This window comes from Bombina bombina, chromosome 4 (assembly GCF_027579735.1).
Source record: "Bombina bombina isolate aBomBom1 chromosome 4, aBomBom1.pri, whole genome shotgun sequence".
NCBI classification, from domain to species: domain Eukaryota; kingdom Metazoa; phylum Chordata; class Amphibia; order Anura; family Bombinatoridae; genus Bombina; species Bombina bombina.
In genome coordinates, this window is record NC_069502.1 from 808133561 (window position 1) to 808268654 (window position 135094).

General features: G+C 40.1%; 2 protein-coding genes across 3 annotated transcripts; one reads left to right on the forward strand and one right to left on the reverse strand.

Annotated features, from left to right (window-relative positions):
* Positions 1 to 2374: 2374 nt before the first annotated feature.
* On the reverse strand, positions 2375 to 75170 carry LOC128657891 (oocyte zinc finger protein XlCOF7.1-like). The gene is made up of 6 exons (XM_053712319.1): positions 75094 to 75170; positions 23140 to 23262; positions 21832 to 21891; positions 9059 to 9206; positions 2690 to 2788; positions 2375 to 2469 (listed from the first exon to the last, which is right to left on the reverse strand). Exons 2-6 carry the CDS (start codon positions 23215 to 23217, stop codon positions 2375 to 2377), a joined length of 480 nt encoding a protein of 159 aa, XP_053568294.1. The 5' UTR covers positions 23218 to 23262; positions 75094 to 75170.
* A 77-nt stretch (positions 75171 to 75247) lies between these two features.
* On the forward strand, positions 75248 to 86870 carry LOC128657067 (gastrula zinc finger protein XlCGF8.2DB-like). Of its 2 annotated transcripts, none has more exons than XM_053711295.1 (6): positions 75248 to 75328; positions 75919 to 76024; positions 79345 to 79449; positions 80575 to 80722; positions 84720 to 84827; positions 86185 to 86870. In XM_053711295.1, the coding sequence occupies exons 2-6, from the start codon at positions 75947 to 75949 to the stop codon at positions 86853 to 86855; spliced, it is 1110 nt and encodes a 369-aa protein (XP_053567270.1). In that variant the 5' UTR covers positions 75248 to 75328; positions 75919 to 75946; the 3' UTR covers positions 86856 to 86870. The 2 variants fall into 2 exon arrangements, with proteins under 2 accessions (XP_053567270.1, XP_053567269.1); XM_053711294.1 differs by having other exon boundaries at positions 75270 to 75404.
* The last annotated feature ends 48224 nt before the right edge of the window (positions 86871 to 135094 follow it).

Genomic DNA, 135094 nt, shown 5'->3' on the forward strand with positions numbered 1-135094 from the left:
CGAGAACAGCAACATGATCTTAACTACTCCGGTTAAAATCATACAGAAACTCAGGTAGATTCTTCTTCAAATTCTCCCTGAGAAGGAACAACACACTCCGGTGCTGTTTTAAAAAAACAAACTTTTGATCGAAGTTATAAAAACTAAGTATAATCACCACAGTCCTCTCACACATCCTATCTATTAGTTGGGTGCAAGAGAATGACTGGGTGTGACGTAGAGGGGAGGAGCTATATAGCAGCTCTGCTTGGGTGATCCTCTTGCACTTCCTGTTGGGGAGGAGCAAATATCCCACAAGTAATGATGACCCGTGGACTGACCACACTTAACAGGAGAAATAACTTTACTCATCTGTCTGTTACATGACACACAGCTCTTTGAAACCTTACAGTTGTGTTACAACTAATTTGTGATCAGAGGTTACTTAGAGTTGTGCAAAATCAACCCACGTTCTTACACTGCGTGTTACCTGCTGTCCCCCCGGCTGTCTGCGCTTCCACAGAGGCCCTAGCAAAGTACATACAGAAGCATGGAACATTTTATGTCTTACCTACTCTAGTCAGATGTCATTACCAAAACCTAATATGACCAAAATGCTGAAACTTTTCAAAACTAGTCCAGAAATGGATTAGATGAGTACTGGATAAAGATCTGTAGCAGTTTAGAAACCAGTATTCTCAAATTTGCTGTAGAAGCAACATTATCAGGCCCCAAATATTTTACTTACCTGTGCCTCAGTCTGCAGTAAAAAGGGCATCTCAGAGCAAGGGGCAAAACGGTACCAGGGGACAATGCTATCTAAAAGGTCTCAGACACAATACAGGTTAACTCATTGGAGCAGTGACTGATTTGCAAGGAGAAACCCTCTCACTAAAAATGAGCTAAATTGTAGATCCAAGAGATGCCAGCAAACTACAAAAAGTAGCCCCTCATACCCATCCTAGCATTGTCCTGTGCCCCATGTTACCACTGCGCTCCAGGTTACCTGTAAGCCGAGATGCTGTAGTAAATACCCAGCCCCAGTATCGATGTCGCTCCCCGGATTGTACTCTAATCTCTATACGCAGCTCCTACACTGCCCGGACACAGCGTCATGCTTGAATGTTAGCTCCATGTTACAGATGTGCACCATATTACCGTGTAATGGTAGAACTGTGCATGCGCGAGGCATAGAGCGGCACTCACACAGTTAGGTATGCTTGCAAGCCGCTAGGTCTGTGGGATCAGAGTGACACTAACTTGTGTCTTCTGCAGTCTTCCATTTAACAAAGTAAGTACACTGACCACTGTGCAACATGTTCTGCCTTGGGGCTTTTAAACAGATTTACTCTGCAGCGGAGCCCTCTTGTACGTCATAGGTGACGTCATAGGGGGCGGGGTTATACATTGCATACTCCCCTAGAGGGCATGTGTATGTACTATTCCCATAAAGCAAAGGGTGAGAGAGAATAGAGGGCAAGTGTGTGTACTATTCACATAAAGCAGAGGATGAGAGAGAAGAGAGTGCATGTGTGTGTACTATTCACATAAAGCAGAGGGTGAGAGAGAATAGAGAGCATGTGTGTGTACTATTCACATAAAGCAGAGGATGAGAGAAAACAGAGGGCATGTGTGTGTACTATTCACATAAAGCAGAGGATGAGAGAAAACAGAGGGAATGTGTGTGTACTATTCACATAAAGCAGAGGGTGAGAGAGAAGAGAGGGCATGTGTGTGTACTATTCACATAAAGCAGAGGGTGAGAGAGAATAGAGGGCAAGTGTGTGTACTATTCACATAAAGCAGAGGATGAGAGAGAAGAGAGGGCACGTGTATGTACTATTCACATAAAGCAGAGGATGAGAGAGAAAAGAGGGCATGTGTGTGTACTATTCACATAAAGCAGAGGGTGAGAGAGAAGAGAGGGCATGTGTATGTACTACTCACATAAAGCAGAGAGTGAGAGAGAAGAGAGGGCATGTGTATGTACTATTCACATAAAGCAGAGGGTGAGAGAGAATAGAGGGCATGTGTATTTACTATTCACATACAGCAGAGGGAGAAGAGAGGGCATGTGTGTGTACTACTCACATAAAGCAGAGGGTGAGAGAGAAGAGAGGGCATGTGTATGTACTATTCACATAAAGCAGAGGGTGAGAGAGAATAGAGGGCATGTGTATTTACTATTCACATACAGCAGAGAGAAAAGAGAGGACATATGTGTGCGTGGTATTTGCATTAAATAGAAGGATGAGAGAGAAGGAAAGACACGGTATGTTTGTGCACCAAATAGATTTTATCATTGCAACCTGTCTGTACTGAAGCTCATCATTTACATAGTTATTAATAGGGTTAAATTATTTCAGTTTTCTAATTGTGAAGATTACACCATAGATCACTCACTTGCAGAGACATCTGATGGCTGAATATTCTGTACAAGTTCTCTATGTGCTCCTGTGTCTATATTTTCATCACTGTGACCTGTTAGTTCTAATAAACAATAAAAATTAGTTTTTTGGTTATATGGATTAAAGTGCAGTTATCTCACACAATCTGATTATACAGTAATATTACACAACACATAAATATTTTATTATTGTAATTGGTCTGTCTTCTGGTCCATCATTTACATAACTATCAGTGAAGATTAAATCTGAGTTTTCACTTTGTAAATAAACATTAACAGCAGATTGTGCCATAGATCTGTTACCTGTAGAGACGTCTGATGGGGTCTTCACTGGCTGAATATTCTGTACAATTTCTCTATGTGCTCCTGTGTGTAGATTTACAACACTGTGACCTGTGAATTCTAATAGAGTAAAATTAGTTGATTTTGTTAAATGGATATGAAATTATTTTTGTTGCAACTAAAAACATAATTTATGCTTACCTGATAAATTCCTTTCTCCTGTAGTGTAGTCCACGGGTCATCCATTACTTATGGAATATTTCTCTTCCTAACAGGAAACTGCAAGATAATTACCCAGCAGAGCTTGCTATATAGCTCCTCCCCTCACCTGTCATACTCAGTCATTCGACCAAGCATACGAGAAAGGAGGAACCATAGGGTACAGTGGTGACTGGAGTTTAATTAAAATTTAGACCTGCCGTAAAAACAGGGCAGGCCGTGGACTGACTACACTACAGGAGAAAGGAATTTATCAGGTAAGCATAAATTATGTTTTCTCCTGTTAAGTGTAGTCAGTCCACGGGTCATCCATTACTTATGGAATACCAATACCAAAGCTAAAGTACACGGATGAAGGGAGGGACAAGGCAGGAACATTAAACAGAAGGAACCACTGCCTGAAGTACCTTTCTCCCAAACACAGCCTCCGAGGAAGCAAAAGTGTCAAATTTGTAAAATTTTGAAAAAGTGTGAAGCGAAGACCAAGTCGCAGCCTTGCAAATCTGTTCAACAGAGGCCTCATTTTTAAAGGCCCAGGTGGAAGCCACAGCTCTAGTAGAATGAGCTGTAATCCTTTCAGGAGGCTGCTGTCCAGCAGTCTCATAGGCTAATCGTATTATGCTACGAAGCCAAAAAGAGAGAGAGGTAGCCGAAGCCTTTTGACCTCTCCTCTGTCCAGAGTAAACGACAAACAGGGAAGAAGTTTGACGAAAATCCTTAGTTGCCTGCAAATAGAATTTCAGGGCACGGACTACGTCCAGATTATGCAGAAGTCGTTCCTTCTTTGAAGAAGGGTTAGGACACAGAGATGGAACAACAATCTCTTGATTGATATTCTTGTTAGTAACTACCTTAGGTAAGAACCCAGGTTTAGTACGCAGAACTACCTTGTCTGAATGGAAAATCAGATAAGGAGAATCACAATGTAAGGCAGATAACTCAGAGACTCTCCGAGCCGAGGAAATAGCCATCAAAAACAGAACTTTCCAAGATAACAACTTGATATCAATGGAATGAAGGGGTTCAAATGGAACGCCTTGAAGAACATTAAGAACTAAGTTTAAGCTCCACGCGGAGCAACAGACTTAAACACAGGCTTAATCCTAGTTAAAGCCTGACAGAAAGCCTGAACGTCTGGAACTTCAGCCAGACGTTTGTGTAGAAGAATAGACAGAGCAGAAATCTGTCCCTTTAACGAACTAGTAGATAAGCCCTTTTCTAAACCCTCTTGTAGAAAGGACAATATCCTAGGAATCCTAACCTTACTCCATGAGTAACTCTTGGATTCGCACAAATGTAAATATTTACGCCATATTTTATGGTAAATTTTTCTGGTAACAGGCTTCCTAGCCTGTATTAAGGTATCAATAACCGACTCCGAGAAACCACGCTTTGATAGAATCAAGCGTTCAATCTCCATGCAGTCAGCCTCAGAGAAATTAGATTTGGATGTTTGAAAGGACCCTGAATTAGAAGGTCCTGTCTCAGAGGCAGAGACCACGGTGGACAGGACGACATGTCCACTAGGTCTGCATACCAGGTCCTGCGTGGCCACGCAGGCGCTATCAGAATCACCGAAGCTCTCTCCTGTTTGATCTTGGCAATCAAACGAGGAAGCATTGGGAATGGTGGAAACACATAAGCCATGTTGAAGACCCAAGGGGCTGTCAGAGCATCTATCAGCACCGCTCCCGGGTCCCTGGACCTGGATCCGTAACAAAGAAGCTTGGCGTTCTGACGAGACGCCATGAGATCCAGATCTGGTTTGCCCCAACGACGAACCAGTTGAGCAAAGACCTCCGGATGAAGTTCCCACTCTCCCGGATGAAAAGTCTGGCGACTTAGAAAATCCGCCTCCCAGTTCTCCACGCCTGGGATGTAGATCGCTGACAGGTGGCAAGAGTGAGACTCTGCCCAGCGAATTATCTTCGAGACTTCCAACATCGCTAGGGAACTTCTGGTTCCCCCTTGATGGTTGATATAAGCTACAGTCGTGATGTTGTCCGACTGAAATCTGATGAACCTCAGAGTTGCTAACTGAGGCCAAGCTAGGAGAGCATTGAATATTGCTCTTAACTCCAGAATATTTATTGGGAGGAGTTTCTCCTCCTGAGTCCATAATCCCTGAGCTTTCAGGGAATTCCAGACTGCTCCCCAGCCTAGAAGGCTGGCGTCTGTTGTTACAATCGTCCAATCTGGCCTGCGAAAGGTCATCCCCTTGGACAGATGTGGCCGAGAGAGCCACCATAGAAGAGAATCTCTGGTCTCTTGATCCAGATTTAGTAGGGGGGACAAATCTGAGTAATCCCCGTTCCACTGACTTAGCATGCACAATTGCAGCGGTCTGAGATGCAGGCGTGCAAATGGTACTATGTCCATTGCCGCTACCATTAAGCCGATTACTTCCATGCACTGAGCTACTGACGGGTGTGGAATGGAGTGAAGGACACGGCAAGCATTTAGAAGTTTTAATAACCTGGCCTCTGTCAGGTAAATTTTCATCTCTACAGAATCTATAAGAGTCCCTAGAAAGGGAACTCTTGTAAGTGGTAATAGAGAACTCTTTTCCACGTTCACCTTCCACCCATGCGACCTCAGAAATGCCAGAACTATCTCTGTATGAGACTTGGCAGTTTGAAAACTTGACGCTTGTATCAGAATGTCGTCTAGGTACGGAGTCACCGCTATGCCTCGCGGTCTTAGTACCGCCAGAAGTGATCCCAGAATTTTTGTAAAGATTCTTGGAGCCGTAGCTAATCCGAAGGGAAGAGCTACAAACTGGTAATGCCTGTCTAGGAAGGCAAATCTCAAATACCGGTAATGGTCCTTGTGAATCGGTATGTGAAGGTAGGCATCCTTTAAGTCCACCGTGGTCATGTACTGACCCTCTTGGATCATGGGAAGGATGGTTCGAATAGTCTCCATTTTGAATGATGGAACTCTTAGAAATTTGTTTAGGATTTTTAAGTCCAAGATTGGTCTGAAGGTTCCCTCTTTTTTGGGAACCACAAATAGATTTGAATAGAATCCCTGCCCGTGTTCCATCCGCGGAACTGGGTGGACTACCCCCATTAGTAAGAGGTCTTGTACACAGCGTAGAAACGCCTCTTTCTTTGTTTGGTTTGCTGATAACCTTGAAAGATGAAATCTCCCCCGTGGAGGAGAAGTCTTGAAGTCCAGGAGATATCCCTGGGATATGATCTAAAACGCCCAGGGATCCTGGACATCTCTTGCCCAAGCCTGGGCGAAGAGAGAAAGTCTGCCCCCCACTAGATCCGTTTCCGGATAGGGGGCCCTCTCTTCATGCTGTCTTGGGGGCAGCAGCAGGTTTCTTGGCCTGCTTGCCCCTGTTCCAGGACTGGTTAACTTTCCAGCCCTGCCTGTAACGAGCAACAGCTCCTTCCTGTTTTGGAGCGGAGGAAGTTGATGCTGCTCCTGCCTTGAAGTTACGAAAGGCACGAAAATTAGACTGTTTGGCCTTTGATTTGGCCCTGTCCTGAGGTAGAGCATGGCCCTTACCTCCCGTAATGTCAGCAATAATTTCTTTCAAGCCGGGCCCGAATAAGGTCTGCCCTTTGAAAGGAATATTAAGCAATTTAGATTTAGAAGTCACGTCAGCTGACCAGGATTTAAGCCATAGCGCTCTACGCGCTTGGATGGCGAATCCGGAGTTCTTAGCCGTAAGTTTGGTTAAATGCACAACGGCATCAGAAACAAATGCGTTAGCTAGCTTAAGTGTTTTAAGCTTGTTCATTATTTCATCCAATGGAGCTGAGCGAATGGCCTCTTCCAGAGACTCAAACCAGAATGCTGCCGCAGCAGTGACAGGCGCAATGCATGCAAGGGGCTGTAAAATAAAACCTTGTTGAACAAACATTTTCTTAAGGTAACCCTCTAATTTTTTATCCATTGGATCTGAAAAGGCACAACTATCCTCCACCGGGATAGTGGTACGCTTAGCTAAAGTAGAAACTGCTCCCTCCACCTTAGGGACCGTCTGCCATAAGTCTCGTGTGGTGGCGTCAATAGGAAACATTTTCCTAAATATGGGAGGAGGGGTAAAAGGCACACCAGGTCTATCCCACTCCTTGCTAATAATCTCTGTAAGCCTTTTTGGTATAGGAAATACGTCAGTATACACCGGTACCGCATAGTATTTATCCAACCTACATAATTTCTCTGGAATTGCAACCGTGTTACAATCATTCAGAGCCGCTAATACCTCCCCTAGCAATGTGCGGAGGTTCTCTAGCTTAAATTTAAAATTGGAAATCTCTGAATCCAGTCTCCCTGGATCAGATCCGTCACCCACAGAATGAAGCTCTCCGTCCTCACGTTCTGCAAACTGTGACGCAGTATCTGACATGGCTCTCATCTCATCCGCGCGCTCTATCCTTAACCCAGAGCTATCGCGCTTGCCTCTTAAATCTGGCAACTTAGATAATACTTCTGTCATAACAGTAGCCATGTCTTGCAAAGTGATTTGTAAGGGCCTCCCTGATGTACTTGGCGCCACAAAATCACGCACCTCCTGAGCGGGAGGCGCAGGTACTGACATGTGAGGAGAGTTAGTCGGCATAACTTCCCCCTCGTCGTCTGGTGATAATTTCTTTACATGTAAAGATTGACTTTTATTCAAAGTAGCATCAATGCAATTGGTACACAAATTTCTATTGGGCTCCACATTGGCCTTTAAACATAGTGAACAAAGAGATTCATCTAAGTCAGACATGTTTAAACAAACTAGCAATGAGACTAGCAAACTTGGAAATACTTTTCAAAATTAATTTACAAGCAATATAAAAAACGTTACTGTGCCTTTAAGAAGCACAGAAAAACTGACACAGTTGAAATAACAATGAACAAAAATAGTTATAGCAACCAAATTTTCACAGTAAATGTATTAAGTTAGCAAAGGATTGCACCCACCAGCAAATGGATGATTAACCCCTTAGTACCCAAAAACGAATAACAATTATATAATTAACGTTTTTCTCACAGTCAAATACACTGTCACAGGACTACTGTGACTGATTACCTCCCTCAAAATGGATTTTGAAGACCCCTGAGCTCTCTAGAGACGATCTGGATCATGGAGGATGAAGTAGACAGATTGTGACTGAATTTTTACTGTGCAAAAAAGTGCTAAAATAGGCCCCTCCCACTCATATTACAACAGTGGGGAAGCTCAGAAACTGTTTCTATGCAGAAAACAAAAATGGCCATGTGGTAAAAATCAAGCCCCAATAAGTTTTATCACCAAGTACCTCACAAAAAACGATTAACATGCCAGTAAACGTTTTAAACATACATTTGAAAGTTATGTATTATTATTAATAAGCCTGCTACCAGTCGCTTTTACTGCAGTTAAGGCTCATACATTATTTCAGTATTTACAGTATTTTCAGAGTCAATTCCATTCCTTAGAAAATACATTCAGTGCACACACACACACACATCAGCCTGATACCAGTCGCTATCGCTGCATTTAAGGCTGAACTTACTTTACAATGGCATCAGCAGTATTTTCTCAGTCAATTCCATTCCTCAGAAAATAATTTACTGCACATACCTATTTGTTGCAGGGGGACCCTGCATGCTATTCCCCTTCTCTGAAGTTACCTCACACCTCAGATGAGAACAGCCAGTGGGTCTTAGTTACGTCTGCTAAGACCATAGAAAAAAACCCAGGCAGATTCTTCTTCTAAAGCTGCCTGAGAATAAACAGCACACTCCGGTGCCATTTAAAAATAACAAACTTTTGATTGTAGAAATAAACTAAGTTAAAAAACACCACAGATCTCTCACAGCTTCCTATCTAGTTAGGCTGCAAGAGAATGACTGAGTATGACAGGTGAGGGGAGGAGCTATATAGCAAGCTCTGCTGGGTAATTCTCTTGCAGTTTCCTGTTAGGAAGAGAAATATTCCATAAGTAACGGATGACCCGTGGACTGACTACACTTAACAGGAGAAAAAGGCATTTAACATGAATCCCTCTTTACCCTTTAAATGTGTTTTTATTATTTTTGTTGAGTAAAAAACTAAAGTTATAAATCAGACAGCTCATTAGATCACACATGACTCATTCAATGTAGATTTACTTTCTGTCTGTCACGTCTGTAGTCTATGTGCATTTCCTGAGTGAGATATTTATTACTACACAGCGTTACCTGAGCTCTCATTTCTTGGGATCTCCATAGCCCTTAGTGCTTGGTGAGTCTCCATCATGATGTCGTTGTAAAGCTCCTTGTGTCCCTCTATATACTCCCACTCCTCCATAGAGAAATACACAGCAACATCATCACACTTTATAGGCACCTGAAACACACACAACTCATTCAGGCCCTGCTCAGGTGAGATGCTCTAAAATGATCCTCCAGCACTGCAAGATCCCTAGTGAAATTTTCAAAAGGCAGATTTTGCTTTACTTCTCCAAGGGGCATTCCCTGCATTTCTATATGTGAAATATAGACAAGCCCAGTGCAATATAGCACTGCATGACATGACAGTTCTGCTGCATTTACACCTTGTGCTTTCTATTTTATATAACTTTGCACTTTAGATTAAACAATATTACATTTAAAATTTGCACTTTCCATTTTGTATTTTATATTGTGTATAGCAGTGTATTTAGTGGTCTTGCAGATTCTGTTTATAGAGCAGAGGCAGAACTCACAGAAATTTTCTAAGAAAAGGGAAGGAACCAGGAAATCCCAGAGAGGTGAGAGATGCCTTCCATAGAAAGTAATGATGCTCTCTGGGATACATAATTTCACATGGGAGAGAGAAGTTAACTGGAGAAACCTTGGGGCTCATATAAAGGCTCCGATTGCTTAAACTGAAATGTTTTCACTACATTTTAACTTGCTTTTGTCTATATTTTAGTATATATTATTTTTTTTGTTAGTTAAAATAAGTGTATTGTAAATTTTGAGAAAACGTCACCTGCGTACAGCTGGTGAGACAAATCAGCGGGACCAGCTTGTTTAAAATGCTTACAAAATGTCACAAGACTTGTGAGAGAGCTTCAGACAAACCCTGGGAACTCCCCTGTTCAGCCCAGGAAACTGCCCTCTTTCTCCCACTTTCTGAAAAAGTGTCAGATTTAGTTTGCAATCCAGCAAATTCAAGGTGCAATGTAATTTGCATATATAAATAGAAATAAACAAAGTATGATATTAATTTGCTAAAGTAACACAGAAACTTTCAAAACATAATCAGAATTTGTAAAATCCCTGCTAGAGCTAAATCTAAATGTATTAAAATATAAATGAGATAGATGGAAACTGGGTAAACCCATTAGAGGCTTGCTTTCTATTCAATATCGTGAGTTGGTATCTCCAAGAGATTTCGAGAAACATAGTCAATTCCTGGCATGGGAGAGAGACTTACATTTTGTTGAGAGGCGGAGGTTTGGTTTAGGGAGATTATAAAAACTAAACAAATTTTACACTCTGGGAATTATATTAAACCATTTTAGTCTGTTGGCACTTGGTTCCTACCACTTTTCATAGAATATTTTGTTCTTCCTCACCCTTATGTTGGAGAGAATGTGGCCATTTAGGCACAAACGCACATGTATGGTGGGAGTGCCCCAAGATTAGAGGGCTGTGGAGCTCTGTATTTAATCTCTTGCACAGACTCCAAATACCTGTATTGAAGCACCCAGCTGTAGGCCTCATACACATTAAGACGCCAGATCTCCAGACAAATACCTAATGACTTACCTATTGACAGTAACCAAGTTAGCAATTGCTACAAACTGGAAGCAGACCACCCCACCTTCTTTGGTGCAGATTTTGACTATAGTGGACTACATCAGAAAAATGGAACTGGAACTCTATGTATTTAGAGACAATAATAAATAAGACCTTTACCATGAGATCTGGTTATCTTGGGACACCCTATTCACTGACTAAACCCCCCCCCCTTTTTTTCTCCCTTATACTTCTCCTTTTCCTATATCCCAAAAGTTGAAACCTGGTATTTGGTTAAGGCATGAGAGGTTGCTATCTTACCATTAGATAGTGTTTGTTAATTTTTCATCTGATAACTTTTACAATGTTGTACTTTTTTTTTATTGTTATTTTTTTGTCTTATGTTATTTCCTTTATGATTCCCCCCCCCCCCCCTTTGCATCATGTTCTAAGCCCGGCTGGGCACAAAAGGTAGCTATCATGCACATAGGTTTTCCCTACATCAGAAGCCCCTTCGTAGGCAGTCTAATAGCTATAACCTTAAGTTATTACCTATCTTTAAAATGAGGAATCAAGACATCCTGATTAGACAATAATGTGCATAATTAGGTATTTTATTTATATTGTATACAATTGGCCAGATTACGAGTTTTGCGTTATGGCTCATAACGCTGCTTTTTCACTACCGCTGCTATTACGAGTCTTGTAGGTATAGCTGTACCACACACCTTTTTGGCCGTAACGCAACGTAACTACCGCACCTTTCAAAAAGTCCTTTTTCAATGGGACTTCCATAGTGCCGGTATTACGAGTTTTGCCTGGGAGGCCAAAAAGTGAGCGGTACAGCCTATACAGACAAGAATCGTTCCGCCATCTAAAGTCAGTAGTTATGGGTTTTGCTCTACAAATCTGTAGCATAAAACTCATAACTAAAGTGTTACAAAGTGCACTAACACCCATAAACTACCTATTAACCCCTAAACCCAGGTCCTCCCGCATCGCAAAAAAACCTAACCTGTCTTACACTAACACCTAACATTACACTAAAATTAAATAAATTACATTAAATACAATTAACTAAATTACAAAAAAAAAACAGTAAATTAGAAAAAATAAATATTTAAACTAATTACACCTAATTTAATAGCCCTATCAAAATAAAAAAGCCCCCCAAAATTAAGAAAAAACCCTAGCCTAAACTAAACTGTCAATAGCCCTTAAAATGGCCTTTTGCTGGGCACTGCCCCAAAGAAATCAGCTTTTACCTGTAAAAAAAAATACAAACAACCCCCCAACAGTAAAAACCCCCACCCACACAATCAACCCCCCCCCAAAAAAAAACTACCTAAAAAAGGAACTTGCAGACAAACCTTTATCCAAACCATCCTGAAGAAACTGTAAAATTCTAGGAATTCTAAAAGAATGCCAAGAGAATTTATGAAAAGAACACCATGAAATGTAAGTCTTCCAAACTCGATAATAAATCTTTCTAGAAACAGATTTACGAGCCTGCAACATAGTATTAATCACTGAGTCTGAGAAACCTCTATGACTAAGCACTAAGCTTTCAATCTCCATACCTTCAAATTTAATGATTTGAGATCCTGATGGAAAAATGGACCTTAATATAAAAGCTCTGGCCTTAGTGGAAGTGGCCAAGGTTGGCAACTGGACATCCGAACAAGATCTGCATACCAAAACTTGTGAGGCCATGCTGAGCTACCAGCAGCACAAACGTTTGCTCCATGATGATCTTGGAGATCACTCTTGGAAGAACAACTAGAGGCGGGAAAATATAAGCAGGTTGATAACACCAAGGAAGTGTCAATGCATACACTGCTTCCGCCTGAGGATCCCTGGACCTGAACAGGTACCTGGGAAGTTTTTTGTTTAGATGAGATGCCATCAGATCTATTTCTGGAAGTCCCCATATCTGAACAATTTGAGAAAACCCATCTGAGTGGATAGACCATTCTCCCGGATGTAAAGTCCGACGACTGAGATAATCCGCTTCCCAATTGTCTATACCTGGGATATGAACCGCAGAAATTAGACAGGAGCTGGATTCCGCCCAAACAAGTATCCAAGATACTTCTTTCATAGCTTGGGGACTGTGAGTCTTACCCTGATGATTGACATATGCCACAGTTGTGACATTGTCTGCCTGAAAACAAATGAACGGTTCTCTCTTCAACAGAGGCCAAAATTGAAGAGCCCTGAGAATCGCACAGAGTTTCAAAATATTGATTAGTAATCTCGCCTCATGAGATTTCCAAAATCCTTGTGCTGTCAGAGATCCCCAAACAGCTCCCCAACCCGAAAGACTAGCATCTGTTGTGATCACAGTCCAGGTTGGACAGACGAAAGAGGCCCCTAAAATTATACAATGGTGATCTAACCACCAAGTCAGAGAAAGTCGAACATTGGGATTTAAGGATATTAGTTGTGATATCCTTGTATAATCCCTGCACCATTGGTTCAGCATACAAAGCTGGAGAGGTCTCATATGAAAACGAGCAAAGGGGATCGCGTCCGATGCTGCAATCATGAGACCTAAAACTTCCATGCACATAGCTACTGAAGGGAATGACTGAGACTGAAGGTTACGACAAGCTGCAACCAATTTCAAACGTCTCTTGTCTGTTAGAGACAAAGTCATGGAAACTGAATCTATCTGGATACCTAAAAAGGTTACACTTGTCTAAGGAATCAAATAACTTTTTGGTAAATTGATCCTCCAACCATGTATTCGAAGAAACAACACTAGTTGATTTGTGTGAGATTCTGCAGAACGTAAAGACTGAGCAGTACCAAGATATCGTCCAAATAAGGAAATACCGCAATACCCCGCTCTCTGATTACAGAGAGTAGGGCACCTAGAACCTTTGAAAAGATTCTTGGAGCTGTCGCTAGGCCAAAAGGAAGAGCAACAAATTGGTAATGCTTGTCTAGAAAAGAGAATCTCAGGAACTGATAGTGATCTGGATGAATCGGAATATGAAGATATGCATCCAGTAAGTCTATTGTGGACATAAAATGCAATTGCTGAACAAAAGGCAGCATAGTACTTATAGTCACCATTTTGAAAGTTGGTACTCTTACATATCGATTCAAAATCTTTAGATCCAAAACTGGTCTGAATGAATTTTCTTTCTTTGGGACAATGAATAGATTTGAATAAAACCCCAGACCCTGTTCCAGAAACGGAACTGGCATGATTACCCCTGATAATTCCAGGTCTGAAACATACTTCAAAAAAGCCTGAGCCTTTACTGGGTTTACCGGAATGCGTGAGAGAAAAAATCTCACAGGCGGTCTTACTCTGAATCCTATTCTGTACCCCTGAGAGATAATACTCTGAATCCAATGATTTTGGACCAAATTGATTCAAACATCTTTGAAAATTTTTAATCTGCCCCCTACCAGCTGAGCTGGAATGAGGGCCGCACCTTCATGCGGACTTGGGGGCTGGCTTTGATCTCTTAAATGGCTTGGATTTATTCCAATTTGAAGAAGGCTTCCAATTGGAAGCAGATTCCTTGGGGGAAGGATTAGGTTTCTGTTCCTTATTTTGTCGAAAGGAACGAAAACGGTTAAAAGCTTTATATTTACCCTTAGGTTTTTTTATCCTGAGGCAAAAAAACTCCCTTCCCCCCGGTAACAGTTGAAATGATTGAATCCAACTGAGAACCAAATAATGTATTACCTTGGAAAGAAAGAGATAGCAATCTGGACTTAGAAGTCATATCAGCATTCCAAGATTTGAGCCACAAAGCTCTTCTAGTTAAAATAGCTAAAGACATAGATTTAACGTCAATGTTGATAATATCAAAAATGGCATCACAAATTAAATTATTAGCATGTTGAATCAACTTAACAATGCTAGACAAATCATGATCCGATACTTGTTACGCTAAAGTATCCAACCAAAAAGTTGAAGCAGCTGCAACATCAGCCAAAGAAATTGCAAGCCCAAGAAGATGACCTGAATATAAATAAGCTTTCCTTAGATAAGATTCAAGTTTCCTATCTAAAGGATCTTTAAAAGAAGTACTATCATCCGTAGGAATAGTAGTACATTTAGCAAGAGTAGAGATAGCCCCATCAACTTTGGGGATCTTTTCCCACAACTCCAATCTAACTTCTGGCAAAGGATACCATTTTTTAAACTTGACGAAGGAATAAAAGAAGTACCAGGCTTATTCCATTCCTTAGAAATCATATCAGAAATAGCATCAGGAACTGGAAAAACCACAGGAGGTTTATAAACAGAATTTAAACATTTACTAGTTTTCATATCAAGAGGACTAGTTTCCTCCATATCCAAAGTAATCAACACTTCTTTTAACAAAGAACGAATATAATCCAATTTAAATAAATAAGAGGATTTATCAGTGTCAATATCTGAGGCAGGATCTTCTGAATCAGATAGAACCTCATCAGAGAAGGATAATTCAGTATGTTGCTGGTCATTTGAAATGTCATCAACCTTATGAGAAGTTTTAAAAGACCTTTTACGTTTATTAGAAGGCGGAATGGCAGACAAAGCCTTCAGAATAGAATCAGAAATAAATTATTTTAAATTTACAGGTATATCTTGTGCATTAGATGTTGAGGGAACAGCAACAGGTAATGAACTACTACTGATGGATACATTTTCTGCATGTAAAAGTTTATCATGACAACTATTACAAACCACAGCTGGAGGTATAATCTCCAAAAGTTTACAACAAATGCACTTAACTTTGGTAGAACTGTTATCAGGCAGCAGGGATCCAACAGTGAATTCTGAGACAGGATCAGATTGAGACATCTTGCAAATGTAAGAGAAAAAAACAACATATAAAGCAAAATTATCAATTTCCTTATATGGCAGTTTCAGGAATGGGAAAAAATGCAAACAGAATAGCCCTCTGACACAGAAAAAAGGCAAGAGGCAAATAGGAATGGGGTCTAAAATAATGAAAATATTTGGCGCCAAGTATGACGCACAACAAACAGAAAAATATTTTTTGGCACCAAAAACGTCCGGAAACGACACACTCGCGTCATAGATGATGCAACCTTGTGAAAGGACCCAGGCGTCAACTAAGACGCCGGAAATGACGAATTTGCATCAACTAAAGTAACTTTGCGGCAAAAAATCTTGCGCCAAGAATGACGCAATAAACTTTAGCATTTTGCGCCATCGCAAGCCTAATTCTGCCCGCAAATTTGAAAATGACAGTCAATTGAAAAAGACTACACCCCAGGTAAGAAATACATTTTCTAAAAAATGCATTTCCCAGATATGAAACTGACAGTCTGCAAAAGGAAATATACTGAAACCTGAATCATGACAAATATAAGTACAATACATATATTTAAAACTTTATATAAATACATAAAGTGCCAAACTATAGCTGAGAGTGTCTTAAGTAATGAAAACATACTTACCTGAAGACACCCATCCACATATAGCAGAAACCCAAACCAGTACTGAAATAGTTATCAGTAGAGGTAATGGAATATGACAGTATATCGTCGATCTGAAAAGGGAGGTAGGAGATGAATCTCTACGACCGATAACAGAGAACCTATGAAATAGCTCCCCATGAGAAAAACCATTGCATTCAATAGATGATACTCCCTTCACATCCCTCTGACATTCACTGTACTCTGAGAGGAAATGGGCTTCAAAAATGCTGAGAAGCGCATATCAACGTAGAAATCTTAGCACAAACTTACTTCACCACCTCCATAGGAGGCAAAGTTTGTAAAAACTGAATTGTGGGTGTGGTGAGGGGTGTATGTATAGGCATTTTGAGGTTTGGGAAACTTTGCCCCTCCTGGTAGGATTGTATATCCCATATGTCACTAGCTCATGGACTCTTGCCAATTACATGAAAGAAACCTAGGCTCCCCATTGCCCTGAAAAGGGAATTTGGATGGGCATTGCCCTTAATAGGGCATTTAGCTCTTTTTGTTGCCTGAAGTCCCTAAGCTAAAAATAAAACCCACCCAAGAAACCCTTAAAAAAACCTAACACTAACTCCCGAAGATCCACTTACAGTTTTTGAAGACCGGACATCAATCCTTATCCAAGCGGGCAGAAGTCCTCATCGAAGTGGCAAGAAGTCCTCAACGAAGCTGGGAGACGTCTTCATTCAAGCGGCAAGAAGTCATCCTCAAGGCGGGCAGAAGTCTTCATCCAGACGTCATCTTCTATCTTCATCCTTCCGACGCAGACCGGTTCCATCTTCAAGACATCCGGCGCGGAGCATCCTCTTCTTTCGACTCCTCTTGAAGAATGAAGTTTCCTTTAAATGACGTCATCCAAGATGGCGTCCCTTGAATTTCGATTGGCTGATAGAATTCTATCAGCCAATCGGAATTAAAGGGTAAAAAATCCTATTGGCTGATGAAATCAGCCAATAGGATTTAGCTTGCATTCTATTGGCTGATTGGAACAGCCAATAGAATGCAAGCTCAATCCTATTGGCTGATTGGATCAGCCAATAGGATTGAAGCTCAATCCTATTGGCTGATTGCATCAGCCAATAGGATTTTTTAGACTTTAATTCCGATTGGCTGATAGAATTCTATCAGCCAATCGGAATTCAAGGGACGCCATCTTGGATGATGTCATTTAAAGGAAACTTAATTCTTCAAGAGGAGTCGAAAGAAGAGGATGCTCTGCGCTGCATGTCTTGAAGATGGAGCCACTCCGCGTTGGAAGGATGAAGATTGAAGATGCCGTCTAGATGATGACTTCTGCCCGCCTTGAGGACGACTTCTTGCCGCTTGGATGTAGACTTCTCCCGGCTTTATTGAGGACTTCTTGCCGCTTTGATGAGGACTTCTGCCCAATTGGATGAGGATGGATGTCCGGTCTTCAAAAACTGTAAGTGGATCTTTGGGGGTTAGTGTTAGGTTTTTTTAAGGGTTTCTTGGGTGGGTCTTATTTTTAGCTTAGGGACTTTGGGGAACGAAAAAGAGCTAAATGCCCTTTTAAGGGCAATGCCCATCCAAATGCCCTTTTCAGGGCAATGGGGAGCTTAGGTTTTTACGTAGTTTTTTTGGGGGGGTTGATTGTGTGGGTGGTGGGTTTTACTGTTGGGGGTTGTTTGTATTTTTTTTTTTACAGGTAAAAGATCCGACTTCTTTGGGGCAATGCCCCGCAAAATACCCTTTTAAGGGCTATTGGCAGTTTAGTTTAGACTAGGGTTTTTTTATTTTGGGGGGGCTTTTTTATTTTGATAGGGCTATTAGATTAGGTGTAATTAGTTTAAATATTTGATCATTTCTTTTTTATATTTTGTAATTTAGTGGGATTTTTTTGTAATTTAGTTAATTGTATTTAATTAATGTAATTTATTTAATTTTAGTGTAATGTTAGGTGTTAGTGTAAGACAGGTTAGGTTTTATCTTACAGGTAAATTTGTATTTATTTTAACTAGGTAGCTAGTAAATAGTTAATAACTATTTACTAACTAATCTACCTAGTTAAAATAAATACAAACTTAGCTGTAGCTATTAGTTATATTGTAGCTAGCTTAGGGTTTATTTTATAGGTAAGTATTTATTTAGTTTTAAATAGGAATTATTTAGTTAATGATAGTAATTTGTATTTTTTATTTATTTTAATTATATTTAAGTTAGGGGTGTTAGGGTTAGACTTAGTGTTAGTGATGTGGGAGGCCAGGAGGTTTAGGGGTTAATAACTTTAGTATAGTGGCGATGTTTGGGGCAGCAGATTAGGGGTTAATAAGTGTAATGTAGGTAGCGGCGATGTCGGGGGTGGCAGATTAGGGGTTAATAAGTGTAATGTAGGTGTCGGCGATATCAGGGGCAGCAGATTAGGGGTGTTTAGACTCAGGGTTTATGTTAGGGTGTTAGGTGTAAACATAAATTTTCTTTCCCCATAGGAATCAATAGTGCTGCGTTACAGATGTTTACGCTACTTTATTGCAGGTGTTAGGCTTTTTTTTAGCCCGCTCTCCCCATTGATGTCTATGGGGAAATTGTGCATGAGCACGTAAAACCAGATCAAAGCAGCGCTGGTATTTATGTGCGGTATGGTGCTCAACGCAACCATATTGCCCGCTAACGCAGGTTTTTGGAAAACCTGTAATAGCAGTGCTATTTAAGGTGAGCGGTGGCAATAACTTGCAAGTTATTACCAAGCCGCTCATAACGCAAAAATAGTAATCTGGCCGTATGTTTGGTTTGCATATTGTAATGTACGGAAAGCATTATTCATGGTCAGAATAATATAATTTGTTTGTATGGTCATCCTCAATAAAATATTATTTGAAAGAAGATATGAAATAAAATACAAACCCTAATGACAAAAAAAATATATATATAAATGAGAAAGTTCAAAGCTTAAAGGGACACTGAACCCAATTTTTTTCTTTTGTGATTCAGATAGAGCATGCAATTTTAAGCAACTTTCTCATTTACTCCTATTATCAAATTGTCTTCATTCTCTTGGTATCTTTATTTCAAAAGCAAGAATGTACTTTTAGATGGCGGCCCATTTTTGGTAAACAACCTGTTTTGTTCTTGCTGATTGGTGGATAAATTCACCCACCAATATACAAGTGCTGTCCAAGGTCTGAAGCAAAAATTGGTTGGCTCCTTAGCTTAGATGCCTTCTTTTTCAAGTAAAGATAGCAAGAGAACGAAGAAAAATAATAATAGGAGTAAATTACAAAGTTGCTTAAAATTGCATGCTCTATCTGAATCATGAAAGAAAAAAATTGGGTTCAGTGTCCCTATAAAGGGACAGTCAACACTAGAATTTTTTATTGTTTATAAAGATAAATAAGCCCTTTTTTTACCCATTCCCCAGTTTTGCATAACCAACACAGTTATAATAGTAAACTTTTAACTTCTGTGATTAACTTGTATCTAAGCCTCTGCACCCTTATTTCAGTTCTTTTGACAGACTTGAATTTTAGCCAATCAGTGCTAACTCCTAGGTAACTCCACATGCATGAGCTTAATGTTATCTATATGACACACATGAACTAACACCCTCTAGTGGTGAAAAACCTTTCAAAATGCATTTAGATAAGAGACGGCCTTCAAGGTATAAAAAATTAGCATAGGAGCCTCCTAGGATTAGCTTTCAACTAAGAATACCAAGAGAACAAAGCAAAATTGGTGATAAAAGTAAATTGGAAAATTGTTTAAAATGACATGCCCTATCTGAATCATAAAACATTATTTTGGACTTGACTGTCCCTTTAATTGCAATAATACTGAAAGGACCCAATCTAAAGTACAATGCACATAGTGTAACTAAACTCTCATATCATGCAGTGCTGTATTGCACTGGGCTTGTCTCTCCACCATATATAGAAATGAGAGAGATCTCACAAGTGCTGGAGAGTTCTGCCCTTTTTCTATTGACTATTCAGTGAGTACAGACACTGAAGTGTGAACTGCAATTTCTCTCTAAGCTGGAGAACCTTTGAATATCAGAGCCTTAGCACTGAGAAAGGGACTGGTTCTGCAGATATAAATATGGTCAGCACATGTGTCAGCAATCTCTGCGTGCAGACTACAGGATCCCTCCAGGAACCCCAGTAATAACAGTAAATACAAAAAGTAGCCGCACAGGTTGCAATAAAACTGCTTTATTCAGATACTGGTTCTGTCACACACTTTTACTGACAAAGCCAGGATAATGTTACTGAGAGCATGAAGAGACACAGACAGAAGGTAGGAAATACACACACAGGGCCAGATGCATCAGTAAAGGGCATCACTATGTATAATGTTACATCCCCAGCAGTGCTCACCTCTCCTCTCAGCTGGTGAATGCTGCTGTTGGGTGATAATGTTACTGAGAACATGAAGAGACACAGACAGAAGGTAGGAAATACACACAGGGCCAGATGGGCAGTAAAGGGAGACACTGTCACCTGCCTCTGATACATTCCCCAGCAGTGCTCACCTCTCCTCTCAGCTGGTGAATGCTGCTGTTGGGTGATAATGTTACTGAGAACATGCAGAGACACAGACAGAAGGTAGGAAATACACACAGGGCCAGATGGGCAGTAAAGGGAGACACTGTCACCTGCCTCTGATACATTCCCCAGCAGTGCTCACCTCTCCTCTCAGCTGGTGAATGCTGCTGTTGGGTGATAATGTTACTGAGAACATGCAGAGACACAGACAGAAGGTAGGAAATACACACAGGGCCAGATGGGCAGTAAAGGGAGACACTGTCACCTGCCTCTGATACATTCCCCAGCAGTGCTCACCTCTCCTCTCAGCTGGTGAATTGCTGCTGTTGGGGGATAATGTTACTGAGAACATGCAGAGACACAGACAGAAGGTAGGAAATACACACAGGACCAGATGCGTCAGTAAAGGGAGACACTGTCACATGACTCTGGTATAATGTTACATTCTCCAGCAGTACTCACCTCTCCTCTCAGATTGTGAATGCTGCTGTTGGGTGATAATGTTACTGAGAACATGCAGAGACACAGACAGAAGGTAGGAAATACACACAGGGCCAGATGCGTCAGTAAAGGGAGACACTGTCACATGACTCTGGTATAATGTCACATTCCCCAGCAGTACTCACCTCTCCTCTCAGCTGGTGAATTGCTGCTGTTGGGGGATAATGTTACTGAGAACATGCAGAGACACAGACAGAAGGTAGGAAATACACACAGGACCAGATGCGTCAGTAAAGGGAGACACTGTCACATGACTCTGGTATAATGTTACATTCTCCAGCAGTACTCACCTCTCCTCTCAGATTGTGAATGCTGCTGTTGGGTGATAATGTTACTGAGAACATGCAGAGACACAGACAGAAGGTAGGAAATACACACAGGGCCAGATGCGTCAGTAAAGGGAGACACTGTCACATGACTCTGGTATAATGTCACATTCCCCAGCAGTACTGACCTCTCCTCTCAGCTGGTGAATTGCTGCTGTTGGGTGATAATGTTACTGAGAACATGCAGAGACACAGACAGAAGGTAGGAAATACACACAGGACCAGATGCGTCAGTAAAGGGAGACACTGTCACCTGACTCTGATATAATGTTACATTCCCCAGCAGTGCTCACCTCTCCTCTCAGCTGGTGAATGCTGCTGTTGGGGGATAATGTTACTGAGAACATACAGAGACACAGACAGAAGGTAGGAAACACACACAGGGCCAGATGCGTCAGTAAATAGAGACACTGTCACCTGACTCTGATATAATAATGTTACATTCCCCAGAAGTGCTCACCTCTCCTTTCAGCTGATTAATGCTGCTGTGTGAGGGCCTCTTCTTCACAACGACATATTCCTATTAAATATAGAAGAGAAAATCATCAGACTCTATTTCCCCAGACTAACATTTCTCCAGTTTTCATTTGCTTCTAAATCTCATTAAATTAACGGCGTTTTCTTCACAGTCTTGATCATCACAAAGTAACGTAACTGACTGAATTACTTTGTGGGACATCAGTGGTTTGAAGACTGAGGATATGAGCTTCAATAAAAAATTAAAACATTGCAGTATAATTAATTAATTAATGTAAAATATAACCTGTGTGTGTGTGTGTTTGGGAGGGGGGGTCTGTTTTGGGGACCATAAAATTGAGTCTTTGGTGATAGGAGGTTCCTCAGATGCTTGGGTCCTGCAATGTATCCCTTGGGAACTGGTGTTTTATATTTGTTTGTGTTTTTGGAATTATGCAGGGGTTCTGGAGGAAGTATTTGCTACAGGGGCTATGTAGTAGGACCTGGGAGGGTCATGCAGCGGGAGGGGGCTTGGGTGATAGGGTTGTTTAATTTTTAGTGAAGGGGCCATGAGCCCTTGGGTGCTGGTGGAGGTTTTGCAGTGAATGGTTGTGCAGGAGACCCTGAGTGTTGGGGGATGTTTTACAGTGGATGGTTGTGCAGAAGTTCCTGGGTGTTGGGGGAGGTACAGTTGATCCTGTGTGCTTAACAGTGATGACATGTTTAGTAGTGGAAGGTTTTCCAGGCAACCTTGGGTTTTAGAGTGTATAGTTGTGCAGGGGATGCTGGGGAGGATTTACAGTGGAATGGTGTACAGGGGATCCTGGATAAGCTGAAGTTAAGGTTAGTGAGATGGCCTGGGTGAACTGAAGTCAGGTTAGGGCGATGGCCTGGGTGAGCTGAAGTCGGGGGTTAGGGCGACGGCCTGGGTGAGCTGAAGTCCGGGTTAGTACGATGACATGGGTGATATGGTCTGGGTGAGATGAAGTTAGAGTTAGTGAGATGGTCTTGGTGAGTTGAAGTTAGGGTTAGTGAGATGTTCTGGGTAAGATGAAGTTAGAGTTAATAAGATGGTCTGGGTGAGATGAGGTTAGAGTTAGTGTGATGGTCTGGGTGAGCTTAAGTTAGGGTTAGCTAGATGGTCTGGATGAGATGAAGATAGGGTTAGTGAGATGATCTGGGTAAGCTGAAGTTTAGGTTAGTGAGATAGTCTGGGTGAGATGAAGTTAGGGTTAGTATAATAGGTCTGATGTATCAGAAGCAGCACAGTAAATAGGACCAGTGTCACATGACTTAACCCAGCAGCTCTCACCTCTCCGGTCAACAGGCAGATAATGCCCAGGGCCTGACTCAGGAACTGCTCTGCTATCTGCTTCCTATATTTGTTCATCTTGTTCTTCGTTAGTGACTGAGTTAGATGCTATAAATGTGACACCTACAAAAGAAAGGAAAACGGCAACATGAGAGATGGGAAATAATCTGAGCTCTTCCTGTATTTATATTAAAGGGACACTAAACCCATTTTTTTATTTCATGATAAAGTATGCCATTGTAAACAATTTTCTAATTTACTCCTATTATCAATTTTTCTTTGTTCTCATGCTATCTTTATTTAAAAAGCAGGAATGTGATGCATAGGAGCTGGCCCATTTTTGGTTGAGAGCCTGGGTTATGCTTGCTTATTGGTGGGTAAATGTAAGCTTCCAATAAGCAAGCACTATCCATGGTGCTGAACCTAAAATGGACTGGCTGCTAAGATTTATACTCCTGCTTTAAAAATAAAGATAGCAAGAGAACGAAGAAAAATTGATAATTAGAAAGTTACTTAAAATTGCATTCTATATCTGAATCATGAAAGAAAAAACTTGGGTTCAGTGTACCTTTAAGGATAAAGAGCTGATTATGTGTTATAAAACATGTTTATTTTACTTATGCACAATCTAATACTACACATGTGACCAGCTGCATGTAGAGTAATAAATATAAACAGTGATAACATGTAACAATATTTATAATGCATGTGTCAAATGTTATCAGAGATACATTTATGTAATAGCATCAGAAGTCACGAAAAGCAAGAGGTTGGCTGTATACAGGAATATGCAGAATAAACTGATATGTTATAAAGCAGATGTAAAATACTGAATAGCTCCCTGGATCACAGGATTTGTTAAAGGGACAGTCGACACCATTTTTTTATTGTTTAAAAAGATAGATAAACCCTTTACAGGTTGTCCCTTTAAAACAATTATCCTGTAATTTATAGGAATATTCCAAACTGAGCTCTGTCTTGATGTTTCTTAGTTCCTCATCTATTTCTAACCCACCAGACTGTGCCCCTGAATCAGTCTGTCCTGCTCATGCACCACCCAGACTGTGCCCCTGAATCAGTCTGTCCTGCTCATGCACCACCCAGACTGTGCCCCTGAATCAGTCTGTCCTGCGCATGCAACAATAGAACTATGGCCCTGAATCAGTCTGTCCTGCGCATGCAACAATATAACTATGGCCCTGTATCAGTCTGTCCTGCGCATGCAACAACAGAACTATGGCCCTGAATCAGTCTGTCCTGCGTATGCAACAACAGAACTATGGCCCTGAATCAGTCTGTCCTGCGTATGCAACAACAGAACTATGGCCCTGAATCAGTCTGTCCTGCGCATGCAACAATATAACTATGGCCCTGAATCAGTCTGTCCTGCGCATGCAACAACAGAACTATGGCCCTGAATCAGTCTGTCCTGCGCATGCAACAATAGAACTATGGCCCTGAATCAGTCTGTCCTGCGCATGCAACAATATAACTATGGCCCTGTATCAGTCTGTCCTGCGCATGCAACAACAGAACTATGGCCCTGAATCAGTCTGTCCTGCGTATGCAACAACAGAACTATGGCCCTGAATCAGTCTGTCCTGCGTATGCAACAACAGAACGTGTTAGAGCAGAGTGTTAGAAGAAAAAAACACCTGCGATCGCGGAATGGAGATCGCCGTAACCCAAACCCATTGATGTCTATGGAAAAAAAAAAGTTATGTTTAAACCTAACACCCTAGCATAAACCCCAAGTCTAAACACCCCTAATCTGCCGCCCGACATCGCTGACACATAAAGTTATTAACCCCTAATCCGCCGCTCCCCAACATCACCGACACTAATAATAGCTTTTAACCTCTAATCCACCGCTCCCCGACATTGACGCCACTATAATAAAGTTATTAACCCCTATTCCGCCGCTCCCAGACATTGCCGCCACTAAATAAAGTTATTAACCCCTAAACCTCCGGTCCCCCACATTGCAAAACACTAAATTAAACTATTAACTCCTAAACATAACACCCCCTAACTTTAAATTAAAATTGCAATCAGCCAATAGGATTTCAGTAGGTCTTATCCTATTGGCTGTTTTGAACAGCCAATAGGATTTCAGAACCTCTCATCCTATTGGCTGATTTGAATTTGAAGAATCAAATCAGCCAATTGGAATGCAAGCTACGCCATTTTGAAACGACTACCTTGTATTCAACTTCAGGATGTCTTCAGCTTCCAGGATGTCTCCGCTCCGTCGGGATGAAGATAGAAGACGCCTCAGTATAGATGAAGACCTCGCCGCCTGGATAAAGACCTCGACAACTGGATGGAGATGGATGTTCGGACTTCAGAAACTGTGAGTAAATCTTCTGGGGTAAATGTTAGGTTTTTTTGTTTTGTTTTTTTGGGTGTTTTTTTTTTTTAGGGATTTGGGCTTTGAAAAAGAGCTAAATGCCCCTTTAAGGGCAAAGCAAAAGAGCTAAATGCCCTTTTAAGGGCAATGCCCATACAAATGCCCCTTTAGGGGTAATGGGTAGCTTAGGTTTTTTTAGAGTTAAGTTTTTTTTATTTTGGGGGTTTGGTTGGGTGGTGGGATTTACTGTTGGGGGCATTTCGTATTATTTATTTTTTTACAGGTAAAATAGCTGATTTCTTTAGGGCAATGCCCTACAAAAGGCCCTTTTAATGGCTATTGGTAGTTTATTGTAGGCTAGGGGGTGTTATTTTTTTTGGGGGGGGGGGGGGCTTTTTTATTTTTATAGGGCTATTAGATTAGGAGTAATTGTTTTTATTTTGGATAATTTTGTTTATTTTTTTGTAATCTTAGTGTTTTTTTATTTTTTTGTGATTTTAGTGTTAATTATTTGTGGTAAACTTAGATTTTTCGTAGGATTTGCTTTTTGTAGTTGTAATTTAGATTTTTAATTTTCTTTCTTAGTGTTAGGTTTTTTTAAATGTGTAATTTAGATATTTTAATTGGTAGTTATTTTTATTTTATTAGATTAGTTATGTTAGGTTAATTTATAGTTTAATGTTAGGTTTACATTTATTTCACAGGTATTTTTTATTTATTTAGAGTTATATTGTAATTTTAATTTAAAGTTAGGGGGTTTTAGGTTTAGGGGTTGATAGTTTAATTTAGTGTTTTGCGATGTGGGGGCAAAGCTCGTCCTCACCATCTAACCCTCCTCATCCATTAAACCCCTTCCCACATACAGCCCCCTCCTCACCCTCTCCCTCACACACAGCTCGTCCTCGCCATCTAACCCTCCTCTCCTTCACAAAGCCCCCTTTTCACCCTCTAAACAACCCCTCCCTCACACACAGCCCCCCCCCTTACACACAACTGCATTCTCAGCCCCCTGACACACAGCCACCTCTTAGACCTCACCATTTAAGACCCCCTCCCCTAACACACAGCCCCCTCCTAGGCCTCACCCTCTACCTCACACACATCTGCATCCTCAACCTCTAAGACCCTCTCCCCTCACACACAGCCCCCTCCTAGGCCTCACCCTCTACCTCACACACAGCCCCCTCCTCCCCCTCACACACACATCTGCATCCTCACCCTCTAAGACCCCCTCCCCTCACACACTGCCTCCTCCTAGTCCTCACCCTCTAAACCCCTTCTACCTCTCACACAGCACCCTCCTTACCCTCAGTGGTTCTCAGCCTAAGTGACCTCAAGGCCTGGTAATTAGCCAGACCTGTCCAGGGTCCGGTAAGCATCGGGAGTGGGTTGGAGTAGGTTTGGAAGAAATATATATAAAGTATATATATATATATATATCGATCAATCTATTGGTAATCTCTTATTTTAGCGTATTTTATTAGGAGCATCTGCCCAATTTAGTATTTTAGCGTATTTTATTGTCAGTGCTCTAACTGGTAACACAATGTTTATACAATGTTGCAAGTAATCAGACAGCATGAAAACCTGTGAAGCTAACCATTTCATGCCTTCAGTTTCAGTTTTAACAAATAGTATTATGCCCTGCAAAATTAACCCTTTATTACTAGTATTAGCCCTGTAAAAGTAACCCTTTTTTAAATTTAAATTTTATTAAAGATAAGACATATTAGACAATCATAACCATCTCAAAAATAATCCATTACATCTTATTGCATTTATCCTTTGAACATCATAAGAAAGCAAGAAGAAAAAAAGAAAAACAATTTATCGTTATGTGTTCTAGTATGACACACTCTACTGCCTCCAACACTTCTCCTCTAACTCTTATTACAAGTGAGGGATACTATTTCCACATTTAGATACTACATTAAACCGTTCTCTGACCCTTCCTTTCTCCAAATTGTCCCACCGATCTTAATAGTCCTGAGGTATATAGACCCTCAGTACTATTTTCCTATCGATTGAGGCTACCAACTATCCTCAGTCTATCCCTATTGCTGTTAGTCTCTTGGTTACAAAGAACTAAACACAACTTCTCCTAGATTTAGACTGCAAATTAAAACCCGTTTTACTGCGGGTGAATATTAACACCCGGGGGGGGGGGGGCAGGGGTATGGAAAGCTGGGGGGGGGGGGGGAAGATGAGAAGGAGAAAGAGAGAAAAAAAAATAAAAAAAATTTCCCCCAATGTGACGGCAGAATTTCTGCAACTACTAAATTCAGGAAAGGAACTGTGCCTTGCAATGGGTCGAGGAACTGCTGTTGTAAAACTATTGGCCAAGACTCAATATATTTTTTCCATTTACAAAAATACCTTCTGTAATGTTTGTCTGTGTTTTTCAAGTCCTGCCTTTCTACTGTCATTTGAACTTTCATATTATTGATAAACTCATTCATACTTGGAGCCGCTATCTGTTTCCATTTCTTAAATATGAGACTACGGGCTGCTAAAATAGCCAAATTTATAAGATTTGTATCCCCTGAGTTTTCAGCCTGGTAAAAGAAAAATATCTGTATTGCTTCTAATTTTATCTTGTCATGTAAGTATTTATTGAGCCAGAACTGAACTCTCAACCAGAATTGGTGCACTTTTGGGCAACCCCATAAACAATGTAGCAGATTTGCTTTCATAGAATTACATTTGTAGCAGCTTACTGGGGCGGCTCTAGTCCATCCGCTGATTCTCTCTGGAGTCAAGTAGAAATTATTTAACAATTTCGCGTGCAACTCCCTCCAACTAATTCTCTCAGAGGCTGCTTCCACCCTTTTGATACTATCCAGAATATTTTCAGCTTGTATAGAGGGAAAATACCTAGAAAATGTTTCTGTACTCAGTAGGGCTGCAACAACTAATCGGTAAGTTTGATCATAAAAATAGTTGTCAACAAATCTCATTATCAATTAGGTGGTCAGCGATTAGCTGTTCAGTTGCACAGCACCAGCTGCTTTAATCTGATGATCTACTGCAACTAAGATTGTGCAAAAAAAAATTTAATTTATTTATTTTTTTGATCTTTTTTCTATCTGATTAATCGGATAATAATCATCCGATTAATCGGATAATAATCATCCGATTAATCGGATAGAAAAAAAATTAATAAATAAAAATGTTTGCACAATACCATGTGCTGGAGTTCATCAGATTGAAGCAGCTGGTGCTGTGCAATTAACCAACTAATCGCTGAACACCTGATTGATAATGAGATTCTTTGACAACTATTTTTATGATAAATCTTACCGATTAGTTGTTGCAGCCCTAGTACTCAGATTTATTTGTCTCAATCCTAGCCCCCGCATTATATTCTGATACCACATCGCTATTGAACGCACTCCTGCCTTATATAATTTTAGACCCGCTTCGATAGCATCCTGACTCCAATCCACGCCATATTCCATAGTATGTGATTCTACATAATGTCTTGCTTGCAGGTATGTATAGAAGTATTTGGCGGGGAGATTATATTCTAGCGCTAAGCTCTCAAAGGTCCGCGATAGTCTCTCCTGCCCCATTCTTATCTGGGAAAAGTATCTCAACCCTGGAGCAAAATCTACACACCCAACAATCGGAAGCATTGTTGACACCTGATACTTTTGTCCCAATATGTCGCAGTATTTTTGCCATGCCCACACAATACTAGAGAATGTTACCAAATTTGCCACATTACTTGGTAAGCTCTTATATGGGCAGTGTAATATTGCTTGTAACTTAAAAGGTTTCACCATTTCAGTTTCCAGCTTGTAATAGGTGACTTATTCTGACTCAGCTAGCCAGTCTATTCCAAGCTTAATCAAAGAGACATAATTGTAATACCTAATGTTGGGGAGGGCAAATCCACCATATTGTTTTGGGTAGCTTAGCTTTTCCGCAGAAATGCGGGGCTTCTGCTTACCCCAGATGAATAGTGCACATGCTCTATTGTACCTATCTATATCTTCCTTTTTGATTACTAAAGGTAAATTCTGGAGACGAAATAATACCTTCGGAAAGAGAATTGTTTTTATCAGTATAATTCGCGCTGATAATGATAAATAATACATATTCCACTTTCCTAATTCCAATTGGATATTGTCAAACAGATCTTTATAATTCAGCTGATACCATTCACATGGATTTTTCGCAATTTTAATCCCCAAGCAATTAATATGTTGGACTTCTTTGAAAATTGTGTTCTGACTCGCTTCGGTTTTCTTTAGCCATAGAATTTCAGATTTTGTGGGATTTATTTTGTAACCTGTAAATGAACTAAATTTCTGGATCATCAGCAGAAGTTGAGGGACGCAATTAGCTGTATCTTGTAAAAATAACAGAATATCGTCTGCGTATAATGAAATCGTCATTTTTTCTGCACCTATCTTTACCGGTGGTAATTTATCTCTGATATATATTGCGAGGGGTTGTAACGCAATGTCAAACAATAAAGGGGAAAGAGGACACCCTTGACGCGTTCCCCTGCCCAGTATTATCGGCTTCAGTAATTCCCCATTAATTAACAGCTGTGACTTAGGTTTCTTGTAGATCATTTTGACCAGGTCGAGCAGGGCACCCGAGAGACCAAATTTCTCCAGAGTTACGAAAAGATGATCCCATCCTATAGAATCAAATGCCTTTTCGGCGTCTATTGTTACTATTGCAATGTCTTGATCCATCCTATTCTTTTTCTGTCGTGAGGCGGGCCGTCCGACCTGATAAAAATGATCCACCATTGTCAACACCCTTCTCATGTTACGTACCGAATTCCTGCCAGGTATGAACCCGACCTGATCTGCATTTATTAAATCTGGTATTACTTTCTTTAATCTGTCTGCTATTATAGACATTAATATCTTGTAATCTTGGTTTAGTAATGAGATAGGGCGATATGAGGACAAATTTGAGGCATCTTTCCCTTTTTTTAATATTAATGATATTATTGCGTCAGAAAAATATGGGGATTTCATGTCTTTCTTAATATAATACCCGTTGTATAGTTTGGTAAGAGTCCCTACTATCATTTCTGAGATCATTTTATAAAATTCAGCAGAGAGACCATCTGGTCCTGGTGCTTTTCCTGTTTTGGCTTTTTGAATGGCTCCCAACACCTCCCTTTCCGAAATTGGTGCGTTAACCTGCTGTAATGCTTCTGGGGTGATTTTAGGAGTTTTTATCTGGTCCCAAAATTGTTCCTTGCACTCCCTATTTATGCCCTCCTTGGAATATAACTTCTGATAGTATTGGGAAAATGCCTCTCTAATTGCAGTGGGGGTAGTGTGTATATTCTCACCTTCTTTGATCAAAGAAATTATATTTTGTTTCTTACAATATTTTGTTATCTTGGCTAGATGTTTTGCCGAAACTCCCTGAAGGCCTTGAAATTTTGCTCTGCACTTTGCCTCTTCGTTTGCCCATTTTTCTTTCATAAATTGTTCTCTTTCTGCTTTAGCTTGCATATATTTTTCCCACCGACCGACATTGGGACTGTACAAATACCTCACGTGTGCGTTTCTAACCTGGTTGGCCAGCTGAATTTCTCTCGCCTTGTTCTTCCGATTTAATTTAACCATTTACGCCTTTATCTCCCCGTGCATGACCGCCTTCCCTGCCTCCCACAAAGTCTCTGGTTTATCCGTGTACTCCCTATTGAATGAAATATATACTTTCCATTTATTCGATGCCCAATTAATGAATTTTGGATTGTTAGACATATATCCAGGGAATCTGAATGTATTTGTCTTAAAACTTGACCTGTCAGGAGGTACAATCTTGAAACTAATTATTGCGTGGTCAGATAATATTATCTCTCCTATGTGTGTCCTAATTTCGTATTTTAAAAGCTGTTCTTCTATTAGAAACATGTCTATCCTAGAAAAACACCGATGAGCCTTAGACTCACACGTGTAGGTACGATCATCTGGGTGCTGCAGACGCCAAATGTCGTTAACTTTGATTGTTTTTAAGAAATTCTGAAAAATTCTTGCTTCCCGATGGTATGCTTGTCTGTGCCCTGCCTTAAATCTGTCGCTGTTTGGATGTGGTGTTGTATTCATGTCTCCCGCCATAATCAGGTTCTGACCTAAGTACGGAGTCAGCTCTTTTTGTATCAGGTACCAAAATTTAACTTCAAATGTGTTGGGTGCGTATATGTTACACAGGGTCCATATTCTATCCTCAATTTTTATTTGCATAATAATAAATCTCCCCTTCTGATCCAGTTTTACCTTAATTATCTCGTAATCCAAACTCCTATTTAATAATATAGCAACCCCGCGTTTACGTGACTCACAAGGAGTTGCAATAACTTCAGCAAGCCAATTGGTTCGTAGTTTATCTATTTCGGACGCTTTCAAATGCAATTCTTGCAATAATATGATATCTGGTTTCTGCTTTTTTAATAATTTGAAAATGTTTTTTCGTTTAATGGGGGAGGTTATCCCTCCCACATTCCATGATACCAAATTAAGTGACACACTCATCTTTTACAAATAGTAATCTATCTTTTACAGCCATTATTCTACCACAACAGGAGGGCTGGCGAGCATACAAAAAAAAAAAAAGAGGAAAGAAAAAGACCCCCCCCGCGCCCCCCACGCCCCCCCCCATCCCCTCCCTGTGTCTGTTTCTCTGTTCCTTCTCATCATTACTCTACAATTGCGGAGATCTTCTGGCACCCCTACCAGTACATCATAGTTCTATGTTGTTCTCTACGCAAAAAGCTTTTGCTTCTTCCACCGTATTAAGTGCCATGACACCGTCCATGCCCAGGACCGTAATTTTTGCTGGATATTTCATTGTGGCTCTCAGCCCGGCTTTAATCAGCCCTGTGCAGTACGGTGCCATGGCCCGTCTTTTGACCGATGTCTCCACTGAGAAGTCTTGAAAAATTAAAATTGGTTTGTCGCCTATCATGATTGTTCTTGTTTTCCTATAGTGATACATTATGTTTACCTTATCCTGAAAATTCAGGTATTTTATAATAACCACTCTTGGCCTGGTATTATTCTCTCTGGGTTGTCTTAGAGGGCCAATCCTATGCGCTCTTTCAACCAGCAGCGCCCCGTTTACAGATTGCATCCCTAATAGCTTAGGCAGTGTGACAGCGCCAAAGGTCAATAGATCTTCCTGCCCATTTGTTTCAGGTAGACCTACTACACGAATGTTGCTCCTTCGTGACCTGTCTTCCAGGTCCTCTATCTTTGTCTGTAATGCGCTAATTTTTTCTGTATGTCTAGCCAATGTTGACTCCTGTAAGTTTGTTTTATCTTCTACCTCTGACACTCTGCTTTCTACCTCAGTTAGCCTGATCGAGAATTGCCTGAATTCATACGATAAATCTGCAATCTCTTTTTTGACAATTTCGAATTGTGGTAGAATTAAGTCAGCCAATTGATTAATTGTAAGCTGTGTTTCTACATTTCTCTCTGGACTCTGTGTATTAGATTCTGCGCTAATTTCACTTTGTGCTTTCTGTCTTTTATCTCTTCTTATTGGCATTGCTGGTGATTTGTTTTTCACACTTGTAACGTATTTTTCCATTTGTACGTTTCCTTTTCTCCTGCAACCTAGTGTTACCACGACCCTTTGTGTACACTGTATTTCCTCTGATACTTCTTCTCTACTACGTTTCTCTTGGTGTTCTCTAATAGACCTATACCAGCTGCCACTCACTGTTGGAGTTACTCTATTAGGCTCTATTCCTATGAAAAGAAAAGAGCTAGCCCCCTACTGTACCAGGTTAATTAATGCCGGCCTGAAGGCTAGATTAACATATCCTGCAAGGATAATAGTGGAGGAAGCGGAGGGCAATGTTACTCTGGTTAACACAGAAGAAGTGAGAGACTTTTGTAAAACTAGGCAAATAAGGTAAAACAAAGGGTTAAAGAAGAGACCTTAATTGATTATAATCTTAGTTTTAGGGGTCTTATGTTGTTTTATAAATAATGTGGAGGTGCTTGTTTTCTCTTTTTTTTTTTTTTTTTTTTTTTGCGCTTTGTGTTCTCTCCCTCGCTGCAGCTCTCAGGAAGTAATGATAGAGGGAAAATGGCAAGGATATAAAAAATTAAAGGGCTACTAATAAGATGAGGAAGATCAAATTTATTTCATGGAATGTAGGAGGGATAACAACCCCCAAAAAAAGAAAGCTGATAATTAGGCACTTAGCTAAATTTAAACCTGATATTGTCCTATTGCAGGAAACACACTTGAAAAACACTGAAGCTCAGAAACTCAAATGCAACTGGGTAGGACAAGTAATAGCATCAGACTGTTCTAGGAGGAAACGGGGGGTCGCTTTCCTATTTAACAAAGATTTGGAATATAATATCCGAGAAAGTCAAATAGATTTTAATGATAGATGGATAATTTTAACAGTGGACATTAAAAAAATAAAATATGTAGTGTGCAATGTATATGGGCCTAATGTCAAAGACCAACTATTTTGGAGTGACATGACGGCTAGATTAATGTTGAAAGAAGATCCAAATATAATTCTTGCTGGAGATTTCAACTTAACCCCTACACCATCATTAGATAGGTTGTCTCACAGACAGAATAGAAGGCCTATGCAAAATTCTCAAATATTTTTCCAAATATGTGAAGAACTAAGTTTACACGATATATGGCGGGTGCAGCACCCCGGGGGAAAAAGTTTTACTTGTGAATCTCAAGTACATAGATCTCTCTCGCGCATTGATTTTTTCCTAGTCTCAAATGCTTTATTGCAGGAGGAGATATGTACAGATATCGGTGAAATTATAATATCAGATCATGCTACAATATTACTGGAGGTAGGGGTACGTGATCAATATATACGGGGGGGAAATAATTTTTTTTTTCCAAAGCATATGATTAATGATGGACCCTTCCAAATATGGATAAAAAATAAATGGCGCGAATACTGTGTTAACAACCAAGAGTATGCTAACAATTACGAAATATTTTGGGAAGCAGCCAAAGCATATCTAAAGGGAGAGATTAAATTATATATGATTACTTTAAAAAAAAAAGAGCATAGCTCGCGAGATTCAGTTAACAAAAACTGTTGCTAGGGCGCTTCACAACTATACAAACAACACTCTAAGGAAATATTGGCTAGAGTATAGAAAGGCCAAACAAGAAAGAGACTCGTTTCTCTTAGCTAAAATGATAAAGCAAGAAGCCAGAGTAAACTCTGCTTATGGTGGTAGATATGGTAAATCAGTGAAGTATCTGTCAAAGTTAGAGAAAGTCAGGAACCGGAAGAATATAATTGAGAATGTGATAGTAGAGGGGCAAAATTACACACAAACTGAAGATATTAGTAAAGCTTTTTATGGATATTATAAGAATATATATGCCTCGAAAGCTATAGATAAAGAAGCCAGCAAGACATTTTGGACCTCTATTACTTGTCCACAGATTACTGCAGATCAAGTGAAGGGATTGAATTTGCCTATTTCCCCAGACGAGGTCATAAAAGCGATAGAGGCAACGAAATTGGGCAAGGCACCTGGACCAGATCAAATACCGGCCGAGTTTTACAGGCTCCTAAATTCAGATATTGTTCTTATTCTAACTTGTTTATTCAATGAATATTTTATGGAGGGAAAATTAATGTCAAGGTTTTTCTCCGCGTCAGTCATAACACTTATACCAAAAAAAGATAAAAATTTAACAGATTTAGGGTCATATAGACCTATCTCCTTGTTGAATATTGATTACAAATTGTTAACATCTATAATAGCGAATCGTCTTAAGGAAGTACTCCAAGAAATTATCCACCAAGACCAAGCGGGTTTCATGTGTAATAGATCACTTACTAAAAACATCAGAAAAGCATATACGCTAATAGAATATTTTTGGAACAAAATTAATAAGGAGAAAATAACATACCAAGATGATATTGCTATGGTTATGATTGACGCGGAGAAGGCATTTGACTCCATAATATGGGATCATTTATATGTGGCCCTGACAAAATTTGGTTTTACAGGAAAGCTGATAGAATTTATCAAAACTATATACAATTATCCAATCTCCTCAATAGCGATTAATAATACCCAAACTCCTTTTTTTAAAATGGAGAAAGGTACACGTCAGGGTTGCCCACTGTCCCCCCTTTTATTTAATTTGGCCATTGAACCCCTGGCAATCTATCTACGCCAAGAATTCGAGGGGATAAATATAGGCGAACAGAAATTAGTTTTGTCACTCTATGCAGATGACCTATTATTATATTTTAAACATACATATAAAAATATTCCCATAGCGTTTGGGGCTTTAGAACTATTTAGCAAAATCTCAGGCTATAAGGTAAACACAATTAAATCCGAGATATTATGGATATATAAAAAGAAGGATAGCAGGATTCAATATGATCTAAAAGAGGTCGAGACTCTCAGATACCTTGGGATTATACTACATAGAGATCCAAACAGTTGGTACAAACTTAATTTTACTCCTTTTTTTACTAATATTAAAGCTAAATTACAACGTTGGGCATTACTTCCAATTTCTCTTTCAGCTAAAATCACAATGATAAAAAATATCTTGTTCCCACAGATATTATTTGTAATGAATAATCTCCCTCTATTTATTAAAGCAAAGATATTAAAATATTTAACCAGGCCTGTGCTAAGTTCCTTTGGAATAAGTCAAGACAGATGATTTCGATTAAAAAACTATTTCAACAGAAGGAACAGGGTGGCTTAGCTCTCCCAGACATTAAGTCATATAACTTAGCTATCTTGGCACGCTATGGGATAGACTGGCTGCATGCTGGCAAGGCATTGACAAATTTTAGTCTAGAAGAGACTATTATATACCCGTTTTCTTGCAAAACAATTCTACATTGTGTTAGTGTCCAATTACCAAAAAGTATAAAACTGTACACCAGTATTTATAATGTAGTTAAAGCCTGGCAACTTCTATGCTCTCGGCTTAAGATTAATTTCCACATATCATCTTTTCTATTGATCAGAGGAAATCCTGAGTTTCCACCTGGGTGTTCTTATAAGCCATTTAGAGAATGGGACAATAAAGGGCTCTCTAAGATAACACAGCTCTTAGATGAGCAAGCCAATATAAGAACCTTTGAAAGCATTGTCAATGAATTTAATCTTTCCAACAAACATTTCTTTGCCTATTTACAGCTACGTAATTTTTTGAATAAGAAATTACAGCTTGGAAACTGGTCGGAATGTTTTGCTGAAATTGGAGGGTATATAAAGTTATATAAACAAGGAAAACACTCTATTTCGCTCTTATACAATATCTTGCTGGCTAAGCAGGGTCAATTATACTCTGAGCAACATATCTCTCATTGGTCGAGATACTTTGAAGGAGTTAATCATGATTTAATTAAAAAAAGTATTAAATGGTTGGTGAAAGCGCCCCTTCGTTCCTCCTGGCATGAATCCCACCTAAAATTACTCAATAATGCATACATCTCACCGAAAAGATTAGCACAGTGGTCGCAGGACAGCATGGGCCTCTGTTATAAATGCTCTTTGCCCTGGGCAGATCTGTTACACTGTTTTTGGTATTGCCCGAAAGTGTGGCAATTCTGGCAGAAAGTCAATTTTTGGTTAAACAAGCTGGACTCGGAGTATTCTATTTCTAACCCAAAAATGATTGTTTTCTTAAATCCAGGAGGCCACAATGCTGACCTGATTAATACAATTATACTAATTGTCCGCAATCTACTACTAAAAAGCTGGAAACACAGAAAAGCCCCCTCTTTCATTAGATTTTTGGAAGCTGTAAAACAACAGATTATTTTTGAACAATATAATATTTCTAAAATACATAGCAAACAAATTCAAAGATTCTTTAATAAATGGACCAAAATTATCCAAACATATCCGCTTAACATACAGTATATTCTTACTAAAGAGTTACATAAAACAGAATATTTTGAAGGCTTAATTTTGAGAGAAGTGTTCCCAGTGGCATGGTTCTGAGAGCTTATAGCGGGGGAGAGGTAACAAATTTAAAAAAAAATTTTTTTTTTTTTTTTCTTCTTTCTTTTTTCTCTTCTTTCTTCTTCTATACGCACCAGAAAAGTGGCAGAATAGTCATAGTTCCACTCTTGTTTATTTTTTTCTTTTTATTATTTCTTTTCGCTTGGACAAGTATGCATATAAACAAAATTAAATGTTATGTATGATGTACTGATCAACTGATCTCTTTATTATGCATGTACCTTGATTTACCCTGCGCGGTGCACAAACGTGAGCGAATGTGCTCTTTTGTTACTTTTCACCTTTTTCTTCTGTCAAAAATTAAATAAAACATTTAAAAAAAAAAAAGGCTCTATTCCTAGGTTGTTGTTCTAACTGAACACTAGTGCTGCTGTGTCTATTTCCTAGATATCTAAGATTTTTACGCCCTCAGAAGTATTAAATACATTCCAACGTTCAGCTGTGTCCAGTAACTAGTCTAAATACTGAATGTTATTAGACTCTGTTCCTAGATTTGTAGTTTTAGTTAGACCTTACTGCTGCTGTGTCTGCTCCCTATCTGTGCTTTACATTTCTGGAATTAATCTTGAAAGGCACACGTAACCCCCTTACATCTATAACAATTGTGTTTCACACTTGTTTGTAGCCTTTTTCAGTACTCAGATACCTTAGTAGGCGTAGAAATTCGTGGCACAAACTGTTATATTGTTTTTAACTAAGGTTAAACATGCCCAACCTATTAACCTGCACACTTTCTTACACAGAGTATCTAGTATTTTGCAACATCAAAAATACAAAAAATGCAGTTAATCTTGTAATGCACATGTGGTCCCTTCACATATATAACAATTATAAGAATTTTTTTTATTTTTTTTTTCTTGTTTGCGGCCTTTTTCAATCCTCAGATACCTTAATAGTCAGAAAAAAATCACAATCCACTCAGCTGTATTACTTTCAACTGGAATTAAGCAAGCCTAGTCTGTTAATCAGCACACTATCTTGTACAAAATGTCTAGTATTTTACCACATTAACAGTGTGAAATGTCTTTCAACCTTCAACTGTGGCCAGCAGCTATTCACAAAATTAAATGCTAAACAAATTTATAGCCTTGTTCCAGTGGCTCCTTTATATTGCACCAAGAAGCAGCTACCACGTCTGCATCTCTAAGTCACAGAGTTTTTCCTCAATTTAATACTGAGAGAAAGAAGCTGCTTTAAGTTACACCACCTCCTGCCACATAAATTCTGGCCTCTTACACTTTCCCTTTTGATGCTTGCCGGGGTTAACTCCGAGAGTACAGGGTAATCTATAGCTTGTTTCCCAGCAAGTCCTGTTCACATCATGTCCTCAAACTGTGAAAAAACCGGCCCAGTACTCAAGTCTCATGAACCTAAGTCTTTGGATTTTTTACTGAACTGGTCCCGCTTTGTTAATCTGTGCGCACCGGCCTTTATATGTTCTACCCTCTATGCTCTCGAAGGGGAGGAAAACGTATATGAAGTGGGTAATGCCCTCTATTGCTGAAGGGATTATATTCTACTGTTACTTTAAGAGTTCCAGTGGCTGCTGCTATGTATCTGTGTATAGTCACTTCTGATCAATAAAGCCACTCCAGCCCTGGGTGCGTTACAATTGCGTGCCTTCTCCCTGTTCATTTAACCCCTCAAGCTTTGCATACATCAAATCTAGCCTCCGCAGCTTTTCATTCAGTCATATGTGAATTAATGTTTTGTAAACTTACCCCCCCCCTTTCTTCACGGCAGGTTTCGAGTAGCCATTCTCCGTTGGTTTGCCCCACCCGGGGGGCCTCTGCTTTTAGTCCGCCTGTAGAGTCTGTGTCTCAACCCGCGGTTCAGCTTACACCGCAGCTCCCGTTCGGCAGCTCCTCTCAGCGCCACCGCCTTGCGGTTATGACGTCGCGTTTCCACGCCGACTTTCCTGCATGGGGGGGGGTATTAGTGCCGCTGACAGTTATGCTCTATGCGGTGGCCCCCTCGTCACTCTCCTGAGCCAACCGCTCCTCTTGTGCCTCGGATCCCCACCTTTCTGTAATCAGGTGCGATTCAGCTCCCTCCGTGCACAGTGTTAGCTCCGAGTTATGTCTGTCCTCCTTGCAGGGGTGGCTGCCGCATTCCTTCCCAGCGGGTATGTTATGTCCACTTGTTAGGGGTGCTATGACTTCCTCACACCACACTTTCTCTCCCCCAGGCTGGGTATGTCTTTTGCCCCAGCAATAGGGCTTTGTGGTAGGGTGTTAGGTCTAAAGTTAGCTCCACATACGAGAGAGCTCAGCGTGAGTGCTCCTTCCTCAACGCTCCTCCCACAGGAAGTCCTCAAATCGCAGCTCAGCCAAAAGTAACCCTTTATTGCCTACAGTAACTGGTATGCCCTGTAAAATTAAAAACGCTTGTTTCTCCCATAGAGGATAAAATACGCTAAAATAAGAGATTACCTATAAATATTGTTTACCATGGGTTAATTATATGATAATTCATATATATATATAGTTTACAGTGGGTTAATGAATGATAATTCATTGGTGTCAGTGGGATCTATATATATATATATATATATATATATATATATATATATATATATATATATATATACACACACACACACACACACAGTTTACACATACACATTGGTGTAAGGTTGATTATACATACACATTGGTGTCCAGTGGCCGCACTAAATATATACATTGGTGTCAGTGGGCTTACTTACCTGTGAGCCGATGCTTCACGCTCTGCACGCAGCTACACGCTCATAATGCACAAACGGACATGCGCAGTGGCACTCTGACAGGCCCATCCAAAATTTTGGAGATGTGTAAAGGCGGGCCTGTCACAGCGAGTGTCTGGAGGCTATGTCGGGTCGCGGCCCGGCTGTTGAGAAACAAACCCCTTTCCCTCACAAAAAGCTCCCTCCTCACCCTCACAGCCCCCTTTCCCTTACATACAACCCCCTCCTTACCCTCTAAACCCTATCTCCCTCATACACAGCCCCCTTCTCACAGTCCCTCTCACACAACAAGCCGATTCCGTTCGTTTTCACACACAGCCCCCTCCGATAATAAGCTGCTGTCATTACCTGTCACACACAGCCGCTAACTATTAACTAAGGTCTCCCTATGTACAGCACACAGTTATCTGGTAGTGGCTAGATCCCACAACGCTAAAGGACCTAAATATGTCACATGGTACAGGCAATGGTCTTTAATTTAAGACCATTTCCTACAGAACATTGGGTAGAAATTTGCAGCCCTATACCGTAATATAGTGTTGGGTAGTAATACACTGTGCTATGCCGCAATTACACTAGAGATTACCAGCCTTGAGACAACATTGTGTATATATAGAAGCAAGGTCATTTTCATTTGGCCATAATAACACTATGTGTGTAGTGTCCATACTATCTATATAACTGCCGATATAAGACAACATAATTTTAGAAGAGACTATTTAATATAGAAGCTTTGTGTATCACTACAGCATACTACTAAGTTGCCAATCTCATATAGCAAATAAATATATACAATTGTCGGTTCGTCCACACAGCACCAATATTTATACAACGCTAAGATTCCAGCGCTGCTATTACAAAATCCTAAGATTGCAATATTGTGACTAAACTTGTTGATGAACCTTACATTATTACCTACTAAGAGAGTAAATTATTTGCTGAGTTGATAACATAGTAATACCATCTATGCCATACGCAGTTTTTGGCGCTGTTTTTATTAAACTCAGTTAATGTTATATGTTATAACATATATAGCGAGCAGCAGTCTGTCAAGTTGATCATACAGCATTACATAAATATTAAGTATTTCGTGTTGTTACATACGATCAAGCCAAGAGCATAAAATTCTTTGAACAAGGTGATAAACGTAACAATACAATATATACTGAGAATAGTAACAGTTTACCTAAATAGGAAACTCTGCTATATTGTTATTAAACGGTAACTGCATATTACCTGCTACGTAGCAACAATTACCTATTAAGGGAGAATCATACAATTCAATCCCAACAGTACCAGTTTAAATCATAATCAACCAACGTTACAGATATCCTGTTTCTAAACTAGTTTATTTCAAACAGCTTGATTAAACATCAATTATTCTTTAGCGTAAATTGCTATAATTTCTTCGATTAGTGTGTGTCACGGATACCAGACGGCTAAGGCTATCCCCCACCCCCCCTACAACCTCACCCCTGTTGTTTCTCAGTGGTTTTGGGCTCCTCAGAGCAACCACCATCTCTGGAAGCTGTTTGTTTGCTTTGTATTGGCTTGTTTTTGTGTTCAGAGAAAATTTGGTGTATGACCTGGAAAACCCTCCAAGGCTGGCCGGGCTCCTGGAACTCCCGGTCGCCTGCCTCACAACGGACACCCGCCTAACCCCTCTCAGGCTGGCCAGGCTCCTGGAACTCCCAGGCAGACACAGGACAGCAGAGCACCCGCTAACTTTAACCCAGGTCGCTCCAGCAACCATGTGCCCCAGAGCTCCGCTCTTTTTGGGATTAGTAGCCCCTGGGGAGTACAAGGGGTGGTGGAATTGCCGGAGGGGAAAAGCAATCCCCCACCCCCCTACAACCTCACCCCTGTTGTTTCTCAGTGGTTTTGGGATCCTCAGAGCAACCACCATCTCTGGAAGCTGTTTGTTTGCTTTGTGTTGGCTTGTTTTTGTGTTCAGAGAAAAGTTGGTGTATGACCAGGAAAACCCTCCAAGGTTGGCCCGGCTCCTGGAACTCCCGGTCGGCCACCTCCCAACGGACACCCGCCTAACCCCTCTCAGGCTGGCCAGGCTCCTGGAACTCCCGGTCGGCCACAGGACAACAGAGCACCCGCTAACTTTAACCCAGGTCGCTCCAGCAACCATGTGCCCCAGAGCTCCGCTCTTTTTGGTATTAGTAGCCCCTGGGGAGTACAAGGGGTGGTGGAATTGCCGGAGGGGAGCTCCTTTGGGAACCGGGGTTTTTGGACACCCCTAACGCCATAACTTCAACGGACTGTAACTCCGGTCCCTAGTAACAAATCATGCTGATTTTTGGACTGTGAAATCTGGGGACCAAGAGCTATAAAAACAGAATTTATGTTTACCTGATAAATTACTTTCTCCAACGGTGTGTCCGGTCCACGGCGTCATCCTTACTTGTGGGATATTCTCTTCCCCAACAGGAAATGGCAAAGAGCCCAGCAAAGCTGGTCACATGATCCCTCCTAGGCTCCGCCTACCCCAGTCATTCGACCGACGTTAAGGAGGAATATTTGCATAGGAGAAACCATATGGTACCGTGGTGACTGTAGTTAAAGAAAATAAATTATCAGACCTGATTAAAAAAACCAGGGCGGGCCGTGGACCGGACACACCGTTGGAGAAAGTAATTTATCAGGTAAACATAAATTCTGTTTTCTCCAACATAGGTGTGTCCGGTCCACGGCGTCATCCTTACTTGTGGGAACCAATACCAAAGCTTTAGGACACGGATGAAGGGAGGGAGCAAATCAGGTCACCTAAATGGAAGGCACCACGGCTTGCAAAACCTTTCTCCCAAAAATAGCCTCAGAAGAAGCAAAAGTATCAAACTTGTAAAATTTGGTAAAAGTGTGCAGTGAAGACCAAGTCGCTGCCCTACATATCTGATCAACAGAAGCCTCGTTCTTGAAGGCCCATGTGGAAGCCACAGCCCTAGTGGAATGAGCTGTGATTCTTTCGGGAGGCTGCCGTCCGGCAGTCTCGTAAGCCAATCTGATGATGCTTTTAATCCAAAAAGAGAGAGAGGTAGAAGTTGCTTTTTGACCTCTCCTTTTACCGGAATAAACAACAAACAAGGAAGATGTTTGTCTAAAATCCTTTGTAGCATCTAAATAGAATTTTAGAGCGCGAACAACATCCAAATTGTGCAACAAACGTTCCTTCTTTGAAACTGGTTTCGGACACAGAGAAGGTACGATAATCTCCTGGTTAATGTTTTTGTTAGAAACAACTTTTGGAAGAAAACCAGGTTTAGTACGTAAAACCACCTTATCTGCATGGAACACCAGATAAGGAGGAGAACACTGCAGAGCAGATAATTCTGAAACTCTTCTGGCAGAAGAAATTGCAACTAAAAACAGAACTTTCCAAGATAATAACTTAATATCAACGGAATGCAAGGGTTCAAACGGAACCCCCTGAAGAACTGAAAGAACTAAATTGAGACTCCAAGGAGGAGTCAAAGGTTTGTAAACAGGCTTAATTCTAACCAGAGCCTGAACAAAGGCTTGAACATCTGGCACAGCAGCCAGTTTTTTTGTGAAGTAACACCGACAAGGCAGAAATCTGTCCCTTCAGGGAACTTGCAGATAATCCTTTTTCCAATCCTTCTTGAAGGAAGGATAGAATCCTAGGAATCTTAACCTTGTCCCAAGGGAATCCTTTAGATTCACACCAACAGATATATTTTTTCCAAATTTTGTGGTAAATCTTTCTAGTTACAGGCTTTCTGGCCTGAACAAGAGTATCGATAACAGAATCTGAGAACCCTCGCTTTGATAAAATCAAGCGTTCAATCTCCAAGCAGTCAGCTGGAGTGAAACCAGATTCGGATGTTCGAACGGACCCTGAACAAGAAGGTCTCGTCTCAAAGGTAGCTTCCAAGGTGGAGCCGATGACATATTCACCAGATCTGCATACCAAGTCCTGCGTGGCCACGCAGGAGCTATCAAGATTACCGACGCCCTCTCCTGATTGATCCTGGCTACCAGCCTGGGGATGAGAGGAAACGGCGGGAACACATAAGCTAGTTTGAAGGTCCAAGGTGCTACTAGTGCATCCACTAGAGCCGCCTTGGGATCCCTGGATCTGGACCCGTAGCAAGGAACTTTGAAGTTCTGACGAGAGGCCATCAGATCCATGTCTGGAATGCCCCACAGCTGAGTGACTTGGGCAAAGATTTCCGGATGGAGTTCCCACTCCCCCGGATGCAATGTCTGACGACTCAGAAAATCCGCTTCCCAATTTTCCACTCCTGGGATGTGGATAGCAGACAGGTGGCAGGAGTGAGACTCCGCCCATAGAATGATTTTGGTCACTTCTTCCATCGCTAGGGAACTCCTTGTTCCCCCCTGATGGTTGATGTACGCAACAGTTGTCATGTTGTCTGATTGAAACCGTATGAACTTGGCCCTCGCTAGCTGAGGCCAAGCCTTGAGAGCATTGAATATCGCTCTCAGTTCCAGAATATTTATCGGTAGAAGAGATTCTTCCCGAGACCAAAGACCCTGAGCTTTCAGGGATCCCCAGACCGCGCCCCAGCCCATCAGACTGGCGTCGGTCGTGACAATGACCCACTCTGGTCTGCGGAATGTCATCCCTTGTGACAGGTTGTCCAGGGACAGCCACCAACGGAGTGAGTCTCTGGTCCTCTGATTTACTTGTATCTTCGGAGACAAGTCTGTATAGTCCCCATTCCACTGACTGAGCATGCACAGTTGTAATGGTCTTAGATGAATGCGCGCAAAAGGAACTATGTCCATTGCCGCTACCATCAACCCGATCACTTCCATGCACTGAGCTATGGAAGGAAGAGGAACGGAATGAAGTATCCGACAAGAGTCTAGAAGTTTTGTTTTTCTGGCCTCTGTCAGAAAAATCCTCATTTCTAAGGAGTCTATTATTGTTCCCAAGAAGGGAACCCTTGTTGACGGGGATAGAGAACTCTTTTCCACGTTCACTTTCCATCCGTGAGATCTGAGAAAGGCCAGGACAATGTCCGTGTGAGCCTTTGCTTGAGGAAGGGACGACGCTTGAATCAGAATGTCGTCCAAGTAAGGTACTACAGCAATGCCCCTTGGTCTTAGCACAGCTAGAAGGGACCCTAGTACCTTTGTGAAAATCCTTGGAGCAGTGGCTAATCCGAAAGGAAGCGCCACGAACTGGTAATGTTTGTCCAGGAATGCGAACCTTAGGAACCGATGATGTTCCTTGTGGATAGGAATATGTAGATACGCATCCTTTAAATCCACCGTGGTCATGAATTGACCTTCCTGGATGGAAGGAAGAATAGTTCGAATGGTTTCCATCTTGAACGATGGAACCTTGAGAAACTTGTTTAAGATCTTGAGATCTAAGATTGGTCTGAACGTTCCCTCTTTTTTGGGAACTATGAACAGATTGGAGTAGAACCCCATCCCTTGTTCTCTTAATGGAACAGGATGAATCACTCCCATTTTTAACAGGTCTTCTACACAATGTAAGAATGCCTGTCTTTTTATGTGGTCTGAAGACAACTGAGACCTGTGGAACCTCCCCCTTGGGGGAAGTCCTTTGAATTCCAGAAGATAACCTTGGGAGACTATTTCTAGCGCCCAAGGATCCAGAACATCTCTTGCCCAAGCCTGAGCGAAGAGAGAGAGTCTGCCCCCCACCAGATCCGGTCCCGGATCGGGGGCCAACATTTCATGCTGTCTTGGTAGCAGTGGCAGGTTTCTTGGCCTGCTTTCCCTTGTTCCAGCCTTGCATTGGTCTCCAAGCTGGCTTGGCTTGAGAAGTATTACCCTCTTGCTTAGAGGACGTAGTACATTGGGCTGGTCCGTTTCTACGAAAGGGACGAAAATTAGGTTTATTTTTTGCCTTGAAAGGCCGATCCTGAGGAAGGGCGTGGCCCTTACCCCCAGTGATATCAGAGATAATCTCTTTCAAGTCAGGGCCAAACAGCGTTTTCCCCTTGAAAGGAATGTTAAGTAGCTTGTTCTTGGAAGACGCATCAGCCGACCAAGATTTCAACCAAAGCGCTCTGCGCGCCACAATAGCAAACCCAGAATTCTTAGCCGCTAACCTAGCCAATTGCAAAGTGGCGTCTAGGGTGAAAGAATTAGCCAATTTGAGAGCATTGATTCTGTCCATAATCTCCTCAAAAGGAGGAGAATCACTATCGACCGCCTTTATCAGATCATCGAACCAGAAACATGCGGCTGTAGCGACAGGGACAATGCATGAAATTGGTTGTAGAAGGTAACCTTGCTGAACAAACATCTTTTTAAGCAAACCTTCTAATTTTTTATCCATAGGATCTTTGAAAGCACAACTATCCTCTATGGGTATAGTGGTGCGTTTGTTTAAAGTGGAAACCGCTCCCTCGACCTTGGGGACTGTCTGCCATAAGTCCTTTCTGGGGTCGACCATAGGAAACAATTTTTTAAATATGGGGGGAGGGACGAAAGGAATACCGGGCCTTTCCCATTCTTTATTAACAATGTCCGCCACCCGCTTGGGTATAGGAAAAGCTTCTGGGAGCCCCGGCACCTCTAGGAACTTGTCCATTTTACATAGTTTCTCTGGGATGACCAACTTGTCACAATCATCCAGAGTGGATAATACCTCCTTAAGCAGAATGCGGAGATGTTCCAACTTAAATTTAAATGCAATCACATCAGGTTCAGCCTGTTGAGAAATGTTCCCTGAATCAGTAATTTCTCCCTCAGACAAAACCTCCCTGGCCCCATCAGACTGGGTTAGGGGCCCTTCAGAAATATTAATATCAGCGTCGTCATGCTCTTCAGTATCTAAAACAGAGCAGCCGCGCTTACGCTGATAAGTGTTCATTTTGGCTAAAATGTTTTTGACAGAATTATCCATTACAGCCGTTAATTGTTGCATAGTAAGGAGTATTGGCGCGCTAGATGTACTAGGGGCCTCCTGAGTGGGCAAGACTCGTGTAGACGAAGGAGGGAATGATGCAGTACCATGCTTACTCCCCTCACTTGAGGAATCATCTTGGGCATCATTGTCATTATCACATAAATCACATTTATTTAAATGAATAGGAATTCTGGCTTCCCCACATTCAGAACACAGTCTATCTGGTAGTTCAGACATGTTAAACAGGCATAAACTTGATAACAAAGTACAAAAAACGTTTTAAAATAAAACCGTTACTGTCACTTTAAATTTTAAACTGAACACACTTTATTACTGCAATTGCGAAATAACATGAAGGAATTGTTCAAAATTCACCAAATTTTCACCACAGTGTCTTAAAGCCTTAAAAGTATTGCACACCAAATTTGGAAGCTTTAACCCTTAAAATAACGGAACCGGAGCCGTTTTAAACTTTAACCCCTTTACAGTCCCTGGTATCTGCTTTGCTGAGACCCAACCAAGCCCAAAGGGGAATACGATACCAAATGACGCCTTCAGAAAGTCTTTTCTAAGTATCAGAGCTCCTCTCACATGCGACTGCATGCCATGCCTCTCAAAAACAAGTGCGCCACACCGGCGCGAAAATGAGGCTCTGCTTATGCTTTGGGAAAGCCCCTAAAGAATAAGGTGTCTAATACAGTGCCTGCCGATATTATTATATCAAAATACCCAGATAAAATGATTCCTCAAGGCTAAATATGTGTTAATAATGAATCGATTTAGCCCAGAAAAAGTCTACAGTCTTAATAAGCCCTTGTGAAGCCCTTATTTACGATCGTAATAAACATGGCTTACCGGATCCCATAGGGAAAATGACAGCTTCCAGCATTACATCGTCTTGTTAGAATGTGTCATACCTCAAGCAGCAAGAGACTGCACACTGTTCCCCCAACTGAAGTTAATTGCTCTCAACAGTCCTGTGTGGAACAGCCATGGATTTTAGTGACGGTTGCTAAAATCATTTTCCTCATACAAACAGAAATCTTCATCTCTTTTCTGTTTCTGAGTAAATAGTACATACCAGCACTATTTCAAAATAACAAACTCTTGATTGAATAATAAAAACTACAGTTAAACACTAAAAAACTCTAAGCCATCTCCGTGGAGATGTTGCCTGTACAACGGCAAAGAGAATGACTGGGGTAGGCGGAGCCTAGGAGGGATCATGTGACCAGCTTTGCTGGGCTCTTTGCCATTTCCTGTTGGGGAAGAGAATATCCCACAAGTAAGGATGACGCCGTGGACCGGACACACCTATGTTGGAGAAATGACACCCTGTAAGTGCCGCTGCTCCACCCCGAAAACGCCACCCATATGTATTGGGATTATGTGGGACTGTGGCTCCTATGGAGGTGCCGGGCTGTCTGGAGGGGCGGGAATGGCGGGAAAATAGTGGGATTGTCTAGGGTCTTATCAAGATGAGCTGTCTGTATAAAAGGAGTGCATGTTTTCAATAAAATCAGTTCTTGTTCACCTGAAGGCTAGTCTGTCTAGTTATTTGGGTGAGCTCCAGCTAAAATCACTTTCCTGGGCTACATAGAAATCACTTTCCTGGGCTACATAGCCAGCCTGTTCCAGGTAGAGAAAGGATCATCAATCAGAGCTACCCAGTCTGGGTAGCTGGAGTCTGCCACAGGGTGGGACCCTGGGTACTGATGCTGTCGGGCATCAGGGGTGGCTACAGGCTGTGGTCACTTGCCAGCTACATAGCTGCAGTCGGCAGGGAGGAAGCAGGACCCGTTTGGCGGAGCTACCCTGTCGGGGTAGCTGGGGAATTCGTCACATTGGCTGGCAGCGGTGGGATCTGCTTCTATCACACAGTTTCTGCCGACAGAGCAGACGTGCCACAGTAGCCGGTAACTATGGGAACCAAGCTCCTAAAGAGAGCAGAGGAGGCGCTGGCCCAGCTGGACATTCCTTGTCCGCCGACGACTCTGGAGGGAGGCTCTTAAACAAGAGCAGGGCTATCGAGTAACAACCCTCTCCCCTGATGACGAAGCTTACTGTTGAGCCAATCAGATTGAGCTCGCATTTTATTGGCTGTTCCGATCAGCCAATAGAATGCGAGCTCAATCTGATTGGCTGATTGGATCAGCCAATCGTATTGAACTTCAATCTGATTGTCTGATTCAATCAGCCAATCAGATTTTTCCTACCTTAATTCCGATTGGCTGATAGAATCCTATCAGCCAATCGGAATTGAAGGGACACCATCTTGGATGACGTCCCTTAAAGGAATATCCATTCGTCGGTAGTCGTCGGGAAGAAAAGGATGGATCCGCGTTGGCTCGTCTGAAGATGGCTCCGCTCCGGATGGATGAAGATTGAAGACGCCGCTTGGAAGATGACATCGCCCGGATGGAAGACTTCTTCAGCGCCGCCTGGATGATGACTTCATCGGATGGAAGATTTCTTCAGCGCCCCTTGGATGATGACTTCTGCCGCTCCGGATCTCCTCTTTGGTTCCATCGATGGTCGGCTGGCTGAAGACAACTCAAGGTAGGATGATCTTCAGGGGGGTAGTGTTAGGTTTTTTAAGGGGGGTTTGGGTTAGATTAGGGGTATGTGGGTGGTGGGTTTTAATTTTGGGGGGGGTTGTATTTTTCTTTTACAGGCAAAAGAGCAGTTTTCTTTGGGGCATGCCCTGCAAAAGGCCCTTTTAAGGGCTGGTAAAGGCAAAAGAGCTTTGAACTTTTTAATTTAGAATAGGGTAGGGAATTCTTTTATTTTGGGGGGCTTTGTTATTTTATTAGGGGGCATAGATTAGGTGTAAGTAGCTTAAAATTGTTGTAATATTTTTTAAATGTTTGTAACTTATTTTTTTTATTTTTTGTACTTTAGTTAGTTTATGTAATTGTATTTAATTGAAGTTATTTGTAGTTAATTTATTTAATTTAATGATAGTGTAGTGTTATGTTTAATTGTAACTTAGGTTAGGATTTATTTTACAGGTAATTTTGTATTTCTTTTAGCTAGGTAGTTATGAAATAGTTAATAACTATTTAATAACTATTCTAACTAGCTAAAATAAATACAAAGTTAGCTGTAAAATAAATATAAATCCTAAAATAGCTACAATGTAATTATTAATTATATTGTAGCTATCTTAGGGTTTATTTTACAGGTAAGTATTTAGTTTTAAATAGAAATAATTTATTAAAGTATAGTGTAGTGTTAGGTGTAATTGTAACTTAGGTTAGTTTTTATTTTACAGGTAAATTTCTCTTTATTTTAGCTAGGTAGCTATTAAATAGTTAATAACTATTTAATAGCTATTGTACCTAGTTAAAATAAATTGAAAGTTGCCTGTAAAATAAAAATAAATCCTAAGATAGCTACAATATAATTATTATTTATATTGTAGCTATCTTAGGGTTTATTTTACAGGTATTTAGTTTTAAATAGGATTAACTTAGTTAATAAGAGAAATATTATTTAGATTTATTTAATTAATATTTAAGTTAGGGGGGTGTTAGGGTTAGTGTTAGACTTAGGTTTAGGGGTTAATAATTTTATTACAGTGGCAGCGGTGTAGTGGGGGGCAGGATAGGGGTTAATAAATGTATTATAGGTGACGACGGTGTAGGGGGGGCAGATTAGGGGTTAATAAGTTTAATATAGGTTGCGGCGGGGTCCAGGAGCGGCGGTTTAGGGGTTAACACATTTATTTAGTTGCGGCGGTGTAGGGGGGGACAGATTAGGGGTGTTTAGACTCGGGGTACATGTTAGGGTGTTAGGTGTAGACAGCTCCCATAGGAATCAATGGGATGTCGGGCAGCAGCGAACATGAACTTTCGCTATGGTCAGACTCCCATTGATTCCTATGGGATCCGCCGCCTCCAGGGCGGCGGATTGAAAACCAGGTACGCTGGGCCGGAAAAGTGCCGAGCGTACCTGCTAGTTTTTTGATAACTAGCAAAAGTAGTCAGATTGTGCCGCACTTATGTGCAGAACATCTGGAGTGACGTAAGAATCGATCTGTGTCGGACTGAGACCGGCGGATCGAAGCTTACGTCACAAAATTCTACTTTTGCCGGTATCAAGGGCTTGATAACTAAGGCGAATCAGCCTCGCCACAAATACGCTGCGGAATTCCAGCGTATTTGAGGTTGACGGCTTGATAACTACCCCCCCATAGGCCCCTAAAACTTTACATTAACACAACTGTTTGTCCAATGTTTAAGCAGCAGAACACAGTTTTATAATGAAACAAAACCAAAAACTGTTTGAAAAGAGGTAGAACTTCCACCTTGGCAAGGGGCGTCTCAATAAAGTAACCCTTGACTTCATTCTAACATAAAAAATATCTTGAATATTATAAGGTTAGGGAAAAATATCCAGCCCTCTCTAAAAATAACAAAATTTATTCTTACAAAGTTTAAATCTAGTACATATTATCACAATTGATTAAAAATATAAAAAAAACTATAAAAAACAAATCAAAAGCGCTAATGACTATATATCATTAACAGGACAAAGCCTTACACATTTATCTATACAGAATATATCATCAGCAATAACAAGCAATCCACTAATAATTGTGCAAACAGATAATAGTGCACATTAATTCAAATAACTCCCATCAATCTAGGGGCTAGGTGTAAATAAACAAGCTCAGCACTATATCATGCAAAGCATAGTTCCAAATCACCTGATTTAATATAAACAATCCAAATGACGACTCCTATTATATCTGGGTTGCACATAAGCCAGGGGTAGTTGTAAACTTATACTGTTCTGAAAAAGTGAAAAGTAAAAGTTTAAATGTAATCCTATTATAGTCTATGGGCATTCTATTTTATCATTCACCCTTGTCATTCCATAGAAAGCAGCTATATTCTGAAGTATTCTCACTTTCAGAATATGCTACTGTACCTGGGGAACATATCTAGTTAATATGTCTAATATTTTAGTTTCTATATCAATTTTAAATGTAATCCCATTATAGTCTATGGGCATTCAATTTTGTCATTCCATAGAAAGCAGCTATAATCTGACGTAATCTCACTTTCAGAATATGATACTGTATCTGGGGAACATATATGGTAAATATCTAGTTGATATATCTCATATTTGTGTTGTAATATATCACTTTTAACCCCTTAAGGACAAGACCATTTTTCAATATCTTTCCCTTAAGGATCAGGGCTATTTTTACATTTCTGCTGTGTTTGTGTTTAGCTGTAATTTTCCTCTTACTCATTTACTGTACCCACACATATTATATACCGTTTTTCTCCCCTTTAAATTGACTTTCTAAAGATACCATTATTTTCATCATATCTTATAATTTACTATAATTTTTTTTTTATAAAATATGAGGAGAAAATGGAAAAAAACACACTTTTTCGAACTTTGACCCCCAAAATCTGTTACACATCTACAACCACCAAAAAACACCCATACTAAATAGTTTCTAAATTTTGTCCTGAGTTTAGAAATACCCAATGTTTACATGTTCTTTGCTTTTTTTGCAAATTATAGGGCAATAAGTACAAGTAGCACTTTGCTATTTCCAAACCATTTTTTTTTTCAAAATTAGCGCTAGTTACATTGGGACACTGATATCTGTCAGGAATCCCTGAATATCCCTTGACATGTATATATTTTTTTTAGAAGACAACCCAAAGTATAGATCTAGGCCCATTTTGGTATATTTCAAGCCACCATTTCACCGCCAAATGAGATCAAATAAAAAAAATTGTTCACTTTTTCACATTTTTTTTTTACAAACTTTAGGTTTCTAACTGAAATTATTTGCAAACAACTTGTGCAATTATGTCACAAATGGTTGTAAATGCTTCTCTGGGATCCTCTTTGTTCAGAAATAGCAGACTTATATGGCTTTGGCGTTGCTTTTTGGTAATTAGAAGGCCACTAAATGCCACTGCGCACCACATGTGTATTATGCCCAGAAGTGAAGGGGTTAATTAGGGAGCATGTAGGGAGCTTCTAGGGTTAATTTTAGCTTTACTGTAGTAGACAACCCTAAGTATTGATCTAGGCTCATCTTGGTATATTTCATGCCACTATTTCTCCGCCAAATGCGATTAAATGAGAAAAACCTTAAATTTTTCACAATTTTAGGTTTCTCACTGAAATTATTTACAATCAGCTTGTACAATTATGGCACAAATGGTTGTAAAAGTTTCTCTGGGATCCTCTTTGTTCAGAAATAGCAGACATATATGCCCCAAAGCAGAACATGCAGTGATCTGAGATGTCATCGCAGAAAATTCATCATGTCTGCAGAAAGAACAGGACACATGCAGGAACTGTTATTGCTTTAGCTTTACAGCGCTGCTCCACATCAGGCTGATTTTTCCAAACAAAGCTTTGCTAAAGTTCTGCCTCTGGGCATATATGGCTTTGGCGTTGATGCAGCTGCGCACCACAAGTGTATTATGCCCAGCAGTGAAGGGGTTAATTAGGGAGCTTGTAGGGTTAATTTTAGCTTTAGTGTAGTGTAGTAGACAACCCAAAGTATTGATCTAGGCCCATTTTGGTATATTTCATGCCACCATTTCCCCGCCAAATGCGATCAAATAAAAAAAAACTCACTTTTTCACAAACTTTAGGTTTCTCACTGAAATTATTTAGAAACAGCTTGTGCAATTATGGCACAAATGGTTGTAAATGCTTCTCTGGGATCCCCTTTGTTCAGAAATAGCAGACATTTATGGCTTTGGTGTTGCTTTTTGGAAAATTAGAAGGCCGCTAAATACCACTGCGCATCACACGTGTATTATCTCTAGCAGTGAAGGGGTTAATTAGGTATCTTGTAGGGAGCTTGCAGGGTTTATTTTAGCTTTAATGTAGAGATCAGCCTCCCACCTGACACATCACATCCCCTGATCCCTCCCAAACAGCTCTCTTCCCTCTCCCACCCCACAATTGTCCCCGCCATCTTAAGTACTGGCAGAAAGTCTGCCAGTACTAAAATAAAAGGTATGTAAAAAAAAAAAGTCTCATCTTTTAATTTCTATTGCACTTTTAAATGTAATTCCATTATAGTCTATGGGCATTAAATTTTGTCATTCACCCTTGTCAGTACATAGAAAGCAGCTATAATCTGACGTAATCTCATTTTCAGATTACGCTACTGTACCTGGGGAACATATCTGGTAAATATCTACTTGATATGTCTGGTATTTTCGTTGCTATAGCACTTTTAAATGTAATCCTATTACAGTCTATGGGCATTCCATCATGTATTTCACCCTTGTCATTTCATAGAAAGCAGCTATAATGTGACGTAATGTCACTTTCAGAATCTGCTACTGTACCTGGGGAACATATCTGGTAAATATCTATTTGATATGTCTCATAGTTTTATTGCTATAGCACTTTAAATGTAATCCTATTATAGTCTATGGGCATTCCATTCTGTCATTCACCCTTGTCATTGCTTTTAGTACATCCCTGTCAAATTCCTTATACAGGTATATAGATATACAATGTTATAGAGATATCCCCGCTGTTTCACACACCGCCCTCCTAGTCACTTATATTGAGATATTTAATATTATAGATATAGAGGATCCTGTCTCATACATAGCCCCCATTCTAGCACATAATACAGCATATAACAGTATATAGAGGTACCGTCTGCCTCACACTCATACCACCTCTCCCCAGCACCTTATACACAGGCACATAACACTACAGATCTGTCTCACACTCACACCACCTCTCCCCAGCACCTCATACACAGGTATATAACACTACAGATCTGTCTCACACTCACACCACCTCTCCCCAGCACCTTATACACAGGTATATAACACTACAGATCTGTCTAACACTCACACCACCTCTCCCCAGCACCTTATACACAGGTATATAACACTACAGATCTGTCTTACACTCACTCCACCTCTCCCCAGCACATTATACACAGGTATATAACACTACAGATCTGTCTCACACTCACTCCACCTCTCCTCAGCACATTATACACAGGTATATAACACTACAGATCTGTCTCACACTTACACCACCTCTCCTCAGCACCTCATACACAGGTATATAACACTACAGATATGTCTCACACTCACTCCACCTCTCCCCAGCACCTCATACACAGGAATATAACACTACAGATCTGTCTCACACTCACACCACCTCTCCTCAGCACCTTATACACAGGTATATAACACTACAGATCTGTCTCACACTCACACCACCTCTCCCCAGCACCTTATACACAGGTATATAACACTACAGATCTGTCTCACACTCACACCACCTCTCCCCAGCACCTTATACACAGGTATATAACACTACAGTTCTGTCTCACACTCACACCACCTCTCCCCAGCACCTCATACACAGGTATATAACACTACAGATCTGTCTCACACTCACACCACCTCTCCCCAGCACCTTATACACAGGTATATAACACTACAGATCTGTCTCACACTCACTCCACCTCTCCTCAGCACATTATACACAGGTATATAACACTACAGATCTGTCTCACACTTACACCACCTCTCCTCAGCACCTCATACACAGGTTATAACACTACAGATATGTCTCACACTCACTCCACCTCTCCCCAGCACCTCATACACAGGAATATAACACTACAGATCTGTCTCACACTCACACCACCTCTCCTCAGCACCTTATACACAGGTATATAACACTACAGATCTGTCTCACACTCACACCACCTCTCCCCAGCACCTTATACACAGGTATATAACACTACAGATCTGTCTCACACTCACACCACCTCTCCCCAGCACCTTATACACAGGTATATAACACTACAGATCTGTCTCACACTCACACCACCTCTCCCCAGCACCTCATACACCGGTATATAACACTACAGATCTGTCTCACACTCACACCACCTCTCCCCAGCACCTTATACACAGGTATATAACACTACAGATCTGTCTAACACTCACACCACCTCTCCCCAGCACCTTATACACAGGTATATAACACTACAGATCTGTCTAACACTCACACCACCTCTCCCCAGCACCTTATACACAGGTATATAACACTACAGATCTGTCTTACACTCACTCCACCTCTCCCCAGCACATTATACACAGGTATATAACACTACAGTTCTGTCTCACACTCACTCCACCTCTCCTCAGCACATTATACACAGGTATATAACACTACAGATCTGTCTCACACTTACACCACCTCTCCTCAGCACCTCATACACAGGTTATAACACTACAGATATGTCTCACACTCACTCCACCTCTCCCCAGCACCTCATACACAGGAATATAACACTACAGATCTGTCTCACACTCACACCACCTCTCCTCAGCACCTTATACACAGGTATATAACACTACAGATCTGTCTCACACTCACACCACCTCTCCCCAGCACCTCATACACAGGTATATAACACTACAGATCTGTCTAACACTCACTCCACCTCTCCTCAGCACATTATATACAGGTATATAACACTACAGATCTGTCTCACACTCACACCACCTCTCCCCAGCACCTTATACACAGGTATATAACACTACAGTTCTGTCTCACACTCACTCCCCCTCTCCTCAGCACATTATACACAGGTATATAACACTACAGATCTGTCTAACACTCACACCACCTCTCCCCAGCACCTTATACACAGGCACATAACACTACAGATGTCTCACACTCACACCACCTCTCCCAGTACCTTATACACAGGTATATATAACACTACAGATCTGTCTCACACTCACACCACCTCTCCCCAGCACCTTATACACAGGTATATAACGCTACAGATCTGTCTCACACTCACACCACCTCTCCCCAGCACCTTATACACAGGGATATAACACTACAGATCTGTCTCACACTCACACCACCTCTCCTCAGCACCTTATACACAGGTATATAACACTACAGATCTGTCTCACACTCACACCACATCTCTGCAGCACCTTATACACAGGTACTACAGATCTGTCTCGCACTCACTCCACCTCTCCTCAGCACATTATACACAGGTATATAACACTACAGATCTGTCTCAAACTCACACCACCTCTCCCCAGCACCTTATACACAGGTATATAACACTACAGATCTGTCTCACACTTACACCACCTCTCCCCAGCACATTATACACAGGCACATAACACTACAGGTATGTCTCACACTCACACCACCTCTCCCCAGCACCTTATACACAGGTATATAACACTACAGTTCTGTCTCACACTCTCACCACCTCTCTCCAGCACCTTATACACAGGTATATAACACTACAGATCTGTCTCACACTCACTCCACCTCTCCTCAGCACATTATACACAGGTATATAACACTACAGATCTGTCTCACACTCACTCCACCTCTTCCCAGCACCTTATATACAGGCATATAACACTACAGATCTGTCTCACACTCACACCACCTCTCCCCAGCACCTTATACACAGGTATATAACACTACAGATCTGTCTCACACTCACACCAACTCTCCCCAGCACCTTATACACAGGCACATAACACTACAGATCTGTCTCACACTCACGCCACATCTCCCCAGCACCTTATACACAGGCACTACAGATCTGTCTCACACTCACACCACCTCTCCCCAGCACCTTATACACAGGTATATAACACTACAGATCTGTCTCACACTCACTCCACCTCTCCTCAGCACCTTATACACAGGTATATAACACTACAGATCTGTCTCACACTCACTCCACCTCTCCTCAGCACATTATACACAGGTATATAACAATACAGATCTGTCTCACACTTACATCACCTCTCCTCAGCACATTATACACAGGCACATAACACTACAGATCTGTCTCACACTCACTCCACCTCTCCCCAGCACCTTATACACAGGTATATAACACTACAGATCTGTCTGAAACTCACGCCACCTCTCCCCAGCACCTTATACACAGGTATATAACACTACAGATCTGTCTCACACTCTCACCACCTCTCTCCAGCACCTTATACACAGGTATATAACACTACAGATCTGTCTCACACTCACACCACCTCTCCCCAGCACATTATACACAGGCACATAACACTACAGATCTGTCTCACACTCACTCCACCTCTCCTCAGCACATTATACACAGGTATATAACACTACAGATCTGTCTCACACTTACACCACCTCTCCCCAGCACCTTATACACAGGTATATAACACTACAGATCTGTCTCACACTCACTCCACCTCTCCTCAGCACATTATACACAGGTATATAACACTACAGATCTGTCTCACACTTACACCACCTCTCCCCAGCACCTTATACACAGGTATATAACACTACAGATCTGTCTAACACTCACTCCACCTCTTCCCAGCACCTTATATACAGGCATATAACACTACAGATCTGTCTCACACTCACACCACCTCTCCTCAGCACATTATACACAGGCACATAACACTACAGATCTGTCTCACACTCACACCACCTCTCCCCAGCACCTCATACACAGGTATATAACACTACAGATCTGTCTCACACTCACACCACCTCTCCCCAGCACCTCATACACAGGTATATAACACTACAGTTCTGTCTCACACTCACACCACCTCTCCCCAGCACCTCATACACAGGTATATAACACTACAGATCTGTCTAACACTCACGCCACCTCTCCCCAGCACCTCATACACAGGTATATAACACTACAGATCTGTCTAACACTCACACCACCTCTCCCCAGCACCTTATACACAGGTATATAACACTACAGATTTGTCTCACACTCACGCCACCTCTCCCCAGCACCTCATACACAGGTATATAACACTACAGATCTGTCTAACACTCACGCCACCTCTCCCCAGCACCTCATACACAGGTATATAACACTACAGATCTGTCTAACACTCACACCAACTCTCCCCAGCACCTTATACACAGGCACATAACACTACAGATCTGTCTCACACTCACGCCACCTCTCCCCAGCACCTTATACACAGGCACTACAGATCTGTCTCACACTCACACCACCTCTCCCCAGCACCTTATACACAGGTATATAACACTACAGATCTGTCTCACACTCACTCCACCTCTCCTCAGCACCTTATACACAGGCATATAACACTACAGATCTGTCTCACACTCACACCACCCCTCCCCAGCACCTTATACACAGGCACATAACACTACAGATATGTCTGACACTCACTACACCTCTCCCCAGCACATTATACACAGGCACATAACACTACAGATCTGTCTCACACTCACACCACCTCTCCCCAGCACCTTATACACAGGCACTACAGATCTGTCTAACACTCACTCCACCTCTCCCCATCACCTTATACACAGGTATATTACACTACAGATCTGTCTCACACTCACACCACCTCTCCCCAGCACCTTATACACAGGTATATAACACTACAGATCTGTCTCACACTCACTCCACCTCTCCTCAGCACATTATACACAGGCACATAACACTACAGATCTGTCTCACACTCACACCACCTCTCCCCAGCACCGTATACACAGGTATATAACACTACAGATCTGTCTCACACTCACTCCACCTCTCCTCAGCACATTATACACAGGCACATAACACTACAGATCTGTCTCACACTCACACCACCTCTCCCCAGCACCTTATACACAGGTATATAACACTACAGATCTGTCTCACACTCACACCACCTCTCCCCAGCACCTTATACACAGGTATATAACACAACACTACAGATCTGTCTGACACTCACTCCACCTCTCCTCAGCACCTTATACACAGGTATATAACACTACAGATCTGTCTCACACTCACACCACCTCTCCTCAGCACATTATACACAGGCACATAACACTACAGATCTGTCTCACACTCACACCACCTTTCCCCAGCACCTTATACACAGGCATATAACACTACAGATCTGTCTCACACTCACACCACCTCTCCCCAGCACATTATACACAGGCACATAACACTACAGATCTGTCTCACACTCACGCCACCTCTCCCCAGCACCTTATACACAGGCATATAACACTACAGATCTGTCTCACACTCACACCACCTCTCCCCAGCACCTTATACACAGGTATATAACACTACAGATCTGTCTCACACTCACTCCACCTCTCCTCAGCACATTATACACAGGCACATAACACTACAGATCTGTCTCACACTCACACCACCTCTCCTCAGCACATTATACACAGTCACATAACACTACAGATCTGTCTCACACTCACACCACCTCTCCTCAGCACCTCATACACAGGTTATAACACTACAGATATGTCTCACACTCACTCCACCTCTCCCCAGCACCTCATACACAGGAATATAACACTACAGATCTGTCTCACACTCACACCACCTCTCCTCAGCACCTTATACACAGGTATATAACACTACAGATCTGTCTCACACTCACACCACCTCTCCCCAGCACCTTATACACAGGTATATAACACTACAGATCTGTCTCACACTCACACCACCTCTCCCCAGCACCTTATACACAGGTATATAACACTACAGATCTGTCTCACACTCACACCACCTCTCCCCAGCACCTTATACACAGGTATATAACACTACAGATCTGTCTCACACTCACACCACCTCTCCCCAGCACCTTATACACAGGTATATAACACTACAGATCTGTCTCACACTCACACCACCTCTCCCCAGCACCTTATACACAGGCACATAACACTACAGATCTGTCTCACACTCACACCACCTCTCCCCAGCACCTCATACACAGGTATATAACACTACAGATCTGTCTCACACTCACACCACCTCTCCCCAGCACCTTATACACAGGTATATAACACTACAGTTCTGTCTCACACTCACTCCCCCTCTCCTCAGCACATTATACACAGGTATATAACACTACAGATCTGTCTAACACTCACACCACCTCTCCCCAGCACCTTATACACAGGCACATAACACTACAGATGTCTCAAACTCACACCATCTCTCCCAGTACCTTATACACAGGTATATATAACACTACAGATCTGTCTCACACTCACACCACCTCTCCCCAGCACCTTATACACAGGTATATAACGCTACAGATCTGTCTCACACTCACACCACCTCTCCCCAGCACCTTATACACAGGAATATAACACTACAGATCTGTCTCACACTCACACCACCTCTCCTCAGCACCTTATACACAGGTATATAACACTACAGATCTGTCTCACACTCACACCACATCTCTGCAGCACCTTATACACAGGTACTACAGATCTGTCTCACACTCACTCCACCTCTCCTCAGCACATTATACACAGGTATATAACACTACAGATCTGTCTCAAACTCACACCACCTCTCCCCAGCACCTTATACACAGGTATATAACACTACAGATCTGTCTCACACTTACACCACCTCTCCCCAGCACATTATACACAGGCACATAACACTACAGTTCTGTCTCACACTCACGCCACCTCTCCCCAGCACCTTATACACAGGTATATAACACTACAGATCTGTCTAACACTCACTCCACCTCTCCTCAGCACATTATATACAGGTATATAACACTACAGATCTGTCTAACACTCACGCCACCTCTCCCCAGCACCTTATACACAGGTATATAACACTACAGTTCTGTCTCACACTCTCACCACCTCTCTCCAGCACCTTATACACAGGTATATAACACTACAGATCTGTCTCACACTCACTCCACCTCTCCTCAGCACATTATACACAGGTATATAACACTACAGATCTGTCTCACACTCACACCACCTCTCCCCAGCACCTTATACACAGGAATATAACACTACAGATCTGTCTAACACTCACTCCACCTCTTCCCAGCACCTTATATACAGGCATATAACACTACAGATCTGTCTCACACTCACACCACCTCTCCTCAGCACATTATACACAGGCACATAACACTACAGATCTGTCTCACACTCACACCACCTCTCCCCAGAACCTCATACACAGGTATATAACACTACAGATCTGTCTAACACTCACTCCACCTCTTCCCAGCACCTTATATACAGGCATATAACACTACAGTTCTGTCTCACACTCACACCACCTCTCCCCAGCACCTCATACACAGGTATATAACACTACAGATCTGTCTAAAACTCACACCACCTCTCCCCAGCACCTTATACACAGGTATATAACACTACAGATCTGTCTCACACTCACACCAACTCTCCCCAGCACCTTATACACAGGCACATAACACTACAGACCTGTCTCACACTCACGCCACCTCTCCCCAGCACCTTATACACAGGCACTACAGATCTGTCTCACACTCACTCCACCTCTCCTCAGCACATTATACACAGGCACATAACACTACAGATCTGTCTCACACTCACACCACCTCTCCCCAGCACCTCATACACAGGTATATAACACTACAGATCTGTCTCACACTCACACCACCTCTCCCCAGCACCTTATACACAGGCACATAACACTACAGATGTCTCACACTCACACCATCTCTCCCAGTACCTTATACACAGGTATATATAACACTACAGATCTGTCTCACACTCACACCACCTCTCCCCAGCACCTTATACACAGGTATATAACGCTACAGATCTGTCTCACACTCACACCACCTCTCCCCAGCACCTTATACACAGGAATATAACAGTACAGATCTGTCTCACACTCACACCACCTCTCCCCAGCACCTCATACACAGGTATATAACACTACAGATCTGTCTCACACTCACACCACCTCTCCCCAGCACCTCATACACAGGTATATAACACTACAGTTCTGTCTCACACTCACACCACCTCTCCCCAGCACCTCATACACAGGTATATAACACTACAGATCTGTCTGACACTCACTCCACCTCTCCCCAGCACCTTATACACAGGAATATAACACTACAGATCTGTCTCACACTCACACCACCTCTCCCCAGCACCTCATACACAGGTATATAACACTACAGATCTGTCTCACACTCACACCACCTCTCCCCAGCACCTCATACACAGGTATATAACACTACAGTTCTGTCTCACACTCACACCACCTCTCCCCAGCACCTCATACACAGGTATATAACACTACAGATCTGTCTAACACTCACACCAACTCTCCCCAGCACCTTATACACAGGTATATAACACTACAGATCTGTCTCACACTCACGCCACCTCTCCCCAGCACCTTATACACAGGCACTACAGATCTGTCTCACACTCACACCACCTCTCCCCAGCACCTTATACACAGGTATATAACACTACAGATCTGTCTCACACTCACTCCACCTCTCCTCAGCACCTTATACACAGGTATATAACACTACAGATCTGTCTCACACTCACTCCACCTCTCCTCAGCACATTATACACAGGTATATAACACTACAGATCTGTCTCACACTTACACCACCTCTCCTTAGCACATTATACACAGGCACATAACACTACAGATCTGTCTCACACTCACACCACCTCTCCCCAGCACCTTATACACAGGCACTACAGATCTGTCTCACACTCACACCACCTCTCCCCAGCACATTATACACAGGCATATAACACTACAGATCTGTCTCACACTCACACCACCTCTCCCCAGCACCTTATACACAGGCACATAACACTACAGATATGTCTGACACTCACTACACCTCTCCCCAGCACATTATACACAGGCACATAACACTACAGATCTGTCTCACACTCACACCACCTCTCCCCAGCACCTTATACACAGGCACTACAGATCTGTCTAACACTCACTCCACCTCTCCCCATCACCTTATACACAGGTATATTACACTACAGATCTGTCTCACACTCACACCACCTCTCCCCAGCACCTTATACACAGGTATATAACACTACAGATCTGTCTCACACTCACTCCACCTCTCCTCAGCACATTATACACAGGCACATAACACTACAGATCTGTCTCACACTCACACCACCTCTCCCCAGCACCTTATACACAGGTATATAACACTACAGATCTGTCTCACACTCACTCCACCTCTCCTCAGCACATTATACACAGGCACATAACACTACAGATCTGTCTCACACTCACACCACCTCTCCCCAGCACCTTATACACAGGTATATAACACTACAGATCTGTCTCACACTCACACCACCTCTCCCCAGCACCTTATACACAGGTATATAAAACAACACTACAGATCTGTCTGACACTCACTCCACCTCTCCTCAGCACCTTATACACAGGTATATAACACTACAGATCTGTCTCACACTCACACCACCTCTCCTCAGCACATTATACACAGGCACATAACACTACAGATCTGTCTCACACTCACACCACCTCTCCCCAGCACCTTATACACAGGCACTACAGATCTGTCTCACACTCACACCACCTCTCCTCAGCACATTATACACAGTCACATAACACTACAGATCTGTCTCACACTCACACCACCTCTCCTCAGCACCTCATACACAGGTTATAACACTACAGATATGTCTCACACTCACTCCACCTCTCCCCAGCACCTCATACACAGGAATATAACACTACAGATCTGTCTCACACTCACACCACCTCTCCTCAGCACCTTATACACAGGTATATAACACTACAGATCTGTCTCACACTCACACCACCTCTCCCCAGCACCTTATACACAGGTATATAACACTACAGATCTGTCTCACACTCACACCACCTCTCCCCAGCACCTTATACACAGGTATATAACACTACAGTTCTGTCTCACAGTCACTCCCCCTCTCCTCAGCACATTATACACAGGTATATAACACTACAGATCTGTCTAACACTCACACCACCTCTCCCCAGCACCTTATACACAGGCACATAACACTACAGATGTCTCACACTCACACCATCTCTCCCAGTACCTTATACACAGGTATATATAACACTACAGATCTGTCTCACACTCACACCACCTCTCCCCAGCACCTTATACACAGGTATATAACGCTACAGATCTGTCTCACACTCACACCACCTCTCCCCAGCACCTTATACACAGGAATATAACACTACAGATCTGTCTCACACTCACACCACCTCTCCTCAGCACCTTATACACAGGTATATAACACTACAGATCTGTCTCACACTCACACCACATCTCTGCAGCACCTTATACACAGGTACTACAGATCTGTCTCACACTCACTCCACCTCTCCTCAGCACATTATACACAGGTATATAACACTACAGATCTGTCTCAAACTCACACCACCTCTCCCCAGCACCTTATACACAGGTATATAACACTACAGATCTGTCTCACACTTACACCACCTCTCCCCAGCACATTATACACAGGCACATAACACTACAGTTCTGTCTCACACTCACGCCACCTCTCCCCAGCACCTTATACACAGGTATATAACACTACAGATCTGTCTAACACTCACTCCACCTCTCCTCAGCACATTATATACAGGTATATAACACTACAGATCTGTCTAACACGCACGCCACCTCTCCCCAGCACCTTATACACAGGTATATAACACTACAGTTCTGTCTCACACTCTCACCACCTCTCTCCAGCACCTTATACACAGGTATATAACACTACAGATTTGTCTCACACTCACTCCACCTCTCCTCAGCACATTATACACAGGTATATAACACTACAGATCTGTCTCACACTTACACCACCTCTCCTCAGCACATTATACACAGGCACATAACACTACAGATCTGTCTCACACTCACGCCACCTCTCCCCAGCACCTTATATACAGGCATATAACACTACAGATCTGTCTCACACTCACACCACCTCTCCTCAGCACATTATACACAGGCACATAACACTACAGTTCTGTCTCACACTCACGCCACCTCTCCCCAGCACCTTATATACAGGCATATAACACTACAGATCTGTCTCACACTCACACCACCTCTCCTCAGCACATTATACACAGGCACATAACACTACAGATCTGTCTCACACTCACACCACCTCTCCCCAGAACCTCATACACAGGCACATAACACTACAGTTATGTCTCACACTCACACCACCTCTCCCCAGCACCTCATACACAGGTATATAACACTACAGATCTGTCTAACACTCACACCACCTCTCCCCAGCACCTTATACACAGGTATATAACACTACAGATCTGTCTCACAATCACACCAACTCTCCCCAGCACCTTATACACAGGCACATAACACTACAGTCCTGTCTCACACTCACGCCACCTCTCCCCAGCACCTTATACACAGGCACTACAGATCTGTCTCACACTCACTCCACCTCTCCTCAGCACATTATACACAGGCACATAACACTACAGATCTGTCTCACACTCACACCACCTCTCCCCAGCACCTCATACACAGGTATATAACACTACAGATCTGTCTCACACTCACACCACCTCTCCCCAGCACCTTATACACAGGCACATAACACTACAGATGTCTCACACTCACACCATCTCTCCCAGTACCTTATACACAGGTATATATAACACTACAGATCTGTCTCACACTCACACCACCTCTCCCTAGCACCTTATACACAGGTATATAACGCTACAGATCTGTCTCACACTCACACCACCTCTCGCCAGCACCTTATACACAGGAATATAACACTACAGATCTGTCTCATACTCACTCCACCTCTCCTCAGCACATTATACACAGGCACATAACACTACAGATGTCTCACACTCACACCATCTCTCCCAGTACCTTATACACAGGTATATATAACACTACAGATCTGTCTCACACTCACACCACCTCTCCCCAGCACCTTATACACAGGTATATAACGCTACAGATCTGTCTCACACTCACACCACCTCTCGCCAGCACCTTATACACAGGAATATAACACTACAGATCTGTCTCACACTCACACCACCTCTCCTCAGCACCTTATACACAGGTATATAACACTACAGATCTGTCTCACACTCACACCACCTCTCCCCAGCACCTTATACACAGGTATATAACACTACAGATCTGTCTCACACTCACTCCACATCTCTGCAGCACCTTATACACAGGTACTACAGATCTGTCTCACACTCACTCCACCTCTCCTCAGCACATTATACACAGGTATATAACACTACAGATCTGTCTAACACTCACACCACATCTCTGCAGCACCTTATACACAGGTACTACAGATCTGTCTCACACTCACTCCACCTCTCCTCAGCACATTATACACAGGTATATAACACTACAGATCTGTCTCACACTCACACCACATCTCTGCAGCACCTTATACACAGGTACTACAGATCTGTCTCACACTCACTCCACCTCTCCTCAGCACATTATACACAGGTATATAACACTACAGATCTGTCTCAAACTCACACCACCTCTCCCCAGCACATTATACACAGGCACATAACACTACAGTTCTGTCTCACACTCACACCACCTCTCCCCAGCACCTTATACACAGGTATATAACACTACAGATCTGTCTAACACTCACGCCACCTCTCCCCAGCACCTTATACACAGGTATATAACACTACAGATCTGTCTCACACTCACGCCACCTCTCCCCAGCACCTTATACACAGGCACTACAGATCTGTCTCACACTCACTCCACCTCTCCTCAGCACATTATACACAGGTATATAACACTACAGATCTGTCTCACACTTACACCACCTCTCCTCAGCACATTATACACAGGCACATAACACTACAGATCTGTCTCACACTCACACCACCTCTCCCCAGCACCTCATACACAGGTATATAACACTACAGATCTGTCTCACACTCACACCACCTCTCCCCAGCACATTATACACAGGTATATAACACTACAGATCTGTCTCACACTCACACCACCTCTCCCCAGCACCTTATACACAGGTATATAACACTACAGATCTGTCTCACACTCACACCACCTCTCCCCAGCACCTTATACACAGGTATATAAAACAACACTACAGATCTGTCTGACACTCACTCCACCTCTCCTCAGCACCTTATACACAGGTATATAACACTACAGATCTGTCTCACACTCACACCACCTCTCCTCAGCACATTATACACAGGCACATAACACTACAGATCTGTCTCACACTCACACCACCTCTCCCCAGCACCTTATACACAGGCACTACAGATCTGTCTCACACTCACACCACCTCTCCTCAGCACATTATACACAGTCACATAACACTACAGATCTGTCTCACACTCACACCACCTCTCCTCAGCACCTCATACACAGGTTATAACACTACAGATATGTCTCACACTCACTCCACCTCTCCCCAGCACCTCATACACAGGAATATAACACTACAGATCTGTCTCACACTCACACCACCTCTCCTCAGCACCTTATACACAGGTATATAACACTACAGATCTGTCTCACACTCACACCACCTCTCCCCAGCACCTTATACACAGGTATATAACACTACAGATCTGTCTCACACTCACACCACCTCTCCCCAGCACCTTATACACAGGAATATAACACTACAGATCTGTCTCACACTCACACCACCTCTCCTCAGCACCTTATACACAGGTATATAACACTACAGATCTGTCTCACACTCACACCACATCTCTGCAGCACCTTATACACAGGTACTACAGATCTGTCTCACACTCACTCCACCTCTCCTCAGCACATTATACACAGGTATATAACACTACAGATCTGTCTCAAACTCACACCACCTCTCCCCAGCACCTTATACACAGGTATATAACACTACAGATCTGTCTCACACTTACACCACCTCTCCCCAGCACATTATACACAGGCACATAACACTACAGTTCTGTCTCACACTCACGCCACCTCTCCCCAGCACCTTATACACAGGTATATAACACTACAGATCTGTCTAACACTCACTCCACCTCTCCTCAGCACATTATATACAGGTATATAACACTACAGATCTGTCTAACACGCACGCCACCTCTCCCCAGCACCTTATACACAGGTATATAACACTACAGTTCTGTCTCACACTCTCACCACCTCTCTCCAGCACCTTATACACAGGTATATAACACTACAGATTTGTCTCACACTCACTCCACCTCTCCTCAGCACATTATACACAGGTATATAACACTACAGATCTGTCTCACACTTACACCACCTCTCCTCAGCACATTATACACAGGCACATAACACTACAGATCTGTCTCACACTCACGCCACCTCTCCCCAGCACCTTATATACAGGCATATAACACTACAGATCTGTCTCACACTCACACCACCTCTCCTCAGCACATTATACACAGGCACATAACACTACAGTTCTGTCTCACACTCACGCCACCTCTCCCCAGCACCTTATATACAGGCATATAACACTACAGATCTGTCTCACACTCACACCACCTCTCCTCAGCACATTATACACAGGCACATAACACTACAGATCTGTCTCACACTCACACCACCTCTCCCCAGAACCTCATACACAGGCACATAACACTACAGTTATGTCTCACACTCACACCACCTCTCCCCAGCACCTCATACACAGGTATATAACACTACAGATCTGTCTAACACTCACACCACCTCTCCCCAGCACCTTATACACAGGTATATAACACTACAGATCTGTCTCACAATCACACCAACTCTCCCCAGCACCTTATACACAGGCACATAACACTACAGTCCTGTCTCACACTCACGCCACCTCTCCCCAGCACCTTATACACAGGCACTACAGATCTGTCTCACACTCACTCCACCTCTCCTCAGCACATTATACACAGGCACATAACACTACAGATCTGTCTCACACTCACACCACCTCTCCCCAGCACCTCATACACAGGTATATAACACTACAGATCTGTCTCACACTCACACCACCTCTCCCCAGCACCTTATACACAGGCACATAACACTACAGATGTCTCACACTCACACCATCTCTCCCAGTACCTTATACACAGGTATATATAACACTACAGATCTGTCTCACACTCACACCACCTCTCCCTAGCACCTTATACACAGGTATATAACGCTACAGATCTGTCTCACACTCACACCACCTCTCGCCAGCACCTTATACACAGGAATATAACACTACAGATCTGTCTCATACTCACTCCACCTCTCCTCAGCACATTATACACAGGCACATAACACTACAGATGTCTCACACTCACACCATCTCTCCCAGTACCTTATACACAGGTATATATAACACTACAGATCTGTCTCACACTCACACCACCTCTCCCCAGCACCTTATACACAGGTATATAACGCTACAGATCTGTCTCACACTCACACCACCTCTCGCCAGCACCTTATACACAGGAATATAACACTACAGATCTGTCTCACACTCACACCACCTCTCCTCAGCACCTTATACACAGGTATATAACACTACAGATCTGTCTCACACTCACACCACCTCTCCCCAGCACCTTATACACAGGTATATAACACTACAGATCTGTCTCACACTCACTCCACATCTCTGCAGCACCTTATACACAGGTACTACAGATCTGTCTCACACTCACTCCACCTCTCCTCAGCACATTATACACAGGTATATAACACTACAGATCTGTCTAACACTCACACCACATCTCTGCAGCACCTTATACACAGGTACTACAGATCTGTCTCACACTCACTCCACCTCTCCTCAGCACATTATACACAGGTATATAACACTACAGATCTGTCTCACACTCACACCACATCTCTGCAGCACCTTATACACAGGTACTACAGATCTGTCTCACACTCACTCCACCTCTCCTCAGCACATTATACACAGGTATATAACACTACAGATCTGTCTCAAACTCACACCACCTCTCCCCAGCACCTTATACACAGGTATATAACACTACAGATCTGTCTCACACTTACACCACCTCTCCCCAGCACATTATACACAGGCACATAACACTACAGTTCTGTCTCACACTCACACCACCTCTCCCCAGCACCTTATACACAGGTATATAACACTACAGATCTGTCTAACACTCACGCCACCTCTCCCCAGCACCTTATACACAGGTATATAACACTACAGATCTGTCTCACACTCACGCCACCTCTCCCCAGCACCTTATACACAGGCACTACAGATCTGTCTCACACTCACTCCACCTCTCCTCAGCACATTATACACAGGTATATAACACTACAGATCTGTCTCACACTTACACCACCTCTCCTCAGCACATTATACACAGGCACATAACACTACAGATCTGTCTAACACTCTCACCACCTCTCTCCAGCACCTCATACACAGGCACATAACACTACAGTTCTGTCTCACACTCACACCACCTCTCCCCAGCACCTCATACACAGGTATATAACACTACAGATCTGTCTAAAACTCACACCACCTCTCCCCAGCACCTTATACACAGGTATATAACACTACAGATCTGTCTCACACTCACTCCACCTCTCCTCAGCACCTTATACACAGGTATATAACACTACAGATCTGTCTCACACTCACTCCACATCTCCTCAGCACATTATACACAGGTATATAACACTACAGATCTGTCTCACACTCACACCACCTCTCCCCAGCACCTTATACACAGGCACATAACACTACAGATCTGTCTCACACTTACACCACCTCTCCTCAGCACATTATACACAGGCACATAACACTACAGATCTGTCTAACACTCTCACCACCTCTCTCCAGCACCTCATACACAGGCACATAACACTACAGTTCTGTCTCACACTCACACCACCTCTCCCCAGCACCTCATACACAGGTATATAACACTACAGATCTGTCTAAAACTCACACCACCTCTCCCCAGCACCTTATACACAGGTATATAACACTACAGATCTGTCTCACACTCACTCCACCTCTCCTCAGCACCTTATACACAGGTATATAACACTACAGATCTGTCTCACACTCACTCCACCTCTCCTCAGCACATTATACACAGGTATATAACACTACAGATCTGTCTCACACTCACACCACCTCTCCCCAGCACCTTATACACAGGCATATAACACTACAGATCTGTCTCACACTCACACCACCTCTCCCCAGCACCTTATACACAGGTATATAACACTACAGATCTGTCTCACACTCACACCACCTCTCCCCAGCACCTTATAAACAGGTATATAACACTACAGATCTGTCTCACACTCACTCCCCCTCTCCTCAGCACATTATACACAGGTATATAACACTACAGATCTGTCTAACACTCACACCACCTCTCCCCAGCACCTTATACACAGGCACTACAGATCTGTCTCACACTCACACCACCTCTCCCCAGCACATGATTATACACAGGCACATAACACTACAGATCTGTCTCACACTCACGCCACCTCTCCCCAGCACCTTATACACAGGTATATAACACTACAGATCTGTCTCACACTTACACCACCTCTCCCCAGCACATTATACACAGGCACATAACACTACAGATCTGTCTCACACTCACGCCACCTCTCCCCAGCACCTTATACACAGGTATATAGCACTACAGATCTGTCTCACACTCACACCACCTCTCCCCAGCACATTATACACAGGCACATAACACTACAGATCTGTCTCACACTTACACCACCTCTCCTCAGCACCTCATACACAGGTTATAACACTACAGATCTGTCTCACACTCACTCCACCTCTCCCCAGCACCTCATACACAGGAATATAACACTACAGATCTGTCTCACACTCATACCACCTCTCCTCAGCACCTTATACACAGGTATATAACACTACAGATCTGTCTCACACTCACACCACCTCTCTCCAGCACCTTATACACAGGTATATAACACTACAGATCTGTCTCACACTCACACCACCTCTCTCCAGCACCTTATACACAGGTATATAACACTACAGATCTGTCTCACACTCACACCACCTCTCCCCAGCACCTTATACACAGGTATATAACACTACAGATCTATCTCACACTCACTCCACCTCTCCTCAGCACATTATACACAGGCACATAACACTACAGATCTGTCTCACACTCACACCACCTCTCCCCAGCACCTCATACACAGGTATATAACACTACAGATCTGTCTCACACTCACACCACCTCTCCCCAGCACCTTATACACAGGTATATAACACTACAGTTCTGTCTCACACTCACTCCCCCTCTCCTCAGCACATTATACACAGGTATATAACACTACAGATCTGTCTAACACTCACACCACCTCTCCCCAGCACCTTATACACAGGCACATAACACTACAGATGTCTTACACTCACACCACCTCTCCCAGTACCTTATACACAGGTATATATAACACTACAGATCTGTCTCACACTACCTCTCCCCAGCACCTTATACACAGGAATATAACACTACAGATCTGTCTCACACTCACACCACCCCTCCTCAGCACCTTATACACAGGTATATAACACTACAGATCTGTCTCACACTCACATCACATCTCTGCAGCACCTTATACACAGGTATATAACACTACAGATCTGTCTCACACTTACACCACCTCTCCCCAGCACATTATACACAGGCACATAACACTACAGTTCTGTCTCACACTCACACCACCTCTCCCCAGCACCTTATACACAGGTATATAACACTACAGATCTGTCTAACACTCACGCCACCTCTCCCCAGCACCTTATACACAGGTATATAACACTACAGATCTGTCTAACACTCACTCCACCTCTCCTCAGCACATTATATACAGGTATATAACACTACAGATCTGTCTAACACTCTCACCACCTCTCTCCAGCACCTTATACACAGGTATATAACACTACAGATCTGTCTCACACTCACTCCACCTCTCCTCAGCACATTATAGACAGGTATATAACACTACAGATCTGTCTCACACTTACACCACCTCTCCTCAGCACATTATACACAGGCACATAACACTACAGATCTGTCTCACACTCACACCACCTCTCCCCAGCACCTTATACACAGGTATATAACACTACAGATCTGTCTCACACTCACTCCACATCTCCTCAGCACATTATACACAGGCACATAACACTACAGATCTGTCTCACACTCACACCACCTCTCCTCAGCACATTATACACAGTCACATAACACTACAGATCTGTCTCACACTCACACCACCTCTCCCCAGCACCTTATACACAGGTATATAACACTACAAATCTGTCTCACACTCACTCCACCTCTCCTCAGCACATTATACACAGGTATATAACACTACAGATCTGTCTCACACTCACAAACCACCTCTCCCCAGCACATTATACACAGGCACATAACACTACAGATCTGTCTCACACTCACACCACCTCTCCCCAGCACCTTATACACAGGTATATAACACTACAGATCTGTCTCACACTCACTCCACCTCTCCTCAGCACATTATACACAGGTATATAACACTACAGATCTGTCTCACACTCACACCACCTCTCCTCAGCACATTATACACAGGCACATAACACTACAGATCTGTCTCACACTCACACACCACCTCTCCCCAGCACCTTATACACAGGCACTACAGATCTGTCTCACACTCACACCACCTTTCCCCAGCACCTTATACACAGGCATATAACACTACAGATCTGTCTCACACCACCTCTCCCCAGCACATTATACACAGGCACATAACACTACAGATCTGTCTCACACTCACACCACCTCTCCCCAGCACCTTATACACAGGCACTACAGATCTGTCTCACACTCACACCACCTCTCCCAGCACCTTATACACAGGTATATAACACTACAAAGCTAGTCATATAAACCAATGAGATACACATATCACACACAGTCTGCGCATTGTGTACTTACCTCACTATACATAAACAAGTAGCAAGTAGGCGCTGAATCAATATCTCCAACCCCCTTGTGTTTCCCGATGTGTAGCAGCTAGTTCCCATCCAGCAGAAGGACCGGTAATGTCACAAGTCACATGACTGATGTGACCAGATGGGAAAGAGATTTACCGGAAGTAGCTGTGCAGGCATCTTTAATGCAGCTTCCTGTAGCTGTGCCTGTCTTTGTGATTTGATCGCTATTCGCTAGTGTAAGTGTAGTCATAGTTGTTTTTATTCGGAACAAACTGCTGCTGTCTCAGCACTTAATACCGTGGTTTCATGCAGGTAACTTTCTAAATGGTGATGTGTCTGTGTACAAAGCACTGGGGAAATGTGTGCATCACAACGAACGTCTCCTAAATAGTAAATGCCTCTATATAATCTACTGCAGAGGATTGTGTGTGTTTGAGGCAGAGGAAACCATAATAGCATATATCTGTATATAAGGTACTGGTGATAAGTTGTGTGTGAGGCAGAGGAATCATCTCTATAATATTATATATAATATTATATATATGTATATAAGGTACTGGAAGGGGGAGGGTTGAGAGAGAAAGACAGAGTGATATATATTTATGTATATAATGTATTGGGGAGGGCTCTGTGTGTGTGGCAGATGGAACTGTCTTTTTTATAAGGTGTGTGTGGTATTAATGCATACATGTATGTGAAGTGTGTATGTGAGTTTGTATAGATATATGTGGGCTACACATGTATGCATAGGTCAGTGTGTGTATAAGTGTATGTATGGCTATTATTCTTATGTGTAATTTCTGTCATGTATGTGCTACTGCTGCAGGTCTTAGTGTTACAGAATATCACTGACTATGAACAAGATGAAGAAGAAGCTGCCTGAGCAGATCCTGAATCACATCCTGGAGATTCTCTACCTGCTGACGGGAGAGGTGAGAAAACATAATGACACCACAGTAACCTTTTGCAGGGAATATGTGTATTAGTTGCTTAGCAACAAGAAGTCACAGATGCTCAGAGGAAAAGAAGAAGCCAGTGTTTAAAGGGACATTCCAGCCATAATTGGAATTTACATGGATACATTTCAGCTTTGAATAGAAGCAGTTTTGTAATATATATGCATTAGCAAAAATGCTTCTAGTAAAAGTTATAGCTGTTTTAAAAGTGTATTTAAGTATACACCGTGCAGCAGCATTTTGAACACAACACTTGCTCAGAGAGCCTAAGGTGTTTTTACCATCTGGTAATGACTCAATTTGTTTATTGCTGGCATGATAAAAAAAAAACCACTGATGATCTGAGCAGTTGCAGTATTTAGTGCTGGTTCACTGAGAATATCTAGCTGTGCTTCACATGCACGTGCAAAGAAAAATGTTTACACTAAAACAGTGATAACTTTTACTAGAAGCATTTTTGCCAATACATGTATATTGCAGATATGTTTCTATTCAGAGATGTAATTCATCTATGTGAATATTCTCTTGTAGAAATTCAAACAGCCTGTTGTAGTTTGTTCCATCATTCCCATACACAGACCATGGGGCAGCTTAGGTTGCTTATGAAGTGATGTCAGGCTTAGGCTAATAAAGAATAAACTGATATTTATATGGTATAAACAAGTAGTAATTTGTGCAGAAGTGGAAGTGCTGCTGTATAGAATGGCCATAAGCAAGTGTACATATTCCATATATACATAATACCTGCACGTACACCCGCTAGCTGGTTAGTCTACTCACATCCTGGTAATTTCATTGTGCATGTTACCTGGATATCCTGTAATTTATCTTTATATAATGTATGTGGGGGGGTTTTCTTCAACTACACGCAAAGATACTGGAGCGTAAATCTTGCCGGATCCAGAAACTGACCTTTCAACATATTAGACGGTGATTGCTTGATCAGTGCAGGAGCTTAGTTATATTTTTCATTAATTCTCCACAGCAAATTATATATTTAAAAAGCTTAATAAGGGTTTTGCCCCTGCACTGCAAATCAGTGTGAATGTTAAAAACAAAATGACCATTTAAATGCTTATAAAATGTATTTTGCATGCTGATCTTTTCCAATGCGGCTCTTAATTGCTGAGAAATACTGTGCATATGTAAAAACGTTATTGTGTTCACAGATATTTTGCAAGGGATGTTAAACTGTAAAAATATAAGTGTTGCGCAATACTCCTGACTTACTGCCTCTCCAAAAATATCTCCTTTCTAAAGATATGAAATATGACAATCGTAACAGTGTAGGAAGGGCGCTGCAATGCAGAGTCAAATGTGTCACTGATAATAATAATGTGTGCACGGTAGATAAATAATTCATAAAAATATTATTTTAATTTGGGGTTCAATGTTGATATAAAATTCACTATTAATATAAAACTCTGAGCAAAAAATAATAAAACATCACTATTCATAAAATGAGTCACAGTTTATAACATTAAAAGTCCTCAAAAATGACAGTCCATAAGCTTAAATGTGGATTATGGTTCAAAAGTCCTGGGACGTCTCCCAATAACCACTTGTACTTATCCACCAATATATGAAGGTACTGGTTGACTTGACCTTTTAAAGCAAACCTTGTTCTGCAGCTCCTGATCATATACAGACTTCCAACCACAGACTGTGGTGTCAAATAATATCGGGTACTTACCCCCAGCTCAATCAATAGCCTGTTGCTATATTAGAGGTGCACCTTGGCCCGGGATACAGCGTGTCATGACGCCTATGCGCTCCGGCTTTCCCTTCTTACATTTTTGAGGACTTTTAATGTTATAAACTGTGACTCATTTTATGAATAGTGATGTTTTATTATTTTTTGCTCAGAGTTTTGTATTAATAGTGAATTTTATATCAACATTGAACCCCATATTAAAATAATATTTTTATGAATTATTTTTGTACCGTGCGCACATTATTATTATCATTTTGACACATTTGACTCTGCTTTGTAGCGCCCTTCCTACACTGTGTTACGAATATTAAACAGTAAATAAATTCTAGACATTATGATGTATTCAATGCAAAGATTAGTCTTAGAATACTATGTAGATTTATCTTTATAATTATATCAGTTTAAATATTGAAAATATATGTCTAAAGGTTTAATTTCTATAAATGACTTTAGTTTCTATAAAGTAATGGACGCCGCCATGTTTAAACTATTTTTCTATTTATCTCTGTTTGTGTAAATAAAGCTATAAACCTTTTTAGCCAATATTAAAGCGAAGGTCAATTTAGATGAATTAGTGCCCTGTTTTTAATAATCCTATTAAAAACAAGGGCACTTTAATTCATCAAAATTGGCATTTCACTTGTTTTATTAAAAACTTTAGCTTTTAATCCTGACAGCCGCTGCAGCGCTTCCTCTGCCCATCGCAAGCCCTCTTCGCGGGTCCAAAATGACGAATATGGCTTCCTCCAATCTCGGCGTTGCCTCAGGCCATAATCCCCTTGGGGGGAAAGCCGTGATTGGAGGAAGCCGGATTCGTCATTTCTGACGTAAGAAGAGGCTGCTGACGGCCAGGGGAATCATGGAGCTTCTCAGGATTAAAAGGTAAGTTTTAGAAGAAAACGAGTGAAATGTCAATTTTGATGAATTAAAGAAAAGTATATAATATAAGAAAATATTACACTGCCCGCACACCACTTCATAATGCCACCTGGCTATTTCATAATACCACACGGCTGGCAAAAAAATTCAGTGAAAAACACTGAAAGTTGTGTGAAATTACTTCTTTTATTACCTGTTTTATATCTGTCTCTAATTCTCTTCAGCAGGAAAACAAATAAGGGGCAACTTAAACTCAAACATGGCAGCTCCCATACTTTATAGAAACTCAGTGAAATTTAGAAATCAAAAAATGTCTTAGTCAATTTACAGGAAAGGGGAACAAAATAAATAATACAACTATATTGGAAAGTCTTTTTTAGCTACATATAATTAAACATTTTATATTACAGTTTCATACTGTTTAATATCCCTTTACAATATTTGTGTGTTCAGATATTGTGCAGTGCAACACTTAGTTACTGATATATACTGTGCATCTATAAACTATTTATTGTGTGTTCAGATATTTTGTAATGCAACAATTAATTCCTGATAAATACTGTGCATATATACAATATTTACTGTAGGTGCAGATATTTTACAATGGTTTTCCATGTGACCATGATGAGATGGGGAATGTGATAACGGGATACACAAGTGATGTGAGAGGGGTCAGTGATGTTTTTACGTTTCACTCTTGCAGCGTGTGACTAACTCACTGACAGCGAGTCACATGACCGGGGACAAGATGACGACAGAGAGGATACTGACCCACACCCTGCAGATCATGTACCTGCTGACAGGAGAGGTGATGGAATATGTCATAATAACAGCTGCATGTCACTGGCTGTATTTGTTTATTTACACATAATAACATGATGAAATGATTAGAATATGCTGATTGCAGCCTGACATGTCCTCGCTGTACATGGGGTATATAACCTTTTCATACTAAGGGCCAAACATATGTATCTTTGTTTATATACTTTAAAAAGCAAGGGTAATCTGAAAAACAAAACATCCAAAAATATATTATTATATTAGACCAAAATTATTCAAATATTTATGTAAAGTTTTTAGCATTTCTTATCACTGAGGATGCCCACAAAGCTGGCACATTTCAAAGAAATTTGTTTATGCAATGAAAAGTTACAAGCACCTGAAAAATGGTTGTGAGGAATTATTGTAGCGGGGCCTGGCAATTTAGAGGTTAAATGCTATGAGGGTGTGTTAGTTTATGTGTTTATTGCTGAGGGGTTATGGAGCCTATAATGCCGGTGGGTACTGCTCGCGGTAACAGTTTACAGCTTTTAAAAAGCGACATTAAAAGTTTATCATTCTATGCATTGGGCACATAATATTTAGCTGGTAAAATCATGATAAGTTTTGCCAGCACGCTATTTAGCACATCTCATAAGCATGTGATGCACTAACTAAATTGCCCACAACAAATAAGTCTTTCAGAAATATTTTAACTAGTGAATTTTAATACCAAATTGAGAAATACTAAAACAAGGACCAAAGTCTCTCTTGACTTGTAATCTAGATTCTAATAGTTTGTGCTGGTTAGTGGTGGCATATATTTGTCTCTAAAGGTCACATTCCGGCCCTTGGGGTTTGGTTGGAACATTTGCTCTATAGAACTGCACAATTACAGGAAAAATCCACCCCCCCCCCCCCATTGCAGCAGTGTTCACCGACTGATTAAAGGTGCTAGGTTATAGATTAGAGGTGCACACTGCTGGGGAATGTGGCATTATACTAGTGCCAGGGCTCAGTAACGCTTTACTTACCCATCTGGCCCATTGAGTATTTTCCTAACTTCTGTCTGTGTCTCTGCATATTCTCAATAACATTATCCTGGCTCTGCCAGTAAAAGTGTCTGACGGAACCAGTCCCTGTGTCAGTGCTGAATGAGTTGCGTGTGTTTCAGGTGCCTATAAAGCGTGATGATGTTGCTGTGTATTTCTCTATGGAGGAGTGGGAGTATATAGAGGGACACAAGAAGCTTTACAAGGACGTCATGATGGAGACTCACCAAGCATTAAGGACTATGGAGATCCCAGGAAATGAGAGCTCAGGTAACGCTGTGTAGTAATAAATATCTCACTCAGGAAATGCACAAACACTACAGAAGTAACTGAAAGAGTGTAAATCTACAATCGGTCAGGTGTATTAATCTAATGAGCTGTCTGATTATAAACAAGTTTTATACCCAATAAATATCAAAACATTTTTTACAAGGGTGTGACAAGCAAAAAATCAGAGATATTAATGCAATTATATATGAATATTTTTATATGCACAAATTTATTTAAAGCTATGGTAAACTCTCCCTTTATAAAAACAGATCTGTAACGTTAGTGATATTTTAGATGGAGTTTAACTCATCAATGAAGATGCAATATAACTTACTTTTTTTGCAAATGCTCCGCTGCCCATTTCAATAGTCAATTTTTCTGTGAGCTAACGGTTTGAATTGTTGTCCAATCAGCGCTCTTCCCATTTGTCACTTCTGTTGTAGCTAGAGCACGGATTGGAGAACAATTGAAACCGTTAGCTCACTGAAAAATTGAATTTTGAACTGGGTGGTGGAGCACAAGGTATTTGAACTTCACATGTGTACTAAAAAGTAATTTATAGCGCATCTTCATTACAACTGATGTATTAAACTCCATTAAAAATATCACTAACATTCTGCATCTGATTTTATAAAGGGGAGACTTTACCATCACTTTAACCAACAGACTAGCAGGAAATGTATGTCACATTCTTAGGTTGTAATGCGCATTGGCTGATAGAAAAATGTAGCTTTATCCAGCAACAGATCATCTTTATAAAAAATCAAATAGAATACATTGTACATTGTTTCATGATTAGCAAAAAGAAACACATTTTATTCTCTATTAGAACTAACAGGTCACAGTGATGAAAATCTAGACACAGGAACACAAAGAGAACTTGTACAGGATATTCTGATATTATTTCACCCTATAAAAACGATGAGCCTCAGTACATACGGGTTGCAATGATAAAATCTATTTGGTTCATAAACATACCGGGCGAGATTACATACGTGGTGTATTTTTCAGCACAACTGCTGAAACCCACGTCGCCCATAAATTCACCTTGCACATCGGGGGAATCACATAACACGCGCCGCCAGATGATATAATGGCGTAAGTCGGAAACACTAGCGAGGTTCAGAAAAGTGCGCAACTGAACATTTCTAGCGTCACCAGTAACTTACTCCAGTATATGGCACGCATAACTATAAAATAAACGTAAAAATTGAAAACCAAAATGTATTAAAAAAACCTACACATCAAAACCTCTAAACCGCCATCCCCCCACATCGTAATCACTAATAAAAGTTATTAACCCTAAACCATCATCCCCCACATCTCAACTACTAAATAAACATATTAACCCCTAAACCACCATCCCCCACATCGCAACTACTAAATAAACATATCAACCCCTAAACCGCCATCCACCCACAACAAAAACTTGCTAATAAACTTATTAACCCCTAAACCGCCATTTCCCCACAACGCAAAGTACCTAATAAAACTATTAACACCTAAACCGCCATACCCCCACATCGCAAAACCTAATTATAATATTAACACCTAAACCGGCAACCCCCCACAATGCAAAGTATTAAACTAATAACTAAGCCCCCTAACCTAACACCCCTAACTTAACCCCAATTCAAATACACTTTAAATTAAAAATATACTAACTACCTTCAAAATTAATAAAAAAAACTAAATTACTAAAAAAAAAACTAACATTACAGTAAAGAAAAAAACCTAACATTACAAAAAAACACTAAAATTACGAAATTATCCAAAATAAGAAAAGTTATTCCTATTCTAATATTCCTGTTTAAACCCCCCTCAAAATAACCCCCCCAATCTAGAAATATACTACCAATAGCCCTTAAAAAAGGCTTTTTGTAGGGCATTGCCCTAAAGTTTTGCCAAAAAAATTAACAAATTACCCCCTAATATTACAACCCCCCAAAATTAAAAACCCCTAACTAAAAAAAAACTAACTACCCATTGCCCCAAAAAGGGCATTTAGATGGGCATTGCCCTTAAAAGGGCATTCAGCTCTTTTTCAGCCCTTTAAAAATAAAAAGCCCTAATCTAAACCCCCCCCCCCCCCAAAAAAAAGCTAACCCTAACCCCAAAATTGTTACTCACCATTGCTGAACGACAACAAATCCTCTTAATCCCGACGGCTCAATCTTCATCCTTTGCGGGGCTATCTTCTTTAAAGTGAAGGTAAAGTTAGCAAGGTTCGATTGATTCAAATGTAAATACATATAAAATTAAGGGTAGTTTAAGTCATGAGTTTTTTTATTGTTATATATTTACCGACTTATCAGCTTTTTTATCTCCAATTCTAAGCGTTAGACAAACAGCCCGTTTTTTTTGTTTTTTTTTTGCAGTCCGGTCACATTTTTCACTTAGCCAATAGTAAGTCTGGCCGATAGGCGGCCGTCATTTGACGTCATAACATTGCTTGACGTTCTGCGCATGCGTCGGCTTTACTTCCTCCCCTTTCCAAGCCGGGCTCGCTCCAGATTAGCGCATGCGCAATTCAAACAGGTAAAACGAAATCTTGAGAACGCAGTCTATTTAAAAGAAATTGGAAACAGTATCTGTGGCTGCAACCTGTTTTGATACATTTCACTCGAGCGCTGCAATTTCTTCTGTTTTGACCAAAAGTAAGTATGTGTGTACGGCCCAGTGTGCGCATGCGCAAGTTGTCCGTCAATCGGGAACGCGCTTTGGAAGTACGTATAGAGCGGGTGGGACCGCTCTGTACGTAATAGAGTGAAAAAGCCGGAAATACATGGAGGGAGGCGCTAAGACCGGCCGAGAACGTAATTACAAACAGTTTATTGTACTATTTTATATATACAAATAGTTAAAAAAAACTTTGCGATCTTACTATATAGTAGATGTTTAATAGAATAAAGCTTACAAAAACGCAAAACTTTACCTTCACTTTAATCTTCATCCATGCCGCTATCCATCTTGTATCTTCATCCCGGTGGCGGCTGCAATGTCCTCTGCAATCCTCTTCATCCGTGCGACACAGAGGTCCTCTTCATGCAATCTCCCACCGCACAATGAAGCTTGAATGCAAAGTACCCCTTTTATATGGGGGTACTCTTGCATTCCTATTGGCTGACAAATTCAGATCAGCCAATAGAATGAAAGCTGCTTACATCCTATTGGCTGATTTGACTTTAATTCTTCAGTGTCTATTATAAGGGTACCTACCTGTGTGACCTGTATCTGCGAGACAGGGCACAGGTAAGTGTATGTGTGTGATGTGTCTCACTTTTTAGTTCTACTACTCCCACCCAATAAAACATAGATGAAAACTCACCTGTTATTTGTGGCGATTGTGATGTAACTTATGTAAATACAATTATAGCAAATGACTGAAAACCGCTTCAGCACAAGGGTATGAAATGGCTCAGCAGTTAAAGGGATAGGAAAGCCAAAATTAAACTTGCATGATTCAGATAGAGCATAACGTTTTAAGACACTTTTAAATTCATTTCTTAAATTCACTTCTATTTACAAATGTGCTTTGTTCTCTTGGTATCCCTTGTTGAAAAGGAATACACACATATCCTACACTAGTGTGAGTCTGCACACATTTGTCTGTTGTGATTGGCTAACTAGATGTGTTCATCTAGCTGCCAGCAGTGCAATGCTGATCCTTCAGCAAAGGATTAAAAGATAATGAAGCAAATTTGATAATAGAAGTAAATAGAATTCTGATTGGTTACAATTGGGGCTGTATTTGCAGCGAGTAATATAACTGATACTAATTTACTCACTTTACTGCATGACACCGGTTGTATTTACTGTTGTGCTGATGTCATTACATAGAATGTTTCTTACTGATGTGACTGCTAGTGATGTAGGCTCAGGTGTATATAGCTTAAATTACAAAAATTTTCACATTTTTTTTAAACTATTTTTAAAAAAAAGAGACAACAGAAATTGTAAAAAGTGATTTATTTATTTCTCCTTTTTTTTTCTTCAGGTGAAAATGATGTTAAGATTTCATGTAACACGGAACAAACAGAAGATCAGTGGCAAAGAAATATGCCAGATGCTGCAGAGCAGGAAATATGTGACAATATAAGTACAGGTAGGTCTATGTGTGACACGTGAGAGGGATGCAGGGCACAGGTGAGTGTAAGTGTGTGACATGTCTGTGGGAAGGAGGGGATAGGTGAGTGTACAAGTATGACATGTCTGTGGAAAGCAGGGCACATGTGAGTATACGTGTGTTATATGTCTAAGGGAAGCAGGGCACAGGTGAGTGTATATGTGTGACACGTGAGAGGGATGCAGGGCACAGGTGAGTGTAAGTTTGTGACATGTCTGTGGAAAACAGGGCACAGGTGAGTGTACGTGTGTGACATGTCTTTGGGAAGCACGGCACAGGTGAGTGTATTTGTGTGACATGTCTTTGGGAAGTAGGGCAGGCACGTGTTAGTGTACGTGTGTGACATGTCTGAGGAAATCAGGGTAAATGTAAGTGTACGTGTGTGACACTTAAGAGGGATGTAGGGCACATGCAAGTGTTTGTGTGTGACATGTCTGTGGGAAACAGGGCACAGATGAGTGTATGTGTGCAATGTGTGAGGGTTGCATCGCACAGTTGAGTGTACGTGTGAGATGTGTCTGTGGGAAATGGCACAGGTGAGTCTGTGGTGTGTCTGTGGGAAACAGGACACAGGTTTGTGTACATATTAGTGAACATACACATCACACACGCACACAATAAAACTTAACAATAAGCACTAATGTTGCATATTAAAGCGTTTTTAAACTTAACCCTCTTTCCTGTGATGTAAACGCTCTTAGCCTTTTTTAAGTTAACTCACTAACTGTGGTGGTTTGATGTTATTTTGGAGATTTGTCACAAGTTGATATCCTTTTGGTTTAGCTTTAAGCTTTTTCATCTAAATAATCCTCATCATCTATATGATATAACAGAACTGCCTGAGTAACACAGCTGGCTGGGGAGCTGCTGATTCTCCCAGAAGATGTAGTTGACACGAGTGAGATTCTTCTCTATGATAAAGATTTTATATATTGCTTAAATAAACTACACCACTTGGAGACATTTTATTTGTTTTGTTGTTCTAGAGTCATCCTTTTGTTTACTACAAGCAGTAGCTATAAAGATTAGTTTATGGGCTGAAATAATTGTATTACTAAAAGTTTCTGTGAACACAATTTTAGAAAGACTTGATCCATAGGTAGAAAAACCTTAATTTCTATTTAGTTCGTTCTTTGACTAAGTGAATTCTCAGAAATTGTCCCTAATGTCCAGTAAACTGTCCTTAAGCCTTAACATTGAAGCAGGGAAAGGTCTAGTGGTCACAGTGACTACTACAAGTGTAAGGGACTGACTAATTCAGAACAGTTTATATGATCTCATGATAAAATAATTATGTAATTAATAACATTACTCCCATTGTGTTTCTTATTGACAGGTGAATTCACAAACTGCAATAATCCTAGTCATGATCAGAGTGCAGATGCTTCTTTACATCTTCAAAATCAAAGAAGCCACGTGGGAAATTTATGTTCTGACTGTGGGAAATGTTTTCTTAAGAAATCACATCTTCTTAAACATCTAAAAATTCATAGAGGAGAAAATCCATTTTCCTGTCCTATATGCGGGAAATTTTTTAACCATAAAAGAAATCTTGTTGCTCATCAGAAAATTCATACAGGAGAAAAAGGATTTTCATGTTCTAACTGTGGGAAATGTTTTAATCAGAAATCAAATCTTATTACGCATCAGAAAATTCATACTGGGGAGAAAGGATTTTTATGTTCTGACTGTGGAAAATGTTTTAACCAGAAAACTCATCTTCTTAGCCATCAGAAAATTCATATAGGGGAGAAAGGATTTTTATGTTCTGACTGTGGGAAATATTTTACTCACAAATCAAATCTTATTAGGCATCAGAAAATTCATACAGGGGAGAAAGCATTTTCATGTTCTGACTGTGGAAAATGTTTTGCTCTGAAATCAACTCTTCTTAGCCATCTGAAAATCCATACAGGGGAGAAAGGATTTTCATGTTCTAAATGTGGGAAATGTTTTACTCAGAAAACTCTTATTAGGCATCAGAAAACTCATATTAAAATAAATTAGAATTTAACCTCCTAAGTACAGAGGGTGGTATTTAGTTGTCACCCACACAATACCAAGTGCTGATGATGACTGCATGTGACGTCCTGGGGTGTGCAGTTTTGGAACTGTTTGAGGCCACTTCTGCACCTCAAGCATTTATGAGGTGACCCCAGGGTGGATGTGATTTAAATCAAATTGATTTAAATCACTAGTCAGTAAGATTATATTAAAGGGATACTGAACCCAAATTTTTTCTATCGTGATTCAGATAGAGCATGCAATTTTAAGAAACTTTCTAATTTACTCCTATTATCATATTCTTTTCATTCTCTTGGTATCTTTATTTGAAATGCAAGAATGTAAGTTTAGATGCCGGCCCATTTTTGGTGAACACACTGTGTTGTTCTTGCTGATTGGTGCGTAAATTCACCTACCAATAAACAAATGCTTTCCATGGTTCTGAACCAAAAAATAGCTTAGATGCCTTCTTTTTCAAATAAAGAAAGCAAGAGAATGAAGAAAAATTGATAATAGGAGTAAATTAGAAAGTTGTTTAAAATTGCATGCATCTGAATCACAAAAGAAAAAAATTGGGTTCAGTGTCCCTTTAATAATGACAATAGAAATAGTTTTATTTAACTAAAACAATAACATTATTTTTCATTTTTAATGCTTGCCCCTCCCTCCTCACACTTAGGTCCTTGTGCAGATCTATTCCATTTCAAACAATCTTCAATTCAGTGAACTTCTTGAAACTTAGTATGGGTTGATTCTGTATACATAGATTTGCAGGGGAGCAATGACATTAAAGTAAAGGAAAGTCAGAATTAAACTTTCATGATTCAGAAAGAACATGACGTTTTTAACAATTTTCCAAATGTCTTCTCTTATCTGATTTGCTGATTTGATTTGTTATCTTGATATCCATTGTTGAAAAGCCTGCATAGGTATGCTCACTCAGATGCAATTCACCACTGTGAGCTAGCTGCTTGTCACTGTCTCATCCATTGTATTCAGATAGGCCCCAGTAGAACATTGCTCTCCTTCAACTAAAGATTCCAAGAGAATCGAACAAATCTAATAATAGAAGTAAATCTGAAAATTGTATGTTCTATCTGAAACCCAAAAGTTATCTTTCATGATTATGTCCCTTTAAGGTCTATTTATCAATTCTGTATGTTAATTTATTTTACAAGATATGACGAGTCCACGTATTTCATCCTTACTTATGGGATTACGCCTCCTGTTCAGCAGGAAGTGGCAAAAAGCACCACAGCAGAGCTGTATATATAGCTCCTCCCTTCCCTCCCACCCCAGTCATTCTCTTTGCCTGTGTCAGTGATAGGAAGAGGTAAAGTGAGGTGTTAGTTTAGATTCTTCAATCAAGAAGTTTTTTATTTTAAAATGGTGACAGTGAGTACTATTTTTCTCAGGGAGAAATCGTCAGTCACATAATTCCTAAGAAGAGTGGAGACATCTTATTTTTCTGCCCTGATGTTGATGATCTTAGCAAACATTATCTAAGATCCTGCTGGTTTCCACAGAGCAGTTGAAGGTAGTGTAAAGAAATATCTTCAGTGTGGAGAACCGTGTCATGCTACAAGCAGCATTGAGGTATGTTCAGTTATTTGTTTCTGGGGAGACTTGATACATCAGAACAGGCTGACATTATTCCCTATCTGGGGAGGGGTAATCAGTAGGCACTATATGTAAAATGGTGGACCTGGAATTCCCTTTTATATTGATTGCTGTTTTTCACTTATGTGTGTTCAGTATGGGCTAGACGCTGGGAGATGCGGTTGCTGTCTAAGGGCTGTCTTGTTATATCACGATAACAGGCCTGAGAGAGTGCAGCTTTTCATAAGTTACGCTTTTTAGTGAGAGAATATTAATCAATATGTTAGAGGGGCACATGGCTTAACACTTTATTTGGGACCGGCATGTTATTTTGCTTCCCATGCGGTTTTTAAGACGGCTCGAGTGACGCCCATGGTGGGCGGGGCCTAATTTCATGAGCTCAGCCGCTCAGTATTTCATCCGGATAGGCAGCAAAGTCCTAGGCTCCGGTGGGGCCTAAGTTAAGTTTGTAATCGAAGGATCGCTACCTAAGCTGAATCAGTGTACTCTGGGGGCAGGTAGGCGCCGCAGCAGAGCTGTGGCGAGGTGCAGGAGCCTGAATTGTTAAAAAAATTGATATAACTGATAAATGTGATATAAATTGTTATATAACATATCCAAACAAGTGCAATATTGTTAAGCAAATTTGGACACATAAGGACATTTTTTATTGCTGCAAAAGTTGTTTTTGAGATAACAGAAAAATTGTTGCACTTTTATCATTTAAAGGCGCAGTACAGTTTTTGGTAAAAAAAATTTGAGTATATGTTTTGACTTCAGAGTTCGATATATCAAGCAAAAAATGACTATTATTGCTATTGCTAGTCTGTTTAACATGTCTGAACTTCAGGAAAGTACATGTTCTATGTGTTCAGATGCCAAAAACTCTTGTTTTTGTCCCTCATGTACTGAAAGGGCCTTACAATGTAAAGATCAGATTTTCTTTAATGCAAATATGTCTAAGGATGATTCTCAGACTGATGAGAATCAGGGTATGCCGCTACTTTCTCCCCAAGCGTCACAACCTCTAATGCCCACCCAAGCGACGCCGTGTTCTTCAAACGTGTCCACTTCATTTGCTCTGCAGGATATGGCTGCAGTTATGTCATCTACCCTTACAGAGGTTTTGTCTAAGTTGCCAGTATTGCAGGGCAAACGCAGCAGGAGAGAAGCCACTCTGATTCCTCACAGGGATCTGAATTGGTGGTCAGGGAACTTCTGTCTGAGGGGGAACTTTCTGACTCAGGAAGTGTGTTACCTCAGACGGACTCTGACGTAATGTCATTTAGATTTAAGCTTTAACACCTCCGCCTGTTACTTCGGGAGGTTTTAGCGACTCTGGATGACTGTGACTCTATTGTGGTTCCACCAGAGAAATTGTGTAAGATGGACAAATATTTAGAAGTGCCTGCTTACTCCGGTTCCTAAGAGAATATCGGAAATTATTACACAGGAATGGGAAAGACCGGGTATCCCGTTCTCACCTTCTCCTAATTTTAAGAAAATGTATCCCATAGCTGACACCATCCGGGACTCTTGGCAAACAGTCCCTAAGGTGGAGGGAGCTATATCTACCCTGGCTAAGCGTACTACTATTCCTATTGAGGACAGTTGTGCTTTCAAAGACCCTATGGATAAAAAATTGGAGGGTCTTCTAAAGAAGTTATTTATTCATCAGGGTTTTTTGTTACAACCGACGGCCTGCATTGTGTCAGTCACAACTGCGGCGGCCTTCTGGTTTGACGCCTTAGAAGAGTCTCTTAAGACTGAGACTCCCTTAGAGGAAATTTTAGATAGAATTAAGGCTCTTAAGCTGGCTAATTCTTTTATTACGGACGCCACTTTTCAGATTGCCAAGTTGGCGGCTAAGAATCCCCGATTTGCCATTTTAGCGCGTAGAGCGTTATGGTTAAAGTCTTGGTCTGCTGATGTGTCATCTAAGTCAAAGCTTTTGGCTATTCCTTTCAAAGGGAAAATCCTATTCGGGCCTGACTTGAAAGAAATAATTTCTGACATTACGGGAGGTAAGGGTCATCTCCTACCTCAGGATAAAGCAGCTAAACTGAGGGGTGAACAAAATAATTTTCGTTCCTTTCGGAACTTCAAAGGAGTCCCCGTTTCTTCTTCCGCTAAACAGGAAGGGAATTTTGCTCAAGCCAAGGCCATCTGGAGACCCAACCAGACTTGGAACAAAGGTAAACAACTCAAGAAGCCCAATGCTGCTCCCAAGACAGCATGAAGGGGCGGCCCCCGATCCAGGACCGGATCTAGTAGGGGGCAGGCTTGGGTAAGAGATGTTCAGGACCCCTGGACACTGGAAATTGTGTCCCAAGGAGATCAACTGGAATTCAAAAATTCTCTCCCAAGGGGGAGGTTTCTTCTTTCACAATTGTCTGTAAACCAGATAAAAAGAGAGGCGTTCTTACGTTGTGTAAAAGACCTCTCTACTATGGGGGTAATTCGTCCCGTTCCAATACTGGAACATGGGCAGGGATTTTACTCAAATCTTTTCGTGGTTCCCAAAAAAGAGTTCAGACCCATTTTAGATCTCAAAAGTCTAAACAAGTTTCTCAGAGTCCCATCCTTCAAGATGGAGACTATTCGGACAATTCTACCGTTGATCCAGGAGGGTCAATATATGACTACCTTGGACTTGAAGGATGCATACCTTCATATTCCTATCCACAAGGATCATCATCAGTTCCTAATGTTTGCTTTCCTGGACAAACCTTTTCAGGTTGTGGCTCTTCCCTTCGGGTTGGCCACAGCACCCAGGATCTTCATGAAGGTTCTAGGGTCCCTTCTGGCGGTCCTCAGGCCGCGGGGTATTGCAGTGGTGCCTTATCTAGATGATATTCTGATCCAGGCGTCATCTTACCATCTGACAAAATCTCATACAGACATGGTTTTGTCCTTTCTGAGGACTCACGGGTGGAAGGTGAATCTAGAAACGAGTTCACTAATTCCACAGACAAGGGTTCCCTTCTTGGGAACTCTGATAGATTCCATATCCATGAAAATTTTCTTGACAGAGGTCAGAAAGTTAAAGATTCTGAATATATGCCGAGCCCTTTGGTCCAATCCTCAGCCATCAGTGGCTCAGTGCATGGAGGTAATTGGATTGATGGTGGCGGCAATGGACATCATTCCGTTTGCTCGTTTTCATCTCAGACCGCTACAACTAAGCATGCTCAGACAGTGGAATGGAGATTATGCAAATTTGTTTCCTCAGATAGATCTGGACCAGGAGACAAGAGACTCTATTCTTTGGTGGTTGTTGCCGGATCATCTTTCCCAAGGGACGTGCTTCCGCAGACCCTCATGGGTGATAGTGACAACGGACGCCAGTCTACTAGGTTGGGGTGCAGTCTGGAATTCCCTGAAGGCTCAGGGTGTGTGGACTCGGTCGGAGTCTCTACTTCAAATCAATATTCTGGAATTGAGAGCAATATTCAGTTGGCTTCGGCCAAATTCATCCGATTTCAGTCGGACATCACGACTGTGGATTACATCAATCATCAGGGAGGAACAAGGAGTTCCTTAGCGATGACAGAAGTATCCAAGATAATTCGTGGGCAGAGGTTCACTCTTGTTATCTGTCAGCAATCTACATCCCAGGAGTGGACAACTGGGAAGCGGACTTTTTAAGCAGACAGACATTTCATCCGGGGGAGTGGGAACTTCATCTGGAGGTCTTTGCCACCCTGATTCTCAGATGGAGCAGACCGGAATTGGATCTGATGGCGTTTTGTCAGAATGCCAAGCTCCCAAGATACGGATCCAGGTCAAGAGATCCTCAGGCCGAACTGATAGATGCCTTGGTCGTTCAACCTAGCTTATGTGTTTCCACCGTTTGCTCTCCTTCCCCGGGTGATTGCACGGATCAAACAGGAGAGGGCTTCAGTAATTCTAATCGTGCCTGCATGGCCTCGCAGGACTTGGTATGCCGATCTAGTGGACATGTCCTCTCTTCCGCCGTGGAAGCTTCCATTGAGGCAGGACCTTCTCATTCAGGGACCCTTCCAACATCCAAATCTAATTTCTCGCCAGCTGACTGCTTGGAGATTGAACGCTTGATTTTATCTAAGCGAGGGTTCTCTGATTCGGTCATTGATACTTTGATTTAGGCACGTAAGCCTGTCACTAGAAAGATCTACCATAAGATATGGCGTAAATATCTTTATTGGTGAGAATCCAAGGGCTACTCATGGAGTAGAGTTAGGATTCCCAGGATTTTATCTTTTCTCCAAGAAGGATTGGAGAAAGGGTTATCAGCAAGTTCCTTAAAGGGACAAATCTCTTTGTCGATTTTACTACACAAACGTTTGGCAGATGTTCCAGACGTTCAGTCTTTTTATCAGGCTTTGACCAGAATCAAGCCTGTGTTTAGACCAATTGCCCCACCCTGGAGTTTGAATTTAGTTCTTAATGTTCTTCTTCAAGGGGTTACGTTTGAACCCATGCATTCCATAGATATTAAGTTGTTATCTTGGAAGGTGTTATTTTTGGTTGCTATTTCTTCTGCTCGTAGAGTTTCTGAGCTTTTAGCGTACAATGTGACTCGCCTTATCTAATTTTCCATTCTGATAAGGTGGTTTTACGTACCAAACCTGGTTTCCTTCCTAAGGTTGTTTCAAACAAGAATATTAATCAGGAAATTGTTGTTCCTTCATTGTGTCCTAATCCTTTTTCTAAGAAGGAGCGTCTGATGCATAACTTGGACGTGGTCCGTGCCCTGAAGTTTTACTTGCAGGCAACTAAGGAATTTCGTCAATCATCTTCTTTATTTGTTGTTTTTTCTGGAAAGCGTAGGGGCCAGAAAGCTACGGCTACCTCTCTTTCTTTTTGGCTGAAGAATATCATCCGTCTGGCATATGAGACTGCTGGACAGCAGCCTCCTGAAAGAATTACGGCTCATTCTACTAGGGCTGTGGCTTCCTCATGGGCATTTAAAAACAATGCTTCTGTTGAACCGATTTGCAAGGCTGCAACGTGGTCGTCTCTTCACACTTTTTCCAAATTTTATAAATTTGATACTTTTGCTTCATCTGAGGCTGGTTTTGGAGAAAGGTTCTTCAAACAGTGGTGCCTTCTGTTTAGGTTCCTGTCTTGTCCCTCCCTTTTCATCCGTGTCCTATAGCTTTGGTATTGTATCCCATAAGTAAGGATGAAATCCGTGGACTCGTCATATCTTGTAAAAGAAAAGGAAATTTATGCTTGCCTGATAAATTTATTTCTTTTACGATATGACGAGTCCACGGCCCACCCTGTCATTTCTAAGACAGGTATTTACTTGTTTTTTATTACACTTCAGTCACCTCTGCACCTTTGGCTTTTTCCTTTCTCTTCCTAACCTTCGGTCAAATGACTGGAGTGGGAGGGAAGGGAGGAGCTATATATACAGCTCTGCTGTGGTGCTCTTTGCCACTTCCTGCTGAACAGGAGACGTAATCCCATAAGTAAGGATGAAATCCGTGGACTCGTCATATCGTAAAAGAAATAAATTTATCAGGTAAGCATAAATTTCCTTTTTATAAAAAATTTGCTGAGAAGAAGAGGCATGTTATTCATGCAGATACAAATTCACAGTTTTGAGAACTACAAAACCAATAATATGTGATAATATCTTAAAGTTTGAAAAATTGTCCAAAATAATCTGATAGAAACCTATGTGAATGGATTAATTAATTAATTACAAAAAAAAAATTCAACCATGAATTTACAGCATCTTGCTATATAATTAAAAACTAATATATATTTCAGGATGAATAACATTTGGATTATAATGTATCTTAAATAGCAACTAGATAGATTTTTTTTCCTCAAAAATCATATATATATATATATATATATATATTATAGCCCTGTGTGTGACCCAGAGTATTTGCCCCCCCAGGGTCCCTATATAGGTTTGACTAGCCAAGTGATCACCTGGAGCCTCAATGTTATTTTTAATTTCTGCTTATTTAAGAAATGTTACCTAATACAACTATAAATCCACAACAGTGTTGACTATAGAGTTGAGAACAGAAATATCACTGTATTATTTACAACCTTCTTTATTTAAATTGTAATAAAAAGAAATCCATCAGAGAGATAGTAGAAACATTAGGAGTGGCCAAATCAACATTTTGGTACATTCTGAGAGAAAAAAAAGAACACACTGGTGAGCTCTGCATGCAATACAAAAAGCCCTAGACGTCACCAGAAGACAACAGTGGTGGAGGATTGTAGGATCCTTTCCATGGTAAAGAAACACCCCTGCACAACGTCCAAGCAAGTAAAGAACAATCTTCAAGAGGTAGGGGCATATTATCCTAGTCTACCATAAAGAGAAGACTTCTTGAGAGCAAATATAGAGGGTTCACCACAAGATGCAAACCATTCATAAAACTCAAGAAAAGAAACGCCAGAGTAGGCTTTGTCAAAAAATATCTAAAAAAGCCAGCCCAGTTCTGGAACAGCATTCTTTGGTCAGATGTAAATAAAATCAAACTGTACCAGAATGATGGGAAGAAAAAAGTATGGAGAAGGCTTGGAACGGCTCATGAGCCGAAGCATACCATATTATCTCACGGTGGAGGCAGTGTGATGGCATGGGCACGCATGGCTTCCAATAGCACTGGGTCACTGGTGTTTATTGATGATGTGACAGAAGAAACCGGATAAATTCTGAAGTGTATAGGGATACATTGTCTGCTCAGATTCAGCCAAATTCAGTGAAGTTGATTGTACGGTGCTTCACTTTACAAATGGACAATGACCCAAAAACTTAAGTCGGAAAGACCCACGAACAAACAATAACTGACGTCAGCTGCAGTAAAGGCCTGGCATAGCATCACAAAGGAGGAAACCCAGCGTTTGATGAACTTCCAGACTTTAAGCAGTCATTGCCTACAAAGGATTCTCGACAAAGTATTAAAAATGAACATTTTATTAATGATTGTGTTAATTTGTCCAATTTCATTTGAGCCCCTGAAATAAGATGACTGTATATGAAAATGGTTGCTATTTCTAATAGTTTCAGACTGTATTTTTGTTCAACCCCTTGAATTAAAGATGAAAGTCTGCACTTCAATTGCATCTTGGTTGTTTCATTTCAGATACATTGTGGTGGCGTACAGAGCCAGAATTAGAAAATTGTGTCAGTGTCCAATTATTTACTGACCTAACTGTATATACATGATTATATATAGGTATAGATATACACAGATATATAGTTTATATATGAATATACAATTAGATATACTTGGAACATATTCTGCTATGTGCAGAACATTGGAATGTGAAAGATTTACAGTAAATACACAGTATAAGGCTTTATTAAAAATTGATATTGGATAAATATAGTTTTTCATGTTTTCAACTACTTAATTGCAAAGGGCTCTAATGCATTTATATATATATATATATATACTAGTCAATAAGCCTGCCCAGAGGGCAGTCTAATTATTTTTTAAACTACAGATGTAGAAACAACCGGCTAGATTTGGAGTTCGGCGGTAGATGGGTTGCTAACGCCACATGTGTTTTATGTCTAACGCACGTCATTGTTTGACTCCGGTATTTAGAGTTCAAAACAGACCATCTAACGATGCTCCTAACGCGTGTATGTCACACGCGTAATACTGCCCGCGTAAGATAGTCTCCCATAGAGATCAATGGGAAAGCAAAAAAATAGCTTTTTTCACCTAACACTCGATCTCGCGAGAATACGCACAGCTCGGTCATATGACGCATACCACATCATGCACAACAATAACACGCCGCAAATGTCACAACAACAATCAATCAACAAAGCACACAAGCATTACACATTCACAAGCGGGGGGATTTGAAATAAAATTTAATACAGGGAATACGCATATACTTTAAGATGCGGAAATTCGCAAAATAACAACAAGGAATAAAAAATATATACATACACTAGAAAAATAATCGCATTCAATATAACTATATATTAGGACAAACATACATATACAACACTTCACTAATAACACACCATTACAAATTCACATTTAAAAAGAATACTATTGGACAATGTTAGAGAAAACGACCACTATGACATCATCGCATTCTACACATTCCACAAATACTAACTCCAAATGAGCATGCGCAAATTCACACAACTAATACACATTGCACTAATAGTAATTGCTAATAAAGCACACCTGAACACAATTTACAACGGAAATTGGTACATCATTAAACATTTACACAGGGTATATAAGCACCACACAAGCAGGGCTTCTTTGACTGTGTTGCTGGTGGGTCTTTGGAGATTGGAGGTTTAAGATTAGAGAGTTGGTGCATTATTGTGAGTGAGTTAGTGTTAGCGTGAGAGAGTCAGTTGTTAGTGTTATCATGAGTGAGTTAGTGGGAGTTAGTGGGAGTGGGAGAGAGTCTGTTAGTGGGAGCGTGAGTGAGTTAGTGGGAGTTGTTAGTGAGAGTTGTTAGTGGGAGCGTAAGTTAGTGGTAGTTAGTGAGAGTTAGTGGGAGTGTTTGTTAGTGAGAATTAGTAGTAGTGTGTTAGTGAGAATTAGTAGTAGTGTGAGTTAGCGAGCGAGTGATTTTTCTGTACACGTAACACATTTACACGCAAACACATTCAATACATACATACACTTATCAATAACACTACATACACTCCATACCCCCTACCCCCTCATACTACACTCCATACCCCATTCCCTGTAGTCCCATTCCCTTTCATCCCATTTACTCTTATCCCATACCCCATACCCATCCCATACCCATCCCCTAGTTACATTTAGTTTACATATCCTCCTTTTAGTCTTCTTCTTCTTTTGGTTTATTTAAATACTCCTTACCCTCTTTGTTTTTTTACATCCCTCTCACACTTTCAGCACTTTTTTTGTCTTTTTAGTTCTTTATTTTGACCCCCTTTCAATTCATCACACTCACTTTTTGTTTGATTATTTGGGGTTTAGTTTAGGGAACAGATGGAGGCCAGGCAGGGGAGAGGTAGAGGGGGGAGGAGAGGGAGGGGGAGAGGAACAGGGCAGGAAGGGGGGCAGGAAGCGGGGGTGGAAGTGGTGGGTGGACCCAGCCACTTGGTTCAAGATGAACAAGTGGCTGGGCCCAGTGGCGGACAGAGTAGGGCTTCACAGTCCGGGAAACAGAGGGCATCGTCACAGGGGAAGGCCAAGGCGACTAGGGAGGCGAGGTTTTCGATGGAGGAGAAGGAGGCCCTCATAGAGGCCTATATGGCCAGGTATAGGAGGCTGCAGCACCAGAAGACTACCCCGACTGACAAGAGGAGGCTGTGGAATGAGATAAGAAATGCAGTCAATGCAGTGGGTGGCCGGAACAGAGATCTTGATTCGATAAAACATCGCTACCGGGACTGTAAGATGGATCTCAAGAAAAAGTTAAGCCTGGAGGCCCGACATGCCGCAGGAACCGGTGGCGGACCTGCCCTGGAAATAGAGTACTGCCGATGGGAGGAAATGTTGCGGCCCAGCATCTCCGAGGTGGAAATAGTCGGTATCGGAGGAATTGATACCGGGAACCTGCCACTCTCATCTGACGGTAAGCTCATTGAACAATAAATTCACATACGAATGTATTTCAAGGGACACTATACGCAAACCTTTACTTTCATGATTGAGGTAGCGAATACAATTTGACAAAACATTCAAATGTACTTATATTACCTAATTTGAATCATTCTTGAGATATATTTTAATTAAGAAATAGCCATGCACACGGTGAAACAATCACAGGAGGCAGCTATATTCAGCTAACAATCAGCATCTTATAAGCATATTTAGATATGCTTTTCAGCAAAGAATATCCAGAGAATGAAGCTAATTAGATAAGAAAAGTACCTTAGAAAGTTGATAATAAATGTATGCTTCTAAATCATGAAAGATAAAACATTGGGTTTCATGTCCCTTTAAGGATCAGATTAATGCTATAACGTTGTTTACACGCATTCAATTACTTTGCGGTTACATCAGTATCTAGGCTATAGGTTAGGTGTGCATTTAAACAGACTGAAAACAAACGCGAAAACATTCAGATTGACCAGAGATATCACAAACACGGTTTTGAAAAAGCGGAAATCGTATTGATTGTTTGTTAGATTTCAAAGTGGATTAATGATTCTGCATTTGTAATTGTATCGTAAGCTAAGTCATTTAAAGCTTGATTTGCAAATATGCTAATATATACATTTTTTTTTTTTTTTTTTAATATACAGAGTCTGGGGAGGAGGCAGCACAAGAAACACAGCCTCATCTATCTCCCCGGGATGAGAGTGGTGGGGAGGAATTTCCACTTCGGAGGGAAGAGGCCCCCCGTGACGAAGAGCGCACGGAAGCTGATGAAGAGGCCCCGGAAGCAGAGGAGGAGCCAGCGGAACCAGAGGACCCTCAAGGACCCGCACACCGCCGTGCACGGGCACCCCGCCGTGCACGGGTACCCCGCCAAGCACAACAAGAGGAAATAGCGGAGGTGCGGGTTCTACTGGACTACATAGACCAGATGCGTAACTCCCGGATAAAAAATATCGAATACTCGAATTCTTGATGGACAAAATCAAATAATTGAAGGACAAAACCAAATAATAAACATACTCAATAGAATCGAACAAGGCCAAAACAGAATCTTTAATCTGCACCAAGAGATGTTCAATTTTTTCCGGGAGGCGCATGCTGGTCTACCTCCTGGTCCGCCTCCTGCTGCTGGGCCTCCTGCTGCTGGGCCTCTTGCTGCTGGGCCTCCTGCTGCTGGGCCATCTCCTCCTGCCGGCCCATCTACTCCTGCCGGCCCATCTACTCCTGCCGGGCCATCTACTCCTCTTCAGCCATCTCATCCTCTTCAGCCATCTCCTCCTCTTCAGCCATCTTCTCCTCCTCAGCCATCTTCTCCTCCTCAGCCATCTTCTCCTCCTCACCTTGGTCGTCCCAGTACTCTTCCTTCCACTCTTCCCACAACATCTCCAAGGAGAACTCTTCAGAGTCGGCAGTTGCCCCTCCCAGAGCCTCAGCCCCGTGGGAAGAGGGGAAGGAAGAGGAAGTAAGTATTTATTTTCATCTTTAATGTTTTTTTTATTTAATGTGTAATGGATAGGTATGTGATGATGTGGTTTTCATACACTTGTGGACCACACTCTGTATATAATCTACTTCTATGGGACCGGGTCCATGGAGGAAGATTGTTTGCAGAGTGTGGGTTATAAGTGTGTGAAAACCACATCATCACATACCTATCCTTGTTCATGATATTGATTGGTTTCTGTGATGTGATGTCCAAACTGTTTCCCGAATCGCAAACAAAATTACCATTACAATTATCCATGATGGCATATTACTGTTTGAATGCCAATAACACAGCTTAAAGGGACAGTCAGAAAATTATTGATTACAAAGAAAACACTGTATTACGCATTATCAAGTTGGAAACAACAAAACATGGAGAAATACGTGTGACTTATGTGCTTAACCTTGTATCTATGACTAGGAAAAATGACCACTTATTTGTTGTTCTGACATAACAACCTTTTAGATATCAATGATCAATACATGGTAAATAATATGCGGTATGAGCACAAGGTTTTACAAATACAAATGCTATCCAAATGCCCTCTAGTGGTCAAATTGTATAATGATTACATGCACTCTTCAAGCTCGAAGAAATGAGCACACAAACCTCATAGGTTTAGCTAGCAAATTTAAATAAACAAAGACAAATGATTAATTGGTGAGAAACCTTTGATATCATTGATATTACAAAATTGACTTTTAGAATAATGCAAAACATTATTTGTTTTCTAAACTGTCCCTTTAACAAAATTACATATGCTAACACATATTTGAAGCTTGTTGGTATATCTACATGTACTTGGTCAAAAATTAAATATTGAAATCAGATTTATATTGACGTGTTAAATAAAGTATATTTTCTTAAAGAGACATTATTGTGTTAATTTTTTTTTAGAAAGACATTTGTTTGAACAATGAATATGGTTTAAAGTCCTTTTAGGAGTGGGGGGTGAAAATATGCTAACAATAATATATTTGAAGATTAAACAATGTGGAACTCATACATGATACAAAAATCAACATTTGCATTAAAGGGACAGTATATAATATTTTTAACAGAACTGTATGTAATAGACACTACTACAAACAACAAGATTAACATATACTGATATCAATATTACAAAGCTTCAAACACTTTCAAAGAAAATCGGGTTAGCTCTATTGAAAATATAGATGAACCCCCATTATAACCGTAAAACAAGACAATACCCCATCATTAACATATGAAAAGACCCTTTACACAAACAGGAGAAAGCTGGAGATGGTACTCACATGAAACTCAGAGGCTGGGCGAGGAGTCTGAAAATTAATTACATTTTCTTTGAACAGAAGCAAAATGAAACCTGTATTTGTTAAACAATGGACTATCTAACTAGAGACAAAATAAAAAGTTTTGATTTATAATGTGAGTGTCTAATGAACCTTTAATAAAATATATAACGAAATTACATTTAGAAGAAGTCGGCATCATATATTTAGCATATGATAAAGCTAAATGCATATTGATTACTTTATTCTAACACAATAGTGCATATTTATTAATTAGATATCTTTAACATTAAAAACAACAGTCATTTTTATGAAAAAGGAACATATTGTTGACAAACATATTAAACAGCATGGACTATAGAGATTTGCACTTGCCTCGAAATATCATATGCATAAAAACATTTTGCTTTCGTTCGTTTATTCAACCAGACATCCAGCAAAAGAGAATGTGGTGGTCTTTATCAGCTACGGGTCAACAATGTAACATGATGCAAATAATACATATTCGCAAGGTTTTTAAAATTGGCTGCAGTCACAAACGTGTTTAACGTGCACAAACAAATATTGCGGGACTACGTAATCCAATCATACGTTTTTTTACCTTTGCATGTGTCGTCTTAACATGGCGCTTCCTTGATCACGTAAGAACGCCATCCAATAAAAGGCACATTCTTGATCACGTAAGAACGCCCAAAAAAAAAGGCGCATCCTTGATCGCGTCAAAGCGCCATCCAATAAAAGGCACATTCTTGATCACGTAAGAACGTCAGTCAATACAAGGAATCATTGGACAGCCTGGCAGGTGACGTTTTAAGCAACATGGCGCATCCGAGATAGCTGAAAAACCGCAGCCAATACAAGGACTCAGTTGACAGCTTGGCATATCACTAAAAAACGTATTTATATTTTAGGAACTAGTATGTGTCTAGATTGCTATCTAGGAATGTCACCAAATCATGAATCATCTTTTCGGACTTGACTGTCCCTTGAACTATAGCTATGGTGTATATCTTTAACATTTAAAAGATACACATGAGAAATACATATGCCATTGATGTTTTAAGATATGTTTTGATAGTTTTGGAATAACAATAATGATACATGGATTGATTAAACGTGTCATTTATTCAAGTTTAAATATGGTCAGCCTACCTATAGCCATATATGGGAGTAGAATTATTTTGTTAACATATTTTTCCAAAAATATTCATCATCTAAAATATTTGCATTACACACAGAGATTTATTTGGTTACACTTTTACAATAAGATAGAATAGAAAATGAAATACATGTGCTGTCAACATTACAATAAGATTGTTTATTAATAAGATTATATGTCCTTGTTCATGTAAAAAGGACAAAAACGCTTTAGAAATGGAAATACATTCATTAACAATTGTGCTCACCATCCCTTAAAGGGACATTATTTTGTTTTTAAAAAGAGGATACACATAGACAATACTATTTCAATAAAATGAACAATTTACAGGGATTATATCATTGTATCAATCCTCAGATCATTTGTTAAAGGTGCATCAATTCATGCAGAGTTTCTAAATACACACATGGATGTGAAAATTGAAATATACATATATACACAAATAACAATCTATATATACATATATAAAACAATTACTATGCTAATCATAATCATGCAATGATAAAGCTAAGAGAAAAAAATATAAAGACAAATAATAAGATTACATTGGAGATGTTAATCTTAAAGTCATTTACAATTGTCTTACATATATGATTTTTTATAAAAAAATATTTTTGGTAGGTCCCTTTAAGGATCAACAAGATAAACTAGAGCTTTAAAAAAATAACATGAAGAATGAGGACAAAGAATCGTGCAATTACATGTCTTTTATTAGTATGTAAGAAAACATCAACAACGTTTAGAAATAATCTTGTAAAAATAAGGAATATTTGAGCCATATGACAAGGTAACAGAGTGCATCACAGTCCATGAAGAGAGTTGCCAAGGGCCACCATAGCCCCATTGGAGACATATGACAAGGTAACACAGTGCATCACAGTCCATGAAGAGAGTTGCCAAGGGCCACCATAGCCCCATTGGAGACATATGACAAGGTAAAAGAGTGCATCACAGTCCATGAAGAGAGTTACCAAGGGCCACCATAGCCCCATTGGAGACATATGACAAGGTAACACAGTGCATCACAGTCCATGAAGAGAGTTACCAAGGGCCACCATAGCCCCATTGGAGACATATGACAAGGTAACAGAGTGCATCACAGTCCATTAAGAGAGTTGCCAAGGGCCACCATAGCCCCATTGGAGACATATGACAAGGTAACACAGTGCATCACAGTCCATGAAGAGAGTTGCCAAGGGCCACCATAGCCCCATTGGAGACATATGACAAGGTAAAAGAGTGCATCACAGTCCATGAAGAGAGTTACCAAGGGCCACCATAGCCCCATTGGAGACATATGACAAGGTAACACAGTGCATCACAGTCCATGAAGAGAGTTACCAAGGGCCACCATAGCCCCATTGGAGACATATGACAAGGTAACACAGTGCATCACAGTCCATGAAGAGAGTTGCCAAGGGCCACCATAGCCCCATTGGAGACATATGACAAGGTAAAAGAGTGCATCACAGTCCATGAAGAGAGTTGCCAAGGGCCACCATAGCCCCATTGGAGACATATGACAAGGTAACACAGTGCATCACAGTCCATGAAGAGAGTTGCCAAGGGCCACCATAGCCCCATTGGAGACATATGACAAGGTAACACAGTGCATCACAGTCCATGAAGAGAGTTGCCAAGGGCCACCATAGCCCCATTGGAGACATATGACAAGGTAATAGAGTGCAACAGGCACAACAATAAACTTTTAAAAAGGCCAAATGGCAACAATAAAAAAAAACATCAACATGTGGACGGAGGATTCTTATCTGCCACCTTGGAGCATCTCCAGATCCTCCACTTACTGGTCATCCTCTTCATCGTCCTGTGCATGTCCAGCTCCAGATTCAGGCCTTGAACTTAATCGCATAATTTCACGCAGAGTCAAGTCCTGAACCCGGAGCTGGGCCTGCATGGTGTCGTTCATCCCTCTCAGGACAGCTGCGTTCCTAAACACGGCCTGCTCTACTCTTGCTATACCTTCTAGCATGAGCCATGCTGAGTCACAGCCTAAAATAAAGAATAAATTAAATATTAATGATAATTACACAACAGACGAAAAAAATAGAAAAGATACATTGTCATCATAAAGACAAATCATTCTTTACATCAATTAGTTTAAATTTATTCTTTACACATGAATTATGTTATTCAGACAGACCGAAATCTTTAAAGGGACAGTTTATTCAAACATGTTGTCCCCTTTAATTGGTTTTAGATGATCCACTTATACAGCTTGAGTGTATAAAATCTTGTTAAAGGATTTACATTGTACTTACATTAGCAATTTAAATATTTTAATTATACTGTGGTAGGCACACCTATCCTTAAACATTTTGGCATTGAGGACAAGCTGTGTAAACATAGCAACCTGAAGAAATTACATTCCCACTGGGTTAGACAAGAGATAATTGTTACGGTACCAACAGTGTACCAAGGGTTAATACCAGGGAACAACGTCCTGCATAGGGAATCAGCAATTCACAAACCAGCCAGTTTTCAGGTTTAAACAGAATATATGCTTTATTTGAAGGCAGCACACAGATTTATACACCCTGGCTTCAGGTTACAAAGGGCATTGGTTTAACAGTAAAGCAAACATATGAACAATGCATCAAACAATTGTCTATTCACAGGTAAAACAGATTAACATATTAAGTTAATTAACTAGGGAAGAACGTTTACTCAGACAATCTGATGTTGGGCAGTCTAGTTAACATAATCACACAAGGACACAATCAGTTTACCCAGACAGACTCCTGAGACACAATCAGATCTGAAACATACATAGAATACATCTTATTACTGAATATAGGAACAGTTCTTATTAGCTATAAAGTCTTTTATGCCCACTTGGCTTATAGAGTCACAATTGCTCCCACAAGGGGCACTCACACCCTGTACCCATCCTGTATTTATGGATACAGGGTGACATAGACATAAGACAGAGTTATGAAAGTACATGGGGTGTCCAGCATATAAAATTCCATATTTCCATGCAGTCTCTGGGTATCCTTAAGCCCATGTACCTCCAGCCCAAAGAATGTTCCATAACAGGCCCTCCAATGTACAGTGGCGAGATTGGTTTTGTCACATCTCTCCCCTTTTCCAAACAGACTAACAGGGTATCTGACCTCCTGCCGGTCAGTGCCCTGGTTAGTCCAGCAACCCACCCATAAAACACAATTAGTAGTACAGCCCACCCACAATAAATGGTTACTACACCTGAGTACGGGGAAAACTTGTCCATGTCCAGGTACCTCACCACAGCTGTGTGGGGGACTGGTACGCTGAATTGGTGGGTTGCGAGGTGGGCAGAGACCAGCTGTACTCTGCCCGGGTGCCAGCACTACCATGGAAGTAGCCTGGTGGGAGCCTGGTTGCTGGAGGGGGAGACCGACTGTCTCCCCTTTGGATACATAGCTGTGCTGCTGGAGGGGGAGACCATTCGTCTCCCCTTTGGCTAAACAGCCGTGTTGCTGGGGGACAGGACCAACTGTCCCTACCCCTTGTAACGCAGCCTGCCGCTGGGGAATGGAGTCTGGGCTCCCAAAGTCAGGCTCTGCAAAGGACTCCCATAACAAGCCAGGACCATCAAACTCCTCTCCCTCTGGTTTGTCATGCTCGGCTGTCCAGGGTATATAATGTGCCATATACCACCAGAGCGCCTGGTAGGCATGTCAGTTTGCTGGGACAATCCATCTGGATTCCCGTTATGAGAGAGAATTCCTGTCCATACAAACAAGGGTTCAAATTCCTCAGTGCCCAGACCAGGGCCAAACAGTCCTTCAAAATCCCATCAGCTTCTTTACGAGTTTTCTGTACCTGCTCTTTATAGGTATCCACAATCCCTTCATACTGACATAGGGTGCCCTTGAGTTGCTGCACCTCACTATGAGCCAGCGTCAGCTTCTCCTCAAGTGTCGCTAAGTTTGTCTTTAAGGTTTCATGTCCCACTCTCAAGCTGGTGTTTTCTGCAGTCTGTCGGTGCAGCTTGTCTAGCAGAGATTCACGTTCTAAACGTGCTTTTTCCTCTGCGCTCCTCTTCTCCTTCATCAGCGCATTGTAACGGGACCTCCACATATCAATAGCGGATAGAGATTTACTGAGCTCATCGTCCTGGGGCTTAGCAGCAGGTGGGTCAGTCTCTGCTGCATGGATCTGGGCACGGGTAGTCACAGAGTTAACATCAGCGGGACCCATAGGAGCGTAGGCAGAAACAAGGGGGGCCAAGTCATTTCCAAGAAGAACATCAGCAGGTAAGTCCTTCTTGACCCCCACATTCACAGGTCTAGCGCCCACTCCCCAATCCAAATGTACCCTGGCAACAGGTAGGCTGAACACATCGCCCCCTGCTAACCTCACAGCCACAGTGTCTCCCGTGTACTGTTTCTCAGACACCAAGTTCTTTTGAAGCAAGGTCATGGTAGCACCAGTATCCCGTAGACCACTGACCTTCTTCCCATTCACTTTAACCAGTTGCCGGTTATTCCGATGGGCAGCTTGCACAAGGTCTGCCTCATGTAAGATGCTCCAGCATTCTTGCGCCTCTACGTAGCGGGCCGTAGGCTGAGGATTACGTGGGATTCCGCCGGCGGGTCTTCTCCAGGACTGCGCTTGGTTCGCTGCGTTTAGGGGACACTCTGGTCTTTTGTGCCCTAGTTGCTTACATCTAAAGCACCGAATAGGTTGTGAGTAGCACCGCAAATTGAACCGGGCTCTCTGAGGGTAGTTCGTGGCCGGAGGCCGTGTGGTATAGCGGTGCGCCGGGGTTTGGTAACTGGCAGCTGCTGGGGTGACTGGGGGTCTGTACTCCACTCTAGCAGGGGGCTTAGTGGTAGCAGTGTCCAGTTTGCGGGCATCCGTATACTCATCTGCCAAGCGAGCCGCTTCCTGCAGGGTGGAGGGTTTACGGTCCCGAACCCACTCTCGAACTCCTGCGGGTAACTTGTCGAAGCAATGTTCCAACAGGAATAGCTGCAGCACCTCTTCCCCAGATATGGCTTGGCACCCCGCTATCCAGTGAGCTGCTGTGCGGTGCACCTTACATGCCCACTCAAGGTAGGAATCTCCAGCTAATTTAACAGTGTCTCTGAACCGTCTCCGGTATGCCTCCGGTGTAACCGCATACCTGGAGAGCAGAGCCTCTTTTACAGTATTATAATCCCTGACTTCCTCATCTGGAATGGCCCGAAAAGCCTCTCTGGCCCGGCCGGATAATTTTCCAGATAATATCGTGACCCAGTCCTCTGCGGGTACCTTGTGTAGTGCACATTGCCTCTCAAAATCCGCAAGGTACCCATCAATCTCTCCTTCTGTTTCCAGGAAGTTTTTAAAAGCTGCAAAATTTACTTTTCTCTTTTCCATCTTAGTCAGTATTGTAATAATCCCCCTCTTCCTGAGGTTACTGGCTTGTGTAGTTGCTCTTCTGGGCGATAAGGTTCATCCCACCGCTGCCACCAATGTTACGGTACCAACAGTGTACCAAGGGTTAATACCAGGGAACAACGTCCTGCATAGGGAATCAGCAATTCACAAACCAGCCAGTTTTCAGGTTTAAACAGAATATATGCTTTATTTGAAGGCAGCACACAGATTTATACACCCTGGCTTCAGGTTACAAAGGGCATTGGTTTAACAGTAAAGCAAACATATGAACAATGCATCAAACAATTGTCTATTCACAGGTAAAACAGATTAACATATTAAGTTAATTAACTAGGGAAGAACGTTTACTCAGACAATCTGATGTTGGGCAGTCTAGTTAACATAATCACACAAGGACACAATCAGTTTACCCAGACAGACTCCTGAGACACAATCAGATCTGAAACATACATAGAATACATCTTATTACTGAATATAGGAACAGTTCTTATTAGCTATAAAGTCTTTTATGCCCACTTGGCTTATAGAGTCACAATTGCTCCCACAAGGGGCACTCACACCCTGTACCCATCCTGTATTTATGGATACAGGGTGACATAGACATAAGACAGAGTTATGAAAGTACATGGGGTGTCCAGCATATAAAATTCCATATTTCCATGCAGTCTCTGGGTATCCTTAAGCCCATGTACCTCCAGCCCAAAGAATGTTCCATAACAGGCCCTCCAATGTACAGTGGCGAGATTGGTTTTGTCACATCATGTATAAACATTTGTACATTAATTGTTGGATCCAAGTAGTGGTGATTGGTATATGTAGTGATATCCAATTAAAGGGACACTGAACCTAAATATTTAATTGACTGATTCAGATAGAGCATGACATTACAAATATTTAAAAATTACACATATTCTTTAAATGTTTGAATTCTATAGCTAGATTTTGAATGCAAGAATGTCGGTTTTTAGGGCAGGCCATATTTGTTTATCAACTTTGTTTGTCCCTGCTGGTTGATGGATACATTCATCCAACAATAAAGAAATGATGTCCACAATTATTTTATTTTTTAAAATAATTATAGGCATTTCTTTGTTTCAATAAAGATATCAAGAGAATGAAGAATAATTCATAAGAGTAGTAAATTATAAATTTGATTAACATTGCATGCTCTATTTGAATCATAATAGAAAATATTTTCCTTCAGTGTACCTTTAAGTATCTTATAATGTTGATTTTGAATGATACTTACAGCTGTGCCTGGGAAGAACAATCCGACACTCAGGACAATGAAGGTTGAGACAGGGGGGAGGGATGGGATTGGCTTGGGGAGGGATGGGATTGGCTTGGGGAAGGATGAGCTGATGCTCCGGGGTAGGCCGTACAGCTGGGGAGTGGGGAGTTGGGGTCTGGGCAGCTGTACGGGCCATAATACGGGGAGAGCGGCAAAGGGGGTTGTAGGGGAGTTTTTTGGGAGGGGCAGGAAATGATAAATGGGAAGGGCCGGCAGGGGTCTGGGCATGGGCAGGAGTCTGGGCATGGGCAGTGGTCTGGGCATAAGCAGGGGTCTGGGTTTGGGCATGGGCAGGGGTCTGGGCATGGGCAGGGGTCTGGGCATGGGCAGGGGTCTGTGACTGGTCAGGGGACTGGGCAGGGGCAGAAACCAGATGACCAGAAGTGGTGGATCCATCTGAAAATTTAATAAATATATATTAACATCTCATACATCATGAAATCAAATCAACGCATTTCAAATTGATTATGTTTTCTATATACTTAGAAGTGTGTTTGAATTTGTAAACAATTATGAAATGAGGATATGGTATGCATATAGGCACTCAGATGAATATCAATTACTGTCTGTACAATTATAACATTATTATTGTGTTTTGGCCTGGAATATGCATGTGACATAATGATGGCATGAATTATACATTTAAAAAAAAAATCATGCTGCCTGATATAGAAAGGGGGCAGTAGTGTATTTGAACAGACAAATAATATTCCTTTTTAAAGTGCAAAAGCTGTAGACTTTGAATGTCTTCAATGAAATGATTTCAAATAAAGCAACATGTTGGAAACATGATAGATATATTTCACATACCATTAGACTCCAAGGAAGCCTCTTCCTCCTCCGTCACATATGTTAAATCAATCTCTGTAAAACATAACATGTTGTGTACACGTTAAGAACAGATATTATAACATATGTTACTGTTGTTCAAAGACACACATCAATGTTGCATTAAAGATATACACACCCAAAGTTATGATTTAATATCATTTTGATGGAGCATACAAATTACATTAGATGTGTTATTCTCAATGATTCATATTTTCGATGTATTGTTTGTATTAATTTAAAAATCATAAAAGCATAGTACATAGAACATTTAAGATTTCTCATGTGTGTATCACTTGATGACTGTTGTCAAAAATGAACATGGAAACAAACATATGCTATACATCTTCTGAATAACAAATGTGTAGACTAATAAAGTTTTAATTATTAATCTTTCAATATTAAAAGAAAATTAATATATAATCAGAAGAGAAAATTATATGTTTGTTTCAAATGTTATGCTTCATCAGAATCATGCTCATAATATTGATTACCAATACACCTTCAATGACATATAAATGAGTCAATGGACTTACCAGGAGACCGCAAAGGCGGCTCTATGTCACTGCTGGATTCCTGTGGGCTCACCACACCAACTCTCTCTATGAATGATATAGATATATATTAGGAAACACATTTGGGATATCACTAAATCACATCTGTATCGAATTTTAAGATTAATCAACTTGAAAATGTGAAGAATAGAGCAGTCATTAAAACAGAAAATGCTTGATTGAATCAAGGGGATTCTGTTAAAAATGATGTATTGAACATATGTTTAATTTCAGACTATATTAGACATCAAACTCATCTCATACGATGCTATTGCATATCTAAATATACCCATTGATCAATGTTCTTAAAAGAATACAAACAAACCACATTTTGAAGAGCAGCTGTTGACAAATCTAAACAAACACATGTGGCACATCGAGCCATTTGTGCAATGTACAGTAATCTTGTTTAGGACACACCACATATTTATCACAATACAAAACCAAATTGATTACTACAAATATGTAATCATGGTGCTGTTAGAGTATGCTGATATCTATAAAGTAACTCCAACAGTGAATATGTGAATTATATATCAATATTGTTTAATCCAAAGAATGTAAAGATGAATGAATCTATTGTTTATTAAAGGGACACTGACATGATTAATTTAAATCATTGATTTCTCTGTTCAAACTGTTCAAAATGATTTAACATTGACTCCTATTATAATTTGAATGTTGCTACATTTTAATCTTAAAGGCAGATAAGCAATATTGTATTCAATAAATATTGTTTGTTGAAGATATCCACCAATCATCAATAAAAACCCAGGTTGTTCAACCAAAATTGAGATGCAGATAAACGTACATTCTTGATTTTAAAATACATTTAGCAATAGAATATTTCACATATGATGATAGTATTATATTTAAATGTTTATTAATATTGCATACTCTATCTGAATGACAACATTAATAATTGTAGATTAGTATCCCTTTAATATAAAATTATATTGATTTGACAATGTTGGTGTTAATGAATTCTCTACTCCATATGTTGATGTAATGAATGGGATTGAGCATGCAATTCAAATCTAATATGTTATTTAAGGATATCCAAAGAATTATTTAATTTTCATCTATTAAAGGGACATTACATATAAATATTGAACAATGTGGATTTAGTATGTAATGTTCTGTCCATGTTTCTAAGACAAATGTCAATTAAAATGAGACATACCATACTGTGACAAGCCCTGCCTTAAGGATCCAGCAGCAACATCCATATCTGTAATATATTAAATGAGGATTGCATATCATTAATACAAATCATGCCATGTTTAAAATCTTTACATTATTAGCAAATCAATTTAAAACTATTAATCCTTTGGTAGTCCCATGAGTTAATTGTTTCCTCAATTCAATTCATGATAAATATATCCTGTACTCTTATTTTCAATCAGTTGTGTTGTTTACTGTAGCTTTAATTATTTTTTGGTGTTATTTCATTCTCATCAATTGATGTGCATATGTTATAATTTATTTGGATTCTTCTTTTTTTATTATGTATAATATTGAAAATAAGAATACTGTATTCTTCACATATATAATAATTCACATTTCATTTTGACCAACATGTATAAAGCAATGCCACTTACAGCAAAGCCATGTTAACGTGTATGCGCAATTCCATTTTCGCGATCATTGCGCAATGATTCAAAGCGGAATTACGCATCCGTCATTTGACCAACATGTATAAAGCAATGCCACTTACAGCAAAGCCATGTTAACGTGTATGCGCAATTCCATTTTCGCGATCATTGCGCAATGATTCAAAGCGGAATTACGCATCCGTCATTTGACCAACATGTATAAAGCAATGCCACTTACAGCAAAGCCATGTTAACGTGTATGCGCAATTCCATTTTCACGATCATTGCGCAATGATTCAAAGCGGAATTACGCATCCGTCATTTGACCAACATGTATAAAGCAATGCCACTTACAGCAAAGCCATGTTAACGTGTATGCGCAATTCCATTTTCGCGATCATTGCGCAATGATTCAAAGCGGAATTACGCATCCGTCATTTGACCAACATGTATAAAGCAATGCCACTTACAGCAAAGCCATGTTAACGTGTATGCGCAATTCCATTTTCGCTCTGTGAAGCATATTCTGTAGAGCGCAAGACACATCATTCCTATTTCATGTGTCACTAATCTAAAATCAGATATCTAAACATCATATGTAGTGTATGTTGTGAGATCTGTATAGGTTTAGTATCTGACTATATACACATTTATTGATTAAAAAAAAAAAAAAAAAAGATATTATATGAAGTTGGATAATTACCTGGTTCAGATTCTCCATCTCCTCCCAGGCCACCGGACGGAGAAGCAGCTGCCCTGGCCCCCGCGTCAGGACTTTCAGATCCTGCAGCTGGGAGGGAAGAAGAGGAGGCCGAGGATGGCGAGGATCTGAATCTTTTGGGGACCCGGAGATTGAGGAGCTCGCATAAAGTCACCTCATAAGGGAGTAGGTACAGTTTCCGCGGGGCCTCTCTTTTGCCACCTCTTTTACGGGCTTGTACCCAGTCCCTTATGAGGTTGACTTTTTTGGTTAACCGCAACCTCATATCTCCGAATCTCCTCATGATCTGATCCTGGGTCCTCTGGACGTCACACACCAATCTAACCGCATTGGTGATAGACTCCCAGAGGGCCTTCTTAACAGGCGCATCTGTCAACCTCCTCTTGTTCCCAAACAGCTGGGGATAAAAGTCCTTGACGGCGTGGACCAGTGCAGCGCTCTCCTCCTTGGTGAACCTGGGAGCTGACATGCCTGCTGGGTTGTCCAATAAATATATTATAATAATAATATAAACTGCCTGCAGGCATTAGAGAACTGACAAAGATGGCAACGTGTAATGGACTTTTATATGGTGAAGTAAACATGAGATGCACCATGGGACAAGTTATCTGTACATCTGATTGGATAAAAGTTTGAAATATTGTTAGAATGTCTGTGAGACCATCCTGACTCAAGTTGTGTTTGTGTGATGAACGTTCCTTAATGTTTCATATCTTAGTAACTTCCTTACACATACCTCATGGTGGTGCTGTAACTTCATTTTTCATGTAGACTTATTTGTAACTCATGGGCCTGTCATGCGGATATGTGTGACGCAGATTTAATATCCGTGATCCGTTAAATATTAATGATTAAATTCTATTTAACATCTAATACTGTCACATTATTAATGTTTTAGACATTTCTCGGTTTAATAACGGTCTGTTTCTTTAATACAAATACACATTTAATATTGTATGTCTTTATTGTTCATAAAATCCATTTATTGACTTATTGTGAAGTATTGATATTGCTCTATTAAATTTATTTCATAATGCACATTGATTGTGTGCTATTGCGTGACATTAGACTTTAATGTTTAAAGATGCTAATCTGGTGTTTCAAGATGCGTTTCCCACGCAATATTTCTGAATGTTCAAATTCAGGTTATAAGGTCATTCACTTGGATAATCTGTTTATAAATGTTAAACTACAGGTTTGTTTGTTATTAGTAAATAAACCTCGAGCTTGTATTTGTCTGAAGTGCTCATATATGTTATTGTGCAATGGCGTCTTTATTTTTAAATAGACATTACAAACAAACAATTGTATCAAATGATCTGTAGAGATAGAAGATTGTTTAGACTTTAAAATGTAAATCAATTTATCTTAGTATTTAGATATCCTCAACAGAAAAAATTTAAATGCACATGGTTGAGACAATCACATAAGGCATCTATGTGCATCCACCAATCTTGATCTACTGAGCCTATCTCGATATGCTTTTCAAGCAAAGTATGTCAAGATAGGAAGAGAAGTAAATACACTCTTTAAATCTCTTAAAGGGACACTGTCCAAACAAATTTAGCGTTGGTGATTCAGATTGAGCATGAAATGTTAATCAACGTTATAATTTAATCCGATTCTCAAATGTTAACAATTATCTTGTTATCTTTCTTTGCAAATCAATAATGATTTGAGATTACGGACAATTGTTTCAAAAAACCTGGGTTGTCCTTGATGATTGTTGGATAAATGAATCCACCACAAAAAACCAAGTTCAGTCCAGAGTACTGAAGCTAATAAATTATCTATTTAATGCCTTATTTTTAAAGTAATTATAGCAACATCACAAGGAGCATTCATAATATGAGACAATTTTTAAAGTTGCTTAAAATAGAATACTCATTCAGAATGTATAAATCATTAATTTTTTAACTGTCTCCCTTTAAGTATATTTTTAGTTCATGTCCCTTTAAATAAACATTTCACAATAATGCTTGAAATATCAGAACCCTAGGCACCTTCCTTTTGATAAATTAGTATAACATATGAGTATATAACATTTAGATTAACTTCTGGATTGTTTTACACACTGACTGAAATATATATTGTAAAGGAGGTATTTCGGAGTCTTCAGCTTAGAGGGACATTAAGCTATATGTTATGTATGCATTTTGGATAAGATTATAATATTTGAACAACTTAATATGTTTTGGTATTCAATCATTAGATTGTAATTATATATATTTTTGGATTAAATACATATGTACATAGGCTATTTTGATGCTGATTGTTGGTTGCACATAGATAACTTATGTAATTGACTAAGATATGTGCATTGATTTTTTTTTACTAAGTATATTTAAAGACTGAATGTAATTCTATAGTACTTTCTAAATATGTTTAAATTATTTTATGAATTATTTTAAAATCAATACACAATATACTTTGTGAATGTCCCTTTAAGGACCAAAACATTTGTAATGTTGATTTAACATTGTCAAAATAAACTAAAGGGGAATGAAAATTATATATAGATATGTGATGTCTAACCCAAGAGGTAAGATTTTAAAAACTACATAATATTATTAACTATAGTTAAATGACTCCACTAGAAAATCAAATCGATTAACCTGGCATCCAATAACTAGGATGTGAAAAATATAAAGTTAAATGACCTACCATTTATAAATGTAAAAATTAAAATAATTTAGCAAATAATGTTTTGAGATACCTAAGGAAGATACAAGATCTTATAAAATTAATTTTACATTCAACAACACTGTCACTTTAATGTAATTTATTTATTTATAAAATATTTTACCAGGAAGGATACATTGAGATTTCTCTCGTTTTCAAGTATGTCCTGGGATCACAAAACATTGCATTGATACAATAGGGTACAATAAAATACAAAAACAATAATAAAAATACACATTATATGCAAACATTTAACATAGAGCAGGTATGAAATATTTATCCATGACAGGAGCATTCTGTTTTGAGATATGTATAGAGGGATCTCTTAAAGGATTTTAGGCTTGGGGAAGTTTTTAAAGTGTGAGGGAGGTCATTCCATAATTGTGGCGCTCTGTAGGAAAAGGAGGATCGAGCTGCTTTTTTTTTGTATTGAGGCAAGCTAAATAATGTGCTGTTATTGGATCGGAGGTTATAGGAGGTGGGAATAGCAGGGGAGAGCATTCTGCTCAGGTAGGGTGGGAGCTTCCCAGAAAGGCTCTTAAAGACAAGGCAGGAAAGATGGAGGGTGCGTCTGGATTCTAGCGACAGCCAGTTTAGTTCTTTTAGCATGTCACAATGGTGGGTCCTGTAGTTACATTGTAGCACAAAGCGGCAGAGCGAGTTATATAACGTATTTAGTTTATTAAGGTGAGTTTGCGGAGCAGGTGCATATACTATGTCCCCATAATCCAAGATAGGCATCAGCATTTGCTGTACAATCTTTTCCTTTACTGTAGGGCTGAGGCAAGATTTGTTTCTGTACAGGGCACCTAGTTTTGGATAAAGTTTAGAGGCAATTTTTTCTATGTGGAGTCCAAAAGATAGATTGGGGTCTAACAACATACCTAAGTATTTAAAAGAGTGGACTGCGGTCAGCGTGCAATTGGATTTTGTTTTGATGCGAAGATGGGAATTTTGTAATTTATGTATTTTAGGTCCCATTCCAAAGATCATTGTGACCGTTTTGTCAGTGTTTAGGAAGAGTTTGTTTTTCGAGATCCACTTTTCTACCTCTGTGAACTGGTCTTGGAGCACTGTTTCAAGCTGCAGCAGATCAGATTTGTTTGCATAGATTACCGTGTCGTCTGCGTACATGTGTACAGTTGAGGATTTGCAGACATTAGGCAAATCATTTATAAATAATGTGAATAGTAGGGGGCCGAGAATGGAACCTTGGGGAACACCACACGTGACTGGGAGAGGGAGGGAGTCAATGTTAGAGACAGAGACATATTGTGATCGATCCGATACATATGATTTAAACCAGGTTAACGGGTGATCAGCAATACCAGAGTTTTTTAGTTTGAGAAGTAGTAGGTCATGGTCCACTGTGTCAAAAGCCTTTGCAAAATCAAGGAAAATAGCTCCAGTTAGGTCTCCTTGTTCCATGGCAGTTTGGATGTCGTTGCAAACTTTTAGGAGGGCAGTTGTAGTGGAGTGATTCGGTCTGAAACCTGATTGATCAGGGGTCAGATAGTTAGAAAGTTGGTAATACTCGCATAATTGCGTATGGACGCATTTTTCTAGGATTTTTGACAATACAGGGAGCAGTGATATAGGACGATAGTTAGAAACCAAGGTTAACTCCCCACTTTTATGAATAGGCACTACTCTTGCAGTTTTCCAGAGTTTGGGTATGTATCCAGACACCAAGGATTTGTTAATTAGGGTTGCAACAGGCTTAGCAATTGCCGGCGCACTGAGCTTCAACAGCATTGCTGGGATTTGATCAGGTCCTGACTGGTTTTTCATTTTTAGATTATCGAGGTGTTTCTTAATGACATTGAAGGGTACAGGTCTAAAATTGAACTTTTCTATATTGGGTCTTTGCTGTTTTAGTGGGGCCTGATCCACATTTGTAGCTTCAGGATGCGTGCCATTTATTAGTTTGTCAATCAGGGTGGTGGAGCATCCTACAAAATAATTGTTAAAGGCATTTGCTACTTCTAAGGGGAGTTGCAGGTTTTGGTTATCCACATTGACAGTAGAGGGTTGGGAGTGGATTGGTGGATTTTGTAAGTTATTTATGAGTTTCCAAAACTTTCTAGGGTTACATATATTATTGTTCAGATTTTCACAGAAATATTGCGCCTTAGCCAATTTTGTTTGTTTAGTACATATATTTCGCCATTTTCTATATACACAGTGATCATTCATAGAGCCAGTATGCTTGAACTTTGACCACAATGAATCCCGAAATTGGTACATTTGAATGAGGTCAGCTGTGATCCAATTCAAGTGTGCTCCTTTTACTCTCACCTTACGCAGCGGTGCATGTAAATTCCAAACTTGTAGGAGTTCAGACTGAAAGAATTCAACTGCAGAGTCTAGATCTGGGATTAGGTTTAATCTGTGCCAGGGGAGGTTCTTGATGTCATTTAGAAATGATTGAAGATTACATTTTTTGAAGGACCTGGTGATTGTAACCTTGGGAGAGGATTTAGTTGCCTTTATTTTGCGCACGCAGTACACTAAGCAGTGGTCACTGAAATTGTTAGGGAGAACACCTGCCTCCTGGATTCGGTTGGGAGAAGTGGAGAGAATCCAGTCGAGCAGGGTATGATTATGGCTTTTGATGTTTATGCGAGTTGGGGAGGAGATTAATTGCGTTAGATGCAAAGATTTAAACAGCGAGCGACAACTGTTATTTTTTGGATTCAGCCAATCGATGTTAAAATCTCCAAAAACCAAAATTTCACTTTTTGGGTTTTGAGTTATGGATTCACTAAGGAGCTGTGCTATGTCCGAAATGGAATGCACAGGGGAGCTTGGTGGGCGGTAGATTCCTGCAACAATGATTGATTTACTGCACGGGATCTCAATTTTGCCAGAAAGGAAATCAAAGGTGGCAGGAGAGCTAGATTTTTGTAAGGGGGTGAACTTTGTGGAATTGTCAACATAAATTACAATGCCACCTCCTCTCTTTGCTCTATCATTTCTATGGCATGAATATCCATGTATTGCAATGGCAGAGTCAGGTATTTTGCGGGTTAGCCACGATTCAGAGATCACAATGATTTTGGGTTTGTATTGTAAACACCAAGCTTGCAGTGCATCAATTTTCGGTAGTAAGCTGCGGATATTACAGTGCACAAAGGAGAGGCCTTTCTTAGCTGGAAGGCTAGGAATGGAATTTGTTAGGGGACCAGGGTTAGACTCTACGTCATTTGCAAGGGCAAGTAACATAAGGAATAGGAATTTGGAAATCATTTTTGATTGGCCATATAGTGAATGTGATACTTTATAATATTGTGAGGTGGGGGTAGGAGGGTTATTTTTTATAACCCTCCACCAGCACTCAGCAGATAAGTTACAGCAACAGAGCAGGCCATGATGTATGATAATTTGTTTTCCAGTTTGAGGTGTGTGCTTATGGCGGTTATTATGTGAACCAAATTGGAGTGAGAAAAGGGTTATCATGAATAACAGTAAGGATATATTTGGATTCATGTTAGTGGTATGAGGTGTGTAGATAAAAAATAAAAATGAAAAGTATATACACTATTGATGTGTGATATATAGCTATATGTAGGAAGAGAGGGTATTTATTCTATAGGGTTAAGTAGAAGGAAGGATGTGCTGATCAGTGGTTGCAGCTGTCATTTAAGGAGAATGAAATAAGTGTGGGAGACTATCTATAAAGGAAGAAATGAGCCTGGGGTGGGTGGGGTGAGGGGCAGGGTGGGAGGGAAACTATCTTGCAGGATCTACCTTTTTGCAAAGCAGGGGCACAGCTGAGATAAGTTCTGTATTTTCTTGCAAGGCTTGGGTAGATATGTTTAAAAATCAGACTAAAGGAGAGAGATAAATTAGCGTCAGATTGGGCTGCAAACATTTAGAGGAATGGGGAGGGAATATCTATGAACATTTGAGCTAAGGGTCATAAAAGCAAAAACACAGGGAAAGTTAAAATTACAGAGATAACACAGAGGTATTCATGTAGGGGAATAAAACCATTAAAGTCCAAAAAAGATACATGGCCTTAGCTGATTAAACTAACTTTTAACATAATGGTCAGACATAATGGTAATAAAATATGCATTTTAAATCATAAAAACAAAACAATAAATAGCCAATACATATAACAATACACACATCAGAAAATAACAGGGTAGGTTAAATATAATGATATAACTATCTTGCAGGATCTACCTTTTTGCAAAGCAGGGGCACAGCTGAGATAAGTTCTGTATTTTCTTGCAAGGCTTGGGTAGATATGTTTAAAAATCAGACTAAAGGAGAGAGATAAATTAGCGTCAGATTGGGCTGCAAACATTTAGAGGAATGGGGAGGGAATATCTATGAACATTTGAGCTAAGGGTCATAAAAGCAAAAACACAGGGAAAGTTAAAATTACAGAGATAACACAGAGGTATTCATGTAGGGGAATAAAACCATTAAAGTCCAAAAAAGATACATGGCCTTAGCTGATTAAACTAACTTTTAACATAATGGTCAGACATAATGGTAATAAAATATGCATTTTAAATCATAAAAACAAAACAATAAATAGCCAATACATATAACAATACACACATCAGAAAATAACAGGGTAGGTTAAATATAATGATATAACTATCTTGCAGGATCTACCTTTTTGCAAAGCAGGGGCACAGCTGAGATAAGTTCTGTATTTTCTTGCAAGGCTTGGGTAGATATGTTTAAAAATCAGACTAAAGGAGAGAGATAAATTAGCGTCAGATTGGGCTGCAAACATTTAGAGGAATGGGGAGGGAATATCTATGAACATTTGAGCTAAGGGTCATAAAAGCAAAAACACAGGGAAAGTTAAAATTACAGAGATAACACAGAGGTATTCATGTAGGGGAATAAAACCATTAAAGTCCAAAAAAGATACATGGCCTTAGCTGATTAAACTAACTTTTAACATAATGGTCAGACATAATGGTAATAAAATATGCATTTTAAATCATAAAAACAAAACAATAAATAGCCAATACATATAACAATACACACATCAGAAAATAACAGGGTAGGTTAAATATAATGATATAACTATCTTGCAGGATCTACCTTTTTGCAAAGCAGGGGCACAGCTGAGATAAGTTCTGTATTTTCTTGCAAGGCTTGGGTAGATATGTTTAAAAATCAGACTAAAGGAGAGAGATAAATTAGCGTCAGATTGGGCTGCAAACATTTAGAGGAATGGGGAGGGAATATCTATGAACATTTGAGCTAAGGGTCATAAAAGCAAAAACACAGGGAAAGTTAAAATTACAGAGATAACACAGAGGTATTCATGTAGGGGAATAAAACCATTAAAGTCCAAAAAAGATACATGGCCTTAGCTGATTAAACTAACTTTTAACATAATGGTCAGACATAATGGTAATAAAATATGCATTTTAAATCATAAAAACAAAACAATAAATAGCCAATACATATAACAATACACACATCAGAAAATAACAGGGTAGGTTAAATATAATGATATAACTATCTTGCAGGATCTACCTTTTTGCAAAGCAGGGGCACAGCTGAGATAAGTTCTGTATTTTCTTGCAAGGCTTGGGTAGATATGTTTAAAAATCAGACTAAAGGAGAGAGATAAATTAGCGTCAGATTGGGCTGCAAACATTTAGAGGAATGGGGAGGGAATATCTATGAACATTTGAGCTAAGGGTCATAAAAGCAAAAACACAGGGAAAGTTAAAATTACAGAGATAACACAGAGGTATTCATGTAGGGGAATAAAACCATTAAAGTCCAAAAAAGATACATGGCCTTAGCTGATTAAACTAACTTTTAACATAATGGTCAGACATAATGGTAATAAAATATGCATTTTAAATCATAAAAACAAAACAATAAATAGCCAATACATATAACAATACACACATCAGAAAATAACAGGGTAGGTTAAATATAATGATATAACTATCTTGCAGGATCTACCTTTTTGCAAAGCAGGGGCACAGCTGAGATAAGTTCTGTATTTTCTTGCAAGGCTTGGGTAGATATGTTTAAAAATCAGACTAAAGGAGAGAGATAAATTAGCGTCAGATTGGGCTGCAAACATTTAGAGGAATGGGGAGGGAATATCTATGAACATTTGAGCTAAGGGTCATAAAAGCAAAAACACAGGGAAAGTTAAAATTACAGAGATAACACAGAGGTATTCATGTAGGGGAATAAAACCATTAAAGTCCAAAAAAGATACATGGCCTTAGCTGATTAAACTAACTTTTAACATAATGGTCAGACATAATGGTAATAAAATATGCATTTTAAATCATAAAAACAAAACAATAAATAGCCAATACATATAACAATACACACATCAGAAAATAACAGGGTAGGTTAAATATAATGATATAACTATCTTGCAGGATCTACCTTTTTGCAAAGCAGGGGCACAGCTGAGATAAGTTCTGTATTTTCTTGCAAGGCTTGGGTAGATATGTTTAAAAATCAGACTAAAGGAGAGAGATAAATTAGCGTCAGATTGGGCTGCAAACATTTAGAGGAATGGGGAGGGAATATCTATGAACATTTGAGCTAAGGGTCATAAAAGCAAAAACACAGGGAAAGTTAAAATTACAGAGATAACACAGAGGTATTCATGTAGGGGAATAAAACCATTAAAGTCCAAAAAAGATACATGGCCTTAGCTGATTAAACTAACTTTTAACATAATGGTCAGACATAATGGTAATAAAATATGCATTTTAAATCATAAAAACAAAACAATAAATAGCCAATACATATAACAATACACACATCAGAAAATAACAGGGTAGGTTAAATATAATGATATAACTATCTTGCAGGATCTACCTTTTTGCAAAGCAGGGGCACAGCTGAGATAAGTTCTGTATTTTCTTGCAAGGCTTGGGTAGATATGTTTAAAAATCAGACTAAAGGAGAGAGATAAATTAGCGTCAGATTGGGCTGCAAACATTTAGAGGAATGGGGAGGGAATATCTATGAACATTTGAGCTAAGGGTCATAAAAGCAAAAACACAGGGAAAGTTAAAATTACAGAGATAACACAGAGGTATTCATGTAGGGGAATAAAACCATTAAAGTCCAAAAAAGATACATGGCCTTAGCTGATTAAACTAACTTTTAACATAATGGTCAGACATAATGGTAATAAAATATGCATTTTAAATCATAAAAACAAAACAATAAATAGCCAATACATATAACAATACACACATCAGAAAATAACAGGGTAGGTTAAATATAATGATATAACTATCTTGCAGGATCTACCTTTTTGCAAAGCAGGGGCACAGCTGAGATAAGTTCTGTATTTTCTTGCAAGGCTTGGGTAGATATGTTTAAAAATCAGACTTTTTGCAAAGCAGGGGCACAGCTGAGATAAGTTCTGTATTTTCTTGCAAGGCTTGGGTAGATATGTTTAAAAATCAGACTAAAGGAGAGAGATAAATTAGCGTCAGATTGGGCTGCAAACATTTAGAGGAATGGGGAGGGAATATCTATGAACATTTGAGCTAAGGGTCATAAAAGCAAAAACACAGGGAAAGTTAAAATTACAGAGATAACACAGAGGTATTCATGTAGGGGAATAAAACCATTAAAGTCCAAAAAAGATACATGGCCTTAGCTGATTAAACTAACTTTTAACATAATGGTCAGACATAATGGTAATAAAATATGCATTTTAAATCATAAAAACAAAACAATAAATAGCCAATACATATAACAATACACACATCAGAAAATAACAGGGTAGGTTAAATATAATGATATAACTATCTTGCAGGATCTACCTTTTTGCAAAGCAGGGGCACAGCTGAGATAAGTTCTGTATTTTCTTGCAAGGCTTGGGTAGATATGTTTAAAAATCAGACTTTTTGCAAAGCAGGGGCACAGCTGAGATAAGTTCTGTATTTTCTTGCAAGGCTTGGGTAGATATGTTTAAAAATCAGACTAAAGGAGAGAGATAAATTAGCGTCAGATTGGGCTGCAAACATTTAGAGGAATGGGGAGGGAATATCTATGAACATTTGAGCTAAGGGTCATAAAAGCAAAAACACAGGGAAAGTTAAAATTACAGAGATAACACAGAGGTATTCATGTAGGGGAATAAAACCATTAAAGTCCAAAAAAGATACATGGCCTTAGCTGATTAAACTAACTTTTAACATAATGGTCAGACATAATGGTAATAAAATATGCATTTTAAATCATAAAAACAAAACAATAAATAGCCAATACATATAACAATACACACATCAGAAAATAACAGGGTAGGTTAAATATAATGATATAACTATCTTGCAGGATCTACCTTTTTGCAAAGCAGGGGCACAGCTGAGATAAGTTCTGTATTTTCTTGCAAGGCTTGGGTAGATATGTTTAAAAATCAGACTTTTTGCAAAGCAGGGGCACAGCTGAGATAAGTTCTGTATTTTCTTGCAAGGCTTGGGTAGATATGTTTAAAAATCAGACTAAAGGAGAGAGATAAATTAGCGTCAGATTGGGCTGCAAACATTTAGAGGAATGGGGAGGGAATATCTATGAACATTTGAGCTAAGGGTCATAAAAGCAAAAACACAGGGAAAGTTAAAATTACAGAGATAACACAGAGGTATTCATGTAGGGGAATAAAACCATTAAAGTCCAAAAAAGATACATGGCCTTAGCTGATTAAACTAACTTTTAACATAATGGTCAGACATAATGGTAATAAAATATGCATTTTAAATCATAAAAACAAAACAATAAATAGCCAATACATATAACAATACACACATCAGAAAATAACAGGGTAGGTTAAATATAATGATATAACTATCTTGCAGGATCTACCTTTTTGCAAAGCAGGGGCACAGCTGAGATAAGTTCTGTATTTTCTTGCAAGGCTTGGGTAGATATGTTTAAAAATCAGACTTTTTGCAAAGCAGGGGCACAGCTGAGATAAGTTCTGTATTTTCTTGCAAGGCTTGGGTAGATATGTTTAAAAATCAGACTAAAGGAGAGAGATAAATTAGCGTCAGATTGGGCTGCAAACATTTAGAGGAATGGGGAGGGAATATCTATGAACATTTGAGCTAAGGGTCATAAAAGCAAAAACACAGGGAAAGTTAAAATTACAGAGATAACACAGAGGTATTCATGTAGGGGAATAAAACCATTAAAGTCCAAAAAAGATACATGGCCTTAGCTGATTAAACTAACTTTTAACATAATGGTCAGACATAATGGTAATAAAATATGCATTTTAAATCATAAAAACAAAACAATAAATAGCCAATACATATAACAATACACACATCAGAAAATAACAGGGTAGGTTAAATATAATGATATAACTATCTTGCAGGATCTACCTTTTTGCAAAGCAGGGGCACAGCTGAGATAAGTTCTGTATTTTCTTGCAAGGCTTGGGTAGATATGTTTAAAAATCAGACTTTTTGCAAAGCAGGGGCACAGCTGAGATAAGTTCTGTATTTTCTTGCAAGGCTTGGGTAGATATGTTTAAAAATCAGACTAAAGGAGAGAGATAAATTAGCGTCAGATTGGGCTGCAAACATTTAGAGGAATGGGGAGGGAATATCTATGAACATTTGAGCTAAGGGTCATAAAAGCAAAAACACAGGGAAAGTTAAAATTACAGAGATAACACAGAGGTATTCATGTAGGGGAATAAAACCATTAAAGTCCAAAAAAGATACATGGCCTTAGCTGATTAAACTAACTTTTAACATAATGGTCAGACATAATGGTAATAAAATATGCATTTTAAATCATAAAAACAAAACAATAAATAGCCAATACATATAACAATACACACATCAGAAAATAACAGGGTAGGTTAAATATAATGATATAACTATCTTGCAGGATCTACCTTTTTGCAAAGCAGGGGCACAGCTGAGATAAGTTCTGTATTTTCTTGCAAGGCTTGGGTAGATATGTTTAAAAATCAGACTTTTTGCAAAGCAGGGGCACAGCTGAGATAAGTTCTGTATTTTCTTGCAAGGCTTGGGTAGATATGTTTAAAAATCAGACTAAAGGAGAGAGATAAATTAGCGTCAGATTGGGCTGCAAACATTTAGAGGAATGGGGAGGGAATATCTATGAACATTTGAGCTAAGGGTCATAAAAGCAAAAACACAGGGAAAGTTAAAATTACAGAGATAACACAGAGGTATTCATGTAGGGGAATAAAACCATTAAAGTCCAAAAAAGATACATGGCCTTAGCTGATTAAACTAACTTTTAACATAATGGTCAGACATAATGGTAATAAAATATGCATTTTAAATCATAAAAACAAAACAATAAATAGCCAATACATATAACAATACACACATCAGAAAATAACAGGGTAGGTTAAATATAATGATATAACTATCTTGCAGGATCTACCTTTTTGCAAAGCAGGGGCACAGCTGAGATAAGTTCTGTATTTTCTTGCAAGGCTTGGGTAGATATGTTTAAAAATCAGACTAAAGGAGAGAGATAAATTAGCGTCAGATTGGGCTGCAAACATTTAGAGGAATGGGGAGGGAATATCTATGAACATTTGAGCTAAGGGTCATAAAAGCAAAAACACAGGGAAAGTTAAAATTACAGAGATAACACAGAGGTATTCATGTAGGGGAATAAAACCATTAAAGTCCAAAAAAGATACATGGCCTTAGCTGATTAAACTAACTTTTAACATAATGGTCAGACATAATGGTAATAAAATATGCATTTTAAATCATAAAAACAAAACAATAAATAGCCAATACATATAACAATACACACATCAGAAAATAACAGGGTAGGTTAAATATAATGATATAACTATCTTGCAGGATCTACCTTTTTGCAAAGCAGGGGCACAGCTGAGATAAGTTCTGTATTTTCTTGCAAGGCTTGGGTAGATATGTTTAAAAATCAGACTTTTTGCAAAGCAGGGGCACAGCTGAGATAAGTTCTGTATTTTCTTGCAAGGCTTGGGTAGATATGTTTAAAAATCAGACTAAAGGAGAGAGATAAATTAGCGTCAGATTGGGCTGCAAACATTTAGAGGAATGGGGAGGGAATATCTATGAACATTTGAGCTAAGGGTCATAAAAGCAAAAACACAGGGAAAGTTAAAATTACAGAGATAACACAGAGGTATTCATGTAGGGGAATAAAACCATTAAAGTCCAAAAAAGATACATGGCCTTAGCTGATTAAACTAACTTTTAACATAATGGTCAGACATAATGGTAATAAAATATGCATTTTAAATCATAAAAACAAAACAATAAATAGCCAATACATATAACAATACACACATCAGAAAATAACAGGGTAGGTTAAATATAATGATATAACTATCTTGCAGGATCTACCTTTTTGCAAAGCAGGGGCACAGCTGAGATAAGTTCTGTATTTTCTTGCAAGGCTTGGGTAGATATGTTTAAAAATCAGACTTTTTGCAAAGCAGGGGCACAGCTGAGATAAGTTCTGTATTTTCTTGCAAGGCTTGGGTAGATATGTTTAAAAATCAGACTAAAGGAGAGAGATAAATTAGCGTCAGATTGGGCTGCAAACATTTAGAGGAATGGGGAGGGAATATCTATGAACATTTGAGCTAAGGGTCATAAAAGCAAAAACACAGGGAAAGTTAAAATTACAGAGATAACACAGAGGTATTCATGTAGGGGAATAAAACCATTAAAGTCCAAAAAAGATACATGGCCTTAGCTGATTAAACTAACTTTTAACATAATGGTCAGACATAATGGTAATAAAATATGCATTTTAAATCATAAAAACAAAACAATAAATAGCCAATACATATAACAATACACACATCAGAAAATAACAGGGTAGGTTAAATATAATGATATAACTATCTTGCAGGATCTACCTTTTTGCAAAGCAGGGGCACAGCTGAGATAAGTTCTGTATTTTCTTGCAAGGCTTGGGTAGATATGTTTAAAAATCAGACTAAAGGAGAGAGATAAATTAGCGTCAGATTGGGCTGCAAACATTTAGAGGAATGGGGAGGGAATATCTATGAACATTTGAGCTAAGGGTCATAAAAGCAAAAACACAGGGAAAGTTAAAATTACAGAGATAACACAGAGGTATTCATGTAGGGGAATAAAACCATTAAAGTCCAAAAAAGATACATGGCCTTAGCTGATTAAACTAACTTTTAACATAATGGTCAGACATAATGGTAATAAAATATGCATTTTAAATCATAAAAACAAAACAATAAATAGCCAATACATATAACAATACACACATCAGAAAATAACAGGGTAGGTTAAATATAATGATATAACTATCTTGCAGGATCTACCTTTTTGCAAAGCAGGGGCACAGCTGAGATAAGTTCTGTATTTTCTTGCAAGGCTTGGGTAGATATGTTTAAAAATCAGACTTTTTGCAAAGCAGGGGCACAGCTGAGATAAGTTCTGTATTTTCTTGCAAGGCTTGGGTAGATATGTTTAAAAATCAGACTAAAGGAGAGAGATAAATTAGCGTCAGATTGGGCTGCAAACATTTAGAGGAATGGGGAGGGAATATCTATGAACATTTGAGCTAAGGGTCATAAAAGCAAAAACACAGGGAAAGTTAAAATTACAGAGATAACACAGAGGTATTCATGTAGGGGAATAAAACCATTAAAGTCCAAAAAAGATACATGGCCTTAGCTGATTAAACTAACTTTTAACATAATGGTCAGACATAATGGTAATAAAATATGCATTTTAAATCATAAAAACAAAACAATAAATAGCCAATACATATAACAATACACACATCAGAAAATAACAGGGTAGGTTAAATATAATGATATAACTATCTTGCAGGATCTACCTTTTTGCAAAGCAGGGGCACAGCTGAGATAAGTTCTGTATTTTCTTGCAAGGCTTGGGTAGATATGTTTAAAAATCAGACTAAAGGAGAGAGATAAATTAGCGTCAGATTGGGCTGCAAACATTTAGAGGAATGGGGAGGGAATATCTATGAACATTTGAGCTAAGGGTCATAAAAGCAAAAACACAGGGAAAGTTAAAATTACAGAGATAACACAGAGGTATTCATGTAGGGGAATAAAACCATTAAAGTCCAAAAAAGATACATGGCCTTAGCTGATTAAACTAACTTTTAACATAATGGTCAGACATAATGGTAATAAAATATGCATTTTAAATCATAAAAACAAAACAATAAATAGCCAATACATATAACAATACACACATCAGAAAATAACAGGGTAGGTTAAATATAATGATATAACTATCTTGCAGGATCTACCTTTTTGCAAAGCAGGGGCACAGCTGAGATAAGTTCTGTATTTTCTTGCAAGGCTTGGGGTAGATATGTTTAAAAATCAGACTTTTTGCAAAGCAGGGGCACAGCTGAGATAAGTTCTGTATTTTCTTGCAAGGCTTGGGTAGATATGTTTAAAAATCAGACTTTTTGCAAAGCAGGGGCACAGCTGAGATAAGTTCTGTATTTTCTTGCAAGGCTTGGGTAGATATGTTTAAAAATCAGACTTTTTGCAAAGCAGGGGCACAGCTGAGATAAGTTCTGTATTTTCTTGCAAGGCTTGGGTAGATATGTTTAAAAATCAGACTTTTTGCAAAGCAGGGGCACAGCTGAGATAAGTTCTGTATTTTCTTGCAAGGCTTGGGTAGATATGTTTAAAAATCAGACTTTTTGCAAAGCAGGGGCACAGCTGAGATAAGTTCTGTATTTTCTTGCAAGGCTTGGGTAGATATGTTTAAAAATCAGACTAAAGGAGAGAGATAAATTAGCGTCAGATTGGGCTGCAAACATTTAGAGGAATGGGGAGGGAATATCTATGAACATTTGAGCTAAGGGTCATAAAAGCAAAAACACAGGGAAAGTTAAAATTACAGAGATAACACAGAGGTATTCATGTAGGGGAATAAAACCATTAAAGTCCAAAAAAGATACATGGCCTTAGCTGATTAAACTAACTTTTAACATAATGGTCAGACATAATGGTAATAAAATATGCATTTTAAATCATAAAAACAAAACAATAAATAGCCAATACATATAACAATACACACATCAGAAAATAACAGGGTAGGTTAAATATAATGATATAACTATCTTGCAGGATCTACCTTTTGCAAAGCAGGGGCACAGCTGAGATAAGTTCTGTATTTTCTTGCAAGGCTTGGGTAGATATGTTTAAAAATCAGACTTTTTGCAAAGCAGGGGCACAGCTGAGATAAGTTCTGTATTTTCTTGCAAGGCTTGGGTAGATATGTTTAAAAATCAGGCTAAAGGAGAGAGATAAATTAGCGTCAGATTGGGCTGCAAACATTTAGAGGAATGGGGAGGGAATATCTATGAACATTTGAGCTAAGGGTCATAAAAGCAAAAACACAGGGAAAGTTAAAATTACAGAGATAACACAGAGGTATTCATGTAGGGGAATAAAACCATTAAAGTCCAAAAAAGATACATGGCCTTAGCTGATTAAACTAACTTTTAACATAATGGTCAGACATAATGGTAATAAAATATGCATTTTAAATCATAAAAACAAAACAATAAATAGCCAATACATATAACAATACACACATCAGAAAATAACAGGGTAGGTTAAATATAATGATATAACTATCTTGCAGGATCTACCTTTTTGCAAAGCAGGGGCACAGCTGAGATAAGTTCTGTAATTTCTTGCAAGGCTTGGGTAGATATGTTTAAAAATCAGACTTTTTGCAAAGCAGGGGCACAGCTGAGATAAGTTCTGTATTTTCTTGCAAGGCTTGGGTAGATATGTTTAAAAATCAGACTAAAGGAGAGAGATAAATTAGCGTCAGATTGGGCTGCAAACATTTAGAGGAATGGGGAGGGAATATCTATGAACATTTGAGCTAAGGGTCATAAAAGCAAAAACACAGGGAAAGTTAAAATTACAGAGATAACACAGAGGTATTCATGTAGGGGAATAAAACCATTAAAGTCCAAAAAAGATACATGGCCTTAGCTGATTAAACTAACTTTTAACATAATGGTCAGACATAATGGTAATAAAATATGCATTTTAAATCATAAAAACAAAACAATAAATAGCCAATACATATAACAATACACACATCAGAAAATAACAGGGTAGGTTAAATATAATGATATAACTATCTTGCAGGATCTACCTTTTTGCAAAGCAGGGGCACAGCTGAGATAAGTTCTGTATTTTCTTGCAAGGCTTGGGTAGATATGTTTAAAAATCAGACTAAAGGAGAGAGATAAATTAGCGTCAGATTGGGCTGCAAACATTTAGAGGAATGGGGAGGGAATATCTATGAACATTTGAGCTAAGGGTCATAAAAGCAAAAACACAGGGAAAGTTAAAATTACAGAGATAACACAGAGGTATTCATGTAGGGGAATAAAACCATTAAAGTCCAAAAAAGATACATGGCCTTAGCTGATTAAACTAACTTTTAACATAATGGTCAGACATAATGGTAATAAAATATGCATTTTAAATCATAAAAACAAAACAATAAATAGCCAATACATATAACAATACACACATCAGAAAATAACAGGGTAGGTTAAATATAATGATATAACTATCTTGCAGGATCTACCTTTTTGCAAAGCAGGGGCACAGCTGAGATAAGTTCTGTATTTTCTTGCAAGGCTTGGGTAGATATGTTTAAAAATCAGACTTTTTGCAAAGCAGGGGCACAGCTGAGATAAGTTCTGTATTTTCTTGCAAGGCTTGGGTAGATATGTTTAAAAATCAGACTTTTTGCAAAGCAGGGGCACAGCTGAGATAAGTTCTGTATTTTCTTGCAAGGCTTGGGTAGATATGTTTAAAAATCAGACTTTTTGCAAAGCAGGGGCACAGCTGAGATAAGTTCTGTATTTTCTTGCAAGGCTTGGGTAGATATGTTTAAAAATCAGACTTTTTGCAAAGCAGGGGCACAGCTGAGATAAGTTCTGTATTTTCTTGCAAGGCTTGGGTAGATATGTTTAAAAATCAGACTTTTTGCAAAGCAGGGGCACAGCTGAGATAAGTTCTGTATTTTCTTGCAAGGCTTGGGTAGATATGTTTAAAAATCAGACTTTTTGCAAAGCAGGGGCACAGCTGAGATAAGTTCTGTATTTTCTTGCAAGGCTTGGGTAGATATGTTTAAAAATCAGACTTTTGCAAAGCAGGGGCACAGCTGAGATAAGTTCTGTATTTTCTTGCAAGGCTTGGGTATAGATATGTTTAAAAATCAGACTTTTTTGCAAAGCAGGGGCACAGCTGAGATAAGTTCTGTATTTTCTTGCAAGGCTTGGGTAGATATGTTTAAAAATCAGACTTTTTGCAAAGCAGGGGCACAGCTGAGATAAGTTCTGTATTTTCTTGCAGGCTTGGGTAGATATGTTTAAAAATCAGACTTTTTGCAAAGCAGGGGCACAGCTGAGATAATTTCTGTATTTTCTTGCAAGGCTTGGGTAGATATGTTTAAAAATCAGACTTTTTGCAAAGCAGGGGCACAGCTGAGATAAGTTCTGTATTTTCTTGCAAGGCTGGGTAGATATGTTTAAAAAATCAGACTTTTTGCAAAGCAGGGGCACAGCTTGAGATAAGTTCTGTATTTTCTTGCAAGGCTTGGGTAGATATGTTTAAAAATCAGACTTTTTGCAAAGCAGGTGCACCAGCTGAGATAAGTTCTGTATTTTCTTGCAAGGCTTGGGTAGATATGTTTAAAAATCAGACTTTTTGCAAGCAGGGGCACAGTCTGAGATAAGTTCTGTATTTTCTTGCAAGGCTTGGGTAGATATGTTTAAAAATCAGACTTTTTGCAAAGCAGGGGCACAGCTGAGATAAGTCTGTATTTTCTTGCAAGGCTTTGGGTAGATATGTTTAAAAATCAGACTTTTGCAAAGGCAGGGGCACAGCTGAGATAAGTTCTGAATTTTCATGCAAGGCTTGGTAGATATGTTTAAAAATCAGACTTTTTGCAAAGCAGGGGCACAGCTGAGATAAGTTCTGTATTTTCTTGCAAGCATGGGTAGATATGTTTAAAAATCAGACTTTTTGCAAAGCAGGGGCACAGCTGAGATAAGTTCTGTATTTTCTTGCAAGGCTTGGTAGATATGTTTAAAAAATCAGACTTTTTGCAAAGGCAGGGGCACAGCTGAGATAAGTTCTGTATTTTCTATGCAAGGCTTGGGTAGATATGTTTAAAAATCAGACTAAAGGAGAGAGATAAATTAGCGTCAGATTGGGCTGCAAACATTTAGAGGAATGGGGAGGGAATATCTATGAACATTTGAGCTAAGGGTCATAAAAGCAAAAACACAGGAAAGTTAAAATTACAGAGATAACACAGAGGTATTCATGTAGGGGAATAAAACCATTAAAGTCAAAAAAAGATACATGGCCTTAGCTGATTAAACTAACTTTTAACATAATGGTCAGACATAATGGTAATAAATATATGCATTTTAAATCATAAAAACAAAGCAATAAATAGCCAATTACATATAACAATACACACATCAGAAAATAACAGGGTAGGTTAAATATAATGATATAACTATCTTGCAGGATCTACCTTTTTGCAAAGCAGGGGCACAGCTGAGATAAGTTCTGTATTTTCTTGCAAGGCTTGGGTAGATATGTTTAAAAATCAGACCTAAAGGAGAGAGATAAATTAGCGTCAGATTGGGCTGCAAACATTTAAGGAATGGGGAGGAATACTATGAACATTTGAGCTAAGGGTCATAAAAGCAAAAACACAGGGAAAGTTAAAATTAACAGAGATAACACAGAGGTATTCATGTAGGGGAATAAAACCATTAAAGGTCCAAAAAGATACATGGCCTTAGCTGATTAAACTAACTTTTAACATAATGGTCAGACATAATGGTAATAAAATATGCATTTTAAATCATAAAAACAAAGCAATAAATAGCCAATACATATAACAATACACACATCAGAAAATAACAGGGTAGGTTAAATATAATGATATAACTATCTTGCAGGATCTACCTTTTTGCAAAGCAGGGGCACAGCTGAGATAAGTTCTGTATTTTCTTGCAAGGCTTGGGTAGATATGTTTAAAAATCAGACTTTTTGCAAAGCAGGGGCACAGCTGAGATAAGTTCTGTATTTTCTTGCAAGGCTTGGGCAGATATGTTTAAAAATCAGACTTTTTGCAAAGCAGGGGCACAGCTGAGATAAGTTCTGTATTTTCTTGCAAGGCTTGGGTAGATATGTTTAAAAATCAGACTTTTTGCAAAGCAGGGGCACAGCTGAGATAAGTTCTGTATTTTCTTGCAAGGCTTGGGTAGATATGTTTAAAAATCAGACTTTTTGCAAAGCAGGGGCACAGCTGAGATAATTTCTGTATTTTCTTGCAAGGCTTGGGTAGATATGTTTAAAAATCAGACTTTTGCAAAGGCAGGGGCACAGCTGAGATAAGTTCTGTATTTTCTTGCAAGGCTTGGGTAGATATGTTTAAAAATCAGACTTTTTGCAAAGCAGGGGCACAGCTGAGATAAGTTCTGTATTTTCTCGCAAGGCTTGGGGTAGATATGTTTAAAAATCAGACTTTTTGCAAAGCAGGGGGCACAGCAGAGATAAGTTCTGTATTTTCTTGCAGGGCTTGGGGTAGATATGTTTAAAAATCAGACTTTTTTCAAAGCAGGGGCACAGCTGAGATAATTTCTGTATTTCTTGCAAGGCTTGGGTAGATATGTTTAAAAATCAGACTTTTTGCAAAGCAGGGGCACAGCTGAGATAAGTTCTGTATTTTCTTGCAAGGCTTGGGTAGATATGTTTAAAAATCAGACTTTTTGCAAAGCAGGGGCACAGCTGAGATAAGTTCTGTATTTTCTTGCAAGGCTTGGGTAGATATGTTTAAAAATCAGACTTTTTGCAAAGCAGGGGCACAGCTGAGATAAGTTCTGTATTTTCTTGCAAGGCTTGGGTAGATATGTTTAAAAATCAGACTTTTTGCAAAGCAGGGGCACAGCTGAGATAAGTTCTGTATTTTCTTGCAAGGCTTGGGTAGATATGTTTAAAAATCAGACTTTTTGCAAAGCAGGGGCACAGCTGAGATAAGTTCTGTATTTTCTTGCAAGGCTTGGGTAGATATGTTTAAAAATCAGACTTTTTGCAAAGCAGGGGCACAGCTGAGATAAGTTCTGTATTTTCTTGCAAGGCTTGGGTAGATATGTTTAAAAATCAGACTTTTTGCAAAGCAGGGGCACAGCTGAGATAAGTTCTGTATTTTCTTGCAAGGCTTGGGTAGATATGTTTAAAAATCAGACTTTTTGCAAAGCAGGGGCACAGCTGAGATAAGTTCTGTATTTTCTTGCAAGGCTTGGGTAGATATGTTTAAAAATCAGACTTTTTGCAAAGCAGGGGCACAGCTGAGATAAGTTCTGTATTTTCTTGCAAGGCTTGGGTAGATATGTTTAAAAATCAGACTTTTTGCACATAATACACACACACATAATACACACACACACACACATAATACACACACACACACACACACACACACACAATACATAGAGGTATAGGAAACCATTTTGAATGTTTTGTCCTGTGTCTGTGTCAAGTACTGGTTATATATCAGGGCTCTATAGACTCTAAAGAAGCCGCTATCTTATGATCAATATATAAATATATAAAAGACCACTGGGAATACTTCATTTATATAAGGGATTTGCTGAATTTTATAACTGTCAAGTGAACATCTTTTTATTAATGATCATTTGGCAGTAACTGCTAAGCTCAATTTGTGTTGTTTTCAGTTCTTAATGTATTTATTTTTTTTATTATATTTTGTTTATATAGGATCATATGCAAGTATTTGTTTTTTTAATTATATTTAATAATATATGAGAGTTTTGTGTTAGTTTATAATTTAACTAATATTTTTATGGTTAGATATTTTATTCCTAACAATTTTCTCCATGCAGTATCAGATGGCGTAATGTAACAAATAATCAAATATATTTTGGGCCAGATTACAAGTGGCACTCTATTGTTAGCGCAAGTGGAGACCTAGGGGCCGATTGATGCAGCTGTTTTTGTGCGAACCTTCACC

Bases quoted from the DNA above. Each gene is read 5' to 3' on its own strand.
- LOC128657891 (XM_053712319.1), bottom strand. From the start codon at position 23,217: ATGAACAAATATAGGAAGCAGATAGCAGAGCAGTTCCTGAGTCAGGCC. The intron at 9,207-21,831 runs GTGAGCACTTCT...TGTGTGTTTCAG, and splicing joins TTAATCAGCTGAAAGGAGAG to GTGCCTATAAAGTGTGATGA. The intron at 2,789-9,058 runs GTAACGCTGTGT...TTACTCTATTAG, and splicing joins CCCAAGAAATGAGAGCTCAG to AATTCACAGGTCACAGTGTT.
- LOC128657067 (XM_053711295.1), top strand. From the start codon at position 75,947: ATGAACAAGATGAAGAAGAAGCTGCCTGAGCAGATCCTGAATCACATC. The intron at 79,450-80,574 runs GTGATGGAATAT...CGTGTGTTTCAG, and splicing joins TGTACCTGCTGACAGGAGAG to GTGCCTATAAAGCGTGATGA. The intron at 80,723-84,719 runs GTAACGCTGTGT...TTTTTTCTTCAG, and splicing joins CCCAGGAAATGAGAGCTCAG to GTGAAAATGATGTTAAGATT.